The sequence below is a fragment of the Podarcis raffonei genome, chromosome 3 (genome assembly GCF_027172205.1).
Source record: "Podarcis raffonei isolate rPodRaf1 chromosome 3, rPodRaf1.pri, whole genome shotgun sequence".
In the NCBI taxonomy this organism is placed as follows: domain Eukaryota; kingdom Metazoa; phylum Chordata; class Lepidosauria; order Squamata; family Lacertidae; genus Podarcis; species Podarcis raffonei.
The window spans coordinates 91,724,531-91,846,426 of record NC_070604.1 but is presented as its reverse complement, the minus strand read 5'-3'; the positions used below and the strand labels follow the sequence as shown (position 1 = coordinate 91,846,426).

Genomic DNA, 121,896 nt, shown 5'->3' with positions numbered 1-121,896 from the left:
CTTCTAATTGTGGGGGCATAAAGATGCTTTGTTGGTGTTGAACAATCGTGTTATGGGCTGGCTCCCTGTTTCCTATCTTGTGGATGGTTTGGTACGTGTTCATGTTGTAGGCCAATCCAGTTTTAAACATGAGATTGCCTAGTATCTTAAAATATTACAAACCATTATCACAGGACTTCAATACAGCCAGCCTTAGGTGGATTGCTGACAAAATATTTGTTGAAACTTCATGAAAATCCTTTGCCTTAATATTTACCTCAAGATCAACACAACTGATTTTCACTGAAACTTGTTTCAAAATACATGTTCAAAACTTGTTTCGAAGCTTGTTTAAAAACTGAGGTGTACAAGTTGTACCAGTTTAATCAACAGACAGAACAGGCATATAAAAATGGAGTATAATAAAATAGACCCAAAATAACATCTTTTGTTTTCTCATTCTGCAGGTCAGAAAATTTGCTGATACTAATGATGATTCTCTCACAGAAAGGGAATGGGGCAAAGAGCTAAAGAAAGGCCAATGTGGACCATGTAATGAGTGGGGACTTTCAAATTTCACAATTTATTAATGGCAAGGCCATGTAGGGATCACAGGCCACTGCTTTTAGCATGACAATTTGCCCAGCTATTTATAGCTCCCGAAAGGCTCAAGAGCTATAAAACTTGATTGGTTGGCAAATTATTTTGCAGAGACATTGTATATGCTAGCTGCCAAAGAGAGAAACTCTGAAATACATTCAAAAATTAAAAATTCACATGACTGTTCTTTCTCCTTTTACAATATAAGTGCACAGTGTATTAACCAACCACAGCATTAAGACAGACCAATGATTCTCATGCAAAATCTCCTCCCACTTTTGCAAACCCTGTGGCACATTTGAAAAATGTCCACAAACTTAACCCCCCTCCCCACAACATACACCAAATTTAGTCTCTTTCTGAGTTGCGTAATTTTTTACTAAAAAATCGATGACATGCAAGTTCCAGCAATTCAAGCCCACCAAATGCTTTTTGTTGCACAACAAAAATGACAACAAGAATCACAAAATACCACCGCACAAAGCTGTACAAGTATAGCAGCACAAACATAGCCAGTGTGAAAGATGTCCAGTAAAAGAGTGAAATGCACTTAACAACCATGACCCTGAACTCAGATTTACAGGGTGGAATTTTGCTTCTTCCGGTTGCATCAAAGTATTTTTTGCCTTCATAAAACAAACGAAGCCTTTCTTCCTTTTCTTCCCAGCGCTTCTGACACCAGAGTTGCAGTTCTTCCCGAGAGGTTGGCAGAGACTGTACTGGATATCTCTGGACGTGAAAATGAATCTCCTTTGGGAAGTTCCCATACAGAAGATGCTTCTCGGTTTGAGGAATGTTTTGAGGATATGCCACTGTTATGTCATGGATAGCATCAAGGTTGTTGCCTAGGGGGAAAGAGATAAAGACTATGAATACAGCTAGTCAGTATTCATGGAACTGAGCACTGATTAGATACTGTGAACAAGTGAAACCAGAATCACCTAAAAATCTAAGAGATCCATTATAAAATGTCATTTTCTGTCTTCTAGGTCCAGGAAAATAGGCCACAAACCTTTAAGATTATGTTTTGCCATTTGTGTTCTCCTCTTCAATCAAAAGAACTTTAAAAAATCTTATCTATTTAATTCCAAAAATTCAACCGAAGCAAAGTCTGCAATTTTCACCCCACTTATCAAGGAGTAAGTCCCACTGAATTCAATACAACTTACTTTGGAGTAGACATTGTTAGGACTGCAAGCTAAGTTATCTATGTATCTTCTATTGCTGCTTCCTTTTAAGATGGAAAGTGGTCTACAGTATTATTTATGCTCTGCGTATGTGCACCAATGCCAGCTCTAACACAGTGCACTACTTTCTTGCCTAACAGTGTCCTAGATTTTTAAAAAGTGGCTTTGAGTTACTTTTCATTCAAAAAGATGAATAAGTTAAATAAATAATAAATAGCAATAATACGACATTATTTTTATGCAATCTAAAGTCAGCTTGCCTAATTCGATGTGGGTGTCACACTCACTGGATATGATGTTTAAGATAAGCTGTGCCAGCACATTAATTTATTTTGCATTTCCTTTTAAAACTTCAGTCTGCTGGCTGGGGTAGAGCTGAGTGCATTAGAGATTTAAAACAATGGTTGTTTGGAAATGCAGGCCGGCTACTTCAGGAGGGCTTTTGTTGTTGTTATAGTTGTACACATACTGGAAATGGGCAACATGTTGCATAGTTGGATATAAAATAGCTCTCTCTTTGCTTTCAAAATTCTGCTCTTTGGCATTTTTGTCAAATATTTCCATCGGCACACCTCTCCCATGTCATCACAACACTGTTGCAATGCTAATGGGAGTATATGCTTAGTAGTATTGTGACTGCGTACTTTTGCTAAGACCCGGTTCTAAACATTTATGTGCTGGCACAGCCACTCTTAGCATAGGATTTTATTTCCATCTTATTTTATCATTCTGTCAGATGTTTATGGCCCAGAAGTAGCCAATGTGGTGTCTTCCAGATGTTTTGGATTATCGTTCCCATCAGCCCCAGCCATCATGGCCAATGGTCAGGGATGACTGGAGCTCTAGTCAAAAACATCTAGAGGGTGCCACACTGGTCCCCCATGTCATAGGCTTCTTCTGTCACTGGAAATCCCTGATATTGATTCATTTTTCCTCTGCCTTGATGAACTAACGTAGATTCTAACCCTTTTGGACCACGGATCATGCCATTTCTGAACATTATACAGTACCCGGCATGCAGCTGGTGTTATGTGTTATATAAGGAATAATAAAAGTAACTGATGACTGACGGTCTTAACATCTTCTCCTACCCCTCACCCTCCTTGCTAGGTCCCTGTGGTTAGTTGAAGGAAAGCAAGTTTTCACACACAAATGATAGACTATAAATTAAAGTAAAGCTTCAACTTTGAGCAAAGTTACTTGACATTTCATCAAAAATCCATTGAAAATACTTATAGAGAAAATGTCAAGGATGGAAGTGTTAAAGTGAATCTCTTTCAGAAATCTAAAATGTGAGGAAGGTCCCTTCCCATTCTTCTCCAAAACATACGGTGCTCCTTCTGTGCACTTCACATATTTTTCTGGTGCTACCACTCTGCTACAAGCTGAAATCTATACTCCTCAAGTATGGCAGACAGCTTTCAAAGAGCCTTCTGACGGTACATCTGAAGAAATACACTAGCCTTTAGACATGGAGATCTATGCTGCTAAAATCACCAGCGAGACTGCCTTGTGGTTCTGCGTGACTTTTACTACACTTTGAAAACTGCAGGAAAACCACTGTTGAGTTTGACCGAGGTCAATACAAGGAAGGGAAATTACAACTGAATTGTCAAGCTTCATGTGCTTTGGATGTGAGAGCACCTGGAGTGAATGATTAGCCCTCCATCCAACATGAATAGCATACACCTGCATACTTTCTTGTCCCAACAAGTGGGGCTGTGCCCTCTCCTGCAACAGCCTGCATGAATTTTTCAAAGCACGGTAAGCCTTCATTTGAAAACTAAGAAAATGTAAATGAGCCTTAGCAGCAGTAGCTGTAATAATGCCTCGGGTGAGAACGAAAACAGTTTTCATGTATGTCTGAAATGTCCTAAGATCTGTCTCACAAGAAAGGCTCTTTGTGATCCATATTAAGTACTGTTTTTCTAGAAAAGAAGGGGTGCTGGAATTCATCACAAACGCTTCACTTGTTCTCTTATAATGGCAATGGCGCCCACCTGAGAGGCGCTGTAACTGAGTTCCAGCAAGTTCCAGCTGAAAAAAGCCCTGGCCGCATTCCCCTGCAGATCCAGAACATTCAGTCTTGTTAAACAAGATCTACTTGTTAAGGATACAGAATGCACAATCTAAAACTCCTGCAGAACAGAGCTCATACTAGCTTGTCCTCAGTGCAACTCTTTAAGGCCACATTGCTTTATACATTTACCTCATACAAAGTCCCACTGAATCCTTCTGAGTATGCATAAGATTTCACCAATATATTTGATTTCCAGAATATTTGCTTTGTACTTTCTCTACCACTATAGTACATTGAAAATTCCTTCCTTCCTTCCTTCCTTCCTTCCTTCCTTCCTTCCTTCCTTCCTTGTATAACCAGATTATGAACTGCATTGTACCTGCTGCTATTATTACTTGATGAACTTCCCACACTATAGTAGGGGCAATCCCAATGATGTCATTACTTAAGTATGTGTAATAAGGTAAAGCATAAAATGTATAATCTCTTCTTTAGCGAAATGTCATATAGCATAAAAAGCACACTCTTCTTTAGCACAATATCTCCCACAATCTATTAATAACAGGGATTTCATATATATCCCTACATTGGTTGGTAACCTGAATTTCACTGATGCTTTCTTTCCTTGGACCACTGTTTTATCCAGCTTGGGACTTAATACATCATTCAAATAATCTGTCTAAACAATTTCTTTATTTGTAAAAAGTTAGTCAAAATTTTACAAAAACGAAGTGAAAAATCTTGCCTGTTCTAACATAATCTTGACTAATGGAGTCTTAATAATTTAATAGAATGAATCTACCCTCCGAATGAATGTACTAAGCAGAAGAATGCTCTTTGTATCTGGAGTTAGCACACTTCTAAGAACAGAGCAACTCAGAAAACAGAAGCATCACTATTCCACTGCTGGCAAACTAATAGGAACTCATGCATAACAATTCCTAATAAAGATAAAGCACTAAAATGGGCACTGGCTCCAGCTACTTAGAAGTTACTAAGCAAAAGACAATCCAGAAAGCATTATTGTCTGGCTCCTTTCTATTAATATTTCTTTTGACCTATTTGCATTCCACTTAAAGTCGCTCATATTTCAGGATCTACAGACATCACATCTTTCTCTCAATAATTACAATGCAAAGCTAATTGTTTTAGGCATTATGTCTGAGGCCAGCAAAAGGCAACTCCCAAAACTCTAACTAAGCTTGTGACCAAAGTAAAAGCTTCCCTAATAAATCACTCTCTTCAGTTAAATGCATTTTCAAAAGCAAACAAAAGTCACTTTTATTGCATTGGATTTTTGAAATTCTTTTATTAAAAGCATCTTGCTTGAATTTACACAAATTTAACTTCATTGGTTAAATTTCTATCTTACTATCACGGGAAATTATTCATCCTTGGCACATATCAAGCTCTTAAGATGTATCTGAAAGCTTTTCTTTACTTGGTTTATGAAAATAACACATTAATCTTGTGAGGTGGCTAAAAAAAAAGCCGGTGGGTGAAAAAATCCAAACGATGTAGTATGGAATGTAGGTTTGCCTGCAAAGATCTTGGGAAGCAGAAGTTAAGACTTGGAATGGTCAAAATTACATTGCAACCGGCTTATTGAGGTGGAATCCAGGGCAGCATACGCCTTCCAAATGGATCACCAAGCTGGCTGTTCTCTTTGCCTAAACCAGGAGAGTTTGTCAGCCCAAGGGCTACAGTTGGAAACCTTCCCAGAAGCCACATGCCAGTTCGGGCAGAGCAATGGATACGACTTTTACTTTTGTATACTTGGGTACATTCTAGATGCGCAGAAGTTGGAGATTTCCACCCCTTCTCCTGCCCTTCATCTCTATATCCATGAAAGCAAGAGACATAAAACTTGAAGGATGCATTCAAACCAAGCCAAAACACTTGAGGAGAGTGCAAAGCACAGATGGTGGGGGGTCCAGAGGGTGGCAATATGTTGGAGTGGTGATGCAGGACCTTTTTTTTTGGGGGGTGACCTATGAGGAGGGGTTGGGCAATCTGATGGGGGAGAGGAGGGTGAATTGTGAGCGAGATGGAAAGGGGAACAGGTGAGATGCGAGGAGATGGGGAGGAGGGGTTTGGGGGAGAGTTGTAAAGAGAGGGGGGTTGGCAATCGGGTGGGGGTGGAGGGGGTAGATGGGGTTGGTGAACAATGCAAGCAGAAGCCACAACCTGTAGTTTTGGGGAAAACAAAATCAGTAAAGGGGGCATATACTTCAAACAGCATTTCAGTAATAACATCAATAATGTTACACAGCAACCTGATAGCTCAGTTGGTAGAGAATGAGACTTAATCTCAGGTTCATGGGTTCGAGACCCATGTTGGGGAAAAGATTCCTGCATTGCAGGGAGTTGGACTAGATGATCCTCGTGGTCCCGTCCAGCTCTGTGAGAATGTAGGTTTAAAGAAAACTGGGTGAAACCAAGCCTTAAGCATCTAGCTCACTACCATCCCCTCTTCAGGCTACGATACGCCTGTCCATAGAGCAAAGACACAATTTGCAGAATTAAAACCCAATCATTCAATCCGGCTTTAACGATACCATAGTGATGCTACTGAACATTATACAGGGTAAACATTCTGGTTGTCAGGAAAGTCTAGCTATCGAAAGCTGTGATGTGTCCCTTCTGGCAAGCCATGTAAATGAATCTGCATGGAAAATAAATAGCACTTTTGCCTTCTCAATTGCATGTTTATCAAAAGGGTTTGGGTGTCTTGCAGTCCGTACAGACGAATGAGGTTGCACTGTACTCCTGGCATCTTGCCAGAACAAAATCTAACTGCCAAAAGCTGATGAAACCTCTGCCAAAGGCCAACTGCGAGGCAAGGAAAGAATCCTAAATGCGCGCCTAAGAATGTCATTGTGCACTCCTGCCTTTGCAACAAGAAGCAACTTTACCCAGATATCAGCAAAGAGTTCAACAGGACCCTTATTATCTCCCAAGCTTTATTTACATGACAAGAGATCTGCCACCTATGTCCTGAAAATTTGTAATCCTGGCCAGATTGCTAATGTTTTTTTTTTTTTTTATGCACCCCAATCCTATGGCAGTTTAGTCAGCAGTAAATTCCTACTGCTTGTATTACTGTGCCAAGTAAGCAATTATTCCCACTTAGGAGTGCAACCTATTTAAACTCATTTTTTCTGTCCCACCCTTTAGGGTAGGGTGGGGGACCTGTGGGCCTCCCGGTGTTGCTGCATGTGCCATGCTGGTTGACATGGAGGGCAGCAACATCTAGGGGTCAATCAGTTCCCCACCCCTGAACTTTAGGCCTTTATTTGTGTTTAAAGTTCTTGAGAGGCTGTGCACTTCTCCTTTCCAGTGCCGACGCTACCTACATTGTTAAAAAAGCAAGTGGACCACTGCGCAGTTATTCTTCTTCCTCTTTTATGAGATACGAGATAAGGGCTTTCAAGCTTATTGTGTCCAGGATAACATGCATTTGAGGCATTCTTTGTGCAGAAAAGCCCTTCATTTGCTCCAAAGTTCAAACAATATCAACTGCCCCCCCCCAAATACAACTGTCCTTTGAAGGCTGCCTTTTGTGTGCTGAGAAAGGATTCACTGAAGAGCAAAGTCTGGGCACATAAAGGATATGGGCAACAGGACAAAATCAGCTGTTGTGATGTGTAATATTCTAACTCAGGGACTGCATTCATCCTAGTGCCAACCTGGCAGCTGCATTTTAGCCTTCATAGCAATGCTTCTCTTTCTCCTGCAGCTTCTGAAGTGCTATTCTATGAATTACAAAGCGAATGAGCTATAAATAAAGCACAGACAACATACAAAAAGTGGGATAGGAGAAGGTCAAAAGGGTGGAAAAACAAGTTATTTTCAGCCTCTTCAGGATGACCAGGCAGAACTGACTCACGGACTCTGTTTATCTAACTCAGTTTACAGGCTTCACAACTGCACATTTCTCCCAATTATGCAAACTTGTTCCCTTCTCAGGACCACATAATTTTGAATCTATGTAGACAAGCTCTCACAGCCATCGCTGTTAACACAGTTATGGGACGTAAAATAAATGGTGCATGGTCAAAGTTAGAGCCCTTTGGCAGCTTCAGTCCACATGCATGGCCTACATAAGCAACAATGCCCCCCCTCACTTCAGTGTACAATGGACTGTGTGAAACACTTACTGGCATTGAAGTGAATGCGTAAATCCATGCCACGTGGGAACTTGCATGTGTGCTGCTGTCCCTGAATGCACACATTATTACAAGGTAGAAACATTTAAACTGATTTTGGATATTAAATCATGATACCTTGCCTGCGTCTGAGGCAGGGAAGCTCAGGACTGAGGTCTCTTTATCCTACCTTCCACACTCACCCCAATTAACTCCTCTTCTCGTTCGCTCTCCTTCACATCTCAAGTGTTTTTGCAAAGCGGGTTGTGTCCTTAAACTCTGCTGCCTCTTGCCTGCTTGTCTGAGTGGAGGGTAGAGAAATGTCTACGAGTGTGTGCAGAAACTAGCCTGCTGTAGAAGGGTAAAATTTGCATGTGGTGCTCTGCCTACTTTTGCCTCTGCCCCTGTCTACCCCTGGCATACAACCCCTGAAAGGTTGACCAGAAGCATAGGTGCCAGCTCCCCCAAAGTCTGTTGGGACGGGACCAAAACCCACCAATCTTGAGGGGGTGGAACAGGCTGAGCCCATCCTCTCCCTTCCTCTTACGTTTCTCCCGCAATCCCGCCTTGGCTGGAGGTTGCCTCAGGCCGCGCAGCACTGGAAGATGCAGTGAGGACTGGCACAGTCTAGCAGAACGTCGCCGCACAGCCTGGCAGGAGGACACCCCAGGAGGCAGTGTGGCTTGGAGCAGCCTGGCTGGAGGTTGCCCCTGGCCACACAGTGTCTGAAACAGTTACGTCACACACACATGCACCCCCCACCCAACTCGGCGCCTCTGACCAGAAGGGAATGCGGCACTCAAATAGCCCTGTTCTAAGATTTAGAAAATGAGTTCTGACAATAGGCCCATGTCCCGCACCTCCTCTAAAAAGAACAAAACCCTTTGCTCATATGATCAGCGTAACAACAGAGTCACTACCTCACACAAAATCCCTCCTGTTGTGTGAAAAACCCATGAATGTGCCTCAACATTGCCCTGTTCATGAAATTAGTCTGCTTGCGTGAACCATTAAATTCCAGGGGTGAAGGCCTATTGCTGCAATCAAATCCAGCATGCCACGTATTTGACAATAGTTTTCACGTTGCTGAACGTCCTGGTTCCCCAACTTGCTTCCCCAACAGCTTGTGGAGTGGAGGCAGCCGGCCTTTCCTGTGTGGGTCAGGGACTTCTAACTTCCCCACCTGCCCTTCTTTGTACAGTGGAACCTTGGTTCCCGAACGGCTTAGTTGCCAAACAGATCGGCTCTCAAATGCTGCAAACCCAGAAAAGAGTGTTCCTGTTTGTGAACGTTTTTTGGAAGCCGAACATCCAACGTGGCTTCCGCTTGAGTAGAGGAATCCCCTGCAGCCAATCGGAAGCCACGCCTTGGTTTTTGAACGGACTCCCAGAACAGATTAAGTTTGAGAACCAAGGTACCACTGTATATAGTTATAACTTTTGTGACTTTCTTCAATGAAGGAGGTCTCTATCTGCAACGTTCCTATGGACATTGGTCGGTGATTTGTTCTCAGCATCAAGGAGGAATTTTTTACCTGCAGGCAGATTGGCTTAGGTCCTGTGGGGTTTTCACCTATCTCAGAGCAATGGCTGTTTTTGATTCCCCACAATAGCGGAAGGGGCAGAGCTTCATTTTTCATGAAGGGAATTCATGAAGTTGATTCTGGAGCCAGAGTTGAATGGGGTAGGCCACAACACATTTTGGGATGAAGTGGGCTACTTCCCGAGGTAGCAAATCCAGAACTGAACCAAATCTTGATGGTAGTGCATACTCCTAGTTTTTTACAATAAAGTGGATTATCTCATTTAACATGTCCTGAATTATGGACAGTTCAAGTGTTTTTGTTTTTTGTTTAAGTGAGATAATGTGTAGGTAATAGCAAGAGTTAACATTGCCTGACAAACCAGTGGCCTTTGCTACTCTGAAGAAGGCTTAAGTATCTGCTATTTGTAATTAGAGACCGTCTCAAAATCTTATTCAAAGAGAACTCACACTTGGAAGTCTCATTGTAAAATGGGAGATACCACCCCCCAACCAGATATGCAGGTAAGATTTTGTTGCTGCCAGATACTCCATGCAAAAATTCATTTCTGTACTTTTCATCAGTGCCCCAACTCAACCACTAGAGAGTTCTCTTTAGCTGCTCAGGGATCTTCACAACTGTATCTCAGACATCATTAAGGACCCTTCTGGCCCTTGGCAGCTTAGGAAAACAGCTATAAAGTTAAGAACCGATTCATTTACAATATTCACTAATATGACAGATTAGCTGCAGCAAACAAAATAACAAAACAGTTTTTAATTCAGAGAGCTTTACTGTGAACAGCAAGGCTATTAACATTAGCTAGGATCCAAAGAACCATGCAACTAGCTCCATTAGATCAGTGGGACTTTAGAATAGTGCTGTCCCAGTGGAGATAAAAAAGGGTAAGTTTAACAATAAGTTTAAACTAGGAACACTGGAATTTTTCTAATGACCTTCAAGCACATAGTCGTCATTTGGGGGATTCGGGTTCAAGTAAGCTCTGAAAATGACTGCATAACTCATGAAATGGCTTCTTATGGGTGTTTTTGTTTTTATTTTGTGAATCTTATCCCTCCCAAGACATAACATATACTGGCTTTACTGGAATGATACAAACTGCCAAACTGCTTAATGAGCAATTATTGGAAAGAAGCCATGAGCAGATTTTAAAACTGTTCTTTTTTCACCTAGCATGTAAACTGTGGTGTAACTGATTGTTCTCCTCTGCTTCATGATGCTTACATCTTACACGTTTTCTGTCAAAACCATTTGAAAATACAACTAATAGTAAGGCATTAACTTGTCATCCAATCTAAGATGACTAATTTTGGAGTTTAATCAATCTCTTAAGCTCTTTCCTTAGTTATTTAAATCAAATCAGACGGAATCTGGCCCATGCTCCTTCAAGCAGTTAATGCTCTGCCTAAATTTCTTGCTGTTTCATTAAAACTATTCAAATAAGTTGTGTTAGTAAGTGAACATTCCCAGCAGAGCTTGGTGAGCATCATACACAAACAAGCTCATCTATGTGCCTCTGAAGGAAACCAGTTTCAGAAGGATAAACTATTTGTGTTTCAACGTGCATCCAGTTCCCTGATCGGCAGAAGAGGGGCTCTTTTAAAAACCACTTAGCGTTAAAGATGCGGCAACATTAAGTTTCCTATACAGTCATTATAGTTTATATATATCACTGTGTGAACAGCCTGCTAGCCTTATAATATAAAGTGGTAGATCAGACTGCAGCTTATATATAGTTTTCAAAATGACAGGTGTTTAAATCCATGAGTGGACAGGAGGAGAAACGATCTTATAGCTGCTAATCTGCTGGCACTGAAACAGTTTCTGCCATGCCACAATACACAAGTGGACAAATCTTATTAAGTTCAATAAACCCAGTACTCAGGGAGCCATCTTAATCAGAAAGGGATTTAATTAAAAGTCTCGGCTGCAATAAACACTCTTTAATTATGACTGACTAATATTTATCCACAAAGAAGAATTTGTTTCAGGATTAGCCAGAGACCTGGAGGAAGCCAAATACATCAACTTAATAATGGAATGCCTAATTAAACTATAATGGATTTCTAATTGTGATATATTGCTTTGTAGCACATATGATTTATTTAGTACAATTGTTTTTCATTGGCTGTGCTAGGCCATTTAAAAATGCAATCATATAAAGGAGAGAGACAGACAGAATTAGGATGCACTGAAAGCGAGTCCAGTTGTATTTTTACTAAAGTGGATGTTGTTGCCTCCCAATACACATTTCAATAATTATTAAGGGGAACGACTCTAATTCCATCACCCCGTCCCAAATCTGAGATAGTCAGTGGGCACAGTGGGACTTCCTCTCCCCCCTCCAATCTGCTCTGCAGGTTCCCCAACCCACTAGAGCAGATTTGAGGATGTGTTGGGAGCTGCAGGTGGGAAGAGGAGGAATGGGAAGTCTCGCTTACAAAAGCAGAAGCCTGTTGCCTTGTTCATTTATATTAGGATCCAAGCCAGCATTTTTGTTAAGGCTTGATTTCCACACACACACACACACACACACACACACACACACACAGTTGGATAAAGGGATATGTTTTCTAGCACATTTTCCCATTTTAAACTAAATAAAAGTTATTTATAACAAGATGGGAACAGTTTGGTACATCAGAAACCGTTGCCTCATATGTGAACTTGCTCGATGACTTTCTCTGAGGCACTTCTCGTTAACCCTCCTCTGACAGAGTTTCAGATGGCAGAGATTAGGTGGGGCCTTTTTCATCATGGAACCCAGACTCTTTCCAGAGAAGTTCAACAGACCACCTCCTTGCCAACTTTTAAGCAGGCACTGAAAGCTGTATTGTTTTAGTTGCCATTTTCAGTTAATTTGCCTCCAAAGTTTATCCCATGGTAGTTGTTTTTGCTCTTTATCATGAATGCACATTCATTCAATTAATGTATTATTAGAACGTGTAGAATTCCAAACACAGTAGGACTGTGAACATGGAACAAGAGAGGAGGGAATATGAAAAAGTTACATACTTATGCATATTAGCATAATGGACATGTGATGATGATGATGATCTCATCATCAACAACAACAACAACCTCCCAAGGTGAAATAGAGTTGGTCAGATTCCAGTCCAATCTTAAAACAAAACACACACACACAAACACAAATCCTGGCTTTTAAAAAATCCCTTCTTTTATACAGGAGGTCAGTTTCACTAAAGAGACCCACTTTTATTCATATGGCTTTCCTCATCATATTTTGGTGGTTTCCTTTAGAGTAGGTTCTAAGGTGCCTTCACATAATTTTCCAGCTAATTTTTTCCATGGCTGGTTTGACCAAGAACTGCGAAAAGGTTTATTTTCTGAAGAAACTACTACAGAAGCAAATGAAGCCTTAAATGAAAAGGTGAATATTCACTCCAGAGAGAAAGGTAAAATTTGATGTGAAAAATAATACTTTTATAAAATCTCCATAAAGCTCTCACAACTCTTTTTTGTGCTGTCACACATAAAAAATACTTTCTGCATTAAGTTGTGAGAAGTGCCGGCAGGTTCACCAACAATGTCTTACATTCAGAAAAACTTTCCACTGTTCAGCAGTGGAACAGACTCTGGTGATTGGTGGTAGAGTCCTTGGAGGTTTTTAAACAGAGGTTGGATGGATGTCTGTCATGAATGCTTTAGCTGAGATCACTACATTGCAGGGAGTTGGACTAGATGACCCTTGGGGTCTCTTCTAACTCTAAGATTCTATGTTTCTATATTCTAACCTTTCTTAATAATATACCTTTCTATAATCACCACTAGTTTGGTTATACATTTTAAGGGGGTGTTTGACAAATGCTCCTGAACCATGAAGCACTCGTGGCTACTTTACACTTCCACCTGATGACATTAAAACAGAATTTTGATAATATTTGTGTGAGTTTAGAGGTCTGTGGGTTAAACCACAGAGCCTAGGGCTTGCCAATCAGAAGGTCGGCGGTTCGAATCCCCACGACGGGGTGAGCTTCCGTTGCTCGGTCCCTGCTCCTGCCAACCTAGCAGTTTGAAAGCACACAGTGCAAGTAAATAAATAGGTACCACTCCGGCAGGAAGGTAAATGGCGTTTCCGTGTGCTGCTCTGGTTCGCCAGAAGTGGCTTAGTTATGCTGGCCACATGACCTGGAAGCTCCCTCGGCCAGTAAAGCAAGATGAGTTGTCGCAACCCCAGAGTCGTCCGGGACTGGTCCTTTACCTTTTAGAGGTAATAACAAACAATGCACACATAGAGAAGGTTTCCAATAATATTCTTCGTATAGAATGGTTCACATAGGATCTTTTTTATAGTAAATTTATTTCAGTGATCCAATGTTGGGTAAAATGCTTATCAAAGCTGTGATCATTTCAAAATAGTGAAAGAACAATATAACCTAGATAGCTTTGTCATGATTAATTCATGAGCTTCTTAAGCTTTTAAACGGACTCCTTGTTTCAAGAAATATTTACATGTGCCCAATGTCCTCAGTGTCCTCTTAGAGAACTAAAAAAAATAAAACAGGAGGAAAAATCCCTTCGGCAATAAAAAGAAATATGGCATGGAGATCAGTCTAGTTGGGGGCTGAGGGGAGAATCATCAGTGTCCCACAGCAGCACGTTTTACAAAAGGAATTAAAGCCATGAAATTAACATTTTAATGAAGCAGAGAGACCATTGACGTCAGGACTACTCACTGATTGCTGCTTCCAGGTGGCCTAATGAGATGAAAATGAAGTTTATATCCTCAGCTAGTCTAAGCCAGGCTTGTTTTGTGACTGTGATTGAATTTAAATGAGAAGACACTGCTGTGTGCAAACATGCCTAGGCTGGTTAGTAGCCTGTTCAAACGTAAGCACAATAAAAAGCTTGATTCAAAATACTTCAGTGCACAGAAAGCAACAATGAAACAATGGGGCTTTCTTCCCCTCACGCCAGCCCCACATTTTTATACCGTATTTTTCGTCCTATAGGACGCACTTTTTCCCCTCCAAAAATGAAGGGGAAATGTGTGTGCGTCCTATGGGGCGAATGCAGGCTTTCCCGGGCTTCCTGCAGCTCTGCGCCACCCTCCCGATCCCGGCGCGAAGCCGTGCGGGGCTCCGGAGGGTGGCGCGGAGCTGCCTGGGCTCCAGGGCTTCTTGCAGCTCCGCACCACCCTCCGGATCCCGGCGTGAAGCCGCGCGGGGCTCTGGAGGGTGGCGCGGAGCAGCCTGCGCTCCAGGGCTTCCTGCAGCTCTGCGCCACCCTCTGGATCCTGGCGCTAAGCTGCGCGGGGCTCCGGAGGGTAGCGCACAGCTGCCTGCATTCCGAAGCCTGGTGCGCGCTGAAGAGCGCCCCCGGGCTTCGCGCACCTCTCCGCAAGCCTGGGGAGACCGGCGCGGCTCCCTAGGCTTGCGGATAGCAGGCTGTTCTGGGGGCTGGGGTCGGGGGAAGCTCGGGCTTCCCCCGCGCCTGCCCCGTGCCTGAGGAGGGGAAATTTTTTTTCTTTATTCCCCCCCCCAAAAAAAATAGGTGCGTCCTATGGGGCGGTGCGTCCTATGGGGCGAAAAATACGGTACTTTAAAAAATACACAGAAATGTTATACAGCAGTATGTGTACCAAACCATCTCAGCATCTCTAAGCACAAATTCATCTCAATCTATTTGTTCTTATATATAGTAGCCAACTTCTTACTTACCTATAAAGGAAAGAATACCTTTTGGTCAGTATGTATAACTCAGTGACTACTCCCTGTTGTTTCAGTCTCCAGGATCTCTGGCTAAAAGATCTCAACAAGGCTGAGAGAGACCTCTTCCTAAGATTTTTGAGAAGTACTGCTCAAGTAGACTCTGATAGGCTAAATTATCATTACCCAACCTTGGCCCTCTCAGATTATGTGTTTTTAATGTGTTTGAGGGGGGTTGGGTGGGAAGAGGGAGGGATACTGGTTTGTTTGTGTTATTATGCATTTTGTGCTGTTTATCTTGTATTTTTGTTGTTTTGTATTATTGTTGTTAGCCGCCCTGAGCCTGGCTTCGGCTAGGGAGGGCGGGATATAAATAAATAAATTATTATTATTATTATTATTATTATTATTATTATTATTATTATTATCATCATCATTATTATCATCATTATTATTATTATCATCATTATCACTATTAATATGTTGTGAACCACCCCAATGACTGGCCACGCTGGCTGGAGTGATGAGGTTGTAATGTAGTAGCATATTGGGTCACAAAGTTAGGGAAGGCTGGGCTAGATGGCCTGATGGCCTGGTAGTATTCGAGGTAACTTCATACATTCATATGAAGCAGTAGACCCAGGTTAAGAATTGTATGCAATGTGAAATACCAGAAGTCTTTGCATTCTTACTGACACATTTGATGAACTCAAGGGCAGCAGCCGCCTGGAAAGTGGTTATCATGTTATATGAGCTTTTGCCAACTTGGTGCCCTAGCAAATTAGACATTTTGAACTACAGTTCCAATCAGACCCATCCAGCAGGGCCAGTGGTCAGAAATGCTGGGTGTTGGTGCCCTCCAGATGTTTGGAGCTACAAGTTGTCAAAGGCTACCTTAGACCAAAATTAAGATCATGTGGGATTGATACCACTACACCGTACTGGTTATTAAAGAAGCTGTTAGCGAACAAAAAACAACAATTTAAGGTGTGCGTTGGTCTATGGCTGAGCCAGTAGGGACAAGGCGGCTTTTCCCAAATGTTTTTCATCAGCTGAAAAGTTTGTGCTTTTAAGGCAATGGAGCTGGGAAATCACTTAGAAGGGGTTCTCTGATGGAAGGAAATGCATTGTTAAAAATCTTTTGATCACTGAGGGAGACCTCAGACATAGGCTTTATTTATTTATTGTTTGTCACATTGATCAGGCCTTGACCTGGATAGCATTTTTATTTATACCCTTCTTGCATTTTAACATGCTTTGGTGGGATTAAAGTTGTATTTTATTTTATCATGCTATTTGGGAGTACTTACTATTTTTTTGTTCTCACCCAACTCAGTATTTCAGTTCATCTTCAGAAGTTGGAGTCATATCCTTTTTTGTGTGACTCCAATTCCCTGCACCTCCACTATAGAATCATAGAATCATAGAATCATAGAGTTGGAAGAGACCACAAGGGCCATCGAGTCCAACCCCCTGCCAAGCAGGAAACACCATCAGAGCACTCCTGACATATGGTTGTCAAGCCTCTGCTTAAAGACCTCCAAAGAAGGAGACTCCACCACACTCCTTGGCAGCAAATTCCACTGTCAAACAGCTCTTACTGTCAGGAAGTTCTTCCTAATGTTTAGGTGGAATCTTCTTTCTTGTAGTTTGGATCCATTGCTCCGTGTCCGCTTCTCTGGAGCAGCAGAAAACAACCTTTCTCCCTCCTCTATGTGACATCCTTTTATATATTTGAACATGGCTATCATATCACCCCTTAACCTCCTCTTCTCCAGGCTAAACATGCCCAGCTCCCTTAGCCGTTCCTCATAAGGCATCGTTTCCAGGCCTTTGACCATTTTGGTTGCCCTCCTCTGGACACGTTCCAGTTTGTCAATGTCCTTCTTGAACTGTGGTGCCCAGAACTGGACACAGTACTCCAGGTGAGGTCTGACCAGAGCAGAATACAGTGGTACTATTACTTCCCTTGATCTAGATGCTATACTCCTATTGATGCAGCCCAGAATTGCATTGGCTTTTTTAGCTGCCGCGTCACACTGTTGGCTCATGTCAAGTTTGTGGTCAACCAAGACTCCTAGATCCTTTTCACATGTAGTGCTCTCAAGCCAGGTGTCCCCCATCTTGTATAAAAGGATCTCAAACAGCAAATACAAACAGACCTCTGTAAGAATCCTCTGCCACCCAAAGGCAGACAGCATTGGACTAGATCCACTTAACAGTATATAAGGCATGAGTTTTCAGCAACACTAGTATAAGCTGTGGGAAAATACTGTTAGCCCATCTGAAAATGGCAGCTTTATTTAATCACAGCATTTTTAAATTACAAAGCAATTTAAACCCATAAATTAGAATACAGAAAGTAAACCTCTCGGGATCATAAATTTAGACTTTGTAAACAAATTTGGATGATAACATTACCCTGCAGAATGTCAGTGTTAAGAATGATTCACCAAAATTACAAACGCTGTTGATATTCAGAGGATGAAATACTGAAGCTAAGTTTAATATTTAATATGGTTAAAATTCCTACAGAGAAGAATGACATCATCTCTCCCTTGGAAGCTATTTTTCCCACCCTTTAAAGAACAAAAACTGTTACTAAATCAGGAGGATTGTATTCTGAAAACAAACACTTTACATTCTTTCACCCCTAAATATATTTCTGCCATTATAGAAGGAATACTATCAATATTTTCTATGGTTCTAAGACCATCCAGTTTTATTAACTAAAGGTCGGTTTAAAAATAAAACCAGGTATTTTACTAATAAAGAATGTAAGGCCACACTGAAGAAATTAAATCATATGTATAAGAAATGCCACTTTCAAAGTGACTGAAGTGAATAAAGGAAACTTTTTTAGTGAATCACAGACCAAGATGCTGGAGAAAAAGTAGAAAATGGGAAAGCCGTTTTCAAGTTTCTAAGAGGCAAAACAGTTCCTGAAATATGTAATTCTGAAAGTATTTGGCATGCATTCTAAAACCCATCAGCCCAAGCAAGATGGGGGTCAGTTGGCTTTCCTGCAAAATACTAAGTTGAATATTTTGAAGCCATAATTTTAATAAAATGAACATGTGCTAATTTTACCCCCTTGGCTCTGTCAACAAAACCCTTATTTGGTAACCTATGTTCTAGGGCAGTATTTTCCAATTTGTCAATGCAGTGAGAAGGCTCAAAGTGTAATCCTGTAGGAATCAGTCCAAATGAAGCAAGCAATGGTTGAACAGTAAAAAAAAAGCCTTTTAGGGTATAAAAAATCAGAGAAGACATACATAATGTACAAGCTCTGTAGTTTTCTTAGAAGGATGTAAATAAGAACTAAGCAAAGCAAGGTGGAGAAAACAAAATAGCTTAAATTTCATCTCTTCCCCGCAGGCTTTCATATTTGTGAGAGGCACAATACTTTTGTCCTACTATCGCTTTTAACCCATGATCCCTTATTTCTCTCCATTATCCTTTATTTCTTTCAGTACAAATGGCTGACTGGTCAGGTCACAGTTCTGCCACTTGGTTCCAAGCCATTTTTAAAATCAGTCTGATCCTTCAGTTTAAACAGTTTCCAGTAATTATTATCATGATTGTGCATCTAGGTACCAGGTTAAAAAATACCCTTGACTATTAACTGGAAGGGTAGTGGGGGTTTTGTGGTCTTTATACTACTTGACTTTTAGTTGTATGGGTAAAAATTGTCCTTTTATAAATATTCCGGTGGAGGCACATTTATGCATTGTGTTTTATTCCTTTATATTGAGTTTTGATGTATTTCATGCTTTATGTTGCTTTGAAGCACTCTTCTGTGTATGAAAAGTGATAAATTAATACATACTGAAAACTCAGTATGTATTCAGTATTCATACATATTCATAGATACGAAAAACTCAGTTCAGACAGAACATGAAGATCAAATATCTCCCTTTTTCTTGAAAAAGATTGCGTGGTGTTTGTGAAGTACCTTGCAGTACAAATCAATATATTATCAGAAGTGCCTCTGTGTTCATGTTCACACCCGGCACACAGCACTTAATTAACAAGTATCCTTTGAAATGTGTTGTTTGCTTATTACTTCTGGTCTAAATGTTTTTAAATGGCTGGGTAATAGTCGCAGAGAACAGAACATTTGATTTATTTTACTCTTTTGTGCTGGCGCACAAATGAATCAGTAGGAGAGTACTTTAGAGATCATTACCCCTTGCCAACCATACGGGGCCGTGTTACTAAAACAACTATTCCTGAGAAGTATTTAGTGACACTGTTTCTAAAGGCTTCATTAACCAGGAATTCCAACTTCCATAGTTCATGTCTTTCATTATACAATACTTAAAGGTAAAGGTAAAGGTACCCCTGCCCGTACGGGCCAGTCTTGACAGACTCTGGGGTTGTGCGCCCATCTCACTCTATAGGCCGGGAGCCAGCGCTGTCCGCAGACACTTCCGGGTCACGTGGCCAGCATGACAAGCTGCATCTGGTGAGCCAGTGCAGCACACGGAACGCCGTTTACCTTCCCGCCAGTAAGCGGTCCCTATTTATCTACTTGCACCTGGGGGTGCTTTCGAACTGCTAGGTTGGTAGGCGCTGGGACCGAACGACAGGAGCGCACGCCGCCGCGGGGATTCGAACCACCGACCTTTCGATTGGCAAGCCCTAGGCGCTGAGGCTTTTACCCACAGCGCCACCCGCGTCCCATTATACAATACTTACCACAATACATAAGCATTGTTATATTCAAAAATTCTTTCCTGCCCATAAATTCATTACTCTTTATTTTGAAATCGTTCATTAAAACTTTAAATGTTTTAAGTTTGATCACTGCCCTCAGCTTTCTATATTTGACATGAAAAGGTAATATACACCTGCAGTCTTTCCCTGTAGGGGCTTAACCCTGAGAGTACTTCCTCAACTACAAGAACTAACATTTCTTGAACTTTCAATCTTGCTTCCTATTCCGCTCCAAGGTTATTCACTCCTGGCAATGTTTCACTGGTGAGTTTATTACATGTGTAAAGGTAAAGGTACCCCTGACTGTTAGGTCCAGTCACAGACGACTCTGGGGTTGCGTGTCCATCTCGCTCTCTAGGCTGAGTGAGCCAGCATTTGTCCGCAGACAGCTTCTGGCTCATGTGGCCAGCATGACTAAGCCACTTCTGGCAAACCAGAGCAGCGCACGGAAACGCCGTTTACTTTCCCGCCGGAGCGGTACCTATTTATCTACTTGCACTTTGACGTGCTTTCGAACTGCTAGGTGGGCAGGGGCTGGGACCGAACAACAGGAGCTCACACCGTCGCGGGGATTTGAACCACCGACCTTCTGATCGACAAGCCCTAGGCTCTGTGGTTTAGACCACAGTGCCAACTGCGTCCCTAGTTTAGATGTGTACACTAGTTTAAATAAGTAATCAGTCTGTTTGGGGCTGCATGAAGCTCACTATGAAAAGTATAGTAGTATTAGAAGGAAAGTTCTTCCAAACCTGGCTCAGACAAACTTTGGACTTAATGAAAAGTGAGCTTTTAGAAACCCTGAATTATTCTGTGGTTTGGATCAAAAACCAAGCTGGAGAATAATTCATTGTTTCCCTCCCCCTGTCTCTGCAGCTCTCCAAAAAATTTTAATCTCTGGTAAGAAGTGGTGTGAATAGAAGATTCTCTGTTCCTTCCTCCCTTTTCTGATGTGCTGATTAGCAGTTCACTGGGGCTCCAAAACTGTGCAGCAGGGACAGGGTACCGTTTCCATAGCTTTAGCATTACCTCTGAGAGTAACCTTTCTGAGCCTGCATGCCAGTGGTAGGTAGCACTGGAACCAAAAGGGGCCAGAGCCAAAAATGTTCTGGGTTAAGTGATTCAGAATAAAAACTACCCTGCTTCAATTTTTGCCAAAACAACCTGTGGAGAAAAGCTCTGTCTGTCTGTCTGTCTATGTCTTCCTGTTTATCTTTTGTGCTTTGCCAAACATTTCTGTGATCTCTGTTGATGCCAGAACATTAACTGTCAAAGACCTTAACTGTTGGAGACCTTGTACTGTTATTATGTGGTAGGCCTATGTAGTGGTAGCTGCTTCAAGAAAGGTTCTGAAAGAGGAGAGGGAGAGAATCATAGATCTGTAGAGTTGGAAGGGACCCAGAGGGTCATCTAGTCTGATCCCCTGCAATGCAGGAATCTCAGCTAAAGCATCCATGAGAGATGGCTATCCAACCTCTGCTTAAAAACCTCCAAGGAAGGAGAGTCTACCACCTCCCGAGGGAGTGTGCTCCACTGTTGAATAGCTCATCTGTTCTTCCTGATGTTTCATCAGAATCTCCTTTCTTGAATCCATTGGTCCAGATCCTAGCCAATGAGTATTCCCTTGTGGAAATATCTCTTTGATAGGCAATCTTGGTTAATAGCTCATTCTGTCTCCAGTGCTGGTGTCCATCTCATGCACAAGCCCATTATACCAAGCTATAAGGAAGCTTTGTAGGCATTCAAAGGGAACAGGTGGCAGGGAGAAAGGGTCACACCTGAGATCTCTGCTTAACAATGCTACAAGATATTGCACACTATGAATGAAAAATACTGCTCCTTTCAGTTGTTCTCAGCAACATAGAAAGAGAGGCAAACACACTCCGAAAAGCCAGAATTAATTCTGAACAAAGGCGAAGCAGCAGGAAAGTTGAAAATGGTTTAAAAACCAACATCCACAGAAGTGTGCAGCACATCCACATGCCATCTGGGGTGGTAATCTGAATTTTAAAGGTTCCTTAAATTATGCTATTGTTTAAAAGCTTAAGTCTCTCTCACCTCAGCCTCTATGAATCTACCCTCCCTGCATTTCCAGGACTTGCAGGTGCTGTGACATTTACAACCCTCCCACTCCCAAAGCTTTTGGTCTCTCATCCCGAGATGCCAGCTTGCTGGAGTCTCCTCTTCCTAACTGTTCATAAGAGGATGTGTGGTGGAGGTGGGCAGAGCTGCTGCAGCAGATGAAGACAGAAACAGCTGTCCAATGGGACTCTGCAGCTGTACCTGCCTTGTCTCTACTGTTTTTCTCTGATCATCTGAGGGCAAGTTTGTGGCGAAACACAGCTGATTGGTAGGAAACTGATGAGAAGTGAAACAAGGGGCTCTTGGTGGGGTGGGGCTTTGGAGGCCACTTCTGGCTCCATAACTTCTGGGCTAGAAGTTCTCTCCCACATCTGCACTGCCACGGGGGATGTAATTCTCCTAAGAGCTACGGCAATTACTTCAAGACATTTTAATGGTTCTTAAGAGCGTGAGTGGCTACAACACTGCTTCCTAAATAAACAGCTGAACATTTATTGAGACTGAAAATCTGCCACGTAGCTGAAGGTTAGATCTGTAACATCAACTTACCTTACAGTTCTACCGACAGCTCCTTTGAATGGCTCTTTTCTCGTCCTGCCCAAAGGCAGCACACACTGCCTTCATGCTCAGCAGCACCCTGCTCCCCAGGCATTACTGGTAGCTGCTATTTTCTCACTTCCATGGCACATATTTCTTAGGACACACTTAACATTACTATGTAACACACCATGAATGAAAAACATAGGTGACCTAAAGGCCATAGGAATTAATAGAACAAATGCAGAAAAAGTAGCTTACACAACATATGCTAGTCCTGAGAGCAACCTCAAGCAGAGATTAAGGAATAAGCCTGAACAGTCTGAACCTAAAGAATTTTAAGAATCATAACATTTACATCACAGTAAGGCTAAGGTCAGCATGATGTTTTTCTTAAGTGGGAGGCTATAAAAGAAGCTGATTTGATAAAGGGAAGGGAAGAAAGCTATACTCAACAGCCTCATGTTGTATATTTATAATAAATTATACTGACATGGTACTAGCAATTTAGAAATAGCAAAGTTTGAAGCCTATTATTTAATTCCAGTGTAAAAAAAGTATTATTTTCTCCTACCACACTATAAATGTTTGGATTCCTGGCAAGCTTGCTCGGCATGCCAGAGCAGTTGCTGAATGCCAACAATGTGGGTAGCTGCAGTTAAAACCAGATAAAAGGAGATTCAGAGAGAAATTTGGTTCCTGCAACAAAGCTCTCCAGTTTTTTCCCCAGTCAGGGGTTTCCCCCAAGGCCCATGCAGCCAAACTTCACACCTATAATCTTTAAGTATTGTGAGATCAGGAACAGGTCTCAGGGCCATATACTTCTCGTGCTCAGAATGTAGAAGACAGCTGCAAAAGGGGACACACTGAGTTCATTTGAATGCACTAGCTCCCTGACCCTGTAATCAAAATTTATGTTTAAAATATATTTAGTACATTTATATCCCACCTTATTACATCCCAGGGCTCATGATGGCTTACAAAGGTGGTCTCCCATTCTGGCATTGACCAGATTTAGACATGCTCAGGTCCAGCACAATGGACGGCTTCCAACAGAATATTAAAAACACAATAAAACATCAAACATTAAAAACTTCCCTAAATAGGGCTGCCTTCAGATGTCTTCTAAAAATCAGATTACAAAGGGCTGATCTAGTTGGGATCCTGGAAGGGGACAGGGAGGCACTTTTCACCAATTACTCCTTCTGCCCTGAAACCAACTATGTAGGCTGAATTTGGATCTAAGCAAATTACAATTCACATGTGTCTTACCTTAATACATATGCATAATATAACAAAAACCAAGTCTGAAAAATAATGTATAAAGCAAAAGTAAAGTATCCTAAGCCTCATATTTGGACATACTGGTTGCTTTGAATCATGAAAAAATATTGGAGGGCTTTGCAATTCACTTTTGTGTATGATTTTTCCAGTATAAACCCTGTACAGTGCTCATAAAAATAAACTATGATGCCACTTTAGTATAAATAAAGTATTCATGGGTAACCATCTATGTATATTTAATATATTTCCATGTCACCAGCCATTGCTGAATAATTAGTTCCTGGAACTCTTACTGAGCTCAAGCAGTGAAACTGAAGATGATCGTATATAACAGCAAGTTTCCATTTAATAGGCGAGATGCAATTCTTCTTCTGCCTTCTCCTGTTTTGATATACTTTTCCTAAGCAACACACTTAAAGGAGTAAATAGAAAGGTACATTTCATTGTTACAGAAACAGTTACACAATGTCCCTGCCATCAAGGGCTGCGAAGGACATCAATGCACAAACAGCTAAGTCTTATGCCTTTTGTGTAATTTTTTCCAGTGAGTGACGCTACAAGACTCTCATGGCTTATGAAAATTTAAGAAACTGTTGTGGGCACCACAAAACCCCAAATTCACAGGAGGACTGATAATGAATGGTCAGACCCCAGTCTGACAAAGCACCCTGACTAAACAAAGAAAGCACAAGCGACCCTTCAAAATTACTATTATTTTTAAAAAATAATAATTAAAAATTGGGAAGGGCAAGGTACCTTGGCGGACACCATGGTGCCTCTAAGACCCCAACAGGAAATGAATCAAGTCTGTAGTTGCTTACAGGCACAGATCCTGGTCCTGAGCATTTTAGTTCTATAAAGACTGGGGAAGAGAAGTCCCTTTCTTCCTCCAGAAACATCCCTGCATAATGCAGGGAGAGGAGGGCTTTGTTTTGTTTTTAACGTCATGGCACACACCCAGACCCCTAACAATAAGCTGTGAGTGACTCAAATAGGTCAATTCCATCTTCTCTCAATTCCCCCTCCCAAAACTGACACCCTTAATATTTCATGGTAGAAAATCCCCAATGTCCTGGGAAGCCAGTCTAAGTCACTGTATAGCTATTTTTGTTTGTAGAACGAAACAAAATGAAAACAAACAAATATACTTTTGATCAACTTGAAATCTCTTAAATATGTAAACATCACTATCTTATTTTTAAAGTGAGTGGTATCAGATTACCTAAATTTGGTATTAGAGGGATTATGATTTGTTTGTGTTGAAAATCAGGTGTAAAACCGATAGAATTTTTAATAGAAACTGCTATCAATTTTTTTAAAAGGCTATTTTTGCCAGTATTGTCTTATTTAAAAAAACATATAAGATGAAACATTGTTAAATGTGAGCATGTTGACTGCACTCTTTTCCTCCAAGACTGACAACTAGCTACTGAAAAAGTACATGTATATTTCATTCTGCTTTTGCTTTTCTACACATGCTATATAGTTTAAAATGGAAAGTTTTGTTGAGCCGAATGATAGCACTAAGTGGATTGGCATTTGCACTTAGTTTTCCAGTGGTTTGGCAGTATTAATAATGCAACAGAGGCAGGATATCCTCCAAGTACTTTAGTTAAAGAAAAAAGGTTTTCATTAGCATTACAATGAGTGTTGCTTACAACTAAGAATATACATGGTGGTTAGAAAATAATTGGTTGCTTTTAGCATTTCATCATATTTACAGGCTAAGAAGTCCATGGCTGTTAATGCCCCACTTTTTTATTCTGTGCTGTAAGGATAAACGAGCCCTCTCAAGTGGTTGCAGTTTACAATGGATTATTTTTAGCACTCTTATTCAAAAATATGTTCTGAACCAGAAAGTTATACTCAACTAGTTGGTTTTAGCTAAATATAAGCTGCTTCTTTGAGGGCTGGGTTTTTTTAAGCATTAGCTAGAAGGATTATAAAATTTCAGGAGACTTAAAATACTGACAAAGATCCGAGATGATTTGGCTTTTCTTATTTTCCATAATGATCTGCTTTCTTGGAAAGTTTGAACAAATGAGGTGGGCCTGTTAACACCAGCTCGGCTTCTTACAATTATGTGGATAAACTTGGTTGGTTCCAGCAAATACATTCTGCTTTGTCAGCTATGCTGAAAGCAGACGAAAGCAATGTGGTTTTGCAGAAGCTGGTGGTTCTTGGCAGGCTAATGAGCTACAGAACTTGACTCTCTGAATGCAGTATACCCATGATGATAATTAACGGACAGAATTAGACACTAAGATGGAGAGGATGGAATTATTGTCTCTGGCAGCCAAGCTCTTTGGGGCAGGGCCCTTTGTTTATTGATTAGAAGGGATCCAACTCACCAAACTTCTTTTAATATGATATATTCTGTAAGATAATATTCCCACTTGCGGTGGGACTGGCATTCTCTGCCTCCCATGGTGATCACTACACTATTAAGTCTTCTTAAAGCTCAGTTGAAGGCTTAGCTCTCTGTGTTATTGTCTCTAGCGTCCTCCAACCAACCAGGCCTACTATTCATGGCTTATTTAAAAATAATGCTATACCACTATTATTCAATCTCACAGTGGACTGGATTTTTTACATGGGGCCAGCAGAATGCATATACCATGACAAAATTAAAATTACTTTAAGAGGGCCTTTATAGGCTTCTCGATTATGCTAGTGAAACTTAAAAATAACTTAAAGAGGGGATTGCTAAATGCAATGTCAGTGGGGAATACCACAAAGCTGTGGTGATCGTTTATATGGTTGTACAGAGCTGAAATGTTTCTGATCCATGCCTATTTTGTACTACAGTGAAACTTTGGGTTTCGTACCGTCCCTCTTTATGAATGCTTTGGATAACAAGCTCTGCTAACCTGTAAGTAGGTGTTCTGGGTAGCGAACTTTGCCCCGGGGTGCGAGCGGAAGTCATGCGCTGGTGGCGCAGCGGCAGCGGGAGACTCCATTAGAAGAGTTTGGATTTGATATCCTGCTTTATCACTACCCTAAGGAGTCTCAAAGCGGCTAACAATCTCCTTTCCCTTCCTCCCCCACAACAAACACTCTGTGAGGCGAGTGAGGCTGAGAAACTTCAGAGAAGTGTGACTAGCCCAAGGTCACCCAGCAGCTGCATGTGGAGGAGCGCGGACACAAACCCAGTTCACCAAATTACGAGTTTACTGCTCTTAACCACTACGCCACACTTAGCGAAAGCGTTCCTCAGGTTAAGAACAGTTTCGGGTTAAGAACGGACCTCCGGAAAGAATTAAGTTTGTAAATGGAGGTACCACTGTATTGTGACAATCTAAAGCTGGAATGTACAGCTCCAATTGCCCTGAGGATCACTTTCACATTTTTACTAATTCTAGGAAGGATACATCATGGCATTAATTATGGGAAAGCATTCTTGCCAACAAAAGTCCGTATAGTTAAAGCCATGGTTTTCCCAGTAGTGATGTATGGAAGTGAGAGCTGGACCATAAAGAAGGCTGATCGCCGAAGAATTGATGCTTTTGAATTATGGTGCTGGAGAGACTCTTGAGAGTCCCATGGACTGCAAGAAGATCAAACGCATCCATTCTTAAGGAAATTAGCCCTGAGTGCTCACTGGAAGGACAGATCGTGAAGCTGAGGCTCCAATACTTTGGCCACCTCATGAAAAGAGAAGACTCCCTGGAAAAGACCCTGATGTTGGGAAAGATTGAGGGCACAAGGAGAAGGGGATGGCAGAGGACGAGATGGTTGGACAGTGTTCTCGAAGCTACAAACATGAGTCTGACCAAACTGCGGGAGACAGTGGAAGACAGAAGTGCCTGGCGTGCTCTGGTCCAGGACACGACTAAACGACTAAACAACAACAACAAATTCTGCTACAATATTAATACAGTGTGTTATTTTTAATACAGTCAATTAAACCACTTAAAGTTGGCTTTCTGTGGTGCTGATGGTGTAGAGAAGTGGTAGTCAACCTTTTTATACCTACTGCCCACTAATGCATCTTTCTTGATGGTAAAATTCCCTTACTGCCCAGCAGTGCTCAATGGAAGGAGGATTCAGCTTGTGCCACAGAACCCTCTATCGCCCACTTAGAATCCTGAAAAGCCCACTAGTGGGCGGTAGGGACCAGGTTGACAACCCCTGGTATAGAGTATTCTGTGCTACACAGATTCATTTTAAAGAAGTTGCCTTATACCAAGTGAGACTTGGGTCCATCTAGCTGGATATACTGAATGGTAATAACCTTCCAAGGCCATTACCATTCAGTATATGGCTGAGGTTTTTGGTAGCCCTGCTGCTTGAGATTCTTTAACTAAAGGTGCATATGACTGAACCTGGGACCTTATGCTTGCCAAAAAATGCGCTTTACTAGTCAGATACGGGCATCCCCTTTTCTGAAAGATAGAGAGAAATGGGATGGTAAAGATTCAGAGCCTGACACCGTCAGTCTGTCTGTCAGAGTACTTGCTTGATGCTCACGGATGGAGCAAGATTTTCCATGTGCACTTGTGTTCAAATCCTGTTTTCTGGCCTCCCACAGGCATCTGGTTGGCCACTGTGAGAACAGGATGCTGGACTAGATGGGCCATGGGCCTGATCCAGCAGGGCTGTTATTTTATGCTTACCTGCTCAACTGGGGGATGGTCCCATCAGCCTGACCATCACCTTAGCCTATTACACTGGCAAACCAAGTACACTACTGCAAGCTTTTCTATAGGGAGGGCACACAATACAGTATATGGTGGTCCTACCTGCAGTGTCAAGGTCTAGGGGCTCTAACAGTTCATCAGCTTTTCATGCTAGTAGGAAAAAGTGATTGACAATGCCCAAATCAATAATACTGATTCTCCTGCACGAGCTCAGTTCATTCAGCAAGGCAACTGGCTAGGTCTGGGCCTATGTGCCTGCCTGCACGTATCTTAGCAAGAGCGGTAAAAATAAGTCTGGAAAAAGAATGATGCTTCTAATAATATGACAGTTTGTATGGGGCAAAGTAATGAATTTCTGTTTGTGTTTTTCAGTAAATATATTGTTTAAAGAGGAGTCCTGACTCTACTATAACTTTTTCCCAAGCATCTCTGCCCTGTGTGTTTTGACATTTCAACTTCAGTACCCATGACAACATCCAACAGCCAAAATAAATATGCCCATGCTTTCAAGAGCTTTTCAGTAAAAACCAGCAATTGACTATCAAGACCAAAAAATGTGAGTCACCTCAGAACAACAGGCCAAAATATGTACACTCTGGGAGTAAAAAACAGAGCTGAAGAAAATGAGCCCTCATACGGTGCAGACACAAGGCAACTACTGAAAGCTGAGGTAAAAAGGTAAAGGTAAAGGTACCCCTGACCATTAGGTCCAGTTGCAGAAAACTCTGGGGTTGCAGTGCTCATTATAATCAGTTTCAGTATAAATAACAAAAAATCAAAAAATAAACACAAGAGATTCAGTATATGTGCAGAAAACATAGAGAATGCTCATGTAGGGAAGAAAAGATTTAAATTTGACATTTCAGAATTATGCCAATTAACAAGGGGCAAACTCTCTATAGAGGGCCACATACTGAGCATCTATATCAGCAAAACCATATCAAATTAACATGATTGTCCTCTAGGGGCCAGTGTTGTTTTATTGAAATAAAGGCCACACCACTATTCCTCTGAATAAAACAACAATGGCTTTAAATCTGGGACATGTACCATTTTTCATCAAGCTACTCTACACTCAGGAAGAGACAATTCAACTTTAGTCATCTTCAGAAAGCAGAGTTCACAGCTCCTAATTCACAGGTTCAGATTGCAGGCACAAGGTATCATCTGTGAATAGTTCCTTTGGATCTGCAGTATGTGTAAATCACTCTGCTAACAACCCATGCAAGGAAATCTTTCAAGACTGACTACAGAGCTCACAGGCAGGCAGGGAAGAAATTCAAAATTTCACACACTGAATTTCCACAGTAATCTGGGCATAGTGAACTTATACAGCTGCAGCCACCTCCAAGAGAATGTAACACATCAGCCAACCATCTTTCCGTTATCTCACTACTATCTTAAGAGAAGATTGCAAAGCCTATTGCACCCAGACAGAAAGTTGTATAAAACTCCCCCCCCCCCGTACATTAACCCAAAAAACCCTCTCATCCTGCCACTAATGATAAGGGAGATGACCCCTAACTTCTTCATAACATTTGAAGACTAGTGGATGGTTTGTTTAAGGGCTGCTCAGTGGCAGAGCATTCGCAAGCAGAAGGCCTCACATCGAACTACAGGCATCTCTAGGTAGGGCTGGCAGACAGCCTTGTCTGAAACCCTGGAAGCTGCTGTGAGTCTGTGTTAACAGCACTGTAAAAGGCCACTTCATATGTTTGTGTGTGTAACTATGAATGCTACCTTGACTTTGTCTGTAGCTGCATCCTCTTTCCCCCATTGCTATGATTTTCTGAATAGTGCAAAAATTCCATACTGTAGCAAAGCACATACACACAAAAATGCAACCCCTTTTCTCTGTTTTTTTCATATGGAAGCTTTTAACAGATGTTCTCAAACCGTTGGCAAAACAAGTACATTCTTTCCTGCTATATATAAACCCTGTCCTGCAACTACAGAAAATAAAATTCTTCTGCAAGTTACTAGGACCACTGAGTTATGAGAACAAGTCCGTACTCATTTCTGAGTACCTGGGCAAAATTCTTTAAATTACATTCATTCTACAGAAAATGCGGAATGGTTTATTTTACTGTCACACACTACATATGTGACATTCAGATTGACCTGTGATGGCTAAAATGCCTTTATCAGGGCATATAATACTAAGTAAATACCAAGTAATTCAGTTTCTTTAAATAACATAATGGAATATAAGGCATTACTTCACTGCAGTGGTGTGCCAAACCACCAATTCCAGCGCACTGGTAATAGCACAGTCTGCAGAGCCAATTCGTTCCATGATTATATGGAAAGCAGAATGCTATTAAGAGCTCTGGTTCGGCATACACTGAGCCTATTTGGATCAGCTGTAAAAGTAACAGTATTTCAACAATCCGTCCCTAAACAGGGAGAAATGTAAAGTATTGCACTTGGCCAAAAAAAATGAGAGGCACAAATACAAGATGGGTGACACCTGGCTTGAGAGCAGTACATGTGAAAAGGATCTAGGAGTCTTGGTTGACCACAAACTTGACATGAGCCAACAGTGTGACGCGGCAGCTAAAAAAGCCAATGCAATTCTGGGCTGCATCAATAGGAGTATAGCATCTAGATCAAGGGAAGTAATAGTGCCACTGTATTCTGCTCTGGTCAGACCTCACCTGGAGTACTGTGTCCAGTTCTGGGCACCACAGTTCAAGAAGGACACTGACAAACTGGAACGTGTCCAGAGGAGGGCAACCAAAATGGTCAAAGGCCTGGAAACGATGCCTTATGAGGAACGGCTAAGGGAGCTGGGCATGTTTAGCCTGGAGAAGAGGAGGTTAAGGGGTGATATGATAGCCATGTTCAAATATATAAAAGGATGTCACATAGAGGAGGGAGAAAGGTTGTTTTCTGCTGCTCCAGAGAAGCGGACACGGAGCAATGGATCCAAACTACAAGAAAGAAGATTCCACCTAAACATTAGGAAGAACTTCCTGACAGTAAGAGCTGTTTGACAGTGGAATTTGCTGCCAAGGAGTGTGGTGGAGTCTCCTTCTTTGGAGGTCTTTAAGCAGAGGCAACCATATGTCAGGAGTGCTCTGATGGTGTTTCCTGCTTGGCAGGGGGTTGGACTCGATGGCCCTTGTGGTCTCTTCCAACTCTATGATTCTATACAAATCGAAATCTAGGACCTTCATTGCTTTATGGTTCCTCCTTACACAAATCTGTTCCTTGTGCTGTGGAACAGTAGAAGAAGAGAGCAGGACAGGATAAAATGACTTCTAGCCATGTCACAAAGCATACTTCATACTTCATGTCCTTTTTCTCCCTGCAATAAGGCATGTCCAGTTGTTCATATGAGGCAAAGCAGTACCACGTAAGGTGTATTGGCAAAGTTACTTAAGATCTCTGCCAATGTCTCCTTAGCTCTAAGCCCTTTAGTTAGCTGTTGTAGCTCATGCATAATTTTGGATTTATCTTCCACTTTATTAATATGACACCCCAACAGCTTTACTACAGAACAACCTAAAAAAACCTTTAGAATAAATTTTACTAAAAAAAGTCTTGGGCCATTACCGAGGAATCAAAAGTTAAATTTAGCCCGTTTTAAACTACTTTCATCAACAACACTCTGTAGAATAATAATAATAATAATAATAATAATAATAATAATAATAATTTATTATTTATACCCCACCCATCTGGCTGGGTTTCCCCAGCCACTCTGGGCAGCTTCTAATCAAATATTAAAAACACAATATAGCATTAAACATTAAAAAAACTTCCCTAAACAGGGCTGTCTTCAGATGTCTTTTAAAAGTAAGATAGTTGCTTATTGCCTTGACATCTGTTGGGAGGGTGTTCCATAGGGTAGGTGCCACTACCGAGAAGGCCCTCTGCCTGGTTCTGTCATTTAACTATCCCCAAACCAGTAACTATGACCAGGTGCTGGTTTTAACCTGTAAAGTCCTACATGGCCTAGGACCCTCCTACTTACGGGACCGCCTCTCCTGGTATGCCCCGCGGAGGACCTTACGGTCCGCAAATAATAGTATCTTGGAGGTCCCAGGCCTCAAGGAGGTTAAACTGGCCTCAACCAGGGCCAAGGCCTTTTCGGCTTTGGCCCCAGCCTGGTGGAACGCTCTATTGCAGGAGACCAGGGCCCTGCAGGACTTGACATCCTTCCGCAGGGCCTGTAAGACAGAGCTGTTCTGCCTGGCATTCGGTCCAGGTCCAGTTTTGACCCCCCCATGGGACCCTGTAAGTTACCTCTTTGGCCCTTTTATCAGCTCATGTGGGACCAACATGGATAGCTGGCCCTGATGAATACTTGAGGTTCCCGACCCCTATGGTTGTAATTAATGGGCAGTCATTTAATTTTATCCTGATTCTATTTTTTAAGCTGTATTTTAATCAATTGTTTGATTGTGTTTTAATGTATTTGATGTTAGCCGCCCTGAGCCTCCCTGTCTTGGCCGGGAGGGCAGGGTATAAATAAAAATTTACTTACTTACTTAACTATCCCCAAACTAGAGTGAAGCAGTGGAACCCCTAACCAATTGATGACTGGACTAATAAACAAACTCAACCCTGAGATAACAGAGTTGTGGAGTAGGCCAGGTGACAAAGGACTGGGTATACAGTGGTACCTCAGGTTACATACGCTTCAGGTTACAGACGCTTCAGGTTACAGACTCCGCTAACCCAGAAATAGTACCTCTGGTTAAGAATTTTGCTTCAGGATGATAATGGAAATCGTGCGGCGGCAGCAGGAGGCCCCATTAGCTAAAGTGGTGCTTCAGGTTAAGAACAGTTTCAGGTTAAGAACGGACCTCTGGAACGAATTAAGTACATAACCAGAGGTACCACTTTACACTCAATTTTAAAGGAACAGGTTTGCAATTCAGAGGTGCTAACTGGACCCAATGCTACACTTTCTTTTTCAGACAGTGCCCTCCTGGCCAGGAAACATCTTTCCCCTTTCTACACTTGGAATGCCAACTGAGCGAGGCTGCATAGATTTTCGAAGCAGGCAAGCCAAAGGACTTGCAAAGAACTTATTCTTGGGTAGTTGTGTTACAGACCAAATTGTTTCTGTGCTCAGTTGAAAGTGATGATGCTAAACTTTTAAAGCTCTGAGGCTTGGGTACTATATGCTCTCAAGTGTGTGTTGAGATTGTCAAGAGGAGGCCCAGATTATCATCCCCTCCTTTCAAGCGTCATGGTTGCAGCTAAGTAAATCCTAGGCCTCTTTTTTAGTAAAAATCTGCACCTCAAACTCCCTGCTCAAGGAGATGTACATAGCCAGTTCTATCCACCACCTTTTGGACAGAATAAGAGGCCTATTGTACTTAGGGTTTTTTGTTATTTCAGATGCTTTTTTAAAAAGAGTTTTGTATTTTAAATGTTTGTTGTGCTTAACTGGTTTTGTTAGCTGCTTTGAGAAACCTGTTCTTAGATTAAGAAGAAGGAAACCAATAGGAATGCTATTATCTATAAATAGATAGTGCCTCTGAATAGTGGCTGCTGGAGATCAGAGGTGGGAAAGCACCATTGTACTCTTGTTTTAGTCATCTGCTTGGCCACTGTGAAAACAGAATCCTTATGGTCTGATCCAGCAGCCACTTCCAGAGTTCTATTAATAAGATATTTAAGTTTACCACTCAAGATAGGAAAAAAGGCTCAGTTTACATACAGAATTACAAAAGTTTGCTCTCTGAGAACAAACAACCATCTCAGGTGTGCTTCAGCATTCTTAGGTAATTCAGTCACCTAAATAAACCACTGTAGTTGCCCAGAACCATCACAGGAGATGTCGTATCACCAAATTATGGAAAGGTGCCATTTTTCTCATATGATCGTAGCGAACCAAATCGGAGTATATTTGAGAATGGCTAAGAGTTGAGTACATACATATATATAAATAAAAGCTCTGGAAAGCAATTCCTCTACTTCTTGCTGTAAGCAGTGGAGAAAAGCAATTCACACGGGGCAAGTGAGAATCTACTAGATGTAGCTCTAGCATTCTGCACACAGATGGCAACTGCCTCAGGTGAAAACTAATTTAACCCAGGACAAAAGCTGCAGAACTGTAAAGGGTCCACAAGCTCTGAACTATGAGATTGCTAGTAAAAAGAAAAGAAAAGTGTTGGAACCCAAACAGGAAAGATGTCTGGAAGCAGACGTGGAGGAGCAGCTGTGGCTTCAAGAACAGTCCCCCTCGAGAATATACTTATTGTGAATTCCACTAATACCTGCAAGAAATCAAAACTTCAGCAGCAAAAGTTTCGCTGTGATTGATTATGGAGGTCATGCATTTATAAATAGAGACAGCTATGCTAAGGGAAAATATATAGGAGTGTGGTTTTGAGACTGATGTAAACCACAGCAAATAAAGACCTAGTAAGGTTCAGTCATTTTACCGTTGCCAATGCTTAATACAAAAAGGAGAGAGCAACACTCTTCTGAAGGTTATTACTTCAGATTCTTCCTTAGTATTTTTACGGTTCATATAACAGTGGCATTTATAATATAACAGGTAATTCATTCATACGACAGCCTGCAATACAGATTAATCAAGGTTCTTGACAAATGAAATTAATTTTTGCAAAGTTAAAAAAGCAATTAAACTTCTCATGACATTTCCCCCCTTCGCCACTGACCTATTTTTGGAGCTAAATAATGTACTTATGCCTGAAGGGAATGCATTTCAGCCTGAGGAATGGAAAACTGCCATAAGCCAAAAATTTATTCACAGAAAAGTATGAGGCATTTAAGGTTGTCATCCATGCACAAGGGAAAAACAGTCTGCGAAGATGTAGGCATGATATTGAAGACTTCACCATAACAACCTGGAAATTAACTTTCCCCATGTTCTTAATCCTGTCAGCTTTCAGACAGGTGTGAGTGATAGCAGATACCTTCAAGGGCAGCAAATGAATTTGCTGCAAAAAACAAAGAAAAACAAAACAAAACAAACCACACACAAGGAAGTGGAGGAATTTGTTATTGTAGTATCAATGTTATTTTTTCATTTTTGTTGCAAATAACAAAGCTGCTAATGGGTTTTAATTTCAAAATGCACTAGTTTTTGCTGTTGTTGTCTGTACGCAATTAGTACCTCTACTGAAAAGGCAATTCAAGAGGTCCACCATAAGCACAGATGTCTTTTGACAACAACACTACAAAAGCTGCTGAAGTTTATTTGTTATAGTGCAGTAGAGAGAAATCTGTGGTCATAGCCAAGCAGTCAGAATATTCCTTCATTATGCATACATTTAACCTCTCAACAAAAATAATCTTCCGGGACTTAAAATAAAAAAAGCAAAAAGACCCACTGGCTGAACAAAATGACCTGAATACATGGTCTGCCAAGTAGTTGTCTGACTAGGCCCCATTCTCAGGCCGTGTCTGCATTTTAGATCAAATCCTATTTTGTGCTCACTTGCTCCCTCCAGTATTATAATAGCATCCTATTTATTATCCCTGTCAGGTTTTGCTCACAGATTTATTGCCAGAAAAATTAACCTTTCCATGTGTTATTTAGGCTGGAATCACTTCAAAAAAAGTAGCGCCATGAATGACAAATGCATCATTTCATCATGAAGATGCTAGGACTGAATTTCACACCAGATATAATGAAAGGGACACAGCAACACCGATACACTCCTCCCTTTGGTCAGAGAACATACAAAGATCAGATTTTCAGTGCCTGCCTGTCAAAATTTCTCCCCTTTTTCTGAAAAACCACAAGAGTGGGCACCTATGACTAACTGAAACTCTTGCAGTGTTCAGTGCAACAAAACACCCTAATTGTAGTAGTAGTAGTAGTAGTTATGATTAGTATGATTATTTATTAATATTTATTAATATCCCACATTTTCCCCTGACAATGGAAACATAATGTCATGCTAACCCTGAGTCTGGCATACTCTTAAAGCAGACAATACATTGATCCACTGAGCTTTAACAGTTGATACAAAACAAGTTAGATGACTGCTGACAAACTCATGTATTTGCAAATATAACTCTGAAACCCCACATGGAAAAGCAGCTGCTTCAGTGCTATTTTGAGTAGAAAAACTGCCCCTAGGGAGAGCATTAAGCTCCCCCTTCACCCTTCAAAATCACAGTGCTCTAAGGTTGTTTTTCATTAATAGTAATTTTTGAAGTTGGAACCTCATTACAAACATTTTCATACAATATATAGTTTGCCCCAAGGCCAACCTCATCTAAGTGCTTCCCAATACCAGCATACAAAATTCACTGTATAGAATGGAAGCAATTTAATTTGCTATAATATCTATGCCTTCATTCATCAAATTATTTCATTTTTAAAGACACTAGAAATGTTGCCACTACTCAGAATATGTAACAAATTTTCTTCTTCTTTAGAATGTAGAATCCATTTTTAAAAATCTCTTTTTTTGGAGAAACCTTCTCAAAGCAATTGGTTCTCAGCTACATTCCTCACCAGATTTTATTTATTTTGAGATGACAAGAAAAGAAAAGCATATCCAAAGATCCATTACCATCTCTTAGTCGTTCCACTATAAAAGTGAAGCCTGTAGTTCTTGGATGCAAGACATATTCGTATTTCTGAAGTCCATTCTTTTCAGCAAATTCATTACTGCGGGCTTTGGTGTTGTCTATAAAGAGCATGAAAAACATTGATTAAAATCAGTGTTGTGACTAAGCTTTAGAACATTTTAGCATCATAGAGCACATCAGTGGAGCAAGGGATCAAGGAGATTATAAGAGATTAATAACACCAGGAAATAATTCTTGTTTTGCTTTCTTACATAAACATCTTTCCCCCCCATGTTCAGTTCTTATTATACAGAGAGTCAGGGAAAGTTGGCTGGTGCAAAGCTTTGGGTCAAAGCTAGCCCCAAGCTCTTCCATGAGATGTCGGACTCAGCCTCAAACAACATAACTCAGAGCAAATCCGAAGGCTTTTGCAGAATGATGCCTTAGGAACTAGAGGCAAACATTCTGTCAATTTGACATTATTCCAGCTCTCCCATGGAAGGAGGGGCAAACAGGTAGAAAAACAGGAAGGTGTGGATAAAGAGTCAGACAAAAAACACACAAAAATGTGTGACCTTAGTCAGCAGCTTCCATTTCCCAAGAGACACTGGTTGCTCCAGAAGGCTTCATCAATAGTCAATCAGGCTGCAACTGGTCACCAATCAGGTGGGGCTAAGGCATTAGAATCAACAAGATCAGGGGGGAAAAATCCTTCTCAGGCACTAAGATTTGACAGTATGCCAGTTGAAGCTGCTAGCAGATGGGCAATATTAGGGGCATTTAGCATTTAGCAAAGGCAACAGCATTAGGAGAAAGAGCAGGTACCACACACTGTACCTTTGATCTGTGGTACACACAGGAAGTCTTCACTTTCTTGCCACATGAAGCTCCACCAGGTTCTTCCTAGGTCTAACCATTTTTGGGGGGTGGAGAGAAATCTCCTACACCCCTAACCAAATTTGATACACTTTTGGACACATCACACTACCTTACTTTTCCCAGAGTGTACAGAGGTCATATGATGCAGAGCTTCCTTTGCACTCAATCCAGAAGCTGCAGTTAGTGCAGAATGCTGCAGCATGGCTGCTGGCAGGAGTGAGGCCTTGTCAGTAAATGACACCTGAGCCCAGAGATCTGCACAGGTTGCCAATTTGCTACCGGGCCACGTTCAATAAGTTACTACAAGTTACAGCCATTAACAACCTGGCGCCATTTTACCTGGAAGATCACCATATCCCATATATGCCTATTTGACCACTTTGATTCGCAGAACTGGCGCTGTTACAGTCACCACATAATACCTGTTTTGCATTTGTAAGAAATAAATATTTTGGTGTTGGCAGTGCCTATAATCGGGAACTCCCTGCCAATTTACTTCAGGCAAGCTCCATCTCTGTACGTTTTTCAGCCCCTGTTAAAAACACTTTTCTTACCCAGGCTTGCTCAGACATGCAATATGCAGATATATATTTGAACCTTTTTAGTTTATTGTTGATTTTATGTTTTGAATGATTTACAGAGTTCTTTTATGCTTTTTTTACTGATAATTTTATTGTTTTATTCTCTTTGTAAACGGCGTTGAGGTTTTTTTTAACAATGAAGCGTTGTATACATTTTATGAAATAGTAATAAAATAAATAATGAATATTTTTTATTAGCCCATAAAATACTTGGTTCTGCTGAGATAATGGTATAAAAGAAAAACAAAATGTACAAAATAATTAAAATCTGGGAGGAGAGTACTGAAATGCTTTTGCATTCAAATGTACTGAGTTTAAACTTCACAGAAATATATAGTGGTGATGGAAAATCTTGACATTCCAGGGGCAAGGGGATAGTGTGAAACTTCATAATCAAAACAACCTGAACAGAATATGATATTCTTTGTCATTAGAAAGTATTCTGTTTGTGCTGTCTTCCTTACAGGAACACATTTCAGTTTACTTCCCGTGTAAACCTAGCTGCTATATGCAAGAGCAAACATTTGCATTTGGTTTATTATTTATTCTATTTATGATGGAGCGCACAGAAGAAAAAAAGCCACTTGTTACCTGCTGTCACACAGTGCTACTTTGCCCGGCAACACAATCTAAGAATAATCGAACTTTGTGACTCTCAGACACATAACAGAAAAAATGTCTTTAAGTACCTAGCAACCTGACCAACTTCTGGAACTATTTCACAGCTTGATTAATTCTGGGACATCAGGACCCCCCACTTGGTAGATAAACAACTATTTCAGTGCTAGAATAGGAGGCATAGAGAGAAATACTTGCAGCGAAAAAATTATTCCTATATTGCAACCCCAAACTCAGTATGTAGATGATTGCACTTCTCATCCTTCTTTTCAGGTCTTACTCTCTTCTATTATCTTTCCTCTTGTTGCTTTTATTTAATTTATCACCAAGCAATGCCATTTCTTCTGGCAAAAGTGTCTTCTTTATCCAATTTCTCATCTTGAACTACTGTTAAATTCCTCCCTTTCCCTTGTCAATCCAGAACTCTGCTGACAAATAATTTCTTTCTAGTTGTGCAGACCATGCCAATCTTGATGCTACTCATTTTCATTCACACCAACGCAAACTCTGTGACCCGATTTTTAAAATGCACCAGGTATATCCCCAAGACTTTTGCTCTTCTAATTTTGCCCTCAGTTCCTTGGAACACGCTCTGCTCTCTCAAGCACCTCTGCCCCTTCTTTCCTGCTGCCATTCTTTTATTATCCTCTCCCATCCCTCCAGCTTGTGCTCCCTTCCCTACTGTCAAACTTACTGTAAGTTCTTTGGGGCAGCATGTTGTTAATTTTGCTCATATTTCTTTGCCATGTTCACTGACAGTACTACAATACTAAATCCTCAAAGGTATGAACATGAGTATACTGGGATATCTCTGGATGAACGTGAGTATACTGGGACATCTCTGTGGTAGGTTGACAAGAATTTCTGATTCCCTGTTGTTTAACAATAGTAAAAAAGTAACTTTTCCTAAATAAGGCTGCTAAAATTGAAGAAAGCTAACTGTTCTGCTGCTGAAAGCAAATTTCTAAGTTCAGAATGTGCTCGTAAACATCACATTCTTTAATTTCATACTATACTATATTATTATTATTATTATTATTATTATTATTATTATTATTATTATTATTTACAGCTAGCTCTGGCTGGTAGATCTAGGAGTTCTAGCGAACCAGAGCAGTGCACAGAAATGCTGTTTACCTTCCCGTTTACCTTACCTATTTATCTACTTACACTTTGACGTGCTTTCGAACTGCTAGGTTGGCAGGAGCAGGGACTGAGCAACGGGAGCTCACCCGGTTGCAGGGATTCGAACCACCGACCTTCTGATCGGCAAGCCCTAGGTTCTGTGGTTTAACCCACAGCACCACCCATGTCCCATGTTAAACCATAGCTTGGCCTTACTGTGACATGCAAACCAGGCCAATGTCTCATTATAGACACACTGGAAGCACTGGGCTGGATGTATAGCAGGGATAAGCACGGGTGGGATTCCTTGCTCCCCACTGGGAGATTGTTGTTTCAAGGCAACTAACACATAAGATTATTAAAAACAGTTAATCCACTTAAGGAACCTTTGGATGTCACTTCATAACCCAGTCGAGGTTGGGGGCTGCCATACCCACCCAACATCCAGGTCGTTGAATGGCCAACCGTACTAGTTCACACCTTAGAAATCTCTCAAATTTCTGCTACTCCCATCTATGTGGGCTGGGTGGCTATACTATCAAATAGCAGTAAGGATGATCCACAGTTGATCTGTGCCCTAAACCACACCAAAAAAGGTTGTGGCCGTTCTGAACCCACTTCAGAATGTGTGCAGTATTTGCTCTCACGTTCCTGCCCTCTGGGTACTAGTATCACATGTAAAAGTCTCATAAAGCATAACTTTTCAAGATAACACACCACTGAATGCGTGACAGGTCAAACTTGCAATTTTAAATTGTAAACTTTTAAATGGCATAATTGTGACACATTTTTTTCTACCCTGAGAAGATTGGTGGGGAGAGAATTGAATTAAAGTACCTGTCAGATCTGTTCCTTCGGGAAAGATGAGAAGCTGCAGTGGTTCGTTAATGTCACAGAAGTAATCCAGCATATTTTCAAAATGATTTTTGTCTTCTTCCCATCTTCTATGAATAAAAATGAAGGCAGCAACCTGCATGGCCCAGCCTAGAACAATTGTGAAGAGTCTTTTAAATACTGTGCTGGAAATTTCTTGCTTGTGCCTGTCCATAACTTAAGTTCTCAAATTATCAAACATAAATTTTGTAACACTGTGTTGAAAAGGATTATAGAAAGCTTAGGATTTGGAGAATTATTTAAGGGTTTAATAAATCAATTACACTTGAGGAACAAGGCATATGCCCTAGTGAACGATGGTATAACAGAACAAATAACACTAGCCCGAGGTACAAGACAAGGATTTCTTTCCCCAATTTTATTTGTATTGGTCATTTAAACTCTGGTCAATGTAATTATAAAAGATGGAAATATAAAAGGAATAAGCAATAATGGAAAAGAGAAAATAAGCTTATTTGCAGATGACACCTTGCTAGCAATCTAAAATCCCCTGGAAAATATGCAGGCAATAGAGGCACATTTGACAAAAAAATGGAGAAAAAACATTGTGTTTAATTGGTCCAAATCAGAGATGATGATATTTAACTACGATGAAGATGTAAAACAAAAACTTTCGAAGGGGAAAAATAGATATAAAATTAAGAAATGTAATCAAGTACTTGGGAATAAATATAACAAGAAATTTAGAAGATTTAGAACAAGAAAATCTTAACAAATTAAAACAGGCAAAGGGTGTTTAAGGAGATAACAGAAATCACTGGGTTAAAGCTGACCAAAAGTCCAGAGGTAGCACTGTTATCAATTTAAGATGGGGTGGAAGGTTCACAGGCTATGAAGGACTTGCTCACAAATTTACTGACAGCTGCACGAGGTGTTATATCTTGGAAGTGGAAGGGGTGAGGTGAATATAAAATGGAGGAATGGTATAAAGAGGTGTGAGATATAGCTATTAATGATAAATTACCGTGTGCTCTTAAGGTAAGACAGGGAATATGCAGGAGAAATGATTTTGATGAAATATGGAAGGTATTTGTAGAATTTGCATTGTTAAAATGGAAAGAGGTCAAATCATTGCAAGAGGTGTTCAAATTTGGGAGGTTGGATAGTTACAATGGAATGGTCTTGGGCGCACATTTTTATTTGTTTTTATTTATTATTATTACTTTGTTAAAATAAAAATAATAAAAAGGATATTAAAATAAACAATCAAACAAACAAATAATTTTGTGTGAAAACATAACCAATTTCTTAGGGAAGACCACTTTGCATGTAATACAGTTATTATAGAAAACAGTGTATGAGCTAGCACTAAAAGATGTCAAATGCGTTAGTGAAAGGTGTGGGGGAAGTAGGTGTTGTGTTATTCTTAATGATATTAAATCAGGGGTGCAAAATAACACTAAGAGACTGAGTCATGACTAACATTAAAAACATGAGCTAGAACATAACATACTTGGGACCTATTAAGAATACACAGGCAAAATTTTCTTATACTTAAGGGTTTTTTTTAGTAGAAGTACATTTTTACAGCTTTTTAGCTCAACATCATTACTGAAACTCAAGCATCTTGCCTTCTCATTTCAATTTGCAAATTCAACTGCCTATCATTGTAAAGTGATAAGTCCTCGAAATGTACACCACTTGATCTTTCCTTTCTTTTTGCAGAATCTGACCTGTGCTGCATAAATTAATGCATTTCACATGTGAACTCAATGACCTGGCGAACAATTACCAGATTCAATATGGGGCAGAGTTGCTGCACTATTAATAGTTGTATTGAAGGGGAAATGTTGAGTGTTACAGTTTCACCAACCAACTAGTTGCAGGAGAAGCCACTACAAAAAAAGTCCTTCATTTGAAAGCAAATGAGAGGTCCTCCAGATATTGTACGACTACAACTCCCATCATCCCAGACCACTGGTCATATTGGCTGGGTCAGATAGGAAGTGTAGTCTACTGCATGTGGAGAGCACCATGTTGGCTACTCCCACACGAAAGGGTTCTCAAGCTGGAAACAACTACAAGATACCACATAATGTGTCAAAGAGACCACGTTGCACATACTATCATTTGTTGTAGGGCATGCTGTACAGCCATCTCTCCTTGTAGCAATTTGGAAGAAACTCCTTTACTCCAGGCCATCAGACTATAGTTCATTATGTAGCTCCCACCAGTAGGTAATTGGGGGGGGGGAAATGAAAACGTGTTTTTCAGTTATATTGGGGGTGGTATCTGCGCACTCTCTCTCTCTCTCTCTCTCTCTCTCTCTCTCTCTCTCTCTGTGTGTGTGTGTGTGTGTGTACACACACGCACACACGCACACACACAGTGGATTTTGGAATACTGTTCATCGCCTTGAGCACCACAGGAGTCAAAAGACCTATGTCTTCAGGGAAGGAAGAGAACTGGATTCTGTGTTCTCTAGGATTTAGTCCATGTAAAGTTCTTTTCCTGGTGTTGCAGTAATCATCCCATTAATAAATTCACTATCATGACTGAGGAAACCCTCAAATTCTAACAGAAGAATCCTACATATATTGACTCAGAAGTAAGCCAATGAGTTCTATGTTGCTTTCAGCCTAAGTCACTTGCTTCAAAAGACAACACTCTTTGCGGAGCTAAAGAAAGAAATATTTTTTCCCCTCTAGGATAGGAAAAAAAATATATTCAGGCTTGTTTCCCATAGATGATTTTTGAGAGGAAGCAGAAATTTGGCCGTTTCTAAAGCTTGCACAAAGTGCAAGACACATTTACTTCTTTTCTCTTTTATATGTGAAAGTAAATGTGAATGTCTTCAATATTGTGGGGTATGTATGAGATGAAAAACATGAAAATTTAGCTATGAATTAAAGAAAATGTCACACAAGCTACAGCTTTGATATTATTTTTTAAAAAATGCAAAAGCATTCCTCTGCAATTCTACTTTATGTCCATGGACACTAGCATCTTTCATCACCAGCCATCTCTGGAAAAGCGAGTGCTTCCTTGTTTGATCCTTTCTCTACAGCCAGGATCCAACAAAACCACATGAATGAATGGAGGAAGACTTGCATGCAGGTAAGGTTCAGTTTAATCATCAGTAAGGACTGCTGCAGCAAAACAAAACCTCAGTTGAATATGCATCTATTATTTCTTTGAACTCTGCTGTGAAGTATCACCTCTAATCCAGATGCTCGTCTCATTGCTTGACATGCAACCTCAAGTCTGCCTACTTATTCTCAGTCTATAAGGCTGTTGGCATCCATCTGTCTCAGGAGATAATGGAATGTGTCTATAAGGGTGAAGTCATTACTGGCACCAAAGTGACCTCCCCAGGGTACAACCCTGGGCTGTGTGCATGGAGGTCCTGGCTGCCCAGACAACAAGACCCCCCCCCAGTTAATCACGTAGTACATTGGCTCCTTGCCCTCTACATTAAGTTTCTGAAGCTTGAGCTGGAAGGTATGGACATTTCAAGTGAATCGGAACATACTATTTCCTCTCCCCCACCCCTATTTTGTATAAACAAAACTTTTATAGGATGTTTAGTAAATGATTTGCTTACTTGAGTCATCTGGCACATTTGCTTAGCAGGCAAAAACATGCAAATTAGTTGTTTTTAGTGATTTTATCACACTGGCCTGAATTGTTTACCTATGGGAGACTAGATGAACACTTTTTTAACCGAACCTTTGGCCTTTGTGTTTTGATCCCTTCAAATTATTATTCTAAGCCATCACTTTTCACAAAATGTTCCCTTACAACACAGACCTTTATGAGACCAGACTTATTTAAAGCATAAAAAGCAGGATTACAAGCTACTACAATTGTGGAGCCAGTGTGGTGTAGTGATTAAGAGTGGTAGTCTCGTAATCTGGGGAACCGGGTTCGCGTCTCCGCTCCTCCACATGCAGCTGCTGGGTGACCTTGGGCCAGTCACACTTCTTTGAAATCTCTCAGCCCCACTCACCTCACAGAGTGTTTGTTGTGGGGCAGGAAGGGAAAGGAGAATGTTAGCCGCTTTGAGACTCCTTAAAGGGAGTGAAAGGCGGGATATCAAATCCAAACTCATTATTTTATTCCCCTTTCTCAGCACGAATTTAGAGCAGGGTTAATGTTCCAACTTCCAAAATAATAATAATAATAATAATAATAATAATAATAATAATAATAATAATAATTTTTTAAAAATCTGGTATGCATCTTTCTGATGTAAACAATTCTACAAGAGTGATAACACTACAGAGAACACTTTCCAACATACACTCCCAAAGCTACCTCATAATATAAATAACTCTAAAGTAATTAATTCTGACAGCCCTTGATGAAATTGCTGGAAGATATCACATGTCACTGTTGCTCAGACTCTCACTTAAAGAGTCCATTGCCTCCAGTCCACAAAGCAAACCACAAGCTATTTATACAGCACTTAGATAATGGAAGGCCTATGCTTAACAGAAACCTTTGACCTTACTCAAATACTATCTTTCACAAAGAAAGAGGTGGCCCCCCTGTGGAGAAGCTATGGACTTGACCCTTTCCACAATTTTATTACTGCATTATGCATAACTTGGAAAAACAGACCAAGGTCTAACCATACAATTTTCTGATACAACTAATGCCATGCCATGGTTATTTCCACATGTGTGGTATTGCGTGGAACAGCAAAAATGCAATTGAAAATTAACCTGCAAAAGTCACTATATGAGAATTTTATTATCTTAAAAAAATTGCAAGGGAAGCAGCCATCAGGGAATAGCTAACACTGAAAGACTTCTGGAAAAGTTATCCCACCATAGCCTTCCACCTCAAACAACTCCTGGATTCTCCTGAATCTCTCAGCAGGTTTTGATACCATCAGCCATGGTTCCCTCTCTGTGGTTGGGAGATGGGAGGCATAATATTATAATGATTCTGCTGCAACCTGCAGGGCTGCTTCCAGCGTGTAGCATTGGGTGACTTCTGTTCAGCCCTTTGGCAGTTGTGTTGTGGGGTTTGACGAAGTTCCATCTGGTCCCTGGTGCTATCTAGCATCTATATGAATTTGAGTGGAGTTATCACAGGATTTGGGGCTCAGTGTCATCAATGACACCCAGCGCTATTTCTCCATACCATCTGAACTAGGTGAAACTGCTTTGGTGGTAGTCCATTGTCTGGAGGCAGCAGTGGGATGCATGAGGGCCAATAAACTGAGGTTGAATCTTGACAAGATGGTGCTGTTCGTAAGTGATTCCCAGGGTTGCATTCATCCATAAGCAGCAGGTTCAGAGTCTGGAAATACTCTTAAATCCAGTGCTATCATCACTTGAGGCTCAGGTGGATTTGGTGGTGAAAAGGACCCATTAGCTGTGGCCATTCCTGCACTGGCCACAGTGGAACATGCTCTGGTAACCTCACGTTTCACTTGCACAGAAAGGAGCTGTGACCCACAAACCCTAATATAACTTCCCACTTCGCTGTGGAAAGAACACCAGGAGAGGACGAGAGAGAGAGGCAAGCAAAGACCAACTTAAAACTTGCTCGATCTGAATCTTCCCATTCCTCATACAGAGTCATCTAGCATCAATTGCCAACTGAGAAGGATACTGAAAAAATGTTACATTTTAATGTTATTGTGATTTTGTTAATGTATTTTTTGGAAGGATTTATATCCCCAAAGATAGGATTTAATAACTGATTGACTGACTGACTGACTGACTGACTGACTGACTGATTGATTGACTGAACGAATGAACAGCCAGTAAATAGCAAGGGTTGTATCCAATGCTCCATGTGCAGAGTTCCAGAGGTGCAATGGGACCCCTGTTTCCTCTCTTTCCTTGTGCACCCCCAAAATCTTCTCTGAAGAAATCCCCAAACCTTCAGAGCTGATTATAAGAATGTGAGAAGGGGGGCTGGAAAGGATAGGAGATAAAAAGGAAGCTCCACATGTATGCATGGAAATCCACTGCAGCAGCATTGAATACGACTCCAGGATTTTGGCAAAACAAATTGAAGTTATCATCATCATGATGCTCATATTTGCTTATTACTGGCAGAAGCTCTAATGGGTAATTTAAGTTTTAAGAATGGTAAGTAATTAAAAGAAAAAAGGCAAATGCTCTCCAAGGTACTCTTTGTTCATTCTTACAGTTATACCAGTGGTAAGTGAACTGTACCATACCATACATTCCACAAGTTAATTGGTGAAAGAGTAAAGGTGACCTAGCAATAAAGGGGTATGATTGAACTGATGAAAATTTTGTTTGAGATAGAAGGCTTGTTAGAGCCTATACGTTCAACAGAACAAAACTAAAGATTGGTATGCACAATGCAACCAGTGTACCTCAATAGTTTCTGATGATATCAGCTGAGAAATCAAAGTAATAGTAGAATAGTGAGTGAAAGCAATAAATACAATCAGAACTTTTCTGAAAGGGCAAACTCTAACTAGTGGAGGGTGGCCAGTTAACTTAATTTTTACAAGTGTACACATAAAACAAAGTATATTTTTGTGAACCAGTGAAGTGAGCACCTTTTGCTAAATGAACATCCTGCTTGTGGGCTTCCCATAATAGGCACCTGGCTGGCCACTATGAGGAACAGAAGGCTGGACTGGATACGTCTTTGGAGCTGATCCAGGAGGGCTACACTTGTGTGCTTAGAAAGTTCCAACACAGGCTACACGCGTAGCCCCTTACAAAAGTGGTATGTGTACCACACTATCTATTATCACCACACTAGGATATACTGTATATAAGATAAAGAGAATACAAACAATGCCTTGAGACTTCTCTTGTTGATTGAGGCTGACAGTGCCATGGCTACATTTGAAGAGTTGCTGTTTATTTTCTGCCCCTTCTAAATGCAAAAGGAAAGGGAAGAACTACTTCACAGGCCAGTTGCGACGTGATGAACTTGGCCTAATAAACCTTAGTTTATTATGGCACACATCAGCTTCAGAGATTCTATTGTGGTTTGTTTAAAAGGGAGAGGAGCGCTCCAGGCCCAACATGCATTGTTGGCTTTAAAGGTGATGGTTCGTTACAACTGAACGGGCTCTTTGTTATTTCCTTTCTGTCACTTACATTCCATCAAAATAACACAGCTGTGAACAGCAGAATCTTCAGTACTGAGTAGGTAAGAATAAATGTTCTTAGTAAGTTTTTAAACCAAGAATAAAAAAGTATAGTGGTATCAATGACTACTACTCATGATAGCTATATGCTGCCTCCAGGTAGAGGGGGAGCATGCCCCAGAATAATGGTTGCAGGAGCGGGCTACTGCCCATAGGTCTTGCTTACAAGTTTCTCAAAAGGCATCATGGGAAACAGGATGCTAAAAATTAAGCAGCCTTTGGTCTGATCCAACAGAGCGCTTCTTATACCTCCTCTTTTCCAGGCTAAACATACCCAGCTCCTTCAACTGTTCCTCATACAGCTTGGTTTCCAGACCCTTGATCATCTTGGTTGCCCTCCTCTGCAAATGTTCCAGCTTGTCAATATCCTTCTTAAATTGTGGCACCCAGAACTAGACACTACTCCAGGTGGGTCTCACCAAGACAGAATACAGCAGTACTATTACTTCCCTTGATAAGGACGCTATACTTCTGTTGATGCAGCCTAGAAAAACATTAGCCTTTTTTGCTGCTGCATCACACTGTTGATTCATGTTAAGCTTGTGGTCCACCAAGAGACCTTCTCACATGTACTACTGGTAATCCATGTGTCCCTCATCGTATATTTGTGCAGCTGTTCTTCCTGCCAAAGTATAGAACCTTATATTTGCCCCTATTGAAATTTCTTTTGTTAGTTTGGGCCCTGTCAGCTGTATGCTTAAGGTCATCAAGCCGACCAACAAATCCACCTAACAGTTGCCTCATCTAGACCACATTTTACCAGCTTCTCTGCAAGAATGGCATGGGAGATTTTGTCAAAAGCCTTACTGAAATCAAGATACACTATGTTCACAGCATTCCCTGATCCACCAAACTTGTATGTCTATCAGAAAAAGAAATGGGATTTATCTTCTAAGAGTTTGACTACTGTGCAATAAAACAAGACAGCACAAACAAATATGCAACTAATCTGAAGAGAGTAATATTTTAAGACATATTTTGAAAACAAATTATTTTAGCCAATGTGAGTTGGAAAGCAGTTTACATGCTTAACAGACAGAAGGTTTTAGATATCATTTTGGAATTTTTCTCTTTCTGCATGGCTCCACAGATCCCTTAAGACAGCTAACAATAATGCCGAAAAATAATAAATAGAACAATGAAACCCATCATTATAAAAACAGCAGAGCTAAAATCAAATATTCTGAACTACCATATAAGGTAGCAAATATTACAACATCATATAAAGCTAAACAAAAAAGAAAGTTTTTATCATGTTGGTGACCTACCAAATCCTGGAATGCCTTTGAGGCTAGATTTGAGACATATTTTTTCAAGTCTGAGGTAGCTATATCTCAGCAGGCAGTTCCATAGGAACATCCAGTCCATTCGAGTTCGGTGGTTCATGATAATGACACTTCTTTCTCCGGGGATGAATCCATCACCTGTTATAACCACTTTTGCTCCAAATACAATCTCCAGTAAGGCCTAAGAGAAATAATTTGATTTTATACTAACTTTGAAAACATGCAAATATCTGAGAACAAACAATTTACAATGATATAAATCAAGACATTATCTTGCACCAAAGGTTTATAGTAGCCAGTGCATGTTTCTAAGATGTACCTAGTTTTTTTAAAAATTATTTAGCAGAATGGTTTGGGGAAAGTAGCATACTAGAGGAGTAGCATACTGTTCAACTGTACCAATGGGACTATTACAGAGCACCCACTGCACGAAAAAAATGTGGACCTTGCATACTCAAAGGACTCAGTGTCAAATAACCACATGATTCAGAAGAACCATTATGGTTGTGGTGAAAGCAGCAGAAAATAGACACATTAATTCAAGGCAGTCATATTTATCTCCCCAAAAAATGAACACCTTCACCCTTCCATGCATGAAGCAAGATTTGCCTATGCTGTGGGATCTCCTGCCTGATAGCATCTACCCTTTGGATGATTCCTTCTGGGAAGCCTCATACCACACCAATCTCTTTATGCCTTTCTCTGACACTGCTCTTTCTGTCCATAGACTGGTCAGGTTGTGGTTTGCTGCATGGCAGAATCATTTAACTCAGGGGTTGGAAACCTTTTCGGCTCCATGGGCTGATAATGATACGCTTCACAGGACATCCCATCTGTCAATCTCCTGACTTCCCTATTATGTCAGCTGCAGGGTGCTTTGTAGTCCCAAACTCAGGACTTCAGAGCACCTTGCAAGGCCAGTGCCCCCCTCCATTTCAGCAGGAGTTTCCATACAGGTCCCCTTTCTGAATCAGGAAGGTGCTGCATGGAATCCAGCCAAACCAAGCAGGATTTATCAGCTGACAAGCATGGAGGTCAAATCCTGCTGCTTCAGCTGTGCTGCTCTCCTGTTTCTTGCTCGGAACAGGAATGCAGCCAACGCAGGATTTAACCGTAGCTTCCAATCCATCAGATGATGTCATGAGTGACATTAGCAGAAGGGTGGAAGTGACTTTGGGAAAATGGCTTTGTGGGTCAAATTGAGAACGGGCCAATATTGGCTTGTAAGTCAGAAGTTCCCTACCCCTGACATAATTTATCTGTGTTGTTATAATTTGTATGAGATGTCTTTTTTATATAAAAAAAGTTGCACATCAACTTGAATTGTTATTAGAAAAGACATTTTAAAATAACTACGCAAGTGAATAGTATTTACACTATTTGAACAGTTACGGTTATCCAGCTTCAAATTATAGAGGAAATAACTTTCTTCCTGCCTAACTGATCACAGAGTTGCTTCAAGAATAAAGTAACTATGGTCATGCAATCTTGAGCCTTTCAGAGAAAGGTTGGGATACAAAGATGATGGTTAAAAACAACCAATTGCAATGCCAGAAAAGGTGACGAAGGCACCCAGACCCACAATAGAATCAAAACACCAATTTTCTTCCCTGAACTACCCAAGGGGAAAAGTGAAGCCTTCTAACCCAAAATAAACCTTGACGTTTGGAATATAAAACAGCATTAGAATTAGAAAAGATGAAGGAACAAGGAAATAAGACAGACAATGTCTCATCTAATCAGCAGAGATGTCACTTACCTCTGTGAAGGGCTTTTAGTTCCCTGTGTGAAATGAACTATATAAAGAGCATAAAGCATTAATGGATGACTCAGCTAACTGCAGTACTGGCATGTTATTATTGATCAAGGTTAAAAATGAACCATTATAAAAGCATTGCAAACTCTGCACCGCTATTCAGACTGACCATCTATCGAGGTGGGAGAGAGATAGTTTTGCTCATTAACATGTTGCTTACAACTATTAACACACAGTGGTAGCTGGTGCCTCCAACAAGTGTGTGTGCTGCAAGTGTTCCCCAGCCCAGCTTCATCCATCAAAACCATTCCTACTTTCTCAGTTTTGCCCATGGAAGTCTTCCCTGTCAGTAATATAGATAACTGGAGCCCCCACACTCAAAAGTAATATATCTCCAAAGAGGAAAACAGTGGGTACTGTGGCCCTCATGCGCCACCTGTAAGCTTTCTAAAGGCATCGTGGGGTCATCGTGGTGTAACAGATGGACTAGGACTGAGGAGACACAGATTCAAATCCCCAGTCTGCCACTCTTTCTCAATCCAACCTACCCCAAAGGGTTGTTATCCTAATAAAATGAAGAGGGTGAAGAGCCACATACACACCCCTGGGCTTCTTGCAGTACATAAATGTAGTAAGGTAGGTAGGTAGGTAAATAAATAAATAAAGAAATAAATGTTGTGCCATTATACAGGTAAGATTGCTGGAATCTATGGCTTAAATCTTAAAATAAGGCACCTTAAGGAATTTCAGAGAAGGAAAGTTTTCCATCCCACGTGAAGCCACTTTTGTCCTCCATTGGTTGGATCACATGGAGTACAGGAAGTGGATCAGATATGTAGGGTACAGGAGGTATTTTTGGGTGTCATTCGTCTATATGTAATACCTGTCTGGTGCTGTGATTGGAATGCTGCACTAGGGACTGAGCCATTCAGTCATGAAGATCACTGGGTGGCCTTGGGCCATTCACTGCCTCTCACACTCATTAACCTCACAGGGTTGTTATGAGGATAAAATTGGGAAGGTCAGGGCTGTTTGAGACTGGAACAGACTTTCATGAGAGGTGGTGGACTCTCCTTCCTTAGGGGCTTTTAAGCAGAGATTGGATAGTCATCTGTTATGTGTGATCTAGTTGAGATTCCTGTATTGTAGGGTCCCTTCCAACTGTACAAATCAATGATTCTGTACCTAAAATTCTATACATTTATGTCACCTTGAGCTCCTTGGGGGAAAGGTGGCAAAACCCGGAAGGATACACTTCCGGGTTTGCTGCGTTCGTAACCTGAAAGTTATGTAACCAGAGCGATATAAATGAGATCATCATCATCTGATGAAAAAAATGAGAACTAGAGAATTTGTCACTTCATGGCTTATGCATGACAAAGCAGACAAAGAAACATATACCATGGGACATATAAGTTGTTCCTTATTAAAAACAGGTTTTTAATATGCTATCAGCCTTAAACGAATTTAGCCAGAATTTTTATTTCAGAGCTCTGCTCAGAGAAAACAAAGTAATATGTAAGTGACTATATGGTACAGATTATTTACGGATTCTAAATATTTGTAAACCTCTAAATGCATAGCCTCTGTGCAGTTTTATTAGATATTTGAAATCCGTTTTAAGAAGACAGGAATCATAGAATTATAAAGGAGGGAAGCACACCTGGTAGAGTCTTTAAAAATGCTGGCATTACGATAATTCAGGAAATGAATCAAATACATGATCAGAAGAAAACAGTTTGTTCCTACATTGATTTATTTCCAAAGACTCACCAAGTTCCCACTGAGTTCAATGGAGCTGGCTTCAAATTAATCTTCTTTGGGCTGCAGTCTCAGGGCACAATTATAACTCCCCACTGCTGTTGCTTTTTAAACACTGAACAGCAGTGTTCACGTGTTTCTGTGAGACTACAGTTCATAAACATAGTGCTGGGGATGAGATGGTTGAACTACAGAACTTCAGACCTATACATTTTCTTCCATTCTGATTTCAGCATTACGCTAAAATCCAAGTGTGACCTGCAACAAAATGTTGCAGTGTGAAGTGTTCCTGTTCAGGGTTCCAGCTGGCCAACCAGGATCTTACAGGACACTCTGTTCCATTCTCTCTGATTTTCCCTTCCTTCAACAGTCAGCCAGCGTTCTGCTGCAACCATAGTCAAACTTCATACACATTCATTCGCCCGGTGCTTCTTTTCTATAGTTTTTAGGGTCTATATGAGATGTATGCGCATGTACTCCTGATTAACACAGATACCCAGCATAGGATATTGCTTTGATGGCTACTCTGCCTTGTCACCTTACCCCTCAAGTAAGCTTACAAACAAAAATCATGTCAACCAACAACAACAAAGTTGTTGTTAAGCCACACAGTAAAAACAGCAGAAAAACAAGAAATCCATCAATACAGTGGACCCTCCGGATACGAATTTAATTCATTCCGGGGGTCTGTGTGCAGCCCAAGAAAAACGTAACCAGAGACGCCGTTTCTGCACATGCGGCAAAACCCGGAAGGATACACTTCCGGGTTTGCTGCGTTCGTAACCTGAAAGTTATGTAACCAGAGCGATACATAACTGGACGGTTCACTGTACAGTGAAACAAACACATAGGTAACATTTAAGAGGTCTGGGAATATTTTATGTTTTAAAAAAATGTATTACTGGTCTGCTAACCACCTAAAGCTGAAGCTTATCCTGACAGCACATAGAAGCACCTGAAGCTTATCCTGACAGCACATAGAAGATTATGCCTGCAATCCTGCATACACTTAGGATAATAAGGTCTACTGAACAGAGCAAGGTTGTGTTGCATGGCTGCAATTCTATACCTGAAACTAAGTCCAAATATTGAATATAAAAATTCATTGTTTGGCATTTTAAGTCTGGGTGGTTTGAGCAGTTGGGATTTTTCATAAGATGTAAGATATAAGCAACTTACCACTGGAAGTGTAAGCCAAGTAGCCACAACGCGATCAGTGACCCAGCGATACCAAGATGGGGAGAAAAACATCAATGGCAGCAAGGGGCCAAGCATGAAAATGCTTCCGAAAAAACTTCCCAAGAATAGTGTAAGTACAAAATAAATTCCTTTCCATGACACCATGGCTCTGAAAAAGAGAAAGGAAGGTGTTTATGGAAACAGCTTCAATGTTGATGTCTTCCTGAATTGGCTCCTCTCCAAAGTTTTCAATTGACGGTACTCAATTTGTGTCATACATTTTGGATTTGAAACTACAGAGAGGGGAATAAAACCAGTTTGTTGGCAAGTCAGCCTCAGGCCAGAGATGGTCAGTTTCTTAAAGCCATTCAGTACCTCCAGTGTACCCCACAACATAGCTGCCTAGATAACTTGCACCATTACTGAACCCACCACCCTATAATTTGTACTCAGCATGTGATTTTCATTCCATTTTGCAAAGACAGATCTTGTGGATTTTGCACCAAGAGAGCCCTGAAAAGTTTTGAAACAGACACAAACTGTAATGGTCCCCCCATGGCTCAGGTGCACAGCTTGCATCTGCCAGGAGCCGTGCATTCAGTATTGTCAGCCTAATTCTCTTTCCCAGTTGAAATCAAAACAGGCCGCCTGCCTCCCTGAACTACAGGCACTTTGTGAACAAAAGGAAGCCTTTTTGGTAAAAAATTTAACTTGTTTTATCTGTTGCATCTCCTTTGTAACCTCACTGTACACTGCTTAGAAACTACGCTGCTAAGCTGTGTATAAATTGTTGAATTATAATAATTAAATAAAAGCATTACTTCAAAAAGTAAAGGAACATGAAACGCTGAGGTGGGGGTGAGAATATGCGATTCTAAATGAGGCCATACCAGAGGCAAGGGGTTAAAGCCTGCTCCCTCCAGGTACCGGTCCAGCTCTGGCCCCCAAGTCAGCTTTTGAATAAATCATGTACGGCACTAGCATAACATTTAGTTTGGCCTTCAGCCTAACGGGAATTCAAATGAGGGTGTCCAAGGGAGCATATCTCCCTGTCTGTGTTTACTCTAAAATTTTCTCACCTTCTGCTGCAGAATATGTTACTGCAGAACTGACCCCTCTGTAAGAAAAAAATGCTACATCAATTCCCAAATCACCATTGCAACATACTCTGGGATGAATACAATACATCACCAATCTCTATTTAGATATAATCAGAATAAAATTATAAATATAATTAAGATAATATAAATTATGAAAAGACTATCAGAGTAGCTCTACTGTCGGTTAGAACCATAATGTAGATCTGTTATTAAATGTGCTAGATACAATAAGAAATGTTGCTGGCCAAATGTGGACCAAAGAGTATCTTATTATTGTCTAGGAAACTTTCCATCATAGCAGCCACCTTGTTATCATTAAACAAATATGGAAACACTAATTTTCTAAATTAGAATCTGCAAATAGCCAGTTTTCCATTATTTAGGATTAAATTGGTTGTTTAGAAGATGAGGAGCTTTGCACAGGCTTTTCTTGTTCACTACTCTGAAGAGCTCTCTAAAAGGCAGCTTTAAAATTGTGGCTTTTAGTTTTGGTAAATAACAGAACAAGAAAAAAAAGTCTCTTGTTGTTTACAAAACACAAACACACATACTGCTTATAAAGCTTTTCATTCAAAATGCCAGAGAGTATTTTTAGTAAGCAATACGGGAAATATTATCCAATCCACCTAATTTGCATTTGGGAGGACTAGCATGAAGTTCCACCTCTGCCACTGACTCACTGGCTTGGTTCACACATAATGCTGAACCATGGTTTAGCTTTTTGTGCACAATGCTAACTATGATTTAATAAAACAGATCATGGTCCATAATCATGGTTTGAACTTTGCTTATTTCGATAAATCATAGCTAACTCTAAGTACAGTTTGTCCAGATTCAGCCATAACAAGAACACATGGATAGTTGAAAATGGAAGATGGAAGCAGAAGTTTCTGATATCCTCTTCTCAGCTGCACTGGAGGTAGAAATGCACAAGCTTATTGTCCATGCACATTGGGCAGGAGGTGCATGCAGCTGCTGGGCTTGTTTGCCTGTAACACTAAATCATGGTTCAGCATTATGGAGACAAGTCTCAACAAAGCATCAGGCTCACATGTTACTTTCCTTGCCCTCCTCTGCCAAGTTTACTTTAAATGTCAAAGCATGATGGCTTAGCATCATGTGCAAACACAATCAGAAGTTAAAACATGCCAGCTAACCCATGGTTTGAGGTCTGCTTGTTTTAGAAACTAACCACTGTTTGCTTTAAGCCAGAATTACTGGTTCACAAGTAATGCAAAGCCAAGATTCTCTGAAGCTGAAACTAAACTTGGCAGGAGTCCTCCTCCTGGATGCAAGGGGCCTTGCACTTCCATCATCATCATTTCAATTTATATACAGTGGTACCTTGGGTTACATATGCTTCAGGTTACATACACTTCAGGTTACAGACTCCACTAACCCAGAAATAATACCTTGGGTTCAGAACTTTGCTTCAGGATGAGAACAGAAATTGCGCAGCGGCGGGAGGCCCCATTAGCTAAAGTGGTACCTCAGGTTAAGAACAGTTTCAGGTTAAGAACGGGCCTCCGGAATGAATTAAGTACTTAACCCGAAGTACCACTGTACTATCTTTTATCAAAAGATCCCAGGGTGGTGTACAGCATTAAGAAAACGTTTTACAGAACGTCAATAGTGAAAACATAATAAAAAGCATAACAATATGATAAAATAATCATAATAAATGTCCCTGGCACCTAAATAATGTAAATAATGGTGCCAGGTGAGCCTCTCTGGGGATAGCATTCCAGTCAGGAAGCCACCACAGAAAGGGCCCGTTTTTGTGTTGCCACCCTCCAAAACTCTCAGGAGTGGGGACATAGAGATGACAAGTGCAGGGTCTGGGTCAGTCTGCATGGGGAGAGGATGTACTTAGGGTATTGAGGTCCTGAGCTGTGTAAGGCTTTATAAGTGAACAGCAGCTCTTTGAACTGGGCCTGGAAACTAATTGGCAGCCAATGAAGTTGGGCCAGGATTGGTGTTATATGCTCAAACCATCTTGTTCTGGTGAGCATTTGGCTTGTTAAGGCTCATCCATGTAGCATTAAATCATGGGAAAGTGTTATTTGTCAACCAACCCATGGGTTTCATTCAAGGATCATGCCTTACATGGTTTCTGCTAACCATAGTTAGGAACCGACACCATGGCTTATGCTTCCAAATACATAATAGGCAATACATGTGCAGTGTGAAAAGAGGAAAGCACTTGGTAAGGAAAGGGAGTTGTGTGGACTGGATGTAGTTGATTTCATTCTCCTTTCTTTCTCTATTTATCTCCATTTTGGGTAAGCTGTGTGGTGGGATGAGTAAATATACAGTATAACAGCAAGCAGCAGGCACAAACTGTAATTTTCAAGCAAGCCCCTCCTAAATGATGGTTTGCGAGCTGACAAAGGTTCAGAAGTAAAAGCATGGCCTCTGAATACAGCCAGGGTAAGAGCCTGAGTAAGTCACTCTGTCTCATTTCAGCTTCTGCAAGTAAGAATAATCACCCCTGGAGGCGCACTGCATTGTCTCTTGAGACAGACGCCAACAACAACAAGGAACTTAAGTTGGGTTGAAAGTAGCTGCTCTTCATTATCTCAGTCTTCTTAGGTTCATGTCAACTTAAAATGTATTCAGTAAACTTGGGGAACAGTGCACTCTCAGTGAGCTTTCAGCATAAATTCTTAAAACCTTCCTGTCACCGAAAAATACTAAACCATCCTTTTTGTCATTTTGTCTCTGTCTGTGAATTAAATAAAAAGCTTCAACCCAGGTACTTGGCTGCCCAAAGTTATCCATGATCCACTGCTTGCTTCTCAAAATCTAAGGCTACTTAGGAATTTGAAAATATACAGTAGGTCCACTCCTGAATGACACAATAGAAGTAGTCATTCAAAATCTGAATTCAATACATTGCTACTACTTTGTCCAAAGAAAGCAAAAGCAACTCCATCCCAATATGGTCCATTTTGTTAATCAGCTTAGGGAAACATTTTTTCCTACACTCAACAGCCATCTTTTCCTATAACGGGAATAAGTTTGCAAACCTTCTAAAATACCATATAAAAGCTTTATTCCAAGTAATTTTCCACTTCTACAAAAAGATTGAGAAGTGTGGGGATGAATTAGGTCAAAGTGGAGGCTGGAAATTTTGAGATACAACTCTACTGCAGCACTAAACAGATTTCTCATCTATTTTGTGGCAGAACTCCAAGTTATTGGTTTATCGTACATTCACATTTTCTTGTTGCCATAGCAAGAGAAAAACATTTTCTGTTTCCAGGTAACAGGGGACAGTAAATCCTAAAATATTTTGTTTTATTTTTCAGTTAATTTTAAACATTCTTGGCTAAGAATAGAAAGTAACTTTCCAAAACAGTTGCATTTTTATTCCAGTGTTTATTATTGTAATAAACATACAAAACACACATAACTAAATCACATAAAAGAAACAAAAATATTTCAAAGCCAAAACTCATAAGAGCATCAAAAGCATACTAATCTATATAGAAACCCTAATGTACAAATATTCCCAAATCATTCAACACTATTTATTGACTATAACCTTCCAAAAATAACTTCAACGAATTGTTAGATCTAGTCAGTGTCAGTTCCTAACTTGCAATACCATGTACTCCTTTGCCTCCTTCCTCGGTACTTGCATCTTGGTTTAATTAAACTGAAGTTAGTCATTACATTTGAAATGGGATGCCGTGATTTATCACCACTTTCCTAACCTGGCTGCTAAACTATGAATTGGGAAGCTAGGAACTGGGCTTCCAAACCAGGCCATCAGCAGTACAGTACAATGTTAAACATGCCTACTTGACTTCAATGAGGTGTGCTCCTAGATGAGTTAAGAATGCGGCCAGACAGTGCAATCCTAACCATGTCCACTTAGTCCTCCTGAATTAAATAAGACTTACTCCCATATTAGTGGGGTTAGGACTGCAGCCCTAGTCATTCAGCAACTCCAGATTTCAGGTTTGTACTTTCCCATCTCTTCAGAACAAATCATTTTAATTTTTGTTTACTATAATTCAAGAAATAGCATCTCCATTGTCTTCCAAAATTGAGAAAGACTTTTTTTGGTAGATTTTAAACAAGTGGAATAGCAATCCAGTCTCCTGTTTGTGCAAAAACCTTCCAGTGTCCTAAAATAAATGCTACTGCATTCATCAGTATAACCTGTTGTTTCTTGTACTTTTTCTTTTAAAAAATAATGCAAAAGAAATTTCACAATACATGCATCAAATTAACTGTTATGGTTTCACATCACAAGCAATTAGACAGAGGATTCTTACAATTTCTTAAGTTTCTAGAGTGTCAATTACCATTTTGCAATGATTTTATAAGAATTTCTGATTAGATGACAGAAATTCTCATCTCCATTCTCCAGATCTCCATTGTGGGAACATGTTGTGTGCAGTATGGATATCATGATTCCATGCATCACAATGTTCCTTTCTCTGATTGGCTCTTTCATGCATCCTGTGTTTACAGTCAAACATGGAAAAAATAACTCGTAGAAGGCCTGGGTAATTAACAGGCCCTCCTGGTTCTGGGAAGTGAACAATGTGATAATGAGGCTTTTAGTTTTGCTGTTATTTGTGCCAGGTAAGCACAGAACAAGTCAGAGCCTGGGGAAAATAATCAAGCAGGGGCTGGATACTTCTTTCCTTTGATGGGGTTCCTACTTTATTCTAGCAGTTTAAAAGGCAAGCTTTCTTTCATTTCCAATTAAAAGCTAAAGGCTGCACTGAATCATAGAATCATAGAATCATAGAGTTGGAAGAGACCACAAGGGCCATCGAGTCCAACCCCCTGCCAAGCAGGAAACACCATTAGAGCACTCCTATAGAATCATAGAATCATAGAGTTGGAAGAGACCACAAGGGCCACTGCAGCTGACTCAAGCTCTTTTGTTAAAACTCAACATGCTTTTCAGATACAGTGGTGCCTCGCAAGACGAAATTAATTCGTTCCGCAAGTTTTTTCTTCTTGCGAGTTTTTCGTCTTGTGAAGCACGGTTTCCCATAGGAATGCATTGAAAATCAATCAATGCGTTCCTATGGAAACCGCCTTCAGACCAGGTCCGGGGACAGTCTGTCCCCCGACCTCTTCTGAAGGCTGGGTGGGGGACACAAAGGCTTTTCTTCCCACCGCCAGCCTTCAGAAGGCTGTTCTGAAGGCTGGCGGTGGGAAGAAAAGCCCTTCTCCCCACCTCCCGCCCCGCAAGCTCCGGGGACAGGAGGGCTTTGCTGCCGACCGCCAGCATTTTAAAAGCCCCCGGGACAGCGGAGGTCTTCTGAAGGCAGGCGGTGGGCGAAAGTCTTTGCCCCCCCCCGCCTGCCTTCAAAAGCTGTCCGGGATAGCGGAGAAAGGCGTTGCGCTTCTCCGCTATCCCGAGAAGGCAGGCGGGGGGCAGCAAAGACTTTTGCCCCCCGCCGGCCTTCAGAAGAGGTCCAGGACCTCTTCTGAAGGCCGGAGGGGGGCGAAAGGCTTTGCTCCCCACCGCCAGCATTTAAAAGAGGTCCCCGGAGATTTCCCTATGGGCTTTCTTCTTGCGAAGCAAGCCCATAGGGAAATTCGTCTTGTGGAACGACTCAAAAACGGAAAACTTTTTCGTCTTGCGAGTTTTTCGTTTTGCGAGGCGTTCGTCTTGCGAGGCACCACTGTACCAATGCACAGGATAGCAGTCATGCCACCTGACTGATCAGTGATCTGAGTTATCTTCCCAGACAAATTCCAACATACTAACAAAACCCAACTTTTGCAGCTTAGTATTCTATGAGTGCCAGCTGATTCAAAGTCTTCAGGAGGGTATATCAGTTCCCTCTAGGAATATGGGCTATGGGACTGTCATATTTAGAAAGGGCTTTTGGGGACGTGTAGAACAGCAGTTGCAGACCATGCATGTCTCTTAAATGCAGAGGAACCCAGATGCAGTCCTTGGCATCTATCCCCAGGCTCTGCTGTTGAGGAATGGAAGCCGCTGCCAGTCAGTGTAGATAATACTGAGCTAGATGGACTAATGGTCTGACTCAGTATAAAGCAGCTTCCTTTCTAAGTCCTACCCATCAAAATTTACCAGTACACCATTGTTCCTAGCTGCTTAAACTAATCCTTTAATTCCTTAATGTCAACTTAACTTTTATCACATGATTAAAGTTTCACTTCAAACTTTTTGCAAATATTCTCCGGGCAGGTTTCTAAATACAAAAGATAAACATAATCTCAATGTTTCCTGTGACATTGATTTCTTATTCCTATTCTTCGCTAGTGCTAGTCTTTGTGATTATCTATTTTCCATTCTTTTGGCTTGAGAATATTCAGATATTTATTTTTACTACTACTATTCATGGAGAAGTATTATTGTGAGTTTGTGGCAAAAATGATTTCTTCCCATATTCTAAAGTTCAGTTGAATTAAATCAAAACCTTTTATGGTTTCCAAAAATGCTTTAAAACAAGATCTTGGCCTCTACAGTAAGCGAGAATGCACACATGAAGAATTGCATCCCATGAAATACATGAAACAATACAAAATCTATTCCTATCTTCTGGTTAAAAATAAAAGTCTTAACTGTTTCTAAAATTAAGAGATGTCCAAGCAGCTGCACAGTAGCCAAAATCTGACCTCTACGTTCAAGTGCATTTTCAGCTTCTGAAAAATCTTCAGAACCATCAATCCAATTTAGAATCCTACTTTCAAATCAGCTGCAATCCCCGTCTCTGCCCACCCCCAAACTCAGACCTCACCATCATCAAAGGAATATAAATACACACTTTTCTCCACCAAGTATCGAAAAAACTGAAATAATCATTAGGTAGGTTTCTTTATATTTTGCTATGTCATCTTTCAATCCACTCCCCTCAGCAAATGCTGAATTTTTTTTACCCTTCTGGACTTCTCTGGATATCAAGAACTAAACCAGCATCTCTTCTCAAACATCTCTAGGTACTATTGTTTAAAAAGGACGAACGAACAAAGGAGTTTTGTGATATCTTAAAGAGTAGCAAGATTTATTTTGGCATAAATTTATGTTCACTTAATCCCATGATCTTTTCTGAGGTTTATGAACTTTGTGAACATGACAAATCAGTTCTGAAACTTAAAACAAAAACTAGTTAATTGCCTTATTATGCAAGACAATAAAAGATGTGAGGCGCATCCTGAATTGAACGTTTGGGGTGAAATTTATGCTAGTCACATGGAATATAGTTTATATTTTCTGACAATCACGTTACACTAATTCTTTGTTTTACTTATCTTCTTCCATGTACAGTCATTTCATTACCAGTTTGCTGATCTGTTGGTCCCAACTTATACAGTACAGTGGTGCCTCGCAAGACGAAATTAATCCGTTCTGCGAGTTTCTTCGTCTTGTGGATTTTTTCGTCTTGCAAAGCATGGATGCACCCTGGTACTGTATTATAATGGGATAGCGGGCAAAGCACAAAGCGGGTCGCTCCCCAGCAGGGGGAGTTTCCCCAGCCTGGAGGATCTGTTGCCGGGAAGAGGCAAAGACACCCCCTCCCACCTCCCCATGAAAACAGCCCCCCTTCCTCTGTCGCCAAGCCTTGCCACGTCTTCGCTCCGCCAAACCGCGTCCCACATCAAAGCCCCAGCCCACTCCTCTCCCTCTCTCTCCACGAGGTGCCAAAGGAAGTTCGAGCCCAGGAACCGAGGGTGAACGCACGAAGCGCCCGGCGCGGACTCTCCCTTGCTCCCCGTTACCTTGCGCCACGCCGCCAGGCTCCCCACAGTCTCGGCAGCTGCTCCCGGCTTCTTCCCACCCCCGCAAAGGCGCCTTCACGGCGGCCCAAGCGCAGTGGATGCCTCCTCCTCCTCCTCCTTGGTCCCCCTCCTCCTGCCTTCGCGCAGTTAGGGCAAAATGGAGCAGCCACGTGGGGAGGGGGAGAGAGAGAGAGAGGCAGAGGCAGAGGCGGCGCAGAGACTCAGCCAGATCCGCTGGATCCCAGCCCACCTGCCTCCTCTGTGCCCTCTCCAGAAGAGGATCCCTCTGGAAAAGGTAGGTTGCTCCCTCACTCGCTCCCTGCCAGCCCAGATCCCGCTTCAAAAGGAAACAAACTCGCAAGACGTTTCGTCTTGCGAAGCAAGCCCATAGGGAAATTCGTCTTACGAAGCACCTCAAAAAACGAAAAACTCTTTCGTCTTGCGAGTTTTTCGTCTTCCGAGGCATTCGTCTTGCAAGGTACCACTGTATCTATTCTGGCATAGACTGTTATTCCATTTTTTGCCTTCATCACTTCCCATCACAATCCCAGCAGGACTTGGGCAGAAGTCTCTCTCCCTGCCATTCAAGCTCTTCAAATATTAAATTGCGGTGACAAAAAGGGAGTGGGTCACTGGATTTATATCATTCGTACAGAAGCGTGATGCACATTCTGCTAGATTTAGAATGTGAGTCTGATTTGTAATCTTGGTTTGGAGGGATAGTCACACGCAGTTTTGCCAGTTTGGAAGTCATGGCAAACAGCAGTTTGAGGAAATCAGGAAGTGTTTTATTAAGGCACATATAAGAAGGAAGGAGCATCTTGATTTCTGATAAAAACAAATATGACCTTAAAGCAGCCTTGGTACATACTTCCAACACCCCCAGGCAGTAGCTTAATGTTGATTTTTATGCTGTTAAGCTGGTTCTTTCCTTGTTTTATATATTATGTTTGACAGATTTGACAGATGTTTTAGTGGGTTGTTGTTGTTTTAGGATTATGTTATTTCATTTGTGTTTCTATTAAAAACATTGTTAACTACCTCAGAGGGGATTTTTCCAAATATAAGAAAATATTAATTATATTCTCAAATACCAAGGGCAAATCAAGAAGGTCATAAGTTTTTTGTAGGGAACATGATTTTTCCAGTGTCAAAATGCCCACATTAAAAGAAGGAAGGAAATCACAGAAAGACAATGAATGGCTCAATATTCCCTCCCTCTTCTCATTTGACCTTACTCTCAATGAACTCAGCGTTAAACCAAAAAGCCATATTGAGAACACCAGGTAAGTTATTTAGAAATGGCTGTAAAAGGGGTATCAAACAGTGAAGCAGCTGCTCCATAAATAGAGTGATGGAAAGAAGCCTCATTTTTATTCTCAGCTGTATTCCTATTCATGAAATCTCACACAATCTGGACTTGAGCAGCAGTAGCAAGAATTGTCCAGAGAGGAATAACTAATCAGCCACAGCTTGTAGCTTCCCCCCCATCAAAACTGTTCCTGTTTGTTAATTACTGTGTGTGTGTGTGTGTGTGTGTGTGTGTGTGTGTGTGAACAATTCCATCTAACTGCTTCACAGCTTTCTAGACACAAACCTGGTCAACTCATTCTTTACATTTCTACCATCTCATGGTGCTCATTTCAATAGCAATAAATGCAATAGCTCTTTGGTCATTTTTGCTCTGAAAAATGGAATGAGTCAAAAAAGAGCAACTGTACTACCTCCCAAGGGATTCAGTTTTGTTTTGTTTTTGTTTTTAATTCTGTTGGGATAGTCACAACCACAAACATCTGTAATGGAATGCAAGGCTTATTCGTGAAATTTCCACTGATAATTTTATTTTACAAAGAAGAAATGGATTGCGTCCTCTATTTTGAGAGGGCCTTTTTAAACCTTTCATGCTTCCACACATACACAGGAGCTCCAAACTTTCAGAACCAAACGTGTTTGGCACATAAGACACCAGTGTTAACTGGCCTTTTCCACAGCAAAATTTATGAATCGCAGAAAGCATACAGATGCTGGCATTATCAGGGTTCCAGTATTTGCACATAGGCCTCAGGTGCCTTACATGCTTAACTTGGGAAACACTAGTGTAACACTAGTTTACATGCAACAATCATATTTGCTATGAAAAGAACACATCTCCTTTTTAAACAGACACAAAAAAACCCTTTTATACTTTCTAGCAATTTAGTTTTCGAATGCAAAAAATGTGAGAAGTTTACTTTTAAAAAATAAGATTTGGGGAGGGGGTGTTAAAAACAAAAACAACCCTCAGCCATAGTTACTGATGCTGTCTTTTTTTTTAAAAAAAAAAATGTCTGTTTCCTACAGTGGTTCCCATCAATTCCAGTAGGGACCTTAAACTCCTGCTTTATAAATGCATATCGAATGTAAATGCTTGCTCGACAGGTTGCATCCTGGCAACCCTGGTTAGCAGGATGTTATTTTTAAACTATATGGGTATGGTTTTGATCCCTTCACACCTTAAATTGAAAACAACAGAAATGTCTATTTCTGCGGCATTAAAAATCAAATCACTTTGTATCTCCTTGTCAGCTCCGTCAGTAATGATCTTGGAGAGGACAATAACAGGGACAAACTGAAGTGCCAATTCATTGTGAAAAGCATCTTGTATTTTTAAAACATTCCATAAAGGGTTGGTTAAGAAGCAATTAAAAACCACCATTAAAAACTGGCAACTTTGGACTGAAGAAAAAATAAGCAATCAAGTGTATATAAGTATAGTCTTCTTAAATGGGGTTTGGATAAGGTTTTGTCCTTAACTGGTGTTTAAAATAACCATATTTTTTAACTGAACCATCTTTTTAGCTCAATCCCCAATTAGATATTTGACATTTTCCTCAATAAAATGTTGAACCAGCAGGTCACTAACATCTTCTATTTCATGAGCATTACATTTGTGACATCACTTGTTCCACTTTCAGTAAAAAGTGCATTTATTTAATTTTAGAGAATTTGGAATGTCCAATGAATAGGAAAAACAATGACCTCAGTCCAAAGGCACCTGCAAGAGCTGGGAAAGCTAGCTCATCAAACTTAACTAGGGATTTTTGAGGACTATTACCTCCTATTTACATTTACAAGAACTTGGCATAATGGAAAGAAGTCATCATATATCTGCAGCCACTTGTACAGGAAGATCACAAAATTTTGTAAAAGCTGTTCCCCTTAGTAGAGAACTTAATATAGTTAAATGTTCATATGAGAGCCAAATGGCACATTAAACAGCACAAAATGATCACATTCTGGATTCTACCACTTCAGATTACAGGGAATGGAATATTTTTGGCTGCTCCATCCCCTGGTGAACTCCAATTACTTCTAAGAGAAAGAGAGTGTCTTTAGCATCTCAAAATATTTCCTAAAAGAAATGGGCAAAACAGTTATTCAACAGCACAGAAAATGGACCAAGAAGAAATTGTTTTAAAACTATGAAAAGGTAAAGTGTGATTAGACATCAGAAAAGAAAACCTCCTAATGGTAAGTGGAAAACACTGGTGATGGAAAACATTTGCCTGAGTTTGTAGTATCTTATTTCCTTGACAATTCCTTGAAATGCCAGACAGATGGCAGTCACAGATAACTGTGTACAGGTAAATCATACCCCCTCGACCTAATCTCAAAAGCTGTTGAGTGTAGTAGTTTGCTCATTAAAAAGTTGTTGCCAGCACAGGAAATTGGAAGGAAACAGTTCCAATATGGGATGAGTGTGCAAGGGAGAAAGTCTAAGAAACCCTCTCATTCTCGGAGCATCAGGCAAGGTTGGGGAAAGAAGTGCTCAGGGGCACTTCTGGTATTAGCTGGAAAGGAAAATAAACTTGGCTTCCAGAAGCCAAAAGATGCAGAGGGAGGCTTGGTTACACTTATTTACTCATTAAAAGGTAAATGTATGAAAAGACCCTTAGTAAACACATTTTGAAGATAGAGAAAAGTTGTTCGTTTTTTACAGAATGGTTGATGGTGGAGGAGGGCAGTAAGGGAATTTTGCTCAGTAAACCCTGGCAATGACTGAGCATACCTTCTCGTCCTTTTGTTATTTTGGTTCATGTTGCTGGCATTTTTCAATCTGAACAACAAACAGAGGGGGGAGCGGATTACTTGAGGACCATTTCCCAGGCTGCCTGGACTCAGAGGAGTTGGAAGACTGCCTCAGGAGATAAAAGCATAGATGCTGAAACTCCGAAACAACTTATTTTTAACAGAGAGCATGCATGCAGAGAAGGGAGAAAATGCCTGTAAAAGAAATAAAGGCCATGCTTTGCCTCCAACCAGAGTGATAGTCTAGTTATATGCCTAATAAAGGAAATAGTTCTTTTCACATCTCCTGACATACACCAAACAGTGAGCTGGGAGTGGGATGTTAGAATACTTTGCAGGGCTGAAACCAGAACCTTGCTAGTACAGTCTTATGCTGCCCAGGAAACAAAGTTGGAGCTTAGCCAATCCTCTTAGTCCTTTCAGTTACCAGCTAGTCAAGCATCAATGGCATTGATGGGCTTTGTACCTCAAAACAAAAGTTGAGCTTAGTTTAGTAGCTAACTGGCAGCCAGTGCAGTTATTTTAGCAGTGTAGTGAGGTAACCGAGGGACGCGGGTGGCGCTGTGGGTAAAACCTCAGCACCTAGGACTTGCCAATCGTTTGGTCGGCGGTTTGAATCCCCGCGGCGGGGTGAGCTCCCGTCGTTCGGTCCTAGCTCCTGCCCACCTAGCAGTTCGAAAGCACTCTTAAGTGAAAGTAGATAAATAGGTACCGCTTTATAGTGGGAAGGTAAACGGCGTTTCTGTGTGCTGCGCTGGTGCCGGCTCGCCAGAGCAGCTTCGTCACGCTGGCCACGTGACCCGGAAGTGTCTCCGGACAGTGCTGGCCCCCGGCCTCTTAAGTGAGATGGGCGCACAACCCTAGAGTCGGACACGACTGGCCCGTACGGGCAGGGGTACCTTTACCTTTTTTAGTGAGGTAACCAAGTTTGCTGATTTCAATGGGATCTAAATGCAACTAATTTAATTTACATCCAGTCTATTGAGTTTTCACTTGCAACAATGATCTTCATGGAATTTACTCATAGGTCGCCTGCTGTGCTTTTAAACCGTATATGATACACAGAATTACAGGAGCTAAAGCTTCCCCACCATTGACTTTAATGCCAGCTAAAGCTTTGAATGAAGGATGTCTGCATGCTACCTTCATACATTTTGATCATCTAGAGTTCCTTTAATCTAACACAAGACTCTTAGCCTACCAACTGATGAAGCATTCCAATCAGATCTGCAACTCAGTTCTGGAAATATTACTTTGAATTCTCATAATGAAAACTTCCTTTAAAATGTTATTGTAATAATTCAACATTGGCTGCAGCTTTCTTGACAGCTTGTATTTCTTTAACAAAACTGTCTCAAATGGATTGTGCACAGCATTCTTTCAAGAATTAATTTCCTTTCAGTGTAAGATGTTAAGGCACTAAAAGTGTGCAGGAATTCTAGTCTTGAGGGATACACTAGCTCTAAAATGTTATTTTATAATATCCCACTGACTTTTTTTGAAGATATAATGTTGGCTAAAGTTCTATTTTGGGGGAACAGAAAACTATTTATTTCCTGCAGCAGTTCTAGTGTAAAACTGTATGGAACAAACATCTGATGTTATGTATTTTTATTTCAATATAAAACTGACATTTTAAGTACATAATTGTTAATTCTAAAGAATTAAATGCCAGTCATTACTTTAAAGACAGAATTTCCTGATGTCACTATATTCTGAAGAATTCTGCAGCTGGAACTGACGTAAATAGAACAGCACAGTTCAGCCAAACTACATAGCCTCTGTTTTTTTCCTGCCTTTGCTTCCCATGTGTTCTTAAAATACCTAGTTTGGGGCATCTAGAGGTCTTGTAATAACTTCATGAAGCAGAGTCCCATAAAAGGTCAACTAAGAAGGCAGATCACATTGGTTAAGTATGTGTGCAGGTATGCACTCAATCACACAACACACTCTACAAGCGGGGAGGATGAAATCCTGCACAGGTTTACTCAAAAGTCCAAATGAAGTCAATACAGTTTACCCCCAGGTAAGTGGGCAAAAGACTGCGGTCTAAGAGTTTGTCCTGCACCTGTGTACACAATCTGCACGCCAGGATGTGAATGAACCAGCTCTCATTTTAGCTATTACAGGGGACAATTTGCTCTACTAACGTGAAAAAAGGTAATTACTACTTTGAAAATTCTCCACCTGGTGCTGCATCCATTCATTATGTTGCTAATTGCTTTTTTTTAAATGTATTTTAAGACATGGAAAATTTTCCATGAAAATAACAGCAGGGAGAATTTTTTCACCCCACCTCGCTGATTAGGAAAAAATGAATAGAAAGGACTGTTCAAGAGCCAGGCATATTTTACATCAGTTAGGCTACCTTTCCCCTTTTGCACTCAAAGCAGAATTCTTTCCTCTGATTTAGAGGCTCCTTTGATGTGTTTGAACAGGTAAAACAAGTGGAGTCTTCAACAAAACGTTGCAGTAGGGAGTGTTCCTGTGTTCCAGGCGGTTACAGGCTACTTCTCTCCCCCACCCTAGCTTTCCTCCCCCCACCCCATTCCTCCCAAACAGTCAGCATCATCAATGAGCATGCTGAATGGGGCACTTAAGGCTTCGTCTCTTGCCACTAAAAGTGCGCCCCCCCCCATAAAGGGGTTGGGGGGGTTGGTACTTCTGAGCATGCTAATTCCTTGCTAATACCCCCCCCCTTCGGCAGTGACATTTGGAGAGTCAAGTTTTCTATTAGTATATTTGACAGTTATTTAACATTCTACAGTACTGATAAGTACTTGCTAGTTTATGAACCATGACAACAAACTGCTAACATGACAAAAAGACTACTGAATGAGCACACATCCATTTCATTAACAGGTTGATGTCTTCATTCAATCTCATTTCTGCTTTGGCCAAAGTTTATATACATTTAATAAGAGTAAACCCTTGGAACAAAACAAGAAATTGTACTCCGCATAGGTTCTGTGTTGAGCCACCCTGAAGTGTTAAATGAAGGAATGAAACAATTTTCATATGAAAGAGCTCCATGCCTACCATTAATGCAGTTGTAAGTTGTGGGAGATTGCTTCTAGTAGCTTGAGTTCCTTCTTAAACAGGTATTTTTAAGGTTAAGCTTTGGGACCTGAAACCCAAGATATAACCACTGATGTGGGATAACAAAATTATAAATTGAAATGTCCATTCTGGCATGAAAATGTTGCCAGATATAAACACTGGAAACAGTGGATACTTGTCAAGTTTTCTTTGAAACTTTTATTTGAAGGCAAATAAATTTAAACCTTATGTTCTCAACAGCTCAACACTCTGTTCTCTGAAAATCAAGTTTTTGTGAGAAAACCATCCTCTTGTCACTTGCAATCATTAGAAATATTTTTTTTAGAAACTTATTGCAACTCACAAAGAGTTCTTTCCAAGATAAGATAGTGTAAAACTGAAGTGCTTTTCTAGAGACAGCAAGTTGAAACAGTAGGCCCAATGCCATGAAAAATTCAGCATAGGAACAATTACATCCCCAGGAAAAATAGGATCCTCAGTGAGTGAACAATTACAATTGTGAATGCTGCTTGGAATGTGGTTACCTCACTGCTCCTATTGAAGAATGCCCTTGATGGAACCAGTAGTGCAGCAACTCTGCCTCCTCAGAGGCCTGGTCTATTGCAAGGCTTTTAAAAGAAACTCTATAAATTTGTATTTAAACACAATAATTCATTTGTACCTGAATATACTGCTAAATAATGGCAGCACCTTTTAAGCCCTTTTTAAAAAGCTGTAAATTGCAATCCCTGATAGAAACAAAATGATTTCCTCTACCGCTCACAAGTCTCCCCATTCTAGGCGGACAGGTGGACATACTACATTTGGACCACCAACTGGAAAAAGGTTGATATCTGGATAAGCCACAGAAATATTGTTTCTAGAGCTGCACAGTATCGAAAATTCATGTACGGACATCCTTCGACTTACATGCGATCAACACATGTGTGACCACATAAACGTGCAGCGGTGGGAAATCAATCTAACAATTTACATCAATTCAAAGCTGGAGGCAGTGGAAGACAGGAGTGCCTGGCGTGCTCTAGTCCATGGGGTCACGAAGAGTCGGACAGAACTAAAGAACAATGTAAGCTGGAAATGATAGGAGAGAGCTGGAAAGTCCTCATAGCATGCGAGGAGATACTCCCCAGAGCCCAAATATGTTTTAAAGGCTTTTTTTAAAAAAAGAGAGGGAGGGAGGGAGGAAGGAAGGAAGGTACTTATGGGCTCCAAAATGGCGTGAGGGAGCTCTCAATGCTGCTGCACTGCCCTGCTCAACAGCTGTCAGGCAGAAGCTGTATTGCTGCAGGCTCAAATACATTGTTCTCTGCCCTTTCTGACAATCTGTAGGCAAAGGTACAGAATGGGTTGCTTTTTGTTATGTAGCATTCCAAATAGCTCTGAACTTTTTTGTTGTAAAAGAAGAAGAAATCACCCTAGTTCCCCGCTCATGCATTTCACTTACTGTATGTGCACATGGGCCTAGAACGTAACCCACTCATAAGCGGGGAGTCACCTGTATTTGAAATCTTTCAAGTATATTAACACTGCATCTGCTTCATTTCTTTTACTTTTAGGCAACTGACACACAAATATTTATCAGCATAAAAGAGCAATAGCAGTAAGAGGGAGACCTCAAGACAGCTTCTCATTTTCTATACTCAAGAAGGCAAACAGATGATCGCCAAACAAACCCAATGTATCTCTTGACATTTCAAGGGGGAGAGTAGTGAAGTCTAGTGCCATTTTAAATGAGCAACTATATGGCATGATGAAGTCTGGTTGAGTTACAGAGAAGAGAGGATACCAAGCTTCTTCATTCTCAACAAGAAGAGAGGAAAATAGAAATACTTGCTACAGCACCACCACATTTTAAAAAATGCCTCTGCAACCTGCCAGTGCTCTCAACCACTAGTGCACAGATCTCCCTCTCATTCACTTTTTTTAAAAAAATGATACACAGTATTGTAAATGGCAGTCTTCCTGTAACATGTTTATTGCAGCATGAGAGAGCAACTGCTTTCCTGTCCACCTGTCCTGCAAAAGGCAGATATTTCTCTGATATTTTAGTAAATTCCAGTGCTGCAGCAGGCAAATGAGCAGAACACGTAGTAGGAGAGGTAATCTTTTAGAGAAAGGAACTGAGGAACATCGAAGAATAGAAGCTCTGCAAGCTTAGATGTTTTCCCTCCACTTTTACAATCTAATTTTTGTGAACAAGGGTTTACAAAGAGGCAAGTTAAGGCCCAACTCCATAACTTTTCCACATTTGGAGGTTTTATACCAGAAAATGTAAGATGTTGTATACTTCTGAGCTTTTATTAGATTTATTGCAAAAAAAATTGAAAAAGGCAAAACTGCCAAGTTACAAAATTAATGACAGCTTAAAAATTTGGGGGTGGGGATGAAATCCACTCAGTCTTCTCTCCTCTCCTTCCCCCACCTGCAGCCTCCTGAACACTTCCAAAATGTGTTCCAGAGGGTTGAAGAGCCGTCTGGAAGAAATTTTGGAGCATGTAGGGGAAAGAAAGGAAGGAGCAGTCGGACTGCACAAGCAAGAAGTCCATTCTGCTCAAAGGTGGACTCTATTGGAGATCACCCAAGAATTTCAGTTGTTCATTGACCAAGATAAAGCCCTGAAACAGCACTGGCTATTCAAAAAGAAAAAAGGGGGGGATAGGCTACCAAGGCCAACCACAATTTTCTGAAACCCTGTTTTTAAGTGCTTGTTAAACTATAAATTTCAATACAATTTGAAGATTCAATTATACAAACCATTCCAGGATTAAGACAGTATTTTATTTCAGAAATGCATTCGGGAAGGGTCATAACTGGGTGGAATGCTTTGCACACAGAAGGTTCCATTTCCAATCCCTGACTTCTCCAAGGAAGGCTGGGAAAGATTCCTGCCTGCAAACCCTGGAGAGTTGCTGCCAGTCAGTGCAGACAGTGCTGAGTTAGAGGACTAAATAGTCTGACTTGGCAGGAGGCAGCTTCCTATGGTCATATTACATATGTTACATATATTTTGCATTTTAAGTGTTTTGGCTGAAGCACTTCATATTTCAAACTAGAGCTTAATGGAGTATTTTGTACTTTTTATTTGAATCAGTCAAAGGCATACTGTTTTGCCAAGATGTGGTTGTTTCCATAATATCAAGATATTCATCTGAAATTCCAGAGCTCATTACTAGCTGAACAAAGCCCTTACCACATAGTAACATATGCAAAATGGACTGGAACATATTCCCAAACAAGTGCCAGAACCAGTGTTACAGGAATCAAGCAGTGGTGCCAATCCCAAGCATAAGACTGAACAATCCTGTGACCACCAAGGGCTAGGTCTGGATTCATGCATGAGCTAAAGGAGATCTGTGTTTAAGCTATTCATATGCTAGCTTTGGGTGCTGGGTCAATACAACAATAGATGCAAATCATATTTTTTTTGTTTTCTACAGTCAACAATCTGTACTGATGAATGATTCCATGGCATGAGCAATGCTTTAAAAGCATTTAATGCGATCTGGGAGCCATACCAATCTTCTTTGCTAATCCAGTGGTTCTCAATCTTTTCTTGTCTGGGTCACACTTTCAGAATAAAAATTTGCTTGTGCCATACCAAATTTTTAATTAATAAGAAACACATTGAAAACAAAAAGAAACAATTCCTAGCGCTACTTGATTTATAACATAGAACACAACTACTTTATAACATGATCATGGGACATCCAGAAAGTATTAAGCAATGCAGCTACATAAGAACATGAATCATTCCCAAAATAGAATTATAAACGAGCCTCTTACATACGTACCTTAAATATATATACAAGCTCAATAAGATGTGCGAACTTGCTTTTGCTGGGTCATCTCATTTATATTAAGTCTAACGAGAGACAAACAACTCAAATATCAACACGAAAAAGCCTTACTCTTGCTCTCATTTTGAAAAGCTATCTGCCAATATTCTGCAGGTAATTTTATTTTGATACTATATTACACTGAAATGCTTAAATGTTTCTTTGATTGCTCTTGAATCCTACCGCCACACTTGCCATCCCTTGCTGCCACACCAGTGTGGCGCGACACACCCTTTGAGAACCACTGTGCAAATCAATAGCCCCATGGAGCTGCTTTGAAGATTAAGGATATGCAGCTCTATCAGAGAGCATTTAACCTTTCTCCAATGCAAATGCCCCTCCAAATATGCCATTAGCTTTGGGGAGAATTGGGAAGAGCATACAGAGCTGCTAATCAGCAATGCAAAAGCCGTGGGAGACCCTAAGAATGAATTTGTTACATCATGTTCGGATTGTCCTTCAATAAATTTGAAAAGTACACCAACACTAAGATCAAACTCAACAAAAATGAACACAAAGCGTTCATGTGGAAGAACATCCACAAGTACACAATTTGCTTTGTAGAACACCAAACAGTGGGCAGCTATTATTTCAAATAAGCAAGTTGGAGACTCCAGAATGCCCACAGCATCTGTTATTCCACAGTACATTCTATTTTGGTTCCAATCTTTCATTTATTTTTATGATTTGAAGTGTGTTGCTTTCAGCTGGGCTTCTGTGGTGGCTTCTAAATGTATTACTTTGTTTGTGTAGTACATGCTTTCAAACAGGACTTTAAACCACTTTTTCAATTATGGCTTTTCCCAAGAATGTAGATGGCTTATGTGCTGCAAAGGAGATGCCTCACAGTAATATATACCTATTAGATCAGGCTTAGGCAAACTCCGGCTCTCCAGATGTTTGGGACTACAATTCCCATCATCCCTGACCACTGGTCCTGGATGGGATGATGGGAATTGTAGTCCCAAACACCTGGAGGGCCGGAGTTTGCCTATGCCTGTATTAGATTAATCTCATACATTAACTGAAGTACTGTGTCCAGTTCTGGGACCCCAATTTAAGAAGGATATTGACAAGCTGGAACGTATGCAGAGGAGGGCAACCAAGATGATTAGGCATCTGGAAACCAAGATTTATGAGGAACGGTTGAGGGAGTTGGGTATGATTAGCCTGGAGAAGAGGAGACTGGAGGAGATAGGATAGCCATATTCAAACATCTAAAGGGCTGTCATGGAAGATGGAGCAAGTCTGTTTTCTCCTGCTCCAGAGGGTAGAACCTGGACCAATAGATTCAAGTTACAAGAAAGGAGATTCTGACTAAACATCAGGAAGAACTAGATGATGGTAAGCTCGGTCTGACAGTAGAAGGGACTCTCTCAGAAGGTAGTGGACTCTCCTTTATTAGATGTTTTTAAGCAGAGGTTGCATGGCTATCTGTCATGGATGCTTTAGTTGAGATTCCTGCATTGCAGAGGGTTCACTAGATGATTATTGGAGGCCCTTCCAACTCTACAATTCTGTGATTCTATTATCAGTGTAGCTTTTGGGTATGCTGCTTTTCATTATTAAAATAATTTTCAAACATTCAAAATGAAAAATTCAAGAATCTACCAAATTACAAACAAAACCCACACCCTAAAAATGAAACAAATTATTGGCATTTAAGGCACCATGCAAAAAAACATTTTCCATGCACATTATCATATTTCACAGTCATTTATTTTCCATAATCACATTATATTCAACAAGGTCAGGAACTCCTCAGATAGGTGCACAGTGCAAAATTCAGGAGACCAGAAGGAAATGCATTCCAATGGAAAATAGGATTCAAGATCCGGACATAATGTGTGGGAGGGAAGCCATAGCCCTGAAGGGCTTCTTACTTTATTTGTTCAGTGTATTTATATTTCTCAACTGACCATTTTGTTACAGTGAATGGACTGGAAGTATTCTTGCCCTTCACAAACAAAGGGTTCTTTCCAGTCACAGTGCAAAGTAGGATCCAGTGAAGGCTTCCCACTGAGGGGAGTGGGTTGGCAATTTTAGTCAATTCCTCTTTCTCCCCGCAGCCCCCAGCACCACACCCCATGCTGCTTGAGAGTCCTTCAGTCCAACAGAACAGCCCTGCAGGACAAAGGAGGAACTGGTGAAAACTTCTGGGCTGCCCTTTTCCTGCAGTACACTCTGAACACCATTAAGAGCAACTCTGGATCTAGCCCAATATATGCATGAACACATTGCAAATATCCACATACACCAAAATCCAAACAATTATCTCTATGGAAGGGGTCTGTTGGATTTTTCCCTGTTAACAGCCAATTGCACAGCACAAAAGGCTATAGAAATCTATCTGGGGGTTGGTATTTGAGAAGAAAAAACATTAAGCTCTCTTGGGTCCAACAAAGCTCTCTGGATTATGCCTACTGTTTTGGACGATTTTCTTGCATGTCTTTCCCAAATTCCTACCTTCAATTCATTATTGCAGAACAATTACTATTTTCCAGGAAGTGTCACCATCTCTTGGCCTAACCCACCTCACAGGGTTGTTATGCGGATGAAATGGGGAGGAGAAAGATGGTACCACCTTGAGATCCTTGGAAGATAAAGGTTGTATATACTGTGGAACCTCTAACCACGACCACAATCCATTCCAGAGGCTTGTCCTTATGGCGAAACGGGTCGCTGGGAGAGGCGCCATTGTGCACAGGCGCAAACGGCGAACGCCGCTCCTACTCATGCGCAAACAGTGATCGCCACTCCTGCACATGCGTGAACAGCAGCAAACCCACCAGTTACTTCCGGGTTTGCCGTGGTCATAATTTGGAACGTCCGTGAGTGGAGGCGGTTATAAGTAGAGGTTCTACTGTAAATGTAATGAATGAATGAATGAATGAATGATTCCAATGCTATTTTTCTAGAAAAAGAGGTGTTGGAACTGACCACGAACGCCTCCCTTGTTCTCTTAGAATGGCAATGGCACCCACCTGAGAAGTGCTGGAACTGAATTCCAGCGACTTCCGGCTGAAAAAAAAGCTCTGAATAAAACCTCTCCAAACATGAGAACCATCTACCCACAGTGTTTCTGTATCATCGGCATTAAGTTTCTTTACTGCTTTCTTCCACACATGGAGATGTGCAAGATTCTGTTGGCAGTGCATGTTCCTGAAACTCATCTGAACATGTTTAAAAAAAGTTTTCCTACAAATTTACATCTATTTATAAAATGAATGGAAAATGTCACCACAGAAACGGTCTACTTTAGAAAAACAAGTACATGTCTTCCAAAATGCTGCCCTCCATTTAGATGCCTGTTTCTTCAAACACTGTAATTATGAGAAACCAAAATTGATTTCTAAATACTTCAAGATGAAACTGGCACTGATATGCAATTATCTTTTTCAGCTCTACATTGCTTGTACATAGAATGGATCCTTTCCGTGAATTATTTTAGACTGCAATTCTTGACTGATATAAATATCCTACAGAAATCATCCCAAGATATAAGCATCTAAGTAGAATGAATAATCTAACAAGCTTTACACAAACAGTGGTACCTCGGGTTACATACGCTTCAGGTTACAGTCTCCGCTAACCCAGAAATAGTGCTTCGGGTTAAGAACTTTGCTTCAGGATGAGAACAGAAATTGTGTTTTGGTGGCACAGCGGCAGGCCCCATTAGCTAAAGTGGTGCTTCAGGTTAAGAACAGTTTCAGGTTAAGAACGGACCTCCAGAATGAATTAAGTACTTAACCCGAGGTACCACTGTATATAACAGTGGTGCTGAAAAATCTACACTGGCTGCCTGTTAGCTACCAAGGCAAAATCAAGGTTTGGTTGTTGACATTTAAAGTCTTAACCAGTGGCAGACTTTGGAGTCTCAAATTTCAGTGGCGCCCTGTGTGACGCCAAAATTGGGAGGCAGGGCTGCCTCTCACCTTCCATTCTACATCATAGTTGCAGCGCCCCCTGCAGCACCCCCAAGGCTCTGCGCCCAGTGCGACTGAACCTACCGTAAATCTGCCTCTGCTTTAACAACTTGGAAACAGGACATCCTAGGTGCAGACCAGCCAATCAATTCCATGATCAGTGAACTGCTACTTGGTGACAACGCAGAAGCAAGCCTTCTCAGTGATCACACCCACCCTCAAAAATGCCCTCCCTCAGGGAATTCTTGAGCCAGGCACCTCTTAAAAACTTTTTAATTCAAGTTCTACTGGATTTGGGAACTTTAATTTTCTTTTCAACACTATTTGCTTTTGTATGTGGTATACAGTTGTGTTTGGTTTTTAATCTCATTTTAACTAGTTTTTATGTTATGTTTTACAATATTATTCCATGTTGTATTTCAGTTGGGCTGTATCCAACTAAATTCCACACAGAGTAGAGCACTGAAATTAATGGGCCTAAGTCTTGTCAATTAATTTCAATTACTTTTTATGTAAACTGCTTAAAATATTATTCTATTGAGTAATACAAAGATGTTATAAACAAACAACTTTGTAAAGAAAATATATTCAATGTGCAAATTATTTTGTGCCTTATAAAAAAATTTTTTAGAAAACTTTGCAAAGTTTCCATTTTTATGACAGAGACCTGCTTCAGACACTCACTTAAGCCACAGTTTTTAGGTGATCACAAGCAAGGCATTGCATGCTTTCATGATTTCACACTTTCCCAGCCTCATCTGCCATGTGCAAGAGGAGAAGTGGAAGCTTTCCTTTGTAATTAAGAACAAACCACAGTTCCATGTCATGTACAAATGCAGAGGACAAATCAGGATCCCAAGCCAGTTTTGGGGGTTTTTTAGGTTGTTTGCAATGGGAACTGTGGTTGGTTCTAAAGCAGCAGTGGCTAATCTTAGGCCCCAACTTGCCTCATCCCTAAGAACCAGTCATGTGGGTTGGGGCTGATAGGAGTTGAGTCCAACTGTGTTCTAAAGTGAACACAGATTCAACTTCTCATACGTGTGAAGAAGATGGAAACACATGTGTCCATGTGTTGCCATTAGTCACTGTCATTCCTTTAAGTCAAAGAGTAATAGGTTTATACCAATCTAAAGATATGAACTTAAGTCCAGTTATTTAAGCAGCATATGCAACTCCATACTATGTTACAACTTGTATCTTTTGGACTTCTCAAATCATACACACTAAACCATACAAACAAGTTACTACTATTTTTCTAGATATGAATCACATGATTACAACATGAAGTATAACATCCGTAACAGAGAAATTAGAGAGTAACCTGAAAAGACACAAAACTATAAATGCACTCATCCCATAACTACATCTGCATTACGCCTTACATTAATACAGTGGCTCCTCTGGATACGAATCTAATTTGTTCCGGGGGTCCGTGCACACCCCGAAAATTTTGTAAGAAGAGGCGCTGCTTCTACGCACACGCACATAAGAGCACTTCTGCGCATGCAGCGAAACTATGTTACCCAAAGGTAACGTAACCCGAGGGTCCACTGTATGTTAGCAGCAATACTTTGAAAACAATGCTACAAAACAGAGTTACAATGAAGCAATGTGAAACAGCCGTTTTAAACAACAACTGACAGCTATAATCAAACCCAACTGAAAAGCTTGACAAGAAAAAGACAAGATTGAGACACGCATGTTTTGGGAAAATGTATAACTCAGATAAGAAATCTTACTTGAAACACCATTCCCCTAAGAAAGAATGTGTGCTTAGATCCTTAAAGACTAGTGTCAGAACTGAAAGAAACAAACCTAGAAGCCTGGTCTCTCAAGCTTCTAAAACTGATGCTTTGTATCAGCTCATGCTTTGTATACAGGTCTTTGTTCCAAACCTCAATGCCTCTAGTTTAAAAGGATTAGGTACTAAGTGGAAGTCCATACCAAGCTAGATGGACAAATGAGGTAGCTTAATTTTCCCTCATCACTCCTGTACAAAATTGGTACCAAAGATGTGGTGCCAACATCTAGGTATTTAAAAATAAAACCTATAGTTCAAGCCTCACTCACTCTCACCCCAGCCTCATCAGTTGGTGCAGACCTAGTCCACAAGGATGCAGAAGACCACAAGGGCACCCACAAATCCACAAGCGCTAGAAGTCCAAAGGCAAATGGGGCTTGCCATGACATGTATCAACTTCTACATGTCAATGAGGGCACCACTGGGAGGGTGACCATTGTTAATCCAATACTCCCAAACCCAAATTCTGGGGTAGCCATGATGAACTAAAATGGATGGAAGCAGTGGAAAAGTAAATCTGTGTGTAACCTCTCCCAATGTAATAAAAAAAACCTGCCTTTGGGAGAGACCTTGACACGTGGACTGCTAATGAACAAAGAAGAATAGCATAGTTGAGTTAATAAGAACGTCTTGTTAACCAATAGACAGAAATTGGCTCTTGGGCAGCATGTGAAGCCATACTAATAAGCCTAAGGAAATATGTAAAAGTAGTTTGTTTATAATCTAATGTTGAAATGGAACAGCAAAATAACAAAATGGGATTCGTCTGACAGCTCAGCTCCAGCCTGTGAAGTAGCCTGCCAGCTTTATCTCGTGATCTCAGTACTGTGATGCATCAGAATCAAGATACAAAATAGGGACCACCCACTTGCTGGCACGCAAACTCTCAAGCACCGCCTTTGCCAACCTGGTGCCCTATAGATGTTTTCAAGTACAATTCACATCAGGCATAGAATCTGGGATTGATGGGCTGTAGTACAACACACCTGGAAGGCACCAGATTAGCAAAGGCTGTTCCAGCAAAACAAGATCAAGGTAAGAACATTCCATGCCACTGGATATGAATCTAGCAAGCTTTAGATAATGATATGGAACACATTAACAATGACAAATACATAATTGCTTTATGCACTCTTTCAAATGAATCACAATCAGATTTTGAATTAGACAAATTTTAAACAAATTTAACAAGTTTTAACTATTTAAAAGTGAAAAAGCAAATATTAAGCTCTATTTTGACTATGTCCTTACAAAAACATTAAATCGTATGTTCAACAGAACAGACTTTACACATTGACAAAATTCTCTCTTTGAAATCATACAAGTTTACAACTGACTTTTAGAAGACATCTGAAGGCAGCCCTGGATAGGGAAGTTCTTTGTGTTTCATGCTTTCCTTTGACACTGTCATCTTATCTGTGCTTAAGTAAGATTGGTAGCTATGGGCATCGCTGAAGAAGTAAGCCTAAATAGAGTAAGTGTAGCCTAATAGTTAGAGTGTTGGACTTAGGACAATGAAGCTGATTTGATGACCTTGGGTTAGTCAGTCTGGCAGTCTAACATACCACACAGTATGTCAGTAAGTGTAAAATGAGGAGAAGAACCATGTATCCCATCTTGAACTCTTTGAAGGGAGTGAGGGATACACATTAGTATTCAAGACATTAAGCAGGAAAGTTCCTTCTACCTAATTATACACTGCTAGCAACAATTCTAACATACTTGCTTGAGTAAGAACTCAGTAGGACTTATTTCTGAATACACATCTTCTTTATAAGCTGGAACTTAAGGACCTAGAAGAAAAAGCAACCAAATGTATACACTGATCAGTAAAACCTTGAGTTTACAAGACAGTAACTACACAGGTGTACATGGGGGAGTGAGTGCTACTTTAGCACATCAGCAGAAATATACAGCAGGGTTGGAGAACCTGTGGCTCTCCATATGTTGTTGTGCTAAAGTTCACATCATCCCTGACCACTGGAGCAGCCTAGCTGAGGCTAATGGGAGTTGGTCCAAAACCATCTGAAATACTAGTTTCCTCAATATCAACAGTCTACTTCACCCAGCAAAAGCAGTGTCATAACTGAGCTAAACAATATTAGTAAGGAAACTGAGGCAGGTGGCAGTTTAATTAAAGAATGCTATATTATGTACAACATGAGTCTCAGTGCATACAAAAGGAGGCAGCTCTCCCAATTTTCTTAATAATTAAAGCACCCCATTGTAATCTGGAATTGAAAGGCAAGGACTCGAAACTAGCAGATATTTTAATCCCATCTATATTCGTCGCCAGCCCTTCCTCCAAAGATCTCAAGCTGGCGTGTCCGTTTCACAACCACACTGAGAAACAGACTAGGGGCTGCAAGAAGACAATTGCGGTCGAGCTACGGCCAGGGGGTTGAATTGGATTTCCCTTGCCACAATCCACTACCATGCCGACACGTCAGCATGCACGTCAACGTCACTTTCTGAAAGGTGTGAGGAAAGGAAAACACGTCACACGTGCGCAACACCCAGCTATCAAGAGAGCAAAAGGAAGAAAAGCCTGTTTAAAGAGGTGGAACCGAAGTAGGAAAGTGACGAAGGCCGTTTTGTACCGGGGAAGGGGAGGGGGATAAATTTAGAGCACGCACTGGCGCCTCCACCAACCCCACTTCACCCGGAGACGTCCCGCCCCCGTCCGCAGGGCGAGCCGTTGCCCAGCCTAGCCCAGCCCTCTCCGCCTCCAGCCTCACTCCCCTCACCTGATGCGCGGACCCAGAAGCGTCAGCTGGAGGAGGAGAAGGAGGAGGCCTCGGCCCTCGCGGCTCCTTCACGACGCTCCGAAGCGTCACCAGCAACGGGCGCCTCAGCCCCGGCTCAGGCTGCCGAGGACCCCCATCAGCGCGTCCCAGCCGCTAAGATGCAAAGGCAAATCCCTCGCCGCCGCCGCCGCCATCTTCCTCCCGCCGCCACCTTCGACCTTCAAACTCTTCCCCCTCCCTCGGGTCACTTCCGGTCCGCTGTTGCCTGAGCTTCGGTTGCCAAGGTGATCTCCGCGCTCTCCCGCGTGGGGAATCGGATTCTCTTAAAGAGATAGCGCCCTTTTTGAGCAACGCCTGCCTTCTGTATAAAAGAACAAGGGACCAACCTTCTTTCTTTTTCCTTCCCTGAAGCTGGAGCCACCCAACTATGGCACTCTGTTGTTGTTATTAAGAACAAGGATTTCTCCCGTGCCGTGAAATTACCTCTTTTAATGTTGTGGCTTTATATGCCCTGAAACACACCCACCCACCCCAATGCAGTATAATTAAAATTACCACACCACACACAACAAAATACTACCTATTTTCATAGCTGTCAACTTTTCCCTTTTCTTGCGAGGAATCCTATTCGAAACAAGGGAATTTCCCTTAAAAAAGGGAAAACGTTGACAGCTATGCCTATTTTTAACACTTAAGTGTTAAGCTAGCAAAGCTTGGAGTGTTATTCCTGTTGTAAACGGTCACTTCGCTTATCTCGCAACACATTTGCGATTTCCATTGAAAGGTCAGGCAGGCTTCATGTACTTATGGCAAATCGTGATCTTTAACCTCCACTGGTGCGTTTGCGTGTGTGTGTGCACGTGGGGATGTTTGCAAACTAGGGATAGCATCTCATGTATCTGAAAGGTGCGATAATCCATTAGATTTTCAGGGGTTCTAAAACTACACCCCCCCAAAAAAAATGGGGGAAACAGAAGCCTAGATCATTGTAAAAAAAAAAAATTAGCCTGCCCCATAACATTTAGACAGTGTTCAAATGTATGAAGGGCTTCATCAGGATCCTCCACCATTTGTCATCTACAGCAGTCCCTGGAAAGAGATGGGACTCCAGGGCCTTCTCCATCAGTTCTATGTAACTTTAAGCTCCTCTGGTCTTTGAAATGTTTTCATTCCAGCTGGTCATTTTCAAGAACTCCAGAGTAGCCAGTCTAATAATGTAGGGGCATTTGTTTCCTGGAAACACTGGGATGAGAGAGATCAGAGATGATCCCTGGAGAATGGTGTGAGGGGATGAAGCATGAATGTCTGGAGAAGCTCCAGCACAAAAATAGTTGTTGTTTTAACTGGGTTTTTTTTTAAAAAAATTAAATAAAAACACTTTCAACAACTTTATCAAGTCTCCGCTTACATTTTTCGAAATGAAAAAGGCCCAGATTTTGTAACTTGCCTTTGGATAGACATCTGCGAACACTGTCCAGCTTGCAACATGTTGGAAATCCTGGAAGCCAGGACCCAAGTTTGGGGCAAGTACTCTTTGGTGAGAGAACCCCAGCGGAGAGTAACCATGCCCCCACATTGCTTAGATCACTTGCCTATCACCCTCTAAAAGGCAAACAACTTTGGATGATTACCCATAGTTGAGCAACTATGCCAAATTTTAACTTATTGAAATGTGGCAACGTTAGTTTAAGTCTTGTTTTAAATTTATTTGTTGTTTTTGCACTTTAACTGCTTTCAATTTATTAATCACCTTCCAAACCACTGTCTCAATGCAATTTACCCAGATGGGTAAATTGCTATGAGACAGTGGTTTGGAAGGTGATTAATAAATTAATTGTGATCACCATCACCATGCTTTTGGCCATGCCAGCATAGTTCCACTGGTCACTTGCCCTGATATATAAAACCAGGACGGTGTTCTCTGTGCTCTGCTGCAACAGACACTGGTGATATGTCTCTTGAGCTTGAAGCTGTCCTCCTTTTTGCTTGTGCAAGAAACTATAGAATTGAACTGGCAGCTGCATGGCTATTTTGGGTATAGACTTTGGGTTCCCATGCTAAAGCGTTCAAGATTAAAAACAGCAACACAATAACATTTATTCTGTAGAGCATGTGTGCAGCCATGCAAAGAGCAATGCTACTTTGCTTAAGTGATAAAGTGGATGGCTTGCTAGGTCTTTTCCATTTCTGCATGCTGTGATTCATGTTGACTGGAATGTTTTTGCATTTGTAACCAGAGAGGAGCCAGATTAATAACACGGGAAGGGGCTGCAGTACACAGCCTTTGTACTATAAAAGAACAGTAATCCGGTACTTCATTGCCTTTACTGGGATTCATCCATAGTTCTTACAGCAACCAAAGCGTAAGTGTTCCTGAGTGGAGTCCCTATTCCCTTAACATCTGTTTTTAAATATTTGTTCATTTTATTGTCCTGCCCTTCCCACGCATACCTGCCGTTTCCAATCTGAAACCATGAGCAGCTCACTAGACTCAAATTGCTCCTAACGTCTGTTCTTTTCATTACCACCTGGCTTGTTCATTGGATATGCTGCATAACAAATGGTGCCTTTTGTTGCTGGATCTTCAATAGAGTGTAGCATAGGGACAATTATATGCTGTCCTCTGGATATATGCCTCCTCCTTCATGACATCACTAGATTAAATCAGGGGAGGCCATAAGTGTGGTGAGTATCTACTTTTGAAGTCGTAATGCAGTGAGTCCAATTCACATTCATACGGTTTCTGGCATATTGAACAGGTCATGTACAGCTGGGTTATTTAAACTGTTAATCACCTCCCACATGATGGCTGGATTTGTGTTTCTGGTTTCAATTTTCCCTTCTAAGGGGGCCTCTGCAATAGCCGGTGGAATCTGTTTAACCAAAGGAGCATCATATATGCCATGTTATTTCTGCTTTTGGCAGGGTTGGGAGGCTTGACTCCAAATTCCCACTTAAAAATCAAATGTTGAAATGGGAATATGAAGAGTGGTGTAGAAAATTCCTCTCCAGCTAATTAATGTGATAATTTTTTATATAGTGACTATCCGTTACATTGATTGCTTGGGTAGAATTTCCTGTGTCAAACCAATATTGTGAGAAACCTGGTTTTGGAAGTTTTAAAGTATTTATCTGAGTTGTTTATACTTCATTTTTCAAACCAACTTGACTGTCTACTCCTCAGCACTCTAAGCTTTGTGATGGAGCACCCTTTGAGACCAGGGCTTTATAGTGCACCAGAATTGATCCTAGGAGTTAGCAGACTGAGAGGTTCTCTTGGAGTCCAGAACACTACCTATCAGGCTTACTACAGAAATGAGAGTGTTGGTGGCCCAAGGAAGTAATGTGCTGGAATTTGGGAGTCCTGGTTCAAAACTGTGAAAACAGAAACTATCTTATCTACTAGCTGAAATGCAGACACCTCTGACTTTGCACCATACAAATGGCTTGAGGCACTTTGGAGCCCAAGGAAGAAAATAAAAAGGTTCTCTCATGGTAACAAAATATATTATATTAAACCCAATTATTGACTATTTGCCATGCTTGGATGGTTCTTCAAAATCTGGCATCCAGGGCAGGTTGTCTAAGCCTGCCTAATGGTAGGTTCAGCCCAGAGTACACTACAATTTTAACACTGAAGGTTATTTACACAATACTTCGGAAATCTGGTTTTTAATTGAATCTGTACTGGGGAGAGTGTTAAGCACCCTTATACATATACTGGAAAACTGATTATAAACTAATCAGTTTGAAATAATTAGTAGAGTGACTGAGAACAGCTATTTTGATAGAAAGCAAATGTTTATTCAGAAACTATATATACACTATTAAAGCCTCCATGATTTTTTTTTTAAAATGGAAAGACCGGTTTTTATAGCCAAAGACAACAGCTAGGGCAAGAAAAGAATGTTCAGTATTCGGCAAAAGGAAGGATGTGATAGACTGGGAATTTATGTGCAATTCTTAAGGCTTTGTTATACTACGGTAATACTAAGGATGAAGACTTCATCCCAAAAAGGTCAAAGAAGAATGTGGGAGGAGATGGTAGGTAACACCAGTTTGTCATTGCAAGACACAATTGAAAATGTTTAAAGAAATACGCATTCAAAACAAAATATTGGTTTGTTTTATTTAAAGAATAGTAGCTGTGGCAGTTCCAATTCCACATAAACATACATATTGATGTATAAGGTAGCTTTGTATTCAACCGATGGGTCAACTAAAATGATGATTGCTATGAGCCACAGTTTCCAGAGTGGTTTAACAATCAGTCCCTCTTCCCAGGAAACTCTGGGAATTGTAGCTTGAGGGGGGGGATAGGGGTCTCCTGACAACACCCTTAACAAATTACAGTTCCCATGATTCTTTAGGGGGAAGCCATGGCTATTTAAAGTGGAATCGCACTGCTTTAAATGTATCGTGTAGGTGGGGCACGAGTCATGATCTGTTGCTCAACCAGCAACAAAGCCAGAAGTTCAACAGCTGCAGAAACCAGTGCTAATGTGGCAACACGAGCAACTATTTCCACAGTGTAGCTCACAAGATCACTTGCCAATGACACCTTTATACCAGCCTGAATGAAAGGCATCTGTCAACATGTAGCAACGCCATCAACGTTCCAGTTTCCCCACACTGCCTCTTCTACTCAAGTGGGTAAGGCAGGAAGAGTTGATGGGGGTTGCAGCAGATACACATGTTTTGCATGGAAAAGGTCCCAGGTTCAATCCCTGGTGTCTCTGGGAAGGGCTTGGAGATTCCTGATGCCAGTCATTGTTGACAATGCTGATCATAATGGATCAATGGTCAGCTTCCTATGTTCACCTTCCCCAGTGCAGATTACCAAGGCTGCCAAGATCTTGTGCAAATAATAATAATGGGATGTCCCTTTCTCCCCCCCCCCCCGGTGCTAGGAAGGTATGAGGTTGCGATAGTGTAAGTAAAGTGATAGGCCTCATGTACTCCCAGGCTCCTCTTGACTGTCTCCAGCCACCCAAGCAAGCCCTTGTGCCCTCTTGGTCAGGAGGAAGGACCACAAAAGGTTTCTTGTTTGGGGCTCCCAGCCATGTCAGGACAGGGATGGAGAAAAGCACAGAGCTTTGCCACAGGTGTTTTCTGCCAGACCCCAGGAGCAGTCCTCAGGCCCGTGTATCCTTCACTGCTGTGCATGGCGGAGAGTGCTCTCTGTTGTGAGATGACCTTCCAACTAGCCTCCTCAAAGCCAAGAAACAGCAGGAGTAACGGTTAATGTTCTTTATTCAATTTTCTTCATGCAAGAACAACAGACACCAACAAAACCACACAGCTTGTGCTCACTAGGCATACAGACTAACACACCCTAGCCAGTTCTAACTGGATTATGGAGAAAACCTTCACTGTATTGTTTTCGGCGCCTGCTAAGAACCTTTTTGTTCCAACAAGACTACCCAGGCCTGTAATTTTAGCACATGATATTACTGATTTTATTTGATATTTTCAAAACGTTATGTAACATGTTTTTGATTATTTTAGACTGTCTACTGGAAACTGAGAAGAAGCCTTTTGTTCTAGTAAGTGGTGTATAAATTTTGTGAAATAAATAAATAAGGCGACACTCCCCCAAGTAGGAAGAGGTGCTGCTGTTACATGCCAGCCTAGCCTCTTATTTCTTTCTTTCTTCTTCTTTTAGCTAAGTTATACAGTTTCCGTGCAGCTTAGTTAAAATCTGTATGCAGTTTACAGAACAAGAATAAAAATACAAATGACATTTAAGGACATTTTCTAAATACTAGACGAGAACACAACTATATATCGCAAATAAAACTTGGGGCCATCCAAGAAAAGGAAAATATTGTCAGGTTTCTAAGAGTGAAATATAATAAATAGAGTTTAATTTTAAAAGAGGAAACGTAGAATGATTTGACCTTGTGCGTTTAAGTTGGGCCTCATGCATGCCATTGTTTTGTGGGTTTAATTATTTTGTTCCAAGACAGGTCTTTTTTTCTTTGTTCAGCCATCTGCTTATATAGATTGGAAATGAGCGATCAGGGAAGAAACAGTGTTTTCTTTTTACATGATGCAACAAGATGTTGTTCTTCCTGGCCACATGTACAATGCATTTACATCAGAAGCATGCCAAAAATGCCCCAAGGTAACATTAGCTGTAGCTGAATACTGGAATTTTATTATTATTATTTTTGAAACAATGCCAAATAATGAAGTGAATGCTATTTTTCTTTAAACAACACTGGGACAGATGGCTGCATTTTGCTGAAGAGGAAGATCAAAGTTAGCCATCATTCATGTAATATCAAAAAGTTACTGAGAAGCAGTGGAAAAACAAAAAAATAGCACATGTGAACACTGAAGTCCATAAATATCTTATTCTGCAGAAGCTCTCTTGAAGTCTGTCTGTTTTCCATCACCTATCATTGTATTATTATACTGATACCTGTAAGCAGTTTAGCAGGTGGGGCCCATGGAGAAGGAATCTGATAATTCATTAGATGGGTGTGTAAGGACTTCACTCTTTTCATAGAGAATATACTGTATAAAGAATAACTAAAATATTATGGTGTAAACGGAAATCTCCTGGCAGAATTAGACTGATCCTTTAAATTAGTAAAGATTGATGGGAGGAAAACAACTAAAATACGGTAGGCTGTTGAAATGAAGACAGTAAACCGGGAAGGGGGTTTTTGTGTGAAAGGACTGCATACCGGTAAGCTGAGTTCAGTTCTGGTACTAAAAACCAATGTGCTCAGAGGCACCCTCTTCTTTAGCTCTATCTGTATGTCTTTTGCATCTGGCTCTCACTGAGAGATCTGACAAGACTGACAAGACCGACCCTTTGCTGTGTATTATATCTAGTACAATGCTGCCACTTTTAAAAAGTCACAATGCAGGATAAATGTTCACATTCAAGCATCAATAGGCACTTCTGTGAATGGCCTCTAGGATAGTCATTGTGTGTCCAGAAGGAAGCGAGAGAGAAGACAAGTGGAAAATGCACTTCTCCTCTTGGCCCACATTGTCGCTGGAAGATGCCAAAAAGAATTTGTTTCCAAATTTGCAGAATGCAAATCCAGCTTTATCTGGTCGATCTCAATTTGACATCCTGAACTGCTTTAAGACCTAGAATCTGTTCTAGCTAATCTCGAGGCCTGAGCCAAGCCCCTTCCTTCCTAGCCGAATCAAGCACTGGAGGTTTCCTGCAACTTCAGGTTGGCTGCTGAAACCGCATGAGGGTTTTTTGAACATCCTGCAGCCTCAACCAAAACCTTGTGTTGCACTGCAAGCCATAAACAATGAGCTCTGTCAGCACCAACGGAGGAAGTAGTCAATAACACAGGGTGTGAATGATGAAAAATTATCCACCAAGGAATTTTTGAATTGCCTTATTATAATATCAGCGTGCCCGATTTGCTTTCACTTGGTTAAATCACTTTCTTTTATCAGAGCACATCTCCCAATTGCTGGTCTCCAGGAATCCACATACTAGGGTAAAGTGTGCATTAAAAATGCATATAAATATGTATATTAGTGCAAATAGCATCCAAAAGTGCATTCCATTTGGGGTAATAGCTTTGCAAAAATGTGCATATTAGGTGAAGTTACATACAAAAAAATTGTATATTAGGAGAAATTTGCACTAAAATGTTGCTGAATATATGTGTATGTTTGTATTAAAAAAAAACTGATGCAGAAAAGTAGAGAACTCAACTTATGAGAAATGAGAAACTGAGAACAATCAAAACAGACATATTTGGCACTCTCTATTTTCAACTAGCCATCATGGTAGAAAGCCATTGAGAGATTTGCTGAAGGTTACACTAAGCCCTTCCCTTGACTATGGTATGAACAGAAAGTCCAAAATTACCTACCAGGCTTTCTCATTTGTAGTGCGCCAGATATGGAACTAGGTGCATCATAGGCATTGGGTTATTCTTGGGTTTGTATGTATAAAGTATTGGAACAGTGCTGTCTATGAAACAGTAGATATCTAGAATCACTGTTGTTTTAATTGATATTTAATTGTTTCACTTGTTTCTTGATCTTCATGGGTTGAGTCTATGTTGTTGCTTTCATTTGCCTTGTAGACTACCCTGGGTTAATATTGTGGAGGATGGTTAAAGAAGTAAATACAATTAAAATGATTTGTTTATTTAATGAATTTATTGTTACATTTATATCCTGACCTTCCTTCCAAAGGAGGTCAGGGAGGCAAAATGATGGTGGACCTCCAATTCCATTTTGTGCATATATACAGTATAGGGAAAGGCTCACTGGTGGCAGAACACATATCTTGCCTGTGAATATATCCCCAATATCTCTAGGTAGGGCTGGGACAGGCTCTGGAGGCAATTACCTTTCAACTGCATTGGACACCTGCCTACTGTTTTACTCGCTTTTATGTCATTTACTTGCTTTTTATTGTGCATTTCATCTTCTGTTGTCTTTCAGCCTTGACACAGGACCAAAATGATTGTACAACAGCAAAACCCAGCAGCACTGCATGACCCCAGACAGTTCATGCAATGTTTTCCATCTGCTAAGCGTAATCACAATGAAAGGCTTACCTGCCTTTGTCACAGGTTTTCAGCTCCTTGAATGAGATTCACTGTATTAATACTCCCTGGTGTATAACTTAAAGTAACAGCTTGTGGAACAGCTCTTTCATTGTCTGCAACATCACCATAACCTATTGTTGCAGTGCTATATCCTCCATGGATTATGAGAAATGAATGTTCTTTTATACATGTACAGGCTGTTCTTAAGATTCGCAATCTTGGGCAGTAAGTGTGCAATCTCTTGTTGCTCTACCCAGTGCCCTCCAGCTTTTGAAATATCACAAACTTGCCATTTCTGAGAGCCAGTATGGTGTAGTGGTTAAGAGTGGTAGTCACGTAATCTGGGGAACCGGGTTCACGTCTCCGCTCCTCCACATGCAGCTGCTGGGTGACCTTGGGTCAGTCACACTTCTCTGAAGTCTCTCAGCCCCACTCACCTCACAGAGTGTTTGTTGTGGGGGAGGAAGGGAAAGGAGAATGTTAGCCGCTTTGAGACTCCTTAAAGGGAGTGAAAGGCGGGATATCATATCCAAACTCTTCTTCTTCTTAAATCCAGCATTTCTTGTGTTCATGCCACTTCTGTTGCCTAGTCCATCTTCAGGTACCCAAATATTTTCATTTGGATTTTCCCATTTTCTTATTTGATATCTCTGACCAGATCTCACATACCATTAATTCTTTCATTTGTAAACCAGTGCACAATGATGTTCTGCAACGGCAATGCTCCACTGCCATTTGCCAATGAATTAATTTCTCTCATATATAGAGCTGAAATCTTAAGGGGTTCTATATTCTTGCAAAGGTTTGTTCTAAGCAGCTCAGGTTCTGCAACGCTTATTTTAATTACCCATTAGTTTCTATTCCTGTATCCTGTTGACCTGCAAGCAGATTCACTTTCTTGGACTTAAACAGATCATAGCAGCGGCTGTGAGGATAAACATGACTATACCTTTAAGGATGCCTCCAATATCTAGGTAAGGAGGATAGGGAGAAGCCAGTGAGAAAGTAGCTAAAGGACCTGTTGTGCATAGTTTTTTAAGAAAAATACTTCTTGTTCAGCTGCTCATCATTAAACAGGGAATATTACAGTGACCCAGTGTGTCATAGTTGATGGTTTACTAGGAGCGCTCCAATCTAGGCAATTTTACTTCTCTCCTCTTGAGAGTAGGGAAAACAAACCATAACCCCAGGGTGAGTGTTACATCCAACTTGGAGACTGTGGTTTATTTCAAAAGAAGTCACAATCAGTAAGCCTGAAATAAACCTTGGCCCACAGATTATGGTTGTTGGGAGAAAAAAAACCATGATTCCCATATTGGACATAACACTGAATTAGGGATCATGGTTTGTGTTCCCCCCATGCAATAGCAGGAAGTGCAAAGCAGCTAAGTAAACCTTTAGCTATGGTTTATAACGACATACAAGCAAGGCCAGTGATGAGGCAGAAGTGGCTAAGAACATCTGCTGTTCTTTTTCTGTGCAAAACTCTTCCATTGCCCCACTAAAATAAATTGAGATGTATAGCAATGGTGTTTTGCCTATTGTTCCCATACTAAGGATGAATGCCTTTCTGCAAACTGTTTGCATATTCATTGGAACTCTTTTCAAATAAAAAATATCTTTATATATACAAGGAATGTTGTTCCTAGTAATTGGATGATTTTCAGGGATGATATCTGAGTACATTTCTATGGCTTATTTCCTCTGAGGTCTATAATATTTAAAGTTCATATCCAGGCAGATAACATATGCAGCTATTTGCATCTGCATGCAAATGTAGTTCTATAACTGGTATTGTTCCCATATGTTGAGTAAACCTGATAATACATGCAGCATGTGTTCTTTTCCCTTGACAGTTACGATAGAGTTCAACTTTTTTTTTCCTGGGCTTGCCTTATGTGTTTAGAACATTTTGAACGGCGATGAGATCTTATTATCTTTATTATTTCTATTGTTATTAAAAGTTGCTACACTTGAGAAATGTATGGAATTTTGACACAAGGAATACGATCCAGAAACAGTGGGATTTTTGCCAGTGAGCTCAGTGGGAGGCGGCTTGCATCCAAGAAGAACTTGATCTGATGCAGAAAATCATGATATGTAGAGCAACCCTGAACTATATTGCTAGTTGGAACAATAGATTATAATTTGTAACGAGGAGAAAACATTCCAGAAGTTTCTGTGGGGAAAGGCATAATTTTATTACTTGGATGGTTCCCCTCCTTTTTTTTCACTCAGTCAGAAGCATCCAAGGTTTATAACCTCGCAACAACTCCATGAGAAAGTTAGCACAAAGTGTTAGCAACATCACCAAGGTCACTGACACATAGGTAGCTGCTATAAACCAGGTCAGACAAGCTGGCACATTTGCTGCCTGACTGTAGCTCTCCAGAGTTTTTCCCATCACGTTATCATTTTAACTGAATATACCAGGGGTTGATCTGTGGTCTTTCTGCCTACAAAGCCTACGGTCTACCATTGAGCTACGGCCCCTTCCAAAGGCTAGCTCATGCATGTGTTTTCATATACAGTGGTACCTCGGTTTTCGAATGTCGCTGTTGACAAACATTTCGGTTTTCAAACGCTGTAAACCCAGAAGTAAATACTGTGGTTTTCAAACATGCCTCAGAAGTCGAACATGGCACGCAGCTTCTGTTGAGTGCAAGATCCTGAGGCCTAGCTGTCGGCTGTTGAGTTTTCAGTTGTCAAACATTTCAGAACTTGAACAGTCTTCCAGAAAGGATTACAGTGGTACCTCGAGTTACAGATGCTTCAAGTTATAGACACTTCAGGTTACAGACTCCGCAAACCCAGAAATAGTACCTTAGGTTAAGAACTTTGCTCCAGGATGAGAACAGAAATTGTGCGGTGGCGGCGTGGTGGCAGCGGGAGGTCCCATTAGCTAAAGTGGTACCTCAGGTTAAGAACAGTTTCAGGTTAAGAACAGACCTCCAGATCGAATTAAGTTCTTAACCCGAGGTACCACTGTACATTCAAAAACCACGGTACAACTGTAACTGCAACATCCGGCTAAATGTGTGACTTAGCCATGAGAGATCCAAGAACAGTAGGCAAAACCCCACTCACCTCAAAAACAATGCAGATGACAGTGTTACTGCATTAATGCTACATATTGCACATGAATCCTATGGGGTGAAAATCAAATGATATACATTAATGTGCTTGTCCTTAGTGAATTTCATGACAAAGCAGAAATTAGAAACTGTCTCTGTCATCCCAGTCCAAATCCCAACATTTTCTTTCACACATCGCACTTTTATTGGATCAGTAAGGTAATTTGGACAATAGTTTTGTATAAATGCTTGTATATGTATGTGTGTTAGAGAGAGAGAGAATTAACTGACAACGCTTATTTCTCGAGACAGTAAGTCTTAAATCACTTCACAGGAAGGTCTTAAATATTTCTGATATTCAAACATATAGCCTTTATTTCACAAACTGCTATAAAGTGTGTACCTTATTAAAGGCACAGTCATACATTAGAAGTCGAACGGAATCGATTTCAACTTCCAGAATGTTTGGAAACCAAAGCAAGGTTTCTGATTGGCTGCAGGAAGCTCCTGCAGCCAATTGGAAGCTGCAAAAGCTTAGAAATCATTCCTCTCTCAGTTGTAATTATCCACTATGCACTCTCTTGGGCCAATTGTTGCACATGGCAGTCTGTAGCACATGACAATATTTGGATCAAAGCCATCACTCTTTCTTCTCACAAGCAATGAAGGTTGAATATGTATCCAGTTATCTAAAAATGACATGATCCATAATCTCTACTGGGCTGAATTTGTGCATCTTTTAGCTGTATTATGTAGAAGATTGGCTACTCCAAGACTGATGTCTCGGCTTTTAATTTAGACTTAGGTCAAAACTGGCATGTGTGTTCTCCAGAATAATGGAATACAGTCACTATGGGCTATTTTTGATATCCCACCAATTTTGCTATTATTATTAATTAGCTGGAGGGCAGTGAGATTAGTATTGTGCAGGCTAAATTCAAAATTATTTTGGTCTGCCATATGCAACCATTATATAAAACTATGATGCAATCATTATATAAAAAGGAGTGCTGGCGATGCAGCGGAAAAAAATATTTACATGGTTAGTCTCTGAAGACTTCCACAGTGACATTTTAGGGGTATTAAATGCAGTCCACTCACATTTAAATTTGATGCAGGCATATTCACTCTTTTGTTTGCCAGATGTGTGATTATTATTCCATTATGAACAGTCGTCAAAGGTTCACATTTAGATCAGCAATAGACTTATGAATGAATCCTACTCTCTGAAACGTCTATGAAGCTCCCTGCTCTCAGAGGTACAGCTGGCATCTTCACTGTTTGTTTTCAGTGCCAGTTGCACCTCTCTTAGGCCTTTGGAGGAAGATAATCTGGATGACACCAACTGTGCATTGATGAATTGCTGCATTCTAAATTATGGTTGTATTTTAATGTTGGTTTTAAATTGTCATTGGAATATTATTGTTTTAATGCACTGACATTTTGGACTGTAAACTGCCCTAAGATTATAATTGTTGAAGGACAGTTTAGAAATGTAACTAATAAATAAACAATATAGGATACCGTAAATAAATATTATATCATATTGCACTGCAGTGCATTGTATTGTATTATAAAATAACATAATAATATCTGTAGCTCATTTGCCTTAGAACTCAGAATCTGCAGGATCTCACTAAACAACTCTCACAGTGCTGAGCAAAAATCGTCCAATGCTACTTTTTGGAATTGCCCTTGGAGTTAGGAGCAGAGCCACCACAAAGCAATACCCCCAACTTCTAACTCCCGAAAGGGGTCTAGAAAGATAGCTTGGCCGCTCAGTGGTATGAAAAACTGCTGAAAGGTAATGGAGAATCATCAGGGTTGCATTCCCCATTCTCTCCTGCAACTAAGGCCATCAGCCAAGCTGACCAGGGCAATTTGGGTCCCTTGGTCCCTAAACCAGACCTGAAGACAGGCTGAAACAGGCATGTTTCATCCAAACATCAGCTCCTCAAGCACTTTGCCCAAGAAGGGGATGTTAGCATTCAGTCAACAGTTGCCAAGCACTTCTGGGTCCAGATGTTGGGAATTCCATTCCACCTTTTGCTGCAGATATGTGGATTGTTACATGTCACATGTCTGTTTACATTCCAGCACACATTGCTGGCATGAGTGGAACTTCCGCTCTGTATTGCTTTTGTTTTCAGTCTCTTTCCGAGAAGACGGCAAGGAGAGATGCCATGTTTTCTTTGTCCTGATTTATGTATAATAAATACGTATTTTAGTATGTGTCCAAGCCTCAAGCCTCATCTGTTGTGTAGTTTACACTGCTGAGTAATGTGTGCTCAAGTATGAACTGCAGCTTGAGTCACTGACGAACGTCGGAGGAGCAGAGGTCAATGGATATCCACAGTGGCAAAGCTGAGAGGTGAGACGCTCTAGCTGGGGCCAAGCCAGCTGGCTTTTCCATCCCCCAATTCCGACACCAGGAACATCATCTCAAGGAGGGAATGAACCACTTCCCCCTTCAGAAAGCATTACCTCAGAAAAGAAAGCACTACCTTGCACTACGTTTTGAGCATCATTTTTCTGGACAGATTGTGCCATCTATGTTGATTTTGTCATTCTACCCTATCTGCTAGAGGTGGAAGAATACGTTTTGCTTCCTGAGGTGAATGACAAGATAGTGCCCTCTCCACCAACACACACATTCCATGTACAGAAACCTATCAGATTGGCAGTTGAATCTTCCTTACGGAGAAACTTACGGTCTTCAAATAAAAACATCTTGAAGGTCCCAGACCACAGAGCCAGGGCTTTTTCGGGTGTGGCTCCGATCTGGTGGAACACTCTGTCACAAGAGACTAGGGCCCTGCGGGACTTGACATCTTTCTGCAGGGCCTGCAAGACAGAGCTGTTCCACCAGGCCTTTGGCCAGGGCACAGTCTGACTTCCCTCCTTCGGCAATCTTCTCGGAGCTCTGACCCAATGGTTGCCAGTGGTTTGCTTTGAATTAATTTTGTAATGAATGATTTTAGAGGTGTTGTGTTGTACTGTTGTACTGTTTTATTGTTAGCCGTCCTGAGCCCGGCTTCGGCTGGGGAGGGCGGGATATAAATAAAATTTATTATTATTATTATTTGACTCTGGCAATTGGCAGCCCCCCTCCCCAGTGAACTTTAGGGCAGCAGGGGATGCAGAGCAAGGCAAACACCTCTGTCCCCCTCCCTGCTTCTTGGCATTTGCCACCTGAGGCAGGTGCCTCACAGTAGGGTTGGCCCTACAATTTGTCATAAGGGCTAAAAGTGTCATTTTATTACTGATTGAATTTTGTGTATTGCAGTTATATAGACAGCCTTCCTTCTGAGACACCCAAAGCTGTTTACAGTTTCAAAATACCAAAACAAAGAAATAATATTAAATGTAAAGTTGGCCCTTTGGGTGGTAGTGCTGTGTGAGGAGCAGTCAAACTAGAGCAGGCCCTGCTGTTTTGTTTGCCAGCCTTCCTTCCCACAGGGCAGATGGCATCCATTTTCCGTGTGAAACCTCAGGTGCTGAACCAGCATATTCAGCAAAACCCAGGCAAACACACCCTTGCTTTTTTTCTGGATTGATCCTAGAAATAGGATCTCAAACTAAGTTATGTCTTCTTTATCTTCTTCTTCTAAAAAGACAACAGAGAAAGTAGGAAAACCAAGACTGCATAGTAGTCTGAAGTAAACCAGATCTAGGCCTGGGCAGTCCTGGGATGAGAGACCACCTGGAAACCTCAGGCATGTCACTCCAAGCCCTTTGGAGGAATGGTGGGATTCAAAACAATTAGTAAACAATATCTGCAAGCCCAGCTGTTTTACAAAACACCTCCCTGCTTCATCCCCTCGCAGCATAAACACTTATGACAGGACTATGACATTTTGCAGATGTTGGGTGCATAAAGCGGTTCCGGGAGTGGTGATGAGTGTGAGGCAAGCTTGCCAGAAAGCAGGGGATGGAGCTAGGATTACTGAAATTCATTACTTGGAGGGGCCATGGGGGTCAGTGACAGGGGTGCTGAATGGATTTTTCCAGCCATTTTGAGCTGAGATCTGCACTTCATAATCTGAATGCTTTTATCTGTTTCTGAAAATAGACAGGAATTTTTTCCACCGGCTGCTCCAATCTGGCTGTGGAGATGTGAGGAAGGATTACATGGATAAATTCAGGTTTTGTCAAACAAGCGTGTCTCTTCCAAGTGTAGGCTGTTCGCTTACAACACTGCCTCCCCCCAATGTCATCCTAAAAAGAAAGATATGTCAGCTTGTGAGACAGGTGAAAGGCCAAATAACTCCAAGGCCCACTCAAAGCAGTTCACTCTTTCTTTCTTTTCCTGGTAAACTGTTGGGATCAGCTATTTTTGTCCCAAGGTTTCAGAGTCACTGAAGTCAGTGTTAAACAAATATTTTCCCTACAATGATAGCTAGTTCCTAGTATGCTTCCAATAACATGTTGCCCTCTCACTGGTGTTGCATCCTGGTTTCACGGTCAAAACCTGATAGTGCTTTGGGATTATTAGCCACGAAATTCCTCAGCCCTCCATCCCTCAGCCCTTCATCCCTACAGACCCCATCAGTTGTTAAGATCAGCAGAGGGGTTGTAATTCCACCACCCTCAAAAATTCAGGGGGGCATGAAAAGAGATTCTCTGTGGCAGCCCCATAGCTTTGGAATTTCCTCCCCAAAGAAGTGCGTCTGGCACCTTCATTGGTTTTCATTGTATGTTGAGGATGCCCAGTAGAGGCTGGTTCTCATCCAGTCCCCAGGTTGTGGGTGGTGTCGCCTGTCAGCTTCTTTCTGCTTAATGCCAGAGTTGCCCCTGTAGAACGCAGCATAGAGAAGGATGGGAACAAAACTAGAATTAGCTGGCTCTGCTTGTCATTGGCTCTGGCTCAACCTACTGTTGAGTTCCCTGCCTTCTGCCCTACCAGCCTCAATGGGCACCAGCCACTGCCTCGTTACCCTGGCCTATGACACCTAAGAGATCTATTATTGTATGCCACCCCGGCCTCTGAGAGTTACGAGTTAGTAGCCATTGATATGAATGCTTTAGAAATAAACAGATGATGATGATGTATTAATATCTTTACTCTTACAGAAAGGTAGCCGTGTTGGTCTGCCATACTCAAAACAAACAAACAAACAAATTTCTTTCCAGTAGCACCTTAAAGACCAACTAAGTTAGTTCTTGGTATGAGCTTTCGTGTGCATGCACACTTCTTCAGATACACTAGAAGTGTGCATGCACACGAAAGCTCATACCAAGAACTAACTTAGTTGGTCTTTAAGGTGCTACTGGAAAGAAATTTGTTTGTTTGTTTGTTTTATCTTTACTCTGTTAGTGGTTGTGCTGCATCTTTTTCTTTGCCTGTTTGGGGGATTCCAACCTGTTTCCCTAACATTTTGCATAACAATTAACAATTATGTTCATCTTTGTATGCAGAGAACAACAGCACAAATTTGATATTCATGAAGTGCTGATGATCTCTAAATATAGAACTGGAGTATTTGCCCCTGGAATTACTGATTATAATTCTAAAAGAAGATGAAATGAGAACTGTGGGTTCTAATTTCTCAGAAGTGCAGGGCTTCCCCCCCCCCCCAGGAGGAACTCGCATGAATGCAGTTCTGGCACCTTTCAGGTGGGCTTCATTGCTATTCTAAGAGAATGAGGGAGGTGTTCATGGTGAGTCCCGACACCTCTTTTTCTAGAATAGCACTGCAGAAATGAGACCAAAGAATCGATCACTCGTGTCTAGAATGTTGCTTTTTTACAAGGCAGTGGCAAAGGAAATGTCACCATCCGGATCCAGTTTGGACTACAGCTCCCATCATCCTTGACCTTGGACTAGGGCTGATGGGTACTGTAGTCCAACAACATTTAGAGGGCCACAGGTTCCCCACCTCTGGTTTATAAGGACCCATAATTATACCATAATTGTTGAGGGGGGAGTGAAAACACAAATAAAGTTGTGTGGTTTGAAGGGGATGTCATGTTTTTGATTGTTTCAGAGAAACCTGGAACAAGATTCAGCTTCAGGCCTCTCTGCTTCTTGGTCTCTTGCCCAAAACTGCCTTCTGTAGGAAAAGTTTGAGTAAGCAGGAAAATCTGGGTAATAAATTTTCTGTAATTTGCTTCCCACATACCAAACACTATAATACATTACTGAACTGTGCTAATCCCCCTGTGCCCTTGTGTCATTTTACATAATAATGTTTCCACATATCTGCCTGCTTGCCTTTTCCTCTTGAATTGCTTTGCCAGCATTGGGTGGGGAAAGTGCCGTGTGAAAGCGGAGAAGGAAGATAAGGTAAATGGACAATGTTTGAGTGAATTAGGACCTTTCCCCCAAAAGAGAAAGCTCTCTCTTAGTCCCAGGAACTGCATGTGGCATCATTGGCTATGGTACCAATCTGTATGCTCCTGTACCTCAGGAGTAAGGAAAGAGCAGATCTTGTTTATAGGTTTCCAAAAGGCATATACTTGGCCATTGTAAGAACAGAGTGCTGGACCGGATGAGACTTTCACCTGATCCAGCAGAGCTCTTCTTGTGTCCTTAAGGAGGAAAGACTGACATGCTTTATGACCCTAGAAGGAATAAAGACATGCATCTAGAGTGAGCAACAACTAGAAAAACCAGGGCCTGGAAGCTCAGTTTTGTGCAGAGCATTGAGGGGGCAGAGGCACATTTTCTGAGGGTTGGGACCAAGCAAAAAACAAAACCCAAGTTCTGCTAATCATACAAGCACTTGTGTTTGCCATGTGCATTCCACAACGTGGTGGGCATCCTGATGATTATATGTTAAACACATGCTGTTCTATTTCAAGGACAAAAGGAAACACCTTGGTTCCCTAATATGGGGTTGGGAACCTGCGGCTTCCAGATGTTGTTGAACTGAAACTCCCATCAACCCTAACCATTCACTATACTGATGGGAGTCCAGCAACATTCCCTATTTATATAAACAAAGGCCCACAGAAATTAAATATATGATAAAAGTAACATGAAACCAGCAAACAGTGTCTTTCATCTGTAAGACAGGAGTGAAAAATTAACATTTTTGCCCAGTATCATTTCCAGGTTTTAGAGGGGCCCTGGGCAAGACACACTTCATAGAATCATAGAATCATAGAGTTGGAAGAGACCACAAGGGCCATCAAGTCCAACCCCCTGCCAAGCAGGAAACACCATCAGAGCACTCCTGACATATGGTTGTCAAGCCTCTGCTTAAAGACCTCCAAAGAAGGAAACTCCACCACACTCCTTGGCAGCAAATTCCACTGTCGAACAGCTCTTACTGTCAGGAAGTTCTTCCTAATGTTTAGGTGGAATCTTCTTTCTTGTAGTTTGGATCCATTGCTCCGTGTCCGCTTCTCTGGAGCAGCAGAAAACAACCTTTCTCCCTCCTCTATGTGACATCCTTTTATATATTTGAACATGGCTATCATATCACCCCTTAACCTCCTCTTCTCCAGGCTAAACATGCCCAGCTCCCTTAGCCATTCCTCATAAGGCATTGTTTCCAGGCCTTTGACCATTTTGTTTGCCCTCCTCTGGACACGTTTCAGTTTGTCAGTGTCCTTCTTGAACTGTGGTGCCCAGAACTGGACACAGTACTCCAGGTGAGGTCTGAACAGAGCAGAATACAGTGGCACTATTACTTCCCTTGATCTAGATGCTATACTCCTATTGATGCAGCCCAGAATTGCATTGGCTTTTTTAGCTGCCATGTCACACTGTTGGCTCATGTCAAGTTTGTGGTCAACCAAGACTCCTAGATCCTTTTCACATGTACTGCTCTCAAGCCAGGTGTCACCCATCTTGTATTTGTGCCTCTCATTTTCCCCCCCCAAGTGCAATACTTTACATTTCTCCCTGTTAAAATTCATCTTGTTTGTTTTGGCCCAGTTCTCTAATCTGTCAAGGTCATTTTGAAGTGTAATCCTGTCCTCTGGGGTGTTAGCCACCCCTCCCAGTTTGGTGTCATCTGCAAATTTGATCAGGATGCCCTTGAGTCCATCATCCAAGTCGTTGATAAAGATGTTGAATAAGACCGGGCCCAAGACAGAACCCTGTGGCACCCCACTAGTCACTCTTCTCCAGGATGAAGAGGAACCATTGATGAGCACCCTTTGGGTTCGGTCAGTCAGCCAGTTACAAATCCACTGAGTGGTAGCATAGTCAAGACCGCATTTTACCAGCTTCTTTACAAGAATATCATGGGGCACCTTGTCAAATGCCTTGCTGAAATCAAGGTAGGCTACATCCACAGCGTTCCCTTCATCTACCAGGCTTGTAATTCTGTCAAAAAACAAGATCAGGTTAGTCTGACATGACTTATTTTTCAGAAATCCATGCTGAACTATTGGTGATCACAGCATTCCTTTCTAGGTGCTCACAGACTGTTTGCTTAATGATCTGCTCCAGAATCTTCCCTGGTATTGATGTCAGACTGACTGGGCGGTAATTATTTGGGTCCTCTCTTTTCCCCTTTTTGAAAATAGGGACAACATTTGCCCTCCTCCAGTCTGCCGGGACTTCGCCTGTTCTCCAGGAATTCTCAAAGATGACTGCCAGTGGTTCTGAAATCACATCTGCCAGTTCTTTTAATACTCTTGGATGCAGTTCATCTGGCCCTGGAGACTTGAATACATCTAGACTAGCCAAGTATTCTTGTACTATCTCCTTAGTTATTCTGGGCTGTGTTTCCTCTGCTGAATCATTTGCTCCAAATTCTTCAGGTTGGGCATTGTTTTCTTTATCGGAGAAGACTGAGGCAAAGAAGGCATTGAGGAGTTCAGCCCTTTCTGTGTCCCCTGTTTGCATTCCACCATCTTCTCCTCTGAGTGACCCCACTGTTTCTCTGTTCTTCCTTTTGCTACGAACATACCCATAAAAGCCTTTTTTGTTGCTTTTAACCTCTCTAGGAAGCCTGAGTTCATTCTGTGCTTTAGCTTTTCTGACTTTGTGTCTACACGTGCTGGCTATTTGTTTGAATTCCTCTTTGGTGGTTTCCCCCCTTTTCCATTTTTTGTACACATCCCTTTTCAATCTTAACTCAGTTAAAAGTTCTTTAGATAGCCACCCTGGCTTCTTTAGGCACCTTCCATGTTTCCGTCTCATTGGTATTGCCTGGAGTTGGGCTTTTACTATCTCCCTCTTAACAAACTCCCAGCCATCATGAACTCCCTTTCCTTTTAGTATTACTGTCCATGGGATCTCACCCAGCACTTCCCTAAGTTTTATGAAGTCGGCTTTCTTAAAGTCAAGAAATTGAGTCCTAGTATGCTTGGCTGCTCCTTTCCGCTGTATAGTAAACTTCAGAAGAGCATGATCACTCGCGCCCAATGATCCTTCCACTTCTACCCCACTAACCAGGTCATCAACATTGGTTAGGACCAGATCTAAAATGGCTGTTCCTCTTGTTGCTTCTCCCACTTCTTCATGACACACCCATCCCTCAGTGCGCCTAGCTCCTCACCACAGTCGTTCAAGGGTGTGTTGTTGTTTATGGGCCCCATAACAGGATGCCGACCCTTGACAGTGGCTTTGATTTAAATCAATGCATTTCCTAAAATGGAACTCACCAGAGCTATATTTAACATGGGTCGGAGGAACATCACCCTGCTGTCTGCAGTGGAACTTTACATGTCTTCTACACCTGCAACTCCAACCTGTAACCCCAATCCAAGGCTTTCATGGCTATCTCTTCTCGTTGCCCATTTCCATTACCTATAGCAGGACTCTCTCTGGAATGAATGGTGGAAATGGTCCCTCTAGAGGTCATGAGAAAGGAAGAAGGCCCTAAAATCAGTTGTTCTTCCTGTTTCCAACAGGTGAGAAGGGTTCTTCACTTGGGATCAAAAAACTGCTACAGCAGACAGTTTTTCTAATAATGGTTGTGTGCTTGTGTGTTTGCTTAGTTCCATATGCTCCCAGGAATGCTGTTAATATATACTCATTGCGTTTTAAAGACTGAACCTTGTGTGTTTTCTAATGCTTTGGTTTGAAGAGAACTCCAGGCATGTGCCTTTAATATTTATTGTTGATGGAAAAACTCATCAAGGATGGATGCTCTTGTGTGACATATGAGAACATAAGAAGAGCTCTGCTCCTCCTATGGTGCCTGCAAAAGGTCTCAGTATCAAAAATCCACAGTTCATGAGAGACCATTTGCTCTTCCTGCTCAGTGCCTGTTTGCACTGATTCAGTCTCTCTTATGTTGAATATAACCACTGAAATATACTCAGAGTTGCAAAGTGATTTCATGCTCTTTATTCAGCTCATAGTGGTGAGGAGGAATGAATGAAAGTCCCCTCAAAGTATCTGCTTTATATACATTATTTACACAATGGGCTGCACATGATTGGCTAATTCTGGAATTCTACTGTAAGCCAATCAGGTTGTGGATTCACTTCTATCTGGAGCATGATTGGGTGGTTCCTGCCAACCAATCATACTGCTGCATTGTTCTAGGACCAATCAGACTACTGCATTCTGAATCCTATTGTTCTAGGACCAATCAAACTGCTGCCTTTTTGATCCTATTGTTCTAGGACCAATCAGACTGCTGCAGTTTGGATCCTATTCAACTCAGTACATAACAACCGCTTAAGCACGCCAACATTCCATTGGATGCCAGGATTGGACATCCACTGTCCCATTCTGAACAGAGGAAGAGTGCAAAGAGTATTCCCTATTGGTAGTGGTTGATATAGGTTCTTTCCCTCACTGATGGAAGGTGAGGCCATGCTCACACATTTCTCTCTTTCGGCTGTTTTAGAGGCGGTTGCCATTTTGTGTTATGTTACACCTATATGGAGCCACAGCACTATTTCAAAATTCCAATTGATCTCCCTGTTTCCAAACAGCTGGCAACCCCTGGCCTATGGGAAGCTCACAAACAAGGCACGAAGGTCATAGCCCTCTCTTCTCCAGTAACTTTATTGAATGGAATGATCCTGGAGGTACATAAAGCAATCATGACTTTTTGGCTTTGCTACACATACCCTCCATGAACCTGCCTATTTCTTCTTTGAAGCCATTTAAATCAGTGGCATCACCAATTCTCTTTTGCCTTCTGTCTGTCCTGAATCTCCTGCCAATCCGTTTCATTGGATGACCCCAATAAGTCACTTAGACAAACCAGAAGAGGCACAGGTGATCTCTCTAGGTCATTACTTTATCATTCTTTCCTTCTACCTAATATCCTTAAGTGATTGTTTTAATCAGTATAGTGCAACCGTCTTATTGCCTGGTATTCATGTGGGAGCAATAGCCTTCCCTGAGACAAAACACTGGTGCTGAAGCATTGTACTTGATATGCTTAGTCAGTCAAAACCAGCAATCCATCAGGACTGAGGTGTTATGTTCAAATCAGGATCATTCCTGCTTAGATGGATTGGAATGGGAGACTGCCTCATATCAAGTCAAATCATTGCTCCATCTAGCTCTGTGCTGTCAGTTTTCTCTACTGCTGTGTGGTAGCTCTCCAGGGTTACAGGCAAGGGATTTCCCCCAGTGCTACTTGAATATACCTGGTATTTAACCTGGAACTTTTTGCATGCAGTACAAGTAATAATAATAATAATAATAATAATAATAATAATAATAATAATAATTTTTTAGTTACAGATAGGTAGCCGTGTTGGTCTGCCATAGTCAAAACAAAAATTTTTTTTTCCTTCCAGTAGCACCTTAAAGACCAACTAAGTTAGTTCTTGGTATGAGCTTTCGTGTGCATGCACACTTCTTCAGATACACTGAAACAGAAGTTGCCAGATCCTTCTATATAGTGAGAAGGTGGGGAGGGGTATTACTCAGAAGGGTGGTGGGAATGGGTGATTGGCAGATAGCTGTGATGAGAATAATTTTTTATTTATACCCCACCCATCTGGCTGGGTTTCCTCATCTTTAAAAGTAAAATATTTGTTTATTGCCTTGACATCTGCTGGGAGGGCGTTCCACAGGGCTGGCGCCACTACCGAGAAGGCCCTCTGCCTAGTTCCCTATAACCTCACTTCACGCAATGAGGGAACTGTCAGAAGGCCCTCAGCGCTGGACCTCAGTGTCCGGGCTGGATGATGGGGATGGAGACACTCCTTCAGGTATACAGGACCAAGGCTGTTTCGGGCTTTAAAGGTCAGCACCAACACTTTGAATTGTGCTCGGAAACGTACTGGGAGCCAATGAAGATCTTTCAGGACCGGTGTTATATGGTATCCTGCTACTGTACTGCTGACCTTCCCCACAGTGCTAGCAAGGCTGCATTTAATTGGCCAGCTTTCTTTGTCATATGTTTGCCTGTGACAATGGAATGCAATGATCCATGGCATAAGAAAAAGCTACAAAAATATTATTTTCATTGATCTGAAAGAAATGATTAATCAGGGACTAGAGGCAAAGGTAGCAGTGCCTATGAGAGCTGACTCTCCAGATTGAGGTATTACAGGATATCAAAAGGCTACCTGAAAAATCCATCACTTGAGTTTGCCAGACTCTTCCGAAACATTTCAGGGAGTCGAGCCAGGCACATTAACTATCTCTTGGGTTATGAGCTCTGCAGACCCCGAGGCATGTGCTTAGCCGTTCTTCACTCCAATGGCTTCAGACTGGCTCTCTGCTATCTATATTTATCACTATCCCCTTGGGAAGTGCTTTGGCAGACACTTGCAATGAAAACCCTGCACAGAGCACTTTCTGGCACACGGTGAGCAGCCTTTAAATAGCACAGTGACATACTGCAATAATTACTCATATTAGCACTTTTCTGTGAGCTGCAGTGTGTGTATGTGTGTCACAGCATCTGTGTCACCTGATGTGATTCACAACACAGTGCGCAAGCAGCTAGGTCAAACAGGAACTGGCAAAGAAGATGCAGAGAGTGGCCTCAACCCAAAGTTCTGCCAGAAGCCGCTTGATTTTCAGAATGGTTTTAGCTCAGTCCAGAAATGTAGGTCAATGGATGTGATAGCACAAGCCTATTATCCCCCAAAGTCTTTGCATCTCTGTTCTTCACTTTCGGCAGTTACTGTTACAAAACTTGGGTGCAGTGGCAAAAGCCCATGGGGTTCCAGGGTCTGTGGTACTTTGGAGAATTGAGACACAGTGCAGACTGTCGTAGCTTTAAGAAATTTGGTTTCCTCACCTATTTACACCTTCAGTATGCATGGAGGGAGTCCAGATCTTACCGCATGGTCATTTCAAGAGGGGCTTTTACCCCACAGCAGTGCAGCCCTGGAGTCCAAGGCATCTCTCCCAGCCAGCCTGCAGCCAACCTGCCCAAGATGGATCCATCTTCCTTTTTCTTTCCTCTTCTTCTCAGCAACTGTTCAGATATTCATCTGCACTGACCTGTGTAGCGCAAAGGGAGGAGGGTAGGGAGACAGGAGCTGAATGCACATAGCTTTGTAGAAAGTTCCAAAATCATGCCTATGTGATTTCAGTTCTCCTGCAGCACCTGTGTTCTTTTCTATATCTCATTTCTTTCAATAATAACATTAAAAAAATTTTTTAAGCAAAACAGAGAACACCCAAAGAGGGGTGTGTGTGTGTGTGTGTGTGTGTGTGTTTATGGCATAAATAAATACTGATTACAAGTGATGATTGCCTGCAAGAAAGGGACAGTTGACATATGGACGTATCATTTGATTACCGCCCCCCTGAAGGCAGTTGAATGCATGAACTGATCGCACGGAATTGCCATTGTGTTTGATACATCACAATACTGTATATGACATAGCATAAAATAAGTTATGTGTTGTTGGCCCATTCACACATGCAATCATCGTACGATGAACTTTCATGTGTGAACTTGTCCCAAGTTTGTGGCAAAAATAATAAGAAGAAGAACAGCACAACAGCTGTGCCTTAGCCACAGATCTTATTTTTCATTCCTTACATTCTGTCTGTATCCTCCGGTAGGTTAGATGGTAAGAAAACAAACAGAAGAATTCTTTTCTGTGCGGATATGCTGAAAATTACTCAGCTCCATTCAAGCCTGTTTGATTCCATCATAGTGGTTAATAACTCTTTGCAGAGTGGGGTTGTTTTTCCTTCATTGTTACTCTACGCAAAGTGCTCTGGACTCACCAGCACTTAATGAATCACTCCCGAACTACTCATATCAGCTTCAAACACATTCTGTATTCAGACTAACAGTAGAATCTGGACTAATTTGGATTTCCTGGCTAACAGTTGGTTTCTGCTGTTTGTTGCTCATTGCGTGTGGAGGCTGTGGGATATCATTGACTAGATGACTGAAACTTGGTGGGAGAATAACAAATGGTCCATAATGAAATGACAAAGGATCAACATATGAGCAATTTCCTGGTTGAATAGTGAATCTTTCAGGATTTGCAAGGAAATGCAGGTACACCAGCAGCTGGTGGTCCCTGGATTAAATCCAGTCCCTTGCACCATCCGTGGGCAGACTTCAGGCTTCTTTTACTTGTTTTTACAAGAATCTCAATATCTACCCAAGTCATAGAATTAAAGATTTCTTAGCCCAGGAGTTTGTTTTGAGTTTTGGAATTCAATGGCGCTCATAATCCTTTCACGCAAGCTGTGTTGCCCAAGCTGTTTTTCCCCTCTTTCCATTTCAGCAGTATAATTTAGGGTAGGAGAGGGGTCACTTTGTTGCTGCTGTTGTTAAACAATCGGGAGTCAGGAAGCCTTTGCAACCTACTGCAAATCACTCAGATCTACCAGTATTTCCAGGTCTACTTTCCACCCACCCTAGTGGGTATCTTCCGGCTTCAGTGCTGTCAACAACATCCAAAGTAGAGGGTGATATTGGTGAACAGCAATGGGATTTGGTCCTGGGCCATTTGTGGGTGGGATCAGAGCTCTGGCAAACCACCCCTGGTTCTATTTTGATTCGTTGCTGGCCAGAGGTCTATGTAGGAAATGCACACATACTTAATGCTCTTTCGTTTAAAGAATGGGCGCACATTCCTGCTTACTAGTGTCCAACAACCTCCACCCTCCTATCTAGCATCATTTTGGTTGATACAATCAATCAGATATAGTTACGTCACGATATACTGTATTTTTCCATGTATAAGACAATGTTTTTTAAATTACCTTCCTTTGGCATGAAGAAGCTGCTGGAACCGGCAAAAAAGCTTGACATGCTTGGTGGGGCACGCTCCGTTTAAAATATTGATTTCTTAATTTTTGGTTCAAAATGATAGGGGTTGTCTTATACATATGGGCATCTTATACATGGAAAATATGGTAACTGAGGGTGACAGGGAATAAGAACTCATGAAGGCCATTTAAACGAATAAGTGATTTTTAAAAATGATATTCTGAGAAAGGGGAGCATATTTTGGTTCAACTGGAAATGCTCACGAGAAGCAGTGTGTATAGTTCTAAAAATTAGGACTAAGTCATTCTAATGGTGCATGTCTACTACTCAGACATAAGAGCTGTTGAGACCAATGGGAGTTACTCCCAGGGAATTATGTATAGGATTGCAGCTTTGGCTATGTGATATTCATGCTGTTACCATGCCTCTTTTTTTAAAAAAAGATATTTATTGAGATTTTCCACCTTAATACATTAAAAAATCAAAAAAGAAAAAACAAAAAAGTTAAAAACACATAAAGTTTACAATCCGTATTTTCAATAACATATTTCCCTGACTTCCCCACACCTCCCCTTCTTATATTCCAATTCAAATTGTTAGTTCAACAAGTTCTTATCCCCAATTTTTGACCTTTTTATATTTAATTCATTTTAGAAAAACCAATTTTAACTTATAAACATCAATATTTGTACATCAGTGCTCATTCTTAAAACTTTTTTCTAAAGTCGACCCAAATTCCCTTCCAGGAATTCCCCAATTTTCATACTAATAACAAAACAAAATAAAAAACAGATTATAATTGTACACCCTTTGGATTCCCAAACCCCACCCCCCCTTTCCCGGTTTCGATCCCCAACAAATGTCCATCAGTCTTAGTCTACTATCAGCCTGGAGACCTCACGTCCGAGGCTCTTAATTCTCTCTCAATTCCTCTCAGCCGGTTTTTTTGGTAGTCCTTAGTATTAAACACCAGATCTCGGAGAAGCTCTGTCCCAATAGGGTCCATGTTTCTTCCAGCCAGACCTCCATACTTAAAAGTGGAGCCCGAATCTTGTTTCTTACTCCTTTTACGTCCAAATGTCCTGAAAGCTCCAACTTCCACCTTAATCAAATTTGTAATCCATAGGTCTTCAGATCTCCACATAAGGAGATCTCTCCATTCTTCAATCTCCAATTCAGACCAGATTTTCATCATCCAGTACTTATTTTCCTTTGTAACCATCATGTCAGGCCTCTGGCTCTCCTTTGTCATCTGCAACATTACATCTCCTCCTTCCTTTTCCTCAGAAACAACATATATCTCTTTCTCCACACTCTCAAATCTCTCAAGTTTCTCTTCTTGTCCAGCTGCATGAACTTCCTGAGTCAAATCCTTATCAAATTCAATGAATTTGTTTACTGTTAAGTCCAGAGTTGCAACATTGGTAGCCAAAACATCAATTTGGCCTTGTAACTTTCCCAAGAGAAGAAAAACTCTGTCCAATTTAGCTTGAATTTTTCCTCCTTCAGCCATTCTTGTAATGTCCCAAAACCCCCTCTAGAGGGATTTCGGTTACTTAATCTTCCTTCCAGTTCAAATCCAAAAATCAAGTTAGTTTGTATCAGTTCTTCCTTGTTTTCAACAAAATATAACCAAATTGTAACAAATATATCCAGCAGAGACAGCAGAAACAAAGTTCTCTTTTTCCTTCTTGACAGCTAATTTGACAGCTGTCAAACTCTTCTATATCTCCTCAACAGGCTCTCTCGCGGGGGGGGGGATCCAAAAAGGAAGTCAGTCCCCCTCCCTACTGTAAACCTTCCAAAACAAGGACTGGGAAACCAAGGTCCAAAAAGAATTGAATTGCTGATAAGAACTAAGAATTCCACGATGGGAAACTACAAGAACTGTGCTGGAGGAAGAATTGAGGGAGAAGGAAAACGTAACCCCCCCCCCTGGGAACCGGGGTGATTGAGGAGAGAGCCTGGCGAAAAGCGAAGGAGATTTTGACAGCTGTCAAAGTAGCTGTCAAAGTCCGAAATTTAAAGAGGACTTGATTATGAGGACTTTGCTGGTTAATTTTGCTACAATTTGTTACAATTTGTCAAAACTTGGATATAAAATGGCGAAAACATGGATAACAATCGGACTTTTGGACTAGAGAAAACAAAGTTACAACAATCCCCCTAGAGGAGTTTCGGGACATTACAAAGAAGGTCGTAAGTGGAAAAATACCATTGGAATTCTACAGGACTGGTTATCTTCTGGGAAAGCTGCGAAACGGAAACAATATTGTGTCTACAGGGTGTTTAGCTAAACAATAGAATTTTCTATTGAAGAAAGGAAGGGACTGAACGTATGTTTTTGTTCCTGAATAACAATAATCCCTGCAGACCTACTAAACTTCTGAATTAGAACGTTTTGGCAGCGGAACAAGAGGAAACTGGACTACAACTTGGAAAGAACAATGGGGGGAGCTTTATTAAAGATTGGAAATTAAATGGTTTAAAAATAACTTTAAAAATAATTATAAAAAGAAAAAAGCCAGCAAGGAATCGGGGGGAAAATGTGATTTATGGACTTTAAGAATTCCAGGCAGATAATATGGATTAGTGGTCAGGGGGAAATTAAACCGGGGACGGGGGGGGGGAGAACTAGAATCCAAAGGCTTGTCAACTATTTTTTGAATTGGCTTTTTTTCATTTACTATACTTTTTATTCCTTGTTTCTTATTTCTTTATTGTGTGAGGTGTCTTTATCACTAAAAAAAAGGGGAAATTGTGGAATGGAAAGGGGGTGGGCCCTGGGGAGAGAACTCTTGTCTTTTATTAAGGGTACTGGTGAGGACTGAATAATTTTAAATTTAAATTTGAATAATGGTTTAAACAAATTAAGTTTTAATTAGAACTGAGAACTTGTGGAGCCAACAATAGGAATATGGTAGGGGTGGGGGAAGGAGGGAGTCCCGGAAAGAGGGTGTTTGAAAAGAAGGTTTTGAATGTATTCTATTCTTTTTCTTTCTGTATCTCTGAAAATCTTAATAAATATTATTTAAAAAAAAAAAAAAAAAAAAAAAACAGGCTCTCTCGCGGATCACTCCCGGGTCCGGGGGGGTGGCACTTCAGCTCTCAAAATTAGCTCTTATCCTCTAGTAAAATTACTTATACTGCCAAATCGTGAAATTAATGTCTTTTACCCAATAAAGAAGAAGAAGTTCTCTCGACCTTAGTTAACTAGTCCTTGCTTTAAATTATTTATAAGACGGGGAGGCAGACTTCCTGTTTGCGCCTTCCCCGATCATGCCTAATTCAAAAAAAATTTTTTCTTTGCAAATCCAATTTCCGTACTACTCACGGGTTGTTGCTTTTAAAGTCCAATTGTTCACAAGAAGAAGTCAGCGCTCTCCGACCATGGCATGCGGCTTCACTCCGCAGGAGAAGCAGTCGACTCTCAGCACCGCGCCGCTCGCCCCTTCCCCCGTTCTGAAGCCTTTAAAAAGGCTCCTTCGCGGGTCGGGGGTGCGCAAATGGTGCCCACCGAGTCACCAGGTTCACAGGCTTCAGCGCCTGTGATTTCTGAGGGTCCCCGCGTCGCCGCAGCAGCAAGACCCAAATCCTGCGGAGCCGATTCCCTCCGGAGCTCGGAGGGAATCCGCCATTAGTCGATGGCGCTAACCCGGAAGTCCATGCTGTTACCATGCCTCTTTGTCCACATCTGCATAGTAATACACATATATTCTCCAGCAGCGATGCACACTGCTCCACCCGATAGTTCCCAGAGTGCCTTTTTGGTCTTGGCTCCAGCCTGGTGGAATGCTCTGCCACAAGAGATCAGGACCCTGCGGGATCTGACATCTTTCTGCAGGGCCTGTAAGACAGAGTTGTTCTGCCAGGCCTTTGGTCAGGGCTCAGCCTGACTCCCCTTTCCTTTTTGTATAGTATGAAAGAGGCCTCCCAGCATTCTCACAGGCCCATATAATATCAGCATACACAGTTGGGCCTGATGAGCATTTACTGTTCCCAACTGGAATCCTGCGGAAAGCCATCTAATTCAGATTTTAATTTTATCCTGACTTGTTTTTAAGAGGTGATTTAATTATTGTTTGGTTTTATATCAATGTTTAGATTTGATGTTAGCTGCCCTGAGCCCAGTCTCGGCTGGGGAGGGCGGGATACAAATAAAAGTTGTTTGTTTATTATTATTATTATTATTATTATTATTATTATTATTATTATTAACAATCAATCCCCCTTCTGGGGGAACTCCGGGAGTTGTAGCTCTGTGAGGAGAATAGGAGTCTCCGAACAACTCTCAGCACCCTTAGCAAACCACAATTCCCAGGAATCTTTGGGGAAACCATGACTATTAGAGAGGTGGTAGAAGGGCACTTACATGTATACTGTAATGGGTGCCCAGGGTGTCTCTAAATCAGAAGCCCTTGCCTCAGCCTAGATCTTGCTCTGTTTAGCCTCTGCTTGCTCAAACCTGAATTCTTCTCTTGGATCAGGACCCCTGTCATGTTCAGACTGTCACTTGGAAGAGAACAGCAGCAAATACATGGGCCTCCCTTTGCAGACTTTTGTGTTCAACATGTGGTTGTTGAGGGGTGGGGCCAACACAGTGAAGGATGTCAGGCTTCGGTTAGGAGGCTCCAGCCTCAATGCATTAGGGGATGCAAGAATGAGATTTTGCAAAAGGTCTTATTCCCAGTCACCATCTGCCCAAGTCAGGAATAGCTGGAGAAAAGACTCTGATGGCCTTAGCAAATCCTGTTACTCTGGTCTTGGGTTCGCAAGCAATTCATGAGGTTTCTGAGATGATCAAATCAATAGAAGGGGGGTGTTCTTGCAGAGAAAATGCTAAGCCATTGAGCGTATATTGAAAGGAAGTCTGCAGTCCTAAACATGCTTACTAGGGAGACAACCCCACTGAATACTTTTGGGGAAACTTACATAGGATTGACTTGCACAACTGTAAGTTACATTGGCCAGAGGCTTTTTGCACAGCATGGAAAATCAATGTTCCAGTTAGAGCACATGCAGATGGGTGGGTACTACTAACGTGAATTTCTAAGTAGCATTTTTTGACTTCTCCATGCTACAATCTCTGCCACAGAGGAGGAAAGAAAACAACAGCAACAGTGGCTATTTTATGAACCTCTAGCAGAGCAGGAATCTGCCAAATATATCATCATCAGCAAACAATGCTGCAGTCATGTGGAGATATTTTTCCACTCTGTGTCCTTTATTAATACATTTGGAAAACTAATAACTGAAACCCACAGCTCAAGGTCGTTTATGGCTGGAAAAGCTGGACACTAGGCAATGGACAGATTATTCAGGAGTGCTTTTTTTTTTTAACAGTGATCTAGCATTAAACACAACATTTCTATAATTGCAGAATAAGCTGAGTAGGTGCATTAGGAAAAGCTAGACTTAGTCTGCATGCAAATGAAGGATTTGAAGATTGCCTCTGAGATAATCTTGTCCAATCTCTCTTTCTCATCGGGCACATGGTTCAATGTCATGGACAATGGCCAACCTCTCCTATCATCATTGTGGGAGACATTGGGCATGGTGACCTTTGAGCCAAAGCCTGCTATTGTTAGTAACATTGTAGGTATTTCTTTGGGACAATGCATGCTGTTCTCATCCAGGACAGCCATATTTAGAATTCAGGGCTCAGTGATCAGCTCTGTGGATCTCATGAGAATTTTGCTGCAGCAATGAAAAATATGCAAAGCGAATGTGAGCTGAGCTATTCATCTCCACCTCTAAACTACACTGGATTGCACAGGAAATCTGGTAACTAAAGCAGAATTTAGATTATTAAATATTTCCAGAAAGCAAGTTTCTAGACCTCATTGTCCCACTGTTCAGGAGTGGACACTCAGATAACAGATGAGCTTTTCCCCCTGAATTGATTGATTGATTGATTAATTGATTATTTAATCTCCATAGCACCAGGACCTCCATACACACTCCCCAGACTCACACCCTGGGGAAGTCACTTCACTGCTGCTAACACAGTGGTTTGGCTTCACCCCCAGAGGCACACTCCATTGACTCTCAAGAAAGATGGATGACAACAACAACAACATACCATTTAATGTGCAGAAAAACGGAAGCAGCAACAGACAACTTATTCTTAATATTACAAAAATGCAGTTACCTATAGAAATGTTACATTAATACAAAGTAACAAATATATATAAATCAATATGAATTCTCTTATAATGGCAATGGCACCCACTGAGAGGTGCTGGCACTGAGTTCTGGTGAGTTCCGGCTTAAAAAGAAGCCCTGCTTCAGGAGGAGCCTTGCAAGACTTTCATCAGCCCCACCTTTTCCCACATGCAGCCCATTCTGTCTGATTACTGGCCAATCTCTTCCCGAGTGAGCAGCCACCCTGGTAACTTCTCCCTACTGGATAAACTCATAAAGCTAAGGCCAGTGAAGAAACGTGACTGAGAAAATAAGGGGCACATGGAACCATAAAATGGGACAAAATATTGGGCAGTATCCAATGTTGCTGTTCTGCTAGTGAAGCACACTTCCACAACAGAAATTCTCCTCTCCCCTGAAGCCCTCTGGGAACTCTCAAAATCTGCTCCAGAGGGGTTGAGGGGCAGATTTTAAGGGCATGCCAAGTGATGGGAGGAAGGAGAAGGAGAGGTCCCATGCAGGAATGGAACCTGAAGCACGCAGTGTGGGATACAACCCTGTGCTCCTCTCTCTCTTTTATATGATAATATATTACAATGTTAGCAGCATGTTCCAGGTACACATGTTTCATATTATATTGTCACCACCACCACTGGCTTAAAATTATACTGCTGCTCCCTAAAAGCTCATAAAGTTCCCTTTAAAAGGCCATAAAAATTCAACCCGTGTTTGTGTATTGCCTACAGGATGTAAACGGAACTCATTTGCTTTTGATATATTTGCCATCACTTGGACTTCACTTTCCATCCAGCATTATTAAAAAATAATAATTTGTTTTGGTCTTTCCCTCATTTTGAATGAGTGAGGTAAAATTAAATTGAATAAGCCCAATTGAAAAAGTAGCTGAATATATTCTCCGAAGCAGAAGTCTGGCTGTGATGATTGTTATTATCCAAGTGTGCCACTTTAGATTGCCCTGAGAAAATGGGGGGGGGGGGGAGGAGCGGGAAACAAGAGTCAAAGACTCACTGTCTGATATATTCAAGGCTCAGTTGCAGAAAAGAAGTAGTTCATTTCACGACCTATTTATTATGTTCAGGGCTGTCTTTAGCAGATGCGGCGCCAGGGTGCAAATATCAGCCCAGCGCCCCCAAATTACCACGGATAGTGCTGGGGTGGTTGTAGCTGCGTACTGCCAGCCATCTGGGGGGGGGGTGCAACTTCTCCCCCATGCCACTGCAGGAGAGCGATCCCTGCAGAGGCTTGGGAGTGAAGCTGTGCGCCCCCCCAGCCATATGGTTGGTGGGGTGCAGCTTCAATCCTAAGCCTCTGCAGGGATTGCTCTCCTCTCAAGGAGGCTTGGGAGGGAAGCTGGCAGCATGCAGGGAAAGGGGAGGCTGCCGGCAAGGCAGCACAGCTCCTCCACTTGCTGGGGCGCCCCTGAGAGGCCGGTGCCCTGGCGCGAGGCACCACTAAGCCCTATGGGAAAGACATATCTGATTATGTTTATTGTCTTTACAATATTTCATGAGAATAATGATCACCAATGACACAAACAATAACTTTTAAAGCAAGTACTATAACTATATGCTGGGCCTCGGGTCTCTTTGAGGTGACCTTTTTATTGAGCATTCATCCTGATTCATTTGCACAAAGTTTGTGCGGAGGTTATATACAATGTCTGCTGTTTATTCAGCATGCATTCTGATTTTCTTGTGGGGAAGTGATGTGATGTCAAAGCAGGCAATTGTTATCCCAGTGAATTTTCCCATCACCTTCCTTACTGCAAAAAGTCTGATTTAGATTGGAAGTGGGCTTATTGCACAAAAGCATAGACTCCACACTTTAATTGCGCAAACAGAATTTGCCAGCATCTAACTGAATTCCACCCACAAAATAGCAATGGTCTGGAATTGGCCTATATTTTCAACAAAGATAAATTTAGTAATCTATTCCAGGGGGACCTGCAGCCCTCCAGACATTATTGAACTTCAACTTCCGTCGGCCAAATCAGCATGGCCCATGGCCAGGGATTAATGGAGCTATAGTCCAGCTACATCTGATGCATCACAGGTTCCCTACATCTGATCTGTCAGTCAATAGCAGGGCTCCTATTGCAAGGAGTTATGAGGTTGCACAGCATAGGCCAGGCATAGTCAAACTTGGCCCTCCAGATGTTTTGAGACTACAATTCCCATCATCCCTGACCACTGGTCCTGTTAGCTAGGGATGATGGGAGTTGTAGTCCCCAAACATCTGGAGGAGGGCCGAGTTTGCCTATGCCTGGTCTAACTGGTCTAACACCCGCATCACCAACATGCACACCAGCCCCCCCAACCACATGTTCAGCCACTGTATTAAGGGGCCCTGTGTCCATAGAGATCTATATGTAATGGAGGGCTCTATATCTGTACATTTTTATGTGGATAAGACCCATTCTCACAGTGGCCATTTCTCACAGGTCAAACATGTGGCTGGTGGAAGGGCTGGGTGGTGCGAACCCACAACCCCTTCACACCTTGCATGGGAAGGGCATCATGTGTACTGTCCTAGAATGCAGAATTCCTATGCATTCTCACATGCTGCTTGCTTCCCATGCTCTGAGATCTACAACACTGACTCTTTTTAGGAGCCTATGCTGTTATAACTAGAAGCCCTGCCGAATAGTCTTTAATTTTTGATGCCCACTGCAGAATCTGCATGTTCAGCAAAGCCGAACAGATTATATTGTAATGGCTACCGGCTACGAACCATAAAAATCTGAACAGATTACCAGTAGAATAAAAATTTAGCATGCCCTTTTGTTCCTCTGGGTAGTGATTCTTCTTTGCATAAATCTTTTTCTTTTCACCTTAGTTGCCCTCACTGCCATTGAATCTGACTGGCCGCAGCATCAACCCACATTATTTTGTATATGGTCGTCCATAACATCAAGTGTAGGCCGCTCAATTTACCAGTGACAATTTGGCCGGAGTGGTGGTAGGAAATTTGCCATAGGCATACTGATCCTTGTGATGAATGTTGGGAATGCTCATCAAATGCAGAGGAGGACAGGACTCCTGCACTTTCAATACTGTGAAGCAGAGGGAATGTTTGCAGGCAGTCATATAGAGACAGAATATAGAAGAGCAACACCTCTATTAAAGGTAAAAGACTCCTGACAGTTAAGTCCAGTCACGAACAACTCTGGGGTTGCAGCGCTCATCTCGCTTTACTGGCCAAGGGAGCCGGTGTTTGTCCGCAGACAGCTTTTCTGGGTCATGTGACTGAGCTGCTTCTGGTGAACCCAGAGCAGTGCACAGAAACACCGTTTACCTTCCCGCCAGAGCAGTACCTATTTATCTACTTGCACTTTGATGTGCTTTCGAACTTCTAGGTTGGCAGGAGCTGGGACCGAGCAACGGGAGCTCACCCCATCACAGGGATTCGAACTGCCAACCTTCCGATCGGCAAGCCCAAGAGGCTCAGTGCCTCAGACTACAGCGCCACCCGTGTCCCTCTAACACCTCTATTGGTCACCTGTAATTTTAAAGGCAGGGATAGCCAATGTGGTGCCATCCAGATGTTACTATTTGTTAATTTAAAAGCTTATATACCACCATTCATCAAAATACCATAGGGCAGTTGACAACATAGAGCATAATAAACAGTGTGTGTGTGTGTGTGTGTGTGTGTGTGTGTGTGTGTACATGCATACATACATACAGTAATATCCATAAAATACAAGAAAACCCAAACCATCATATAAATTCATAACAATTCATAACAATAAGCACTACATAGTAATAAATATAGGATATAGATAAGATAAACTTTATTCGCATTAGCAAACGGCCATGGCAACATAAAACAAGCAATATATATACAAATAAAAAGACAACAATGGGTAAAAAGGGCAATCAAATGACCAAGATTGTCGTTCAGATAGTGGCCCTTAATCTCATTGCACCCTCGATAAATCTAGCAACCTTTGCTGTTGTCTGATCATTTTGATCTGAATATAGGATATATATATATACACACATGCAGGTACAGCAAAAGCAATGGAGTTGCACTCCAACAACATATGGACTGCACCGTATTGGCTATCCCTGTATATTAAAGACAGAAGAGCTCTCTTTTCCTGCGCATGCCCTCCCTTCCCTTGGAGACAGGAGACCAGATAGAACTGATGGGCGGCATGTCCAGAACAGCTGTTCTTCTTATGTCCTTTTATTTCAGCCCTGCCACCTCCTGTTAGCAACGTCCCTTCTGCCTTCCTCTCCACCTTCTCATTAGCATCTTGCCATCTTGCTGCCCTCGTTTCCCATTTCTCCCTCGCTCTCCCTTCCTGCTCTTCACGCTTTCTACTCCTGTTGGGGCTAATGTGTGCTCCGTGGCTCCCAGTCACGTACGGCGCTTCCTGTCAACAACTTCCCCGAGATACACTATATTTCATTATGGTTTAATAGGATTGAGCAGCCGGGGCCTATTTGAATTCTCTGTGTGTCTGGTCCCCGCTGCACACACTGTAGCTTGAAGTGCTCATTTTACAGGAGACGGGAACCTTTCATTTCCAGGAGCTGGTAATTTCATCTGCATTGTTCAAGCCACTCCGGCATCCGAGGGGGGCAAGGAGAGACTGCCCAACCTGTAAAAGGTACATGGAACAGCTGTCTCACAATTACTTTTAACTTGAATGTTTTCTATTCCGCTCCGCTCCTTCCACTGATCGGCCCATTCTCACCCAGCTTCTAAAAGAAAGAAAGCACCGAGAAAGAATTCTGAAAAGGTTATAACTGTCATTGCCACACAAAACAAGCTGGCAGAAGAAGAAATGTTCAGCTGTCAGTGTGTGTGGATGCACACACACACACACACACACACACACACACACACACAACACAAACACAGCAAAGTGAACCCCCAACATACACCAAAAAGCTCAAGTTCTTGAACAAGCTGAATCAAATGCTCTTTAGCCTCTCTTTTCTGAGGTTTGTCTTGATTTTCTAGTGACAGCCAAATGACCTCCATCTCTCATGAGAATGGAATTGACCCTGTTTGACCTCCCGTGTACGCACAGAATAGAGCAATTGCTGTCCATAATGGCCAGTCTTAACTTTCTATTTCATTTCGCAGCAAAGAAGACTGACATTTACTCGAGAAGGCTGTACGGTCATAATTGAACCAGCACTCAGACTGCTAACTCTTGTTGTTCAGGTTGCAATGCTTGCTCTAAAAAAGCATGATTTATTAATTAAGAGATTTCTTACCCACCCTTCACCACAAGGTCTCAGGGTGGGTTACAATCATGCAATATTAAAATCCAATAATACAATGGAAAACTAATCAAAGAAAATACATCAGGCAATTGAGGTGGTCTCACGAAAACCACAAAACTCTTAAGTGACAAAGGCCAGGTCAAAGGGTAATTATTACACCGCTGTTGCTATGTGGAATATGGCTGTCCTACTCCTGTGAATGCCTTTGGTTAAACGTCTGTGACATCACAGAAAGATTCCTAACACACTTCCTCCTTCTACACCATGCTGAATTTTATTTCCCATTTTTTATCCTTCTCCCTTTTTCTTCATTAATTATGTGTGTACTTGTCCTTTTCAGTACAGGCAACTCCCCATTTATGCAGGGGTTGCTTTCCAAGGCAGTGCACATTTAAGTGAAATCGCATATATTGGGAACACCATTGAAAAAGCCTGCAAACATAATGGTCGCTCCCTCCCAACTGCCTTGTTCAAGCTCCAACTCTCCACAGGTCTCAAAGGGTGGTGCAAGGGCTCCTGGTATTGCTAGACACTGTTCTTGCATCATTTTTGCCATTTTCATGCTCTTTCAAGGGCCATTCCCCCCCCCTTTTGGTGCCACTTGTGGGTTTGCGGTGATACGCGCATGCGCTGTCACATGCGCCTTGAACACATGTAAATGGGACATTGCCAGTACGCACTTAAACAAAACAAACAAAAACAAAAACACTGAGCCATTGCTATTACACCCAGAGCACCACACACACACACACACACACACACACACAAACACAGAGCAAGTCAAGCCTGCGCTTTCCCTTATGTGGAGATGGAAACATTGATTTAGGGCAGAACCACATCAACCAGCATTGCCCCCTCCCAGGTAAGGGGCTTCATTTGGAAATACCTTTGTTCTCCATCTGCAAAGCAGTTATAACAGTTACCTGTGTCACAGAGTTGCGGTTACAGAAATGCATCATTTTGTGTGCGCCTGTAGGAAGGGCCTGTATATTCTGGTTCCTCAGTGACTGGGGAGAGTCAATGTGTCTGTGCACAAAGGGTACCGACACTCATCCATTTTAGAAGCCTGCTTCTTAGCATTGAATAGGACTCATGGTTTGCAGACACCGGGATAAGGGAGTGCAGCTCTGGACTCAGAGATGGTTATCATGCCTTTGGCCCTTCCACCAAGACCCCTTTATCTCTCTCAGCGATGGCTGTTGCCATGGCAACCAAGTGATTAATCATTTTTTGAATCTGGCGTATGAATCTCTCTTGACAAAGTTGGACTCAGACCTGCACCACTCGCTATTTTTAGAGCCTTGCTGCATAATGCAGGAGCTGATGAATGTTCTCAGATCTTCATTAGTCAGTCGCTTCCAGCTGCGAGAGAAGTTGCTTGTCTCTGGACTGCAGCTTGATGAGAAGAAAATGAGGGACCTGGGAGGCACCGCCTTGGCGGAGGTAGGG

The 121,896-nt window shown here is 41.4% G+C and overlaps 1 protein-coding gene across 2 annotated transcripts; it reads right to left on the bottom strand.

Moving 5' to 3' along the window:
* Positions 1-326: 326 nt before the first annotated feature.
* Positions 327-82,581, bottom strand: LCLAT1 (lysocardiolipin acyltransferase 1). 2 transcript variants are annotated; one of them, XM_053383002.1, is made up of 6 exons: positions 82,352-82,579; positions 54,092-54,260; positions 49,378-49,576; positions 40,957-41,103; positions 36,919-37,035; positions 327-1,424 (listed from the first exon to the last, which is right to left on the bottom strand). In XM_053383002.1, the coding sequence occupies exons 2-6, from the start codon at positions 54,254-54,256 to the stop codon at positions 928-930; spliced, it is 1,125 nt and encodes a 374-aa protein (XP_053238977.1). In that variant the 5' UTR covers positions 54,257-54,260; positions 82,352-82,579; the 3' UTR covers positions 327-927. The 2 variants fall into 2 exon arrangements, with proteins under 2 accessions (XP_053238977.1, XP_053238978.1); XM_053383003.1 differs by lacking the exon at positions 40,957-41,103 and having other exon boundaries at positions 82,352-82,581.
* Positions 82,582-121,896: the final 39,315 nt, after the last annotated feature.

What these genes read in the sequence shown, in the direction of transcription:
- LCLAT1 (XM_053383002.1), bottom strand. Translation starts at nt 54,256, where the DNA reads ATGGTGTCATGGAAAGGAATTTATTTTGTACTTACACTATTCTTGGGA. An exon ending in CAAAGGCATTCCAGGATTTG is followed by an intron (nt 41,104 to 49,377) that starts GTAGGTCACCAA and finishes CAATTGTTCTAG; the next exon opens with GCTGGGCCATGCAGGTTGCT. An exon ending in CGAAGGAACAGATCTGACAG is followed by an intron (nt 37,036 to 40,956) that starts GTACTTTAATTC and finishes TGCTCTTTATAG; the next exon opens with ACAACACCAAAGCCCGCAGT.